This window comes from Manis javanica, chromosome 10 (assembly GCF_040802235.1).
Source record: "Manis javanica isolate MJ-LG chromosome 10, MJ_LKY, whole genome shotgun sequence".
NCBI classification, from domain to species: Eukaryota; Metazoa; Chordata; class Mammalia; order Pholidota; family Manidae; genus Manis; species Manis javanica.
In genome coordinates this window covers 28880816-29018932 of record NC_133165.1, presented here as the reverse complement: position 1 = coordinate 29018932, position 138117 = coordinate 28880816, and the positions used below count along the sequence as shown (strand labels likewise).

General features: G+C 53.6%; 3 protein-coding genes, 1 long non-coding RNA gene and 1 pseudogene across 7 annotated transcripts; 2 read left to right on the top strand and 3 right to left on the bottom strand.

Annotated features, from left to right (window-relative positions):
* Positions 1–8678: 8678 nt before the first annotated feature.
* FSCN1 (fascin actin-bundling protein 1) lies at positions 8679–17608 on the bottom strand. Its single transcript, XM_017664204.3, has 5 exons — positions 16626–17608; positions 10904–11060; positions 10704–10825; positions 10333–10500; positions 8679–10013 (listed from the first exon to the last, which is right to left on the bottom strand). Exons 1-5 carry the CDS (start codon positions 17455–17457, stop codon positions 9811–9813), a joined length of 1482 nt encoding a protein of 493 aa, XP_017519693.1. The 5' UTR covers positions 17458–17608; the 3' UTR covers positions 8679–9810.
* A 25286-nt stretch (positions 17609–42894) lies between these two features.
* On the bottom strand, positions 42895–45711 carry LOC108399415 (uncharacterized). Its single transcript, XR_001853646.3, has 3 exons — positions 45342–45711; positions 44774–44877; positions 42895–43635 (listed from the first exon to the last, which is right to left on the bottom strand). It is a non-coding gene; the product is annotated as an uncharacterized lncRNA (long non-coding RNA).
* Positions 45712–58717: 13006 nt separating this feature from the next.
* ACTB (actin beta) lies at positions 58718–61987 on the top strand. The gene is made up of 6 exons (XM_017664185.3): positions 58718–58865; positions 59513–59641; positions 59768–60007; positions 60427–60865; positions 60956–61137; positions 61268–61987. Exons 2-6 carry the CDS (start codon positions 59519–59521, stop codon positions 61409–61411), a joined length of 1128 nt encoding a protein of 375 aa, XP_017519674.1. The 5' UTR covers positions 58718–58865; positions 59513–59518; the 3' UTR covers positions 61412–61987.
* A 6701-nt stretch (positions 61988–68688) lies between these two features.
* On the top strand, positions 68689–131690 carry FBXL18 (F-box and leucine rich repeat protein 18). 4 transcript variants are annotated; one of them, XM_037007932.2, is made up of 6 exons: positions 68703–68835; positions 72823–72994; positions 74767–74982; positions 77312–78855; positions 87163–87381; positions 108845–113598. In XM_037007932.2, exons 3-6 carry the CDS (start codon positions 74809–74811, stop codon positions 108999–109001), a joined length of 2094 nt encoding a protein of 697 aa, XP_036863827.1. In that variant the 5' UTR covers positions 68703–68835; positions 72823–72994; positions 74767–74808; the 3' UTR covers positions 109002–113598. The 4 variants fall into 4 exon arrangements, with proteins under 4 accessions (XP_036863837.1, XP_017519690.1, XP_036863847.1 ...); XM_037007942.2 differs by lacking the exons at positions 72823–72994; positions 108845–113598 and adding an exon at positions 131360–131690 and having other exon boundaries at positions 68689–68835; XM_017664201.3 differs by lacking the exon at positions 72823–72994 and having other exon boundaries at positions 68689–68835.
* LOC108399413 (poly(rC)-binding protein 1-like) lies at positions 127429–131052 on the bottom strand (annotated as a pseudogene).
* Positions 131691–138117: the final 6427 nt, after the last annotated feature.

Genomic DNA, 138117 nt, shown 5'->3' with positions numbered 1-138117 from the left:
GGGCTCTGCAGGGGTGGCTTGGCTGGGAAGGCATCACAGAGGAGCTGCCCAGAGCCCAGACCGCGGGGAGAAGTCCCAGCCCAGGTCTTCTCATTGCCTGGAGCTGGTCAAATGCAGGTCCCAGGGACCGCAATTCTGGTGGCTTCTAGGAATCTGCATTTTCAGCCAGCTTCTCACTGGTGGAATCTTGGGCCTGGGCAGAGAGCCTGGAGCAGGAGGTTTGGGAGGAGGCTGCTGTCTGGCCTCTAGGTGGGAGCTGGACAGATGGGAGCACACCTGGGAGGGGGATCCCAGGGGCACCTGGAGCCCAGGGAGGGTGGCCGGTCCTAGTGGCTGAGGGAATGGAGGGAATGGGCACTGCAGGGCAGGTGGCAGGCTGCAGCCAGTCTTGCAGGCCCTGGAGTGGCAGAGCAGCCAGGATCTGGCAGCCAGATAGCAGGAGGAATCGAAAAGCACAGTGCCTTGGAGGACCTGCAGCTGCCACCTCCAGGGGTCAGGTCCAGTTGGCATCTCTGCTCCTGCCCAGGTTTCAGCTGAGCTGGGGCCCATCTGCCCCTGGCCTGAACATCTCTCCAGTGCAGCTGGCCTCCAAGGAGCCTGGAGAGGACCTAGTCTCCATCCAAGGCTGGTCCCTGTGTGGCAGTGCCCACCCCACCCCACCCCTGCTGCTACTGCAGCCACCTGGCCAGCGCAGTGAGGGGCTTGCCTCCTGATGGGCCTGAGGCCCTGGGCAGCAGCCCGGAGGGGGAACAAACTGGGCCCAGAGTGCAGCCCCCGGAGATAGTGGCTCCCAGCCTCTCTGCCCAAGCCTAATGCACTCTCTCACTCATGCACTCTCTATCAAGTCGGAAACTACACGGTATAAAAAAAACAAAAAACAAATCAGAGCAAAAGAAAAGCTATGGCAACAAAGGGAGCCCAGCCCAGGATTAGGGCTCTGAAGTGATCCTCCCACAGGTGTCCTGGCCAATCTTCAGAAACAGCTCCACCTTTCCAGCAGCTCACTTGGAGAAACACATGAGTTATAAGGGTTGGTGTGCCCATAAATGAACATGTGCCCACAGTTCAAAGGAAGGGTGCTCTGCAGGTGATTGCCTGTGACCTGTTGGGGTCCTGGGTGGCTGTAACCCATTCCAGGTACCCTGGGACCTGCCCCAAGGAACAGACCCATCCTGGCTGCAGTCACCATCTAGGGTGGCCTCAGACTCTAGATAGGCCTTTGGTGCTGCCCAGGGTGGCCCCCTAGTCCTGGCCATCCCAGCCTGCTCAGCCTCAGACCTCAGGTACTCTGACACCTCTCCCACAGACATCATGTTTCCCTCCTGTTTGGTGAGGAACAAGGCCAAGAGAGAAACCTAGGACACCATGGAGTCCCAAGCATGCATGACCAAAGGAAGCACAGGGCACAGTCCCTGCCCAGCTCTGCTATTTCCTGTCTCTGGACCGTATCCAGTCCCCTTTCCTCATGAGGTTCTGAGCATCTCAGGTTAATTCCCTGTCTGTAGAATGTTTCCACTGCCTCCCTGAAGGATCCAGCACACAATTCCGCTCAGCCCTCAATCTCCGGCACCAGTTAGGGTCTGGGGTGCTTAGGAAATGACCACTAGAAGGATCATCTGTGAAATGAGATAAACGTGCCCGCTGGGCAGGGAGTGTGCACATTAAATGAGACAGATGCTGTATACAGAGATGCAGTCTGAGCTAGGAAGCCACACAAATGGCAGCTTAATTGATTTTGCTTTTGAAATCAGTAAATGTGGGTGAGCATTTCTTCTACTGGTAAACACAATGGGCAAGCCACCTGCCAGCCAAAGCCTCAGTCTCCCCATTGGTGAAGTGGAGGTGTCGGCTGGGCAACTTGAGACCTACGATGGGCGCAGATTTCACAGGTGTCTTGATGGCAACAGGTATCAAGAGTTGGGGTTTTAAGGCTGCAGAGATGTTTCCCTTAGAATGTGTTTTGATACAATGAAAATTAAGCTTTATTCGTTATAGCTAGAAAGTGAAAACAGTGCAAATGGCCATTGTCAGATGAATGGATACAATGTACACAGCCCCATGCAATGGGATTGTGTTTGGCCATAAAAAGGAAAGATGAGCTGACACATGCTATGGCATAGATGAACCTTGAAAACAGGATGTTCAGTAAAAGAAGACAAACACCAAAGACCACAGATTGTATGATTTTAGTTATACACACGTCCAGAGTCGGCAAACTTGAAGAGACTAGAAGTGGATTAACAGTTGCTGAGGGCTGGATAAAATGTCCTAAAGTTGACCGTGGTGATGGTGGCAAATACCTGTGAATATACAAAAGCTGTTAAATTACACACATTATATGGGTGAATTACACAGTATGTGAATTACCTGTCATCAAAGTTATTTTTAAAAAGAAGAAAAAAACAAATACCATTTCTGGCCATCATTGAGTAACTGGGTTGGTTAGATTTGCCCTCCCCCTCAAACACTTGTCTTCAGGCACTGGAGCCAAGCCAGTGACCCCTGGGAGCAGGGAGCTCCACGATCTCCCTAACTTACTTTCTTGAGAGCTTCAATGCCGCAGCACAGAAACGCTGGCAGAGACCAGTGGACCCCTGAGTTAAGGATACAGAGATTAGAATTTGGGGAGGCTGAGGATCCACAGGGCAGAAGAGCAGGAAGGACAAGAAGGCTGCCCAGACAGCCTATTCCGGGGGTTGGCAGAGGGCTGCGCTATCGCAGCTGACTGCTGATGCCTCCGGGCCCGAGAGGAGCCAGCACCAGGCCAGGGAAAGAACCAGCAGACAGCAGGAGCAGGCAAGAGAACTCACACCAAATGTCTAACGATGAAAACATACAAGGTTTTATATTTTAAAAGTACACTGGGTGGGATTATGTTGACTCTGCAGAAGAAAAAAATTACTGAACTTGAAGGCAGCAAGAGAACGATCCAAAACACAACACAAAAGAGTCTGAAAAAAATAGAAGGGCAGCAGATACAGCACAGCCGGCACTTTCCCAGACAGCAGCCTTTAGGGGAGGATGCCCTTGGGCTAGTGGGAAAGGCGTGCAGCTGACCACCAGTACAGGCTACTGCAGAGCCCCCACAGGCCCATCTGGAGCTGCAGGGACCCAGGGCCACCTTGATTACCAGCTCTTTGATGAGACTATCAGGAGCCCTGGGAAATATGGGAGGCTTTTATTTACAGCTCCTAAGTCTGATGATGGTGCTCTGGGGACAGAGGAAACCTAGTGAGGCTGGAGGCCCCACCCTGCCTGAGCCCAGCACCCTCAGCCCAGACCACCTGTGCTCCCCATTGGCAAGGATTAGCCATGAGGTAATCACTGCACATGCCTACCAGCCATGGCCGCATTCTCACCTTGTAGCTTGGCAAGCTTCAAGAGAATTCCATCTAGGTTGGGGACGGTGTTGGGAAACACTCATCCACAGCTGGGCAGGGGTAAGGACAGTCTTGTTCAGAGGCGGTCTGTCCACATCTATCAAAATTTCAAGTGACCCAAGAATTGTCCTTCCAGGAATTTGCCCCAGAAACTTGTAAAAAGGCTCCAGCCCACAGCTCCATTCAGCAGTGTCTTCTCCATTCATGACAAATGAGAACAATGTGATGTCCGTGCATGCGGGGTGAGGTAGATAAAAGGGGACATCACAGGGCAGACAAGACAGAGGGAGGTCTGTCTGTGCAGGTAAGGACCCTCCCATTTGTTAAGTGACAACTGAAAGGACAGAGCAGTGGAAACAAATAAAATCCTCAAGCACTATACTACTGGTGGGAATGTGAAATGGTGCAGCCACTATGGAAAAAGTGTGGAGGTTCCTCAGAAAAATAAAATTAGAATCATCATATGACCACCAAGTCTATATGTGGGTATACACCAAAAAAATTGAAAGCAAGCTCTCAAAGAGGTGTCTGTACACCCATGTTCATAGCAGCATTATTCACAATAGCAAAAGGTGGAAGCCACCAAAATGTGCATTCAGTGATGGAGGTGTCAGATCCATATATGGAATATGACTCAGCCCTAAACAGGAAGGAGATTCTGACACCTCCAACATGGATGGACCTTGAGGACATTAGGCCAAGCTGTCAACCAGTCACAGGACAAATCCTGTAGGATTCCACTTTCACAAAGTGCCTGGAGTCGTCACATTCATAGAAAGTGGATGGTGGGTGCCAGGGGCTGGGGGAGGAGCGGGGGAGTCAGTGTTTAATGGGGACAGAGCGTCAGTTTGGGAAGGTGAAGTGCTCTGGAGATGATGAATACCAAGGATACACATAACAGTGAATTGGACACTTAAAAATGGTGATGGCGGTCAGTTGTAAGTTAACATATTTTACCCCAGTTAAAAAGTAATTAATTAGTAAGAATACAGTAAATACATTGGGGTTGTGATGATAGTAGCATAGCACACAACCTAGGGAGGCACCCTGTCCCACACAGAGCTGCCGCCGGGACCCCGCACCTGCCTTTCTCCCCCTCTGTGCCCCAGCTGCCCCCACTGCCGTCATGTCCCCACCTGCCCACACAGGGCGACCCAGAGGGCAGGAGGGTTAACGCTTTAGGACGCAGACAGCCAAAGGTTAAGTGTGGAGTGCCGAGTCCCTGCTCCTGGGGGGATGCCCCACGCTGGCTGCATAGCCTTATTCCTGAGTCACTCAGGGGGGTCCAGGGCCCATTTACATGGTGCTGACCGCTATCACCTTCCTCCTCCCTGTTTCCTGGAGCGACCTCCCAAATTCCCCACTTGGCCTTAAATGCTTGCATGTGTCTGTGTGGGAACCAACCCCATGAGTGTGAGTGCCTATGTGTGTGAACATAGACATTATGCTTTATATATAAATCCCCACTGAACAGGGCATGTGACCTTGAGCAAGTTACTTAACCTCTCTGTGCCTCAGTTTCTGCATAAATGGAAATAATACTACCCTCCATTCAGGGCTGCTCTAGGGCTGTATTAGTCTGCTCCCGACACCAGAACAAAGTACCACAGACCAAGCAGCTTAAACAATAGAAATTAATTTTCTCACAATTCTGGAGGCTCCATGTCCAAGGTCAATGTGTGCGCAGGATTGGTTCTCCTGCGGCCTCTCTCCTTAGCTTACAGCTGTCATTTTCTTCCTGAGTCCGCACATGCTCCTCTGAGTGTGTCTGTGTCCTCGTCTCCTCTTCGTTTAAGGACACCAGTCAGATTGGACTGGGCCCCCCCATATGCCCCCATTTAACCTTAATTGCCTTTTTAAAGACTCTGTTTCCACACACAATCCTATTCTGAGGTCCTGGGTGTTAGGACCGCAGAATATGGATTTGGGAGTTGGGGGACACAGTTTAGCCCATCCCAAGGACTGAATGAATTAATAAAGGGCTTAGCACCTGACACATATCAAGGGCTACATATCAATTCCTTAAAAAATAAAAATTTCTCGGCGAATGATAACAGTGTTACTTCTGGGGAGAGGGCTGGGGCACCCTTTGACTTCATACTCTATGTATTATCTTAATTCTCAAAATAACAATGATATAATAACCCTTAGAGTACCTGCCACACAACTTGGGGTTCCTGGAAGGTGTACCCCCCTCCCCTCCTGGGGGTTGGGCCTAGGTCCTAGGAGGCAGGGGCATGCAGGCTTTGTTTTATTTGCACCTCATAGAGGATCAGCCTTCTCCTGGTTCAGCCCAGGGGCCCCACCGAGGGGCTTGGGCTTCAGGCCAAATGCTCAGCCCTGCCCCCAGGCCTGGGGCCCCTTCTCCAGGCCTCTGGCCTGCTGAGAACCCATCTGCTCCCTTCTCCTCTGGCTGCCCCTGGGGTCTCTAAGCCCCGCCCTCATCTAGACATGCTTGCAGCCCAGGGAACCAACTGTCCATTGCAGTGGGGGAAACTGAGGCCAGAGTGTCCCCAGGGTGTCCAGACAGGCTGCAAGGATGGCTTTGCTGCCTCACCTACCTAAAGCTTCAGTTTGAGCTTTGAGCCTTCCCAATTCTGGCAGAGGCTGCTCTATCCCTGGAGGAAATGGGTCCCAGCCGAGGTCTCCGCAGAAATGAACAGGAGAGGAGCCTGAGCTGGGGAGGACAGGGTGTCCCATGGAGACTAGCTTGGGAAGCTCAGAGGCCTCACCCACCAGAGGGACCCACATGAGTCTTCCTGGGGCTGGGCACAGCTCCACAGCCCCACATAGGGCTCAGGGTCCCATCCTAACAAGGGATCCAGAGGGCCAGGCCCACGGAGACTCCAGCAGACAGGAAAGGGGGAGCCCAGGGCTGGAATCAGGCCACACTACTACTAGGGCTGCAGCCTGCCCCGGCTGCCTGGCCCATCTACCTGGCCGCTGCCTGCCCAACCCCCAGCACTCCTGTCCCAACAGGACCATGGGTAGGAAGGCTTGCCTCTTCATTTTTCTTCTTTACAGGTTTAATTGAATACTTTTCCTTCAGTCGTGATCTTTTGGGTTCACAATTAATTCTAATGAGTAACTTGGATCCCGGGCTGCACCTGCCCAGACTCACTGGGCAGCCTGTAGGCCGTTTTCCATCTGAGGAATGGGAAGCTGTACTCACCCTCCCTCCATGGCAGGCATGGAGGGGACCCACCCTGGGAACTGCGGGGTCCCTTCTGGCCCCTGACCCAGCTGGAGGTGAGGAGGAGCTCGCCAGGCAGGGTCAGGAGAACCCTGAGCTCAGCAGGGAGGTTGAAACCCTGCAGTAGGCGCAGGCTGGGAGCCATCAGCAATCTGCGAGCTGTTCCTGGCGGCTGGTCTCGGTGCTCTGTCGGAGTCAGTGCATGTGCGTTGCCGGGGTGTTTGTGCGTGCACAGGCCAATGTACGTATCTGCGTGTGTTCTGCGATCAAGCCGGGGCATGGCGCACGATCACGTGGTGGGCCACGCCCTACTGAGTGGAGAATCGCTGAGGAAGCTGCCTGCTTCCGGCAGGAGGACGACGGCATCCACTGCTCAGGAATCCGAGCAGGGTGGGCCCCAGAGCCAGTTCTGACAGAAGGGACCTGAGGGTCGGAAAAGACCAGGGAATGGGGAGCACGGTGCGCAGGAATATGCCTGGTGGCCCCGAGGTGCTGGACCTCCACGTGCGCTCACGGGAGGATCTACCTCTTTCCCGGATGCCCCCCGGCCTCTGGAGACAAGTGGCCTTACTCGCTCAAACCCACTCTTAAAACTGGGTACCAGCGGGCTTCCCCGCCAAACCTTTGTTCCCTGGACCCGGCTGCCCTTCCTGTCCCGGGTACTGGTTAGGTCCTCCTTGCATGGGGGCGATCGCCTCCAGCATCGGACTGTGAACTTCAGCGCGGGCGGGAACCCACAGGTCCCCGAGTGCGCGGCCACGTGGTGAGCGCCCATTTTTGCAAATGAACGCAGTTCAGAATCTGCGCCTGGCTAGGAGGATGCGGGGAGGGAACCGTGGGGTCATTCCAATCAGCTCATTCCTGCTGTGGGCGGGCCTGGGTATGCACACACTCCGCCCCGCAGGGCCTACCACTGCCCAACCGGGGATCCCCGACCCCGAGCCCCTTCCAGCGCGTCCCCACCCCGCGATCTGGAAGCGCCTGGCTGCGGAGGGCTTATCCGTTCCTTCCACATCATTTGACTTCTCTGGCTTACAGCCTGGCTTAGCCGGGTGAGGGGGGCCGGCAACCAGTACCCCGTGGGGCCCAGCATCCCTTTGTGGCCATCTGCCCTCGTCAATCGGAGACTCCCGCCCCCGGAGACCTCCAATGACAGCGCAGGCATCCCAGTTTCGTCATCGGTAGCCAATCAGCGCTTCCGCTGACCGCTCCAGGAATGGACGCTCGGCCCTGCTACCCACCACCTCTCTTCCAGGGCCTTCCTCGGCCACATGATTTATTGACCACCCAGGGGACACTTCGTTCCACCCGCAATGTGTGCTATGCTCTCTTAACTTCAGTCTCCTCTGTAGAATGGGAATGGCACTACCCCTAGAGATACTCCAGTGAAATGAGATGCTGCACAAAAGGGTCAGGCCCAGCGCGGGCCCCTCTGGAATCGCTGCAGGGCTGGCTGCATGGCTCGGGACCCCACCCCGACCGGATTGCCTGCCCCTTGGAAAAGTGCCCCCTCCACTCCCAGAGTGGCCTGGGATCTTGCATTGATGTAGGCACCCACCGTGGCCCCCAAGCTTGGCCTGTGCAGCTGACCCCTTCCAGGGCCTGTGCCCACTTGCACCTGGGCCTGCCCCCTGAGGATGCTGGGTCTGCACATCTCAGCCCAGGGAGCCCTGAGACTGCAGGCTATGCTTGGGGGGTGTGTGCATAAATGCACCCAAGTCTCCCTGTGATACAGCAAGGGAAGTCCAGGGCCCTGTACCTCCCAAGTTCTAGCCAAAGTGCCCCTGGTTGAGGGAGGAGAAAGTTCACCCCACCCATTCCATTAGCTTCATTTCCACCTGCTAAACATGAAGGCATGGATACATAGGCTCAGCCCAGGGGCACTCCTGTTCCAGGCTTCACAAATACTGGAGATTCAGTCCCCTCCCCACCATGAAGCTCCCACTGTGTGCCTGGACACGGGCGGCCTCAGGCAGGCCTCTGGGGTGAAACAGAGCCCATGCCCTTGCAGGGCTTTCTACTTCTGGGGGCATCCAGGCTGCTCAGAGCCTGGCCCACCCTCCCTGCGTGCCTTCACCCCAGACACACACAGGCCAGCCTTTGGCTGCACACTGCGTTATTTTATTTTGCTCTTTTTCCAGTCTGAAGCTACTATCATGGACATTTAGAGTTATACAAATGACACTTACAAAAAATAAAAGACCAAGATACCCACAGTGAGATGCATGGTGGAGATGAACCAGTGGTGGGGGGAGCTGGTGAGGGCAGGGCCAAGGAGCCAGGGGGCTCCCCACTGAAGGCTCCAGGCCAAGGGTAATGCCTGGCTTCATCCCACCCTGAGCCAAAGAGTCCAGTCAAACGAGGAGCACCAATCACACGGGGGGCTCTGGCTGTGGGGGTGAGAGGCCCACCCAGGTAGGGACACAGCCTGAGCTAGGATAGTGGGTGGGAGAGGCCAGCTAGAGCCCCTGAGGTGGTGGGTGGGGTCAGGTTCTAGATTTGAGGAGGCACCCACCTGCGCTGCCACTAGTGGGCAGAGGGGGCACCAGAGATGCCATCTTGAAACCCCCCTGCCCCCTACCCAAGACCCCTTGAAGAACACTCATGGCTATAACCAAGCTTGTCTGGGGAACCTCCAGCAATGATATTTCATTTAAAAAAAAAATACTGATTTGGTTGTTTTCTGCTTCCAGTCAGGCCAGGGTTAAGAAAAGACAGGAACAGGCCCTGGCCTACAGTGGGATGTGCCACGGACAGGCAGGCAGAGGCCAGCGCAGTGACTGGCACACTAGTTCAAGCCCCACCCTGTACACAGGGATAGGGCACCGGGGGAGGGGAGACCAGAGGCCACCGGCAGGCTTGGGGCAAATGCCGGGCTCCTGGGAAGTGGTGGGGAGAGGTTTTCGGGAGGGGGCAGAAGATTCCAGTTATGCACTCCACCACACCTAGGGGCCAGGAAGGCCTCCCAGGCCCCCACTTCTCCTTGGCCACTTCGGGGAAATAAGGCTCAGAGTCGTCTGAGGTCAGAATAAAGAGGTGCTAGCCTCGCGCATGGCAGAGAAAACAAGGCAGAGGGACCCGAAATCCCTCCAGGACCAGGCACGGGGCAACAGGTGGGGGCACCGTTTTCTCTGGGTTTCCAGTTTGAAAGGCAAGGGGCTCACCACCCGCCTTGGAGCCCACCTGGAGAAGAGTTAGCAGGAGGGATGTAGGAAGGGCAGGGATGGGGCTGCAAGCCTAGTACTCCCACAGCGTGGCAGGCTCGATGGTCTCCACACAGGCCTTCAGGACCCCCGCGTGGTCTCCCTTCAGGTAGCGCCCGCCCACCTTGATGGCCACCTTGTTGTAGTCAGAGAACTCGAAGAAGAAGTCCACAGGGGTGTCACTGCTGCTGGTGACTGAGGAGTCGCTGCCCACTGTCCAGTACTTGCCCGTGGAGTCTGCAGCAGGGGAACCCTGTCAGGTCCCACCCAGGGCCCCGCTCCTGCCCTGCAACCACAGGGGGCTTCCAGAATGGGAATGCGACCCCTTGTGTCCACCCAGCATCCTGCTCATGGACATGGTCCCCCACCCAGCCACCAGGGATTCAGCAATGTGACCCCTGCCCACCCTCTGAGGGATGACAGTGACAGGATGCTCAGGCCAGGCTGAAGCCCAGAGCCAGGACCAAGCAGGACAGGGGTTCGATCCCTGTGCCCCGACAATGACCGCAGAGGGCACAGAGGGCCCCACCCAGCAACCGCCCTTTGGAGAACCTGCCTTTGATGTTGTAGGCGCCATCATTGAACTCCAGCTGGAAGACATCATAGCTGGAGCGGTTGGCGTCCAGGGTGCCTGTGACCTTGCGGCAGCCGATGAAGCCATGCTCCCCACGGAACACAATGATGGGGCGGTTGATCAACTTCATGAGGAACAGCTCCGAGTCTCCTGTCCCAGGAAGGGAAGGGGTACGAGACTTGGGGAAGGACTGGGATGACAGGGCGTGGCTTGGAGGGGAGAGTGGAGCGTGGGGGGTCACAGAGTGCAACGGCCCAGGCCTGGGGGTGCCCAGCATGGCACAGGCCTCAGGTGGGGCAGGGTAGAAACTACAGCAAGGGAACGGGGATTGGTGTGTGCCGCCAGGCAGCTACCTGCAGTCTCCACTGAGGCAGCCAGCTGCCCATTCTTCTTGGCTGTCACAAACTTGCCATTGGACGCACGCAGTGTGATCCTCCGATCACGCCACTCGATGTCAAAGTAGCAGCTGGCATTCCTGGGGGTGGCAGGCCAGGGTCAGGTGGGGCCAGCCTGAGTCCCCGGTCCCATGGGAGAGGAGGTCGGGGGCACTCACTTGGTGGAGGCGGTGGACTGCACACCTCCGGTGGCTGTCATTGTCCAGTACTTGCCCGTGTGGGTGCGGAAGGCGCACTTTCTGGTGTCACGGTCAACCTCCAGCTGGAACGTCTCCTGGTCCGTCTCTTCATCCTGATTAGCTGACAGGTCCATGCCTGCACAGAGAGCCGCAGCTGGTACCAGACCACATGTTCCCCAGTTCTGCTGACCCACAGCCCTCCCCTCACACACTACACACACAGGGTGCAGTGGGGCGGCCTCCACATCAGAAGACAGAACCTGGGACCCCAAGCCAGGCAAGGCCCATGCTGGCTGTGTCCGTTTTTGTATCCTTTTCTCTGATTAGAGATGACGTCTTCCAACAAGCCAACTTCAAGAAGACATTCTAGAACCAACTGGGAGAATCTTAATGTGGCCCAGGGTTAAGCAGTAAGAATTAGTTACTGTTAATCATGTTGTGATTACCTAAGATGACCTTATTTTCTAGAGAGACAAATATTTCAAACAAATTCAGAAAACTCATAAAAGCCTAACAAGTTACGTGCATGCCCATGCCCACCACGCACGGGAGTGAGCCCACCCTCCCAGCCTCTCCTCCCACACACAAGCTGCATTTACGTGGAAGGGCACACGTGCTGTAGATCTCGGTGTGCAAACAACCTGTACAGCATCTTTACATGTTCCCATGTTCCTAAATCATCCGATGTGGCCAGAGGGAGCTGCCCGGGCTTTAGTCCCACACAAGGCACACCAGCTGCTGGTTTTGCAGCCGCATTGGTTTGCAAAGGCGAGTTCCTCCTCCTCCTCCAGCTGAAACCTGGAAGGAGGATCTTTGGTTCCCACACAACAAATTCACATTCCCCACATGCCCTGGGTTCTAAGAACCCCAATAACAAGGGTGTCTGTCACACTCTACACTGGCCACCAGGGCTCAGGGGCTTGGGAGCATGCCACCATTTGGGCCTTAATGCCTTTTATGAAGCTGGGACCACAGCAGTGGGTGGCAGGTGTCCCCTCCAGGCGAGGGGAGGAGGCTGGTGGATGACAGAGCCCAGGTCAGGGCTGGCCTTCCTACCACCTGGCTGAGGGCCTGAAGGGTGTCAGCCGGTCTCACCCAGCCACATCCCTACCTCAGCGCCATGGGTGGGCACCTTCACTCCACTGCACAAACGAGACTGAGGCCAAGAGGTGGTGTGTCCTTGCCCAAGGTCATCCAGAGAGAGAGGTGTCTTGGGGGCTCCCAGGAGGGAAGCTGGGCAAATTCAGGCCCCCGCCACACCCTTTACCCCAACCCTCCTGCCTCTCTGGATTGGTGGACCCAGGGCCCTGAGCCAGCCCTACCCTCTGGCTCAACCCTCCAGGCATGCTGGGCCCCAGAGCCGACGTCAGGGACCCAAGAGACTGCTGGGGACCCACGTGGGGACCCTAGTCCACCACCACACCCCAGTGAAGCAGCAGGAGAGGCCAGGGGCCAGCCCAGCCTGCTGGGTGCCAGAGCCACCAGGATGAGGAACACCAGAAGGCCACACCGGGAGCACAGCTCGGGGCTGGGGTCCCTCCTTGCTCAGACTGCCCAGCACACCAGGACCTGCTGCACCTGGCAGGCTGGCTGATGAGAAGGAAGGGAACAGACACGAGGACTAAACCCTCAGGGTATGCCCCAAAGGCAGCAAAGGCGGGGGTGCTCCCCAGAAAAACTGAGTCCTCCCAGCAATGCCACAGAATCACTACAAACATCCTCCTGCCAGAGGAACAGAGGAGGTTCTGCACTCATCATCACCTGCCCAGGGACACACAACTGCCAACATCTGCTCAGCTACTCAGGCCCTGTCAACCTGGCTATGCTCAGCCCTGAAAGGGTTTGGTAGTGAAAAAGCCAGTGAGGCACCCTCAGGTGAGTGCCTGCCCCTCACTCAGCCTCAGTTTCCCTCTCTGCCTGTCAGAAGAGCCCAGTCTCTCCATTCTCGGTGCCTGGTGTCAAGCGGACACCAGGTCTTCTGACCCCGGCAGGCAGGGGTTGTGGTCGGGGAGGGGTCGTTGTGCCTCACCAGTCCAGGGTGTGAGGCCCTGCCCAGGCAGGAAAGGCCCCACTTGGCCTTGGAGTCTCTAATTAGAGTTGGGTTACTATAGGAACAGGATTTTCTTTGGGATTTTTCTTTTCATCAGCATCACAGAAAACCTGAGTCATAGGCCTGCAGGAGCTCTGGGAAGGCAAGAAATGCGGGGGCTCAAAGAGCCCAGGGGCACGCTTCCCACCTCCCTCCAGGGAGCCCTAGTGAGACCCCAGGGGCCCCCGCCTGTGCCCCTGCATCATGGCTTTCCCATCTCCAGCCTCTGAACTGTTCTTTGTGGTAGTTTGGAGGGGCTCTTCTACCCTGCCAAACACCATGGGTAGCCCCCTTCAGTCTTAAGGGTTCCTGACCTGTTCATTCCTTACCTCCCCCATTCAGTTTTGGGCAAGGTGGCCTGGAAGGATCTGTGGCCTCCCCTTCCCTCCTCCTTCCAATCAGCTCTTGCCACTACCGTATGTTCCACTTTAAATACCACCCCGCCAACCTGGCACACGAGCTAGGGCCTGGATTGCCCCAAATGCCCTGCCTCCATCAGGAGAACTCTTACACATCTGACAAAGCTCAGATTCACCAGCCCTTCCCTCAACCACCCAACCTCGCCTTTGAATGACATGAAATGGACACTCCCTGACTGTGGAGCTCCAATCACAGATGGCCAGAAGTAGGGAAGCTATGAGACTGGTGGGGAAATGTGAGGCTCCTAAGGAACACAGCGGAGACACGAGGAAGTAGTGCTCACCTAGTCACCCTGCCCAAGCCTGGGATGGACAAGTGCCATCTGTCTCATCTCATCAGCTCCCAGGCACCAGGACCCACTGATGCCTTCCAGCCTGAGGCACAGGGAGCCTCTCACACAGCGTGGGTGGGGCAGGACTCCCACCTGTTCAGCACACACCGACTCCCTACCCTTGGAATCATCCAGACATGGCCTCCTCCTAGAAATAAAACGTGACTCAAACTAATTTGCCCACAGCAGCCCTGAACAGCCCTTTACAGATGGGGAAACTGAGGCTGGAAAGCAGGCCACTGCTTCAGCAGGGAGCACCCTGCGCCCCCAGGCCTGGCCAGTGCAGGCCTGTGGGCATGATTCACATTCCCAATCCCCCAGCTGGCTAAGCCCAGGATCCTCCTCCTTCCGGACTGGGGTTTCCCAGACTGTGTCTTAACAGACACCGCCCCCCTGCCACGCAAGCCTGTCCAAGATGGCCTCTACAGACACACCCCCACCCCATGCCAGCTCCAGGCCCTCTGGTCATCCTCCATCCCACCAGGAAGCCCCAGGAGACACAATACAAGGACCCCAAGATCTGAGGCCCCCAAAGGTCCCTCCCCGAAGTCCATATACCTTTAAGTTCACAAATGAGACAACACCTCTCCTGGCTCCATTTCCGGCTCCTCCTGCCCCATCAGCCTGAATCACACTATGATACCCACAGCAAGCTTCACTGGAGAGGAGGGGGCATCTGCCCAGGCTCGTTCTGTTCTTCCTGGCTCCAAGGGCTAGGGCCAGGTCCGCCTGATCATGCCACGTCTTCCCCAGAGGCGGCCCTGGGCACAGCCCAGCACGCAGGCAGCACGCCACCATTTACAAGCACCCACCACGGGTCCAGTGGCCCTGCTGGCTCCTTTAGTCCATCAACCAACTTCACAAACTCTGTTCCAACTATGCTGGGCTTTCTGATCCTTCCTGTCCCAGGGTCTTTGCACAAGCTCTGCCCTCTGCCTGCAACACCGTTTCACACACCTTATACATGCTACCTTGTATCCATCCTTCAGTTCAGCTTGTGTCCTCCTAGGAAAGCCCTCCCTTCTAATCTGGGGTCCTGATGTACTTCCCAGACCCCCCAGGCCTTTGCTTTGATGTTGATCACGTCCTGATGAGTACATGAGCCCCAACAAGGAACGGCCCACACAGATACACTCATTTATTCACCACTCAGGCCTCAGCATGTCTTGGTAAGGAGTGTGTATTGAACAGGTGAGAGTCCTGCCCCACCCACCCTGTGTGAGAGGCTCCCTGTGCCCCAGAGGCTGGAAGGGGCATTGGGGGTTCCAGAAAAGAACCCATTCTGGAGTCAAACATACGTAGTTCTGCATGCTGCTTACTTGCTGTGTGACCTTGGACAAATGGCTTCACCTTTCTGGGCCCAAACAGGCTCATCTGTAGAATGGAAGTGATACTGCTCAAGTCAATCGGGAAACTCGGGCACCAAAAAGCCTGAGTTACTCCACCCAGGCCTCCACCTCCACTGCCATGGGGCTGCCATCCACCCTCCACAGTCCCAGCTGCCAGGCGGGCTGTCAGCGGGAAGTAGGTGAGGAAGGCTATTGCCTGGGAGGAAGTCACTGGCTTGGTTCCCATCCAGCTACCTCCAAGGGCTGCGGTCCAACTTCCCACTAAAGGAAGCAAGACCCCCACAGGTCCCTCTAAGTGGGGCCTCTGGCTGCAAGGATCAACTGCCTTCTTTGCAAAGGAGGGGCAAGGTCAGAAAAAGGAGAGCCTAGAGGGAGAATCTAAGGGACAGAGGGGGGCTCCTGCTGGCATGCAGGCCTGTAGGAAATGGCCAGGCCAGCAGGAGGCCCGGAGACAGGACACAACTGTCCTGTTGCGGCCAAGTGTTCCAGGCGGGATCCTAGGGGCTGGGGTCTCCCGGCTCGCGCTGAGCCGCAAGCCCGCAGAGCGGAGCGCACCCGGTCGAGCCGTGCGACTAGCCCGCGGGCGGGCGCAGGGCGGGGAGCCTGGCGGGGCGCCATCCGCGCCACGCCGTCCTGGGGCCGGGGCGCGAGAAGAGAAGCAGCCTCCTAGAGAGGCTTTGGACCGGCGCGCCCGGCCCAGGGGCGACGCAGGAGTCCTGCGCAGGCGGGTGGGGGGCGCCGCAGAGGGCTGATCCCCTCCCCCCGCAGCATCTGGTTTTCCCATCTGCAGAAAGCGAGCAGGACAAAGGGGGCGAAGGAGGGCCCTGTCGAAGTGGAGCCCGCCCCGCTGCTCACAAAGGCCGCGGCCTCGAGCTCTGGGCAAACGCGGGAGGAGGGGCCGGAGGGCAGGACAGACACTCCGGGCACACCTCCCCAGCAGCAGCCGTCCCTGCCCGGAGGCAAGAAGCGGGGGAGAAAGGCCCCGAGCGCAGGAGGGTCTAGGGCGCCCCGCGGAGATCAAAGGCTCCCCATCCTGCCCGCGAAAGGCTGGGCCTGGGGGGTGGAGGAGCGCCCAGAGTGGGTTGCGACCCTCGTCTCAGCGCTTTAAAGACTCGCTGCCAGAAAACGGGCAAGGGGAGTCCCCCGCAAAAGGCTGGGCCCACCGACCCGAGGAATCGGCGCACATGGGAAGAACCCAGATTGGGCGGGGCGTTTCGAGGGGGGCGCATAAATCAGCGCCCACGCGGGGCCTAAGGAGCCCTAACCCCAAAGCCGATGGGGGTTTGCTCAGGGCCCAAGGATAGGCAAAGCCCCATCCCCCGCCCCCTCCTCCGGGTGCGAGCGCACGTCCCGCGGTGGGCGGGGTGGCCTGCGCGCCTAGCGGGGGCGCACCGGTCGTAGCTCGGATTGCAGCGACGCCGCGGGCGAGAAAGGGCGGGAGGCTGGAGGGCCGGGGGTGGGGTGCTCTTTGTGCGGGGACCCGGAGAAGCGGGAGGCGGTGTCCGCACTCACCCTGGCGCGTGGACACGTTCCTCTCGTTGGCCGCCTGCAGCACGACCTGGGCGCAGCTCTGCTCCAGGGCAAAGAGCTCGTCCTTGCCCACCTTGGTAGCCTTTCCCGCCTTGAGCGTGCCGCTGGGCCCCGACGGCGCCAGGTAGCGGCCTTCGCAGTCGCGGAAGGCCACCTTGCCGGAGCGGAATTCGAGCGTGTAACCGGTGGCGGGCTCGGGAAGGGCCACCAGGCGCCCGTCGTGGCGCAGGAAGCGGTGGTCGGCCGTCTGCACGCTGTAGCGCTGGTCCTGGAAGGCCAGCGTGATGAGCGAGTCGACGCCCCACGGCACGTCGCGGTCCACGGCGATCTCATCGGCCGGTCGCGCGCTCAGGTGCGCGTAGCGCTTGCGGGTCAGGCTGTATATGTTGACCTGCGGGTGCATGGCGATGTGCACGCTCCACTTCTCGGCCGGCGACACGGTCTGCGCGAAGCACGACAGACGGTCCTCGGTGCCGCCGAAGTAGCGCCGGTGGGCCTCGGACTGCAGCGACCAGCGGCCGTCGTCGTGCGCCACGATGAGGAAGCGGCAGTCGGCGCCGGGCACCTCGCGCTCGCAGGTCACGTTGCCGTCCTTGTCGGCCGCCAGGTAGCGGCCCAGGTGGCTGCGCAGGCACACAGCCGCGCTGCCCGCCTCGTCGGGCGGCTGCTCCAGCGTCCAGATCTGCTTCTTCTTCAGGCTGCTGGCCGAGGCGTTCACCTTGAACCCGAAAGCCTCGGCCGTCAGGTACTTGTTGCCGCAATTGATGAGGCCGAACTGGATCTGCACCGCCTCGGCCGTGCCGTTGGAGGTCATGGTGGCGGCGGGCGAGGCCGGCGCGGCCCGGGAGATCAGTGGGTGTCCCCGAGTAGGCGCCTTGCTCCTTTGTTCGGCGGCCGCAGCCCGACGAGCGCCCTCCGCAGCGTTCCACAAAGCCGGCCCGCGGCGCCCGCCCCTTTATAGGCGGGGTGACGTCAGCGCTCGAAGCCCCGCCCCGCCCCGCCCGGGTCTCGGAGGAAGGGGCGCGGGCCCGGGGAGCGCGCGGCGCCGAGGGGCTCAGTGAAGGGGGACGCGGTGAGGGGCTGGCTCACCGCAACTCTCCTCCTGCACCGCCGGCGCCTGCAACCCGAGAGTTCACCTCGATTACCGGGCCCCTCAGAGACCCCCGGCCCCAAGCCACGGATAAGCCAGGTTTGCGGTCGCGAGAGAGACCGCAAAGACCACGGAGACCGTGGGTACTGGGTGGAGAAGGTCCGAAGGCTGTTCGGAGGAGGTGGCGTGAGAGCAGCGCCTTGAGGGGGAGTGAGGGCAGGCCCGGGAGTTGGGGAGGGTCAGCAGACCCCAACCATCCAACGCTGGCCTTCCAGCCTAAAGTAGGGGCTGTGGTGCCCTGAGGCTTTCCACACAGGACACTGCCTGAAGGTCACCCAGACCCCTCCCTGTGGCCCAGGCACGCAGCCCTGCTAGCCCAAATAGGTCTCCGTGGTAGTGGCCGATAGTGGCTGAGACAAGTGACCCCCGTTGCTGACCTGGCTATGCAGAAGCCACAGGGTTCTGGTCTCCCAGGCTGTGGGGTGGGTAATTCAGGATCAGCGTGCCCGTTTCCTGAGCAGGTCAGAGAGATGCACAACTGCAGCAGCCAAGCCTGAAGGGCAGAGCCAGTCTACGGCTTCAGGGCCAAGAGTGCCTCCCACTTTATACCCCAGGCCCCATCGCCACAGGACGCTGAGTCAGGCACCCGGGGCAATGACGTTCAATTCTGCCCCCCTCCTTCGGGACCCCAATTCTCCACCCTCTTCCCTCAAAGGGGACATGCCCTGCAGACCCCCACCCCCCACCCCGTACCAGGAGCACTTCCCTTTTCTGAGACTCTCCGAAGGCCAGGACTTTTGCTGGGACATTCCCCTCATGCCAAGCAAGCTCCTGGAATGCCTGCATGACCACGGGCTGCCCACAAGGTCTTGAGGCCAAAGGCAGAGGGCACTGCCTAGCTCTGGGCTGGTCTGTCTGCGCCTTTGTCTCCCCCTTAGGCAACCCCTCCAGTGATTTTATCTTCTAGGAGAAGATGGTGTCACCTCACCATTGTGGCTCTGATGGGTTTACTGGCAGGGCCTTGAGCCCCAGCTGGGCGCTGCCCATAGCATCCCCTCCTACAAAGCCCACCCTTCGAGAGCTGGGAAATCAAAATATGCCTATTGTGAGGTCATCTAATAAGCTTAAAACCCAGGGTCTCACTGGCTGCGTGACTTGAGGCAAGTTATTCAACCTCTCTGAGCCTCAGTGTCCCCTTTCATAGAAGAGATACAAATCCCCCATCTCAGGGTGGTCTGAGAGTCCCTGAGGGCATGGAGCTCAGACACTACCTGGCTATCCTCGGGATTCATTCCAGTCTCCAGGAAGCTCTGACTAGTTACACAGGCTCAGAGGAGAGGGGCTGAATACCTAGGCATTTACCGAAGGCTGTGGGGTGCCAGGTGGGCACGGGCAGCCGGGCTGGAGTCTGCTAGACCAACCTGCCAGCTGGGATGGGGCTGGGTGCCACCTCCCCCCACTCCCCACCCCACCAGGGTCTGCAGCTCCCCACTCCACCCTGAGTCTCCCTCCTATAGCTTCCCAGCCTGCAGGCCAGGAAGGGGGCTGGGGTTGGGGGCTCCTACCTCTCAGGCCAGGGTGGCAGCGGGTCCAGGGCTCCCCAGGAGATGCTTCCTAGAGGTAGGAAGACTGATGAATCCTGGTGGGTATGATGGCAGTCTGGGTTCCTGCCTTGAGCTTCCTAGTTTCAAGTGCACATCTCTGCTCTGGTTTCCCACCTCTAAAAGGGGCATCCTGACCACAGCTGCCCCAGGAGAGAGGTTGGGAGGACTCAAGGAGCTCACACATCAGCTGGACTGAGGGGGCCCCCAGGACGTGGCACTTGGGTTTCAAACCAGGCAAGTCCTGGGCAAACAGAAAAGTTGGTGGCTCCACAAATCAAGCACCTAGAAAACTGTGTATGGCATGTGCTCAGTGCTCAGTAAACACCCGCTGCCTTATTATTCACCAACAGTGTTGACAGGAGGGTCCGGGGACACAGACGGGCCAGAGTCCTTCTAAGAATCTCCAGGACCCTAGTCCCGTAGGCAAAGCAATGGTGGAGTTTCTAGGAAGCTTTGGAATCAATCGGCCAGGAGCACTGAGCTTTGTGCCTATTTGTTGAGTAAGTTAAAATCAAATGGAGTGAACCTTGGATTTCCTCACAGGACAAGTGTACGTGCTCCAGGGCCAGTGACAAATAGAGCCTGACATGTTAGAAAGAATCAGGTGAGCCCTGGACAGGGGCTGAGGTCAGCTGGGGTCAGTATGTGAAGAACTGAGGTTAATTTCAAAAGATGTGGAACTAAGATTTATTTACTTATTTTTCCAAATAGACTACATTATCCAGAAAACGTAAAAAATCATAGTCCACTTGCCGTTTCCACCCCACCGCTCAATAGCCGCTGTCAGAGTTCCTTCTTGTACTCTTCGTGCTTTATATAAAGACAAGCCAACATGGATCTGTATTCTTATCCATCTCTACACTTTTAAACAGTATTTTCATCCCTGCTTTTATGATGACGTATCTTAGCAATTTCTGCTTCTTGATGCAAGTGGTTTCCTTGTTCTTGTTTATAGCTGCATAATTTTCCATTGCACAGATGCTGTGATTATGTGGTGTCCAGTGGATTGATGTTGGGTTTTTGGTGTTGATGCCCTGCTTTGTCCAGAACCTCTTCCCACAGTGAAACCCTCAACCACAAACCAACATGTTTTTGTGCCTCTCTTTCCCCAGCCGTGGCCCACAGAACACAAGAAAAATTAAAGCTGTCCAGTCTTAGCTTGAATGCCTCTGGTGACAGAGAGCTCACTCTGTCCTCTGTTCAAAGCCAGTGTGGGTGATACGTGTTTGCCCTGCTGCAGCTTGGGTGGAGCATGGCCCATAGCAGCTGCCAGGAAAGAAGGGTATCCTGTGGACAGGGCAAGCTCCCAGATGGCTAAGTTTCATGACCATAGGTCCTTGGATAGGAAAAGAGAGAAGAATTTTGTTTTTTAAAAAATTATTGTAATTCAGCATTGTTGGAAGTCCAATATCAGAGCAAAATCTTGGGCAAGTTTAGCAAAAGAGCATTTTCAAAAATCAATCCTTTGCTCTGAACCCATGCCACACATACCGCTCTTGCATTCCCCAAGTCTCGTTTACACTGGGCACCTCTGTGTCTGGCATGGTCACACCATCCTGTCTGCACAGCGGCTGTGGGTCCCTCTGGGGAAGGATGGGGACATGGATGCTCTGTCCCTGGGCCCCATGGGAACCCAGGCACCACCTGAGCTGCCCTGGAATGAGGGCATGGAAGGGAGAACAGAGGTACTTGGCTGGGGCCGGACCTGAGCCACTCCCAGGCTTGCCACCCAGTGCTCTGCGGCCTGATCTGGGGAGGGAAATGAGGCCACTGGGAAGGGCTGGCCCTGAACCCAGTTCCATGAGTGAAGATTCTGAGCAGCAGAGACTCAGTCCCTTCTCCCCAGCTGAGCAGCCTCGGGGAATTCCCTGTGCCCACCATGGATGAGCAGGGGCTTTCTGCAGTGAAATCCCAGGGTACACCCCCGAACAAAGGTCAAGGAGTAGATGCCGGAGTCATGTGGCCTTGGCCTGGGTGCCCTATTTGTCATGGGACCTTTGACAAACGACTTCACTCTTCTGCTACGGTTTCCTCAACTGGCAAATGGGAATAATAGCCCTGGCAGAGCTTCCTGTGAAAATGCAGATGTAGGTATAACAGTACAGTGTTCCATAAAAACAAAAGCGAAAATGAAATGTCTGCTTGTCATAAACACTCCCTGAAAGGTGTCCCTGTGAAATGATGCCTGAGATTTGCCTTAAAATATTCCAGACAGGGTGGCAGATACATGGTGTTTCTTTATGTAATTCTCTATACTTTAATAATAAATGTTTGGACATTTCCATAATAAAATTTTTAGAAAAACACACCAAGAATAAACATTTAAAATAGAGTACCCCAGCCGCCCCAGACAGTGGTGGCAGGGAACAGGTGGAATGTGATTTCAGCAGGTGACAGCACGCAGAGGCTCACTGTACTTCAAGGTGGACGTGTGTGCGTGGAAACTTTCCTAACAGTACTCGGCCAGCCTGGTGAACACCTACCTCTCTTCACCGGGGCTTAGTGCTGCAGCAAATGTGCTGCTCTGTCCTGATAGGACCTCATCCTGCCAGACCTTTCTTTCTACATTTATTCAGAAATGTATTATGTAGATATAGATGCAGGGATAACCGATACATGCGTAGGAGATACCGTACTGATAGAAATTTATAGAGAAATGCATGGTGACATTTCTGAGAGTTTTGTTGGTTTATTATTGGTCTGGCTTTGGTTTTGTTGTTTTGCTCTGCATCTTCCGTCCATCCCTAGGTGACTTATCCCAGTGAGGCCTCCATCACCACGGCTGCTTCCACTCTCTTCTTGCTGGCATGCGGAGGGTCATCGAGGTCCTACTGGGCTGTCATGCCGGGTGATCACTGCGTGAACCAGCTGGCCCTCACCGCTCCCCATGCCAGAGCGGGGCCCACCCCACCCAGAGTCCCTGACACTGGGGCTCCCCAAGGCCCCGCCCCAAGCCCTCTTTCCACCACCCCCCTGAGACCTGGGTCCCTGTTTCCACCTGTCCCTGGCCCCCTCCGACAGGGCTTTGCCCCCACGGAATGTAGAGTCTGTCCAGTGGGGCCAGGCAGGCATTAAACCACAATCACATGAACCCCAGGCACTGTGCTGAGGGCTTCATGTGCTTTAGTTTTCCAACAAGCCGTGTGGCATCCCCATTTCACAGGTGGGGAGACTGAGCCCAAGAGGTGAAGAAACATAACCAGATAGAAAGCAGATTGGTGGCCAGGCGATTGGGCGTGAGTGCTCAAAGTGTTCCTTCAGTGCTGATGAAAGGTTTTGGAATCAGGCAGAGGTGGTGGTGATATGCTGAAGGCTACAGAATTGCATACTTTAAAATAGCCATTTTATGTTACGTGAATTTTACCTCAATAAAAAAAATTGATCTTGGGAAAAAAAAAAACACAACCAAATCACACCCCTAGAAGACAGGGTCAGGACTTGAACCCAGGCCTTAGGCTGCTGACTGCACTCCAACCCCAATGAAACCTGCTAGTGCAAGGCAGCTGCTGGCTGCCTGCTGTCCCCAGGCGCTATTGATTTCCTGAGTCTCTCCGGCTGGTGTGGCCTCCCCACACCTGCTGCTCCTTCCCTGGGCCCCCCATTCGCACCTGGCTTTGCAACCTCACACCCTCCTCTTGCCTCTTGGGATCCCAGTGAGATGCTGGAAGCCTCCAATCACACCTGCCTGGGCTTTGCTGGTGTTTCTTGACTAGCGTCCGGAGCCCAGAGTCTGAGGCCCCGCTTGGCCCTGGGCAACCTCAGAGCTTCAGTTCCTTGTCTGCTAGAGGACAGTGGTGTGACATGGTCCTGGGAATGTCCCACCAGCACCACTTTGAGCTGTGTGACAGAGAGCCAATATCTTCCTTCTCTGAGCCTCAGTTTCCCCTCTCTCAAAAGGAGGTAAGTGTGGGCCAGGTGTGCATAAGGGGCCAGAAGTGCTCTCTGTGCTTCAGATGCACAGATGTCCACAGCTCAGCCCACCATAAATGACCAGCCTCATGACCCAGAGCCCGTGAATGGCGTCTTTGTTCTGCCACTGTGGGCCCCTCGAGGCAGCCTGGTACAGCCTGTACCCCTTGCAGGCGCCTCTTGAGTGGGAGGAACCAATTCCGTGGCCGGACTCCAAGACAGCTGTGCCATCCGAGGCCACAGGCCTCACCCCTACACCGTGGGGCCAGAGCCGAGGAGGGCAGGACGCGGGCCACCACCCCATCTCCACTAACATCCCTGACAACCTCTGGCTTCAGTGCCTTCAGGTTACAAATAGGAAAACTGAGGCCTGGGCAGAACAGAGGCTCTGGTCTGGCTTTCAGGAGGGACATGTAGTTTTCAGGGACCCAGGTTGGTGGTTGTCATCAGATTTGCCAAGAGGTTTGTGAACCCCTCACCCTAAACTGTAACGCATCAAAGGCAGAAGCCAAACCTGTGGGTGCCCCCATGTGGCCCATATGGGGAGCTGTGCTGGGCCCCCATGACATCCAGGAGGGCATCAGGAGGAGGTGATGCCCATGGTGGGTGACTAGGAGTTCAGCAGGGTGAAGCCAGGTATGGAGGCTGGCCTGCCTGGGATCTGTTACAGAAAATACATCCCTAGAAATCGTTTCTATTTCTGTCATCCTCCAGATGTTGTCCTGAGGGCACAGCCTGGCTTGACCTCAGTGGGCAGCTCAGAGGCTGCCCCGGGACATGCCACCCACCCACCCACTCACACAGTGGCAGATGCTAGTCCAGCTCCGATGCCCGAGCATATTTTGCCAAGTGAGGCTGTGCCTGGTGGCAGGTGCATGGCAAGTGGCTGGCTAATTAAGAGGGCATTAGCACCCTGGGCAGAGCCCCACTCCTGCCAACACATCCTTGCCAGGAGCAGGCCGAATTCCTTGGCCATGGAAAGGCAGCTGGCTAGTGCCAGGCCTCAGCCTCCCCCCACCTGGCCGCCACCCACTCCTGCTCTGAACAGCGTGCACCACCCTTTGGGGCTCCCCCAGCCCTTCACCACTCCCTGTGGAGCCTCCACAGGACAGGCCTGTCCCTAACCCCAGCCCATCTGTCAATGGTGTGGCCAGTGTTCCTTCTGACCCTGCATGGAGCCCTTTCTACTGTAAATGCCCAGAGTCCAGGGACATCACAAGGAATGAGGGGCCTGTTCCTCCCAATTCAGGGGGTTCTCAGCACTTTCTGGTGGACTTCCAATGTGGAGGAAAGAATGTTAGCATGCATCTCCCCTTGGTACAGCTGCTCCCACCTGCACCCTCATGGCCTTCAACCCTCCGGGGCAGCCGGGGTGGACCTGAAGGAAGCCTAAACCTCCAACTCCACAGGCCCAGAGCACAGCCCCTGGTGCTCCGGCCTCTTCATCCCTCCTGCCTCCCCTCCTTCTCCTGCCCCTCCACCCATCCAGGCAATGGAACTTCCTACAGTAATGGAAATGTTCTAGAATCTGCTCTGTCTGACAGTGAGCCCCCAGTCACACAAACTAACTGAGCCCTTGAAATGTGGCTAGTGTGTCTGAGCAGCTGAACTTTCCATTTTTCTGCCCTGTGATGAATTCAAGTGTAAAAAGCCACAACTGACTACAGCCTACCATATTAGGCCATGTGGGTCTGGGCATCCCTGGGGATCCCTCCACAGCCTGGGGACTGCAGGGGGCTCTGTGTGCCTCACTGAGAGCAGGTGCTGAACAAACCTGATGAGGGTGCCCCTGAGGCCCATGCAGGTGCCAGGCAGCCCCAGGCCAGAGAGAAGGGACTCAGAGAGTCAGGAAAGAAGGGGCAGTGGGGCCAGGAGGCCAGACCCTCCCTCACGTCCCTGCTACCCAGGCCTTTCTTGGCTCATCCTCTGAGACTTCCCAGACTGCAGACCCGACAGTTCCTTAAGTGGGCACATGGTCCCCAGACCAGCACTCTGGCTGCTTCCCCAGGAGAGCCTGGGGGTGGGGGTCTGCTCCTCAAGCATGGCATTTCAGTATGTGCCAGCCGTCTGGCGACAGCAGGCTGAGATATGTTAAATGTTCATATTGAGGACAGGGACTCTTTGACTTTCACTAACTGCTTGGCTCAGGGGTCCAGAACTGGCACAATCACCCCCTCTCTGAAGGAAGGTGTGTGTCCAGGACACTTTACAAGGGTAGGGGGCAGTGATGGGGGTCTCCTCAGATGGGGATGTGTGCAACTTTGGGGCATGAGCAAGAGGCATAGCTGCAGGGCCATCCCTGGTGAAGGAAGTGAGGTTCTTGGCCACAGGGGAACAGGAGCTGCAGACAGGGTGCAGGCCGTTCAAGTGCAGTCCACCTGTGCGTGAGGACTGACTCCTGCAGGCCCTGCCCTGGCCACGTGACCCTGTGAGAAGCCCACCTGCTCTCCTTGACTTGGGTGTCTTCTCCTAGGGCCTCCATTTACTGTTGCACATGTATCCTACACAAAGGCTGTGCTGGGGGGCCAGTGAAAACCAGCTCAAGTGCCCCTAGACAAGCCTTGTGCCCTCACATGGGAGCTGCATCAGCCTGGAAGAAAAGGGGCTTTTTATTTTTGCCAGAAATCATAGCCCCCAGCATGGGCACTTTCATCCACCTAGAAGAGAACCTCTTTCTGATTCACACAAAGGTGCTGGATAGGTCAGCAAGATTCTTCCCTCACCCAGCTTTCCCTAGGCCATTCCTGGATCCCTTTGGGAACACCCTCTTTCAGTCATGATACTGTCAATGCAAAAAACAAAACTGACTCAACTGGCTAAACAAAAAAGCCATTAATTATGGCAAGAGGTCCTGAAGAGGGGAGTTTCCAGGGTTGTTTAATTCTGATAGTAACTAAGAAAGGACTCTGGAACGTCCCCTGCTCCTCATTCTGCCATCCCTATTGAGTCAGCTTTGCCCTCAGGCTGAGCCCCTCAGAATCACATTATGGCTGCTATGGCTCCAGACATCACATCTTCCCAACATTATCTAAACCAGACTTTTGACAGCTTATGAACTACTTCTCAGTAACATGTTTTTAAGTGCATAAGACACATAGGATTACAAAGGAAATAGATTACACTGAATTCGTCAACATATTGCTAAAGTGTGATATGCTACTATATGTGCTTGTTATTAATTCATTACATAATAATATCTAGTGGTGAACTTAAGAACTACCATGATATGAGTCTAAATGATAGTCTGAAATTTCTATAAAATAAATGTAATACAGTCTGAGACCATTAATGTTACCATTGGTGATAAAGCCATATATATATATACATATATATATATATATATGTATATATATATAGGCTCTACAGAGGTGTGTTGGGTATAGTCATAAAGGAGGGAAATGCTAAATTCAGTTAGTGATGATTAGGACATGATTGTTTCCAAGTTCACAGACTCCAGACTCCCTGATTCCAGCAGCTCTTTGTGGAGGGCTATTTTTGTAAGTCAAAGAAACCTTTTCCCAAAACCCCCCCGCAGGGAGGCTTCTTTTAGCCAAGTTGCAAAACAAGCCCTTCTCTAAAACCTTCTGCCCTAGAATGACTATGTGGTCCAGCCATTCCACTCCTGGGTATGTACCAGGGACTTATGGAGATGTTTGTGCAGCCATATTCACAGCAGCATTACTCACAAGGCCAAAAGGTGGTCACCACCCAAGTGCCCATCAGCAGATCAGTGGATAAACACCATGTGGTGGACACAGAAGGGAGTACTACTCAAAATAAGGAAAATTACAAAATTACAAAAAATAAGGCAACTCTGATCTATGCTACAAAGTAGATAAACCTTGAGGACATTATGCTGAGTGGAATAATCCAGCCGCAGAAGGGCAAATGCTCAGATTCCGCGTGTGTGAATTCCCTGGAAGAGTCACATTCACGGACACAGAGAGCGAAGCAGTGGCTGCCAGGGCCTGGAGGAGGAGAGAACAGAGCAGCTTTGGAGAACAGAGGCTACCCGGCTTTGTGACCTATTAGGACCCCACCGTAATGAGGACAGGGAAGTTCTGGAAGCTGACACTCAGAACGGTGGGATGGAACAGAGACTTGCCAGAACTACTTACCAAGTCACCTGGTTGTCAACAAAGGTGCCAAAGAAGCAGAGGTCAGCACACAGCCAAGGAGCACTCTCCGAATGCGGGTGCCGCAGTGGGACGGCGTGCAGCTACCCGGGCTCAGGCCCATCCTCTGACTTCCTTTCTCTCTCTTGCCTCGGTTTTGTCATCTGTGAAATGGGTACAACACTGCTTACCCACAGGTAGGGCTGTGGGGTAATGTTCTGGAGAAGATGAGTGTCCCCGGGAGCCAGCAGGGGAGGAGATGCTCAGAAAACAGCTGGTGTGTGAGCTGGGGAGCAGGAGAGGGGCAGGCTAGACCCTGCAGGTCTGTGCTGAGGCCTAATCCTGAGAGTGCTGGGGAGCCACGGAAGGTTAGAGCAGAAGTGTGAACTGCTCCACTTGCCTCAGGATGAGGATGGATGGGAGGAGCAAGCCTGGGCTGAGGAAATGCAGGGAAAGACTCTGTGTGATGGGGGCAGGGCCTGAGGGCCCCAGATTCTGAGGGTCAGGAGGGCAGAGCAGGGCCCAGAGACTGTGCCCAGAGAGCTGTTTCTGTGTGAGGGGCTGAAATAGGGAGCGCATGCAAGGCCAGGGAGGCCCCTAGGGGCCACAGACCTTCTGAGATCAAGGCCATTGGTGGTGCTGAGGGCCTCCCCCCAGCCCCAGCCTTCCTGCACTGGGCTGGACTGTAAGCCCCTTGTGCCTCCCACTGTGTCCTGACTCCCGCCCCCCTCTAACCTGCACCCCATGAGGCCACAATGGAGCAGCATGCAGCTGATGGGAGATGGGGGTGCAGGGCTGGGGGATGCTGGAGGGGTCCACTTGCCTCCCACAGCTCCCGCCAGCCTCTGGGAGGGGTCACAGAGGGGCCGGGGCTGTGTGTCTGCAGCCTTGTCTCTGGCCTACTTTTCAGTGTTTTGGTAAAACCCACACAAGGCAGATCCCAATAGAAGTGCCTTCAAAGCCACAGGTGCCCAGAGCTGCAGGGTCTGACTGCGTGGTGGTGGTGGCCGTGGTGCAGACTCACAGTACCAGTGACGCTCAGGAGCTGAGCTCGTGGGCACCACTGCAGCTCAGAGCAATGGACACCCCTCCCTGCAGTGCGCATTGCCCTCAGCCCCTGGCAGGAGGGTTCTTTTCAAGGAGGAAGGCAGTGGGCCTCAGAGAGGCACAGCGACTTGCTCAAGGATGCCCAGCTAGGCAGGCTGGGGCCCCAAACCTGTGCTCTGTGAGGAAACCTCACTTACTCCCAGTGCTTCAGTGTCCCTCTGTCCCCAGGTGAGTCATGCTCCGGGGGCTCCCACAGGCTCCATGGATGAGCATCCTTTGGCAGCCATAACAAATCACAGATCTGCAGGCAGGACACAGCGTCACAGTCCACGTGCCTTCCAGAGCACTAGGGGAGGGTCTTTCCTGCCCCTCCAGCCTCCATGGGCCTCAGGCGTTCCTGGGCTGCCTACACCTCCATGTGGCCTCCGTCTTCACGGGATCTTCTTCTTCCTGTCCCTCTGTGTCCAAACCTCCCTTTCCTTTTTCTTATAAAGACACCAGCCATTGGACTTAGGGTCACCCACAATCCAGGATCCCATTTGAGATCCCCAACTGTAAAGACCCTATTTCCAAATAAGGCCACAGTCTGAGGTTCTGGGTGGACACAAATTGAGGGGAGTCACAGTTGAAGTAAGTACAGTACCATCCAGATGTGGCCTTGCACAGCTCAGGTGCCCCTCCCCGCCCTGGCATCACTACCCCCAAGGCAAGACCCAGCCACCATGGTGGCTGTCCCCGTGCCCCAGCTGGGGCCTTGCCTGTTAAGTTCCCAAGAAGGTGCCACATCCTGAATGCCACAGACAGCTCTCACAGAAAGAGCACCAGCTCTGTGACTCCATTTCCCTGAAGTTCAAATGTGTCTACATGATAGCAGCAAGTGACCTCTGGCACTGTAAGTGACCTCTGGGGAGGTGCTGGCCGGCCGGGTGGGGCCAGTGGGGTTCCTGGGGGCTGCAATGTTCTATACCAGGCACAGAGGTAATGTGAGACAGGCTAGCAGCTTCACTAAAAAATTATTTTATTTAACCAAAATACAATCACTTCAACATGTTAATCAATATAAAAATTTCTGAAAAATTTTAGGTTTTTCCCAACTCAGCCATCTTGCCCACCTCCAACCTCCCCTCAGCAGAGCCTGCCCTGGGGGACACGCAGAACTGTACTACAGGTCTCTGTGCTTTGGGGATGTGAAGCCTCAATTAAAAAAAACAAAAAACAAAAAGAAAACATTCCTCTTGAGTGACAGCCCTGGAGCCAGGGCAGGGCCTGAAGTGACCCAGGCACAGCAAGGCCCTCAGATCCTGCCTTTCACAAAGGAAGGAGCAGAGTGGTGGAGGCCACAGGCCCTGAAGGCTGTGGGAGGGCCTCTCCTGCAAGAGGGCCATCCTTGGGGAAGCAGCCCACCCCTAGGCAGCAGCCAGGGGCTGTGATTCCCTGACTGGCCCCCCTTCTTCCCTGGGCAGAGCAGCCCATCCGTGAGGACTGGGGCCAGAAGCGGAGGCTGCCTGCGCTGCCCAGCCCTCCCCCAGGGCAGCCCCATCCCCGCTGCCCTTTCCAGCCTTCCCCTGTAGTGGCCTAGGCCTGTCTCCCACCCACAGGCAGCCCCCACTCGGGGCAGCAGCTCTGCCTGAAGCTGTGCAGGGAAAACACTGCTCCGCGGGAAAGCCGAAGGAAGCCGGCTGGTTGTAGAGCTCCCTGGGTGTGGGCGTTCAGGATAAAGCAAGAACGGAGGAGGCCTCTTCCTTCCTCTTCCCTTTGTCCCTTCTCCCGTCCTTGCTCTTCTGGAACAACTGAGTCCTAAAGCCATTAGCTGGGCAGAGCAGGGTGGCCATCCCTGAACAGAGGCTCTGCGCAGGGCTCAGGGGCTGGAGCTCAGCAGGGGGAGCAGGCTCCCCGCGGCACGTGGTGGGGAGGAGAGGGCCCCGCTGGGATGCGGGGGGTGTCCCGGCCCTCATAGGGTGAGGAGGCATCCCCACAGAGGCAGCGTGCTGAGCGGGAGAGGAGAGCTTATGCATGGCGAGGGGATGACAGTGCACCCGGGGCCTCAGAAAATAAACAGGTAGATTGACAGCCGCCAGCTTCTCCTGGCACAGAAGGCATTATAAATACATCAGAGGACACGAGTGAGCGCTGTGACCTCTCCATGTCACCTCATGACTTCCAACAGATATAAGTAGATATGGAATATAGACTTGTGTCAACCTGTCCGTGTGTGTGTGTGAGCATGCACACATTCCCTAGCTCGTCCCCCGAGGGCCTGGGAGCAGCCACCCTTCATGCTCACATCCCTGTCCTCCACTAAAGAGATCAGGGCTCCTGGGGGAAATGACTGATTCCAGGTTTGGGCCACATTGTGTGCAGAGCCATGAGGACTTGTCAAAGGGATGGGACTCCCAGGATGTGCAAATGCTCCACAAGCACACAGAAAGATGGTCAACAGCGTCAGTCACCAGGGAAAGGGAAATCAGCCGCGATGAGAGAGCACGTCCCAGCTCCTGGGGTGGCAAGGAAATAAGACTAGTCGGGGATGATGTGGAAAAACTGTGACCCTCCTACGTTGCTGCTGAGAATGTCAAATGGTGCAGATGTGGGAGAAAAGTTTGGCGGGTCCACAGGTTAGACACTGAATGACCGTGTGACCCAGCAATTCCTCTCCTAAGTACATTCCCGGAGAATTGAAAATAGGTGTTCAAACTAAACTTGGACGTGAATGCTCATATCAGCACTAATACAACAGCCACGAAGTGGGAGCCATCCAAATGCCCATCATGGTGTGGGTGCATAAACAAAATGTGTTGTAGACACATAACAGAGTGTTATTCAGCCCTAAAAGTGGATGAGATAGTGAGCCAGGCTACAGTACAGATGGGCCTTGAAAACAGGATGCTCAGTGAAAAAGCGATACCCAAAAGGCCCCATACCATAGGATTCCACTTATATGAAACATCCAGAAGAGGCAACTCCAAAGAGACAGAAAGCTGATTGGTGGTTCCCGGGGACCGACGGTAAATGGGGAGTGAGGAGTGACTGATCATGGGTACAGAGCCTCCCTTTGGGGGCTTGAAAATGCTCTGGGTCTGCAGGTGGTGGCTGCACGACACAGTGGACTCATTAAATGCCACTGAATTGTGTCCTTTAAAATAATTAACTTTATGTGATGTGAATTTCCCTTAATTTAAAAAAAGGCTGCAGGAATGCCATCTGTAAATGAAAAGGAACACACAGTGCACACACCACCACGGGGGTGAGGGAATCTCAACAGAACTGGGCTGAGTGAAAGAAGCCAGACCAGAAAGGGTGTAAGGCTTCGTGTATATAAATCCTAGAAAATGTGAATGTGTTCCTGTGGTCTGTAGTGACGGAAAGCAGGTCAGGAGTTGCCTGAGGACACAGGTGGGGTGGGGAGGGATGGATTAGAGCATGCAGGAAAACGTGCAGAGTGAGATTTATTCATTGTGTGGATGGCTTCCTACGTATATACACGTCAAAACGTATTAGATCCTACATTTCAAATATGTACAGTTGATGTATGTCAATTAGATCTCGATAAAGCTGTAAAAAAAAATGATGTGACATGTCAAAAGGACCCAGGAGCCAGCCAGAAGGCGTTCCCAGAACATATCTGAAACAATGTTAGTACCAAAAAAATATAGTACTGGAGGATACCCACTGAATAAAATAGGAAAATATGTATATTCTATAGAGACATAAATACATGAACACATTGCAAGGTTGATAAGGAACGTGGCATTTTACAAAATAGCCCCTCCCCAAAGGATTTATTATTTACCAAAGGAAAAAGTAGAGCTTTCAATGGAGAAAACCTGGCAGACACCCCCGTAAATCTAGGGATGAGAGAACTCAGCGTCCTCTCTGGGATATTTCTGCCACGGAGGCAAATTCTGAAGGATAGCAAGAAAAAAGCCAGATAACCCCACACTGAGGAATATTCTACCCCCGGCCTGTGACGGGTCTGTAATCTCTGAAAGCGTCAAGGTCATGAAAGCCAAAGACTGAAGAAGAATTCCCGACACAAGCCCACTGACAAGATGGGACAGCTGAGCAAAACACCGGTTGGATCTTCGCTATGAAGGCCGTTCTGGGGACAACTTTCCGGTTGTCCCAAAGGCATTTTTGGTGAACTTGAATGGGGTCTGCGGACTAGACAGCGATACTTATTGTTACATAGTAATGTGTTACTGTCCTGATTTTGGAGTTGTATTCCGGCTACTTACATGGAAGAAGGAACCTGTTTGCGGGGAACACAAGGGGTAATGAACAGCAAGCTGGCAATTTACTCTCAAGTTTTTTCAAGAAAAACATATTTTGTATAGTACATGCAACTTTAAGTGTGTGATTTTTTTCAAAATTTAAAAAGAAATTGAAAAGATGTTTGGGGTTGCAGGGCTGCAGAGGCTCTTTGGGAAACAGTGTGGGAGGAGTCCTGCAGGCGTTACAGAGGTGGGGCAACATGGGGGTGCAGATGCTGGCCCTGGCTTAGGAGGCTGGGCATGAAGCCAGGTGGCAGAGGGTGGTGGCTGTAGCCAGGCATTGACCCTGGAAGTGGCAGGCAGGTTTGGAACCTTGTATTCAAGAGGGAGAATGGAAAGGAAAGGCCCCAGAGACCAGCTGGCAAAATGCAAACAGCAGGAAGAGGCTTCCTCTAGGACAGGGCTGCTGACTGCTTGGGGACAGGAAAGCGGACAGCCTAGCCCCTCAGGGCAGATGGGACTCACACCTGCAGATATGTCACATGCATCAAGCTTGAACCCAGGAGCCCTGGCCAAGGGTCCCAGGACCTGCCCACCCTCTCCCAGAGCTTCAGAAATGCCATCCACTTTGAAACAGTTTGGGGTGCTTCTGGGAATTCTGGGGCTCTCATGCCTGGCAAGCTCTGAAGGCCACTCCTCCTCCCACTTGCCCGGGCAGCCTGGACACCCACCCTGCCCTGCTCTCCTGGCTTGGGGCCATCCCACGACCCAAGACCCCCAGGCCCATCAGGTCCCCTCAGAAATCTTGAGCCTGGTGCACATGCCCCTTCAGGACCCTCACTAGGCAGGTGCCCGGGGCTGTTATGGGGACTTAGGCTTCACTGTAACCAAAGGTGCTGCATGCCCAGCCTGGCACTAGGCAGGGCTAAATCTCATCCTCACAGCGGTAATCCTGTTTTACAAATAAGGAAAGTAAAGTTCAAGGAGGGAAAACTTGCCTGGGAAGTGGAGCTGTGAACAAAGCCTATACCTGCTTTCTCAACACCACTGCCAGTTTTCTTACTGAAATCCCGTCCACCAGCCTTCAGGCAGGGTGCCTTCCTGGGGACTCTTCTCTCAGCTAACCCCTCCCTGGCTTAGCTGATGGGTCTCAGGTGTGTGTGGGGAGATGGGAGAGCATGGATGATTTTCCCCTCTCCTTCCACTACTTATCAGTCACCCTTTACTGCTGTGTGACATGGGGCATGTTAACTACCCTCTTGGAGCCTCCGTTTTCTCATATCAAGTAACATACTCGAATGAGTCCACCCACCCCCACCCCAGTACTATACTGGCAGGGAGGAGTGAGGGGGACCTGGGGTCACTGCCTGGGAGGGAATAGAGCTCCGAGGCGGTGCCTGGGTAAGGAGACTCCGGGCCGCCCTTTCCCAGGATGGCCACGGCCTGAATCAGTGCATCTACTGCTCACGACGAGCACGACCGCAGTTACTATTACACTCGCCACGTGGGGGGCGGCGGCTCAGCCCAGCGGCCCGGGTCGGGACACCGAGCTCCAGCCTGGTAGGCGACCCCCAGTCCCTAGCGGTAGCGGCGCACGCAGCCGGGATGGGATCCTCTCTTTGCGCCGGCGAGGGTGTGTGGCCTGGTGGAGATGGACCAATCCGAGGCGGCCCCAGCTCTGGGAAGCCAATGGCGGTGCATGGGCGGGGCTTGCAGAGGAGAGAGCCTCCTGCGGCCTGGGGCTGTTGGGGTCCGCTAGGGCCCCCTGCAGGCGTGCGGCCCGCGGGAAAGACGGGTCTAGGACCCAGCACTGGGGATCCGAGCCAGCGCGGGCCCGCGCGCGATGGGGAAGCCCCCAGCTGTGGGCGCGACCGGGGAGGGGGCGCCCCCGGCACCCCCTCCCTTGGCGACGAACCCTGCAGCGAGCTGCAGCCCCTCCTTGCTTCCTGCCGGCCGAGGCGGCAGGAGTGCTACAGGGGGATGGGGGATGGGGGATGGGAGGCTTCTGGCGGGAAGCCTGATCGGCTTCCTGCGGGGGTGGTTTCCGAAATCCCGAACCAGAGGTCCCGAGGTCCCCCGCCGCACTCTCCACACCTCTGCAGCTGCGCTCCCTGACCCCCCTGGCTGACCCACCCCCAAGGCCACGTCCCCTGCCGGCCTGAGGGCACCCCTTGTCAGTCTCCTTTCCCCATCCACTGAACCCCCGGGGGCGCCTTCCCAGCATCCTTCATTCCCCTTGTTTGGGACAGCCCAGGGTTTCATTCGGTTCTCCACTTTCAATTTATGCGCCCGGGGACAAGCCTATTCCTCCCCTCAGCCGGGTCACTGTCCTTGTGCTGGGATGGGCATGTGACCTAAAATGCCCAATCAGGAGCAACCTCTGGGCTGTCGCGCGGCCTGGGGGCCCAGAACACTGCTGTCTACCCCAAGTCAGCGTGGCCTACTTGGAGTGCCACCTGGACCTGTAAGCAGGCATTTGGCCCCCCTGTAGACAGCTGACCCATGAAGAAGACAATGCTGAGAGAGTCACAGAGAAATTGAGCCAGAGCCCTGAAGTCTCCTTACTCTAGACAGTACTGACAATTTGTTCCAGGCAAATTGCATTAGTTTTTCCACCTCTTGCCACATGAAGATGTTCACTGACGTGATGTACATCAATCGTGCAATGATATTACTTAACTTTCATTTTACAGCTAGGAGTCTAAAAGGAACTAATTCCTCAGTTTACTCAACAAAGCAGTGTCAAAATTGGGACCAGAATCTGTGCTTTCCCCACTCTCTCTTGGGTGCTGTGTTTACTAGCCAGGGTGGGCAAGTGCACAACACTCATCATATTCTCATTTTTACATCCGTGACAGACATTACCAATCAACTGCCAAACTATTTCCTACGGAATCCACAAAAGGTCTCCGACTCTCCCATTCTCTTAGAAGACCAGAGCTAGTTTCCAAACTGATAGCTTATCAGATCTCTCTGCCCCACTGGCTCAGTTCATTTAAATTGAATAGCATCCAGTGGAATCAAAGGGGAGAGGGGAGTTCCCGAATTCTCAAATCTGGGGACCTCTACTCAACAGCAGGCAGGGGCAGCCACAGCCCCCCCTCCACCCTGCCCTTTGTCCAACTGGAAACATGGAGGCCTGGAGAAGGGCCAAGATTTCCTGGAATCACACAGTGCCTCAGGGTAGAGCTGGACACTGTGGCTGCTCCAAGTCTCCTGAACACAGATGTTACTACTTCCTTAGGGTACTAAGGGACCAGAGTGGGGCAACAAGAGGGGCAGGGATGAAATGGAGTGGGGGTATTGGGTATACAATTGGTGATAAATTAGTCTTGAAGGGTGGAGAAGACTGTCGGAGCTGGAAGGTGTGGTCCAAGAGCTTTGTCTAAGGAGACAGAAACAAGGAGTGAGAAGTGTCCCATCAGTGTCGAGCATCCACAGCTCCTGTGTTAGAAAGCCAGACAAAACCTGGAATGGAGCCCAGTGAATGACTGCCTTAGAAATGAGTCCACCTAAGGATGACTTATTTCTCCAGGAAACTTGTTTGCATTGCAATTTAATTTTAATTTAGGTCTCAGACTTGGTAAAATTACAGGTTAACTTGTGGACTTGTGTCTGATGCAAAAGCTAACACCAAAGATTATTCTGGGGGAGCGCTGTGTATTTTCCTCGGTCCTTGTCCCTGCTGCAACAAAGAACTGAAGGGCAGAGACCCAGTAGTGAAGCAGAGTAAAAGCTTTATTTAAAGTTACTTAAAGAGAGAAGAAGTGCAGCAGGCAACCTCAGCAAGGAGAGGCGCCCCGAAAGGTTGGAGAGAAAAAGTTTAAGATTGAAAGGTTACATACTTGGAAAGTGCGGGCGACCTCAGAGAGAGGAGCGCGCCGAAAGGTTGGGGGGTTCCTCCTTTAAAGGATTCTTTAGGAATGTGACTAAGGGCTGGGGGTGCAGACTTGTTAAGTGGTCTTGAATACTCAGAAGTAACACAAGGAAGTTCCTGCTCTGATTTCTCCCTGGGATACCAGCGTCTTGATCTGGGAGCAGATCAAACATGCTGCCCACCCAGCCCCCAAGGTGGGCTGAGGTATGGTCTGTTTGCTAAAGAGTAAGTTAAGAATCTTACATTTTTAACTTCCTGGGTATTAAAATACAACCTTTAAGAGGGAATCCTTCCTGCCTTTCACTTTGTCGTTTACAGCTTGGGCCTGCATGCTACTTTAAGTAGGTTACAAACTACTTAATTAGGGCTGGAAGGAACAAAAAACAGCATATAGGTTAGGGTAAAGTAAGTAAGTTGGGCCTGGATGATTAACATAATAAAGCCATAGGCTCTGCTTAGGTACCTTCCTTTACCTGGGAAATATTCAAACATTCCAGGCCAAGTTGCTCTTGGCGTTTTGAGTGGACTTTCTGGCCTTTTTCTCTTTCCACCCCACTCATACCTATTTTCCTGCCTAACAATTACTCTTGATTTCCCCGAAGGACATTAGTCAGGCTTTTTTTCTTTTTTCTTGTAATTTAGGAAACTTATCCTAGCATCTCTTAATGGACTATATGAACTCCAGTTCCGCAAATATGCTTTACATTAATTTTGCCATCTTTCTGTTCTCTCATTAATTAATAAGCTGAATTAAATCTTTGACAAATGTTGATTGTCTAGTTGTATGAAAGTCATGATTTTAGCTTTTTGGAAATTATACTCCCACACCTGCTTCCCAGCACAGGGCCCTTCCACCTCCTCACCTTGATCAAGTCTGGACCAGGAGAAGGGTCAAGGCCTGAGTCTCCCTTGATACTCTCTACACACACTGCTTCCATGTCAGTCACTACCCAGCCCATGCCAGCAGCTGGGCCAAGACCTCCATATAGAGGCCTTTCTGACCCAAAGAACTTAGAAGTCTCTTCTCTTCTCTTCTAGAGCCCCACAGACACAGTTCCTTGACCTCCATCTGCCAAGGGGTAAACTCCTGCTATTGGTATACAGGTTCAGCCTGAGGTCCCAGTCTTGTCTCAAGGGCCCTTGGGAGTTACGGATGATATTAGGGAGAAGACAGGCAGGCCCACTCAGGCGGGGCACAGCTCACAATGGTACCGCAGTATTTGCAATGGCAGTCTGGCCAGGACACCACAGTGATGGATCACCTCCTTCAGTATCCCTGAGACCACTCTGAGGCGAACTATGGCCAGTCTGAAGCTGAGCAACGCTGAGGCATCTGACCCGCTCCACCTGTCAGACTCCACCCTCCCACCCACCCCACGAACACCTGCTCTGTACTTGGGGACACCACTTACACCTCCCAGCCTAGGATGCCCTCTCCCCTCCCGTCCAAATTCAGTCCACCTTTCAAGGTCCTACCTACGCCTCCCTGCTCTGAGGAGCAACCCACCCAGTTCTCTTTCTTCTAAAGCAGCCAAGGTAGGGACCTGAGACCCCTGCTCTAGACCTCCGACTCAGAGGGATGCTAGGGCTCCTCCAGGCCTCAGCCTAGGGCAGATGATGCAAGCTCACTTGTCATTTAACCACATATATAATGATTGGTGGCTATTAAACTTCCACTGACTCTTATTTTGCATGTTTTGAACCCAGTACTATTTTTTAGGAGGCAAGGGGTCCAAAAGGCGTCCAAATGGGTCTGGGAGAGGCTTCCCAGGGGCCCTCAGCGGGGAGGAGTCCAGCCCTGCCGGGCTTGGCAGGGCAGGCGCGTTTCTATCGCCACCTGACGGCCTCCAGGAGCCCTGCAGCCAATCGGGTGGCAGGAGTTGCGGCAAGATCCCCTGGGACGGCGGAATCCTGGGTGGGGTCCTCTCCCCGCTCCTAGGAGAGAATAGGCCATATCTTTTGTCTTGGGGGTCGTGGACGGCTTCCTTAAGGTGACAAGTTGGAGCTGAGCCATGCAGGACACTTTTTCTTTTTTTTAATCTCCTGAGAGGCTTGGGAGAGTGTGGAGTCACAACGCAGTAAATTGAGCAGCAAGAAGGCTTTATTTAAGGCAAAGTACACGTTCAAAGAAAGAAGAGTGTGGGCAGCCTCAGAGAGGAGGCGCCATGCAGGACGCTTACTACCTCGCCTTCTCAGCCCAGCCACCCGGGGTGCAGGGTGAAAGCGCCGACCTGCCCTCAGCAAAGCCTCATCCTTGGGGTCATTATATCCGTTTGTTCCTTGGGAAAACTGAGGCTCAGTTCTTTGGCGCCTCTAACCTCGTACACACACACACACACACACACACACACACACGCACGCACGCACGCACGCACGCACGCTGCAGTCCTGCTTATTATACAATTCCCTTTATTCAGAGGAAGGGAGTTAGTCTCAAAGAGGACCTGACCCAGCTGAGTCACTAAGGGAGTCCAGACGGCCAGTTCTGCTCACCCAGCCCCACTGCAAAAGGCCGGGCAAGGGGATAGAAAACAGAGCCAGCTCCAGCCCACCTTCGTCTGCTCCACCCTGACCCAAGGTCAGGTTCAAGGCTAGAGGGTCCCAGAGGATGGGGAGAAGACACTGCCCTCCCAGGTCAGGTTCCAGCTCTCTTCCCCCTTCCTCCGCAAATCCTCAGGCTCCGCTACCACAGCCAACCCCGCCCAGGGCTGGTGCGTGCAGATGCCAGGAGGAGGTTGGCTGGAGAACTCGAGGGTGGGTGTGCCCAGCGGTAAGCCGAGCTTGGGGGTGGGACCTCTGTGCAGGCAACGCCCCCTCCCCTGCCTACTTGGAGGATCTCCTACCCATCCCCAGCTCTCAGGAATTCCGCTGAGTCATGTCCGGAGGCTGCAGCTGCAACCTCAGTGAGAACAGTTCAGAGGCACTCTATTCACGGGCAGCTGCCCTGCACTCTCCTGGGAGACTCAGCCATTGTCCTGTCTGAATGCCTCTTGGTGGCCAAGAAGGCCACCCCCACCTCATCCCCTGTCATTCTCCCACAGCCACCCTAGTGGCCATACCAGCTCTGCCTCAGGGCCTTTGCACTAGCTGTACCCTCTGCCTGGCACATTCTTACCTCAGGGAACCTGTTGCCTGTGCATCCTCCCCACAGTCACTGTCAAGGCCTCTGCTCCGGTGAGGACATGTCTGGGAGGAGTGAGGGGCATCTGTGAGCCGGGCCTGCAGATCTTTGGGTGGGTACTTAAATTGGCAAAGATGTCCAGATGCAAACTGCAAACCGGGAATGCCGTGTACTGCACGATGCAAGTGGACAAGTATACACACGCGGTGCATGTGGCCAGGTGAGAGTGTGGCAGTGTGGGACATGGCCTGTGTGCAGCATGGGGACAGGCAGCCTGACTGTGCATCCCACCAAGTCCCAGCCAGCCCAGATGTCGGCCTTGGAACTATTGTCTCCCAGCTCCACACCCACCCTTCCTACAGAGGCTCCAGCTGGGAGCTGCAAACCTCACTTCCCAGAATCCTTGGTGACCCCCTGAATTCCTGCTAGGCAACCAATGGGAGGCGCTGGGAGTCTTAACCACTTGGGCACCATAGAGCTGGATGGACGTTTTAGTGTCTGAGGATACTTAGGGGGGTCCCCTTCCCAGAATCATGCTTAAGAAAAAATTTTAAAGTCTTTAAGTTGTGTTTTTATTGCATCCTGTGTTTTTAACATTGTGTTAAAACACATAATATAAAAGTGCCATCTTTACCAATTTTAACTGTACAGTGTTGTAATAAGTACATTCACACCGCTGTGAAACAGTGGGCCAGAATTTTTTCATGTTGTAAATCTAAAACTCTATACCCATTAAATTCCTTCTTTTCCCCTCCCCCTGGTAACCACCCTTCCACTTGTTTCTGAGTCTGACTGCTTTGGATACCTCTGATAAGTGCAATCAGACAGCGATAGTCCTTCAGTGGTGGGCTGAGCATAATGTCCTCAAGGGGCATCCATGCTGTAGCTACATTTTAAAAGTGGAACCATATCTCACTGCATGAATATACTACATTCAGTTTATCCATTGATGGATCCAGACACATGTTCAGAATCATGCTTTTAAATGCATAATATGATGGAATTACAAAGGAAACTTTGTAATTTGATCACAGCAGTCAACAAGTTGAAAGAACAAATGTGTGATATAGTGACCAATCTATGCATTTCCTGATTTATTAAAATCTATTAAATAACATATCTCAAACCTAGAGATTCTAGACTTGTGGGGACTCCGGTCAGATTTCTGTCCACCAGACCTCAAGTTTTCCAGTTAAATGGTTCAAGAGATGCTTTAGTACATGGCCCATCTACTTCATTCCTAAGAACGCCACAATCAATTAGCCTCCGTCAGAAATTCCTGAAGGTCAGAGCTTTGTGGAACAGGCTCCATCTCTGTGTAATTTGCCCATCCTGTCTCTAGTGCTTAAGGTTGCTGCTCAGCCTCTGCCATTCAGGGTGCCAGCAGCCCCCTGAGATCAAGAACCCACTCAGTGGAGCATCACGCCCTCATGCCAGCCCATAGACGGTAGCTACAGTGTCCAGGAACCATGGCACTACATCACCAATATATTTCTTAAAGGCCTCCAGGGTCACACATGGTAAATGACTCCTTTTGGATTCTTCCTTCCAGCTATGTCAGGGAAGTGGTGGCATGTCTGCCTCACTGATGGGTTGCAGCTTCAGACTACAGCCAGACTACAGACCAAGCAAACTGCTGAAGGCCCTTCCAGCTACAGCATCACAGCTGGACTCTCTGGGGGGGTCCACCCTCGTAAGCCCAAAACCCCTAGGGCCCATCTCTACTCAGAGCTCCTTGATTGTTACTGACAGAAATTAGCAACATTTGAAATGAGAAAGGAAAAATCACAACGGACCCCACAGAAATACAAAGAATTATGAGAGAATACTATGAGAACCTATATGCTAACAAGCTGGATAACCTAGAAGAAATGGACAACTTCCTAGAAAAATACAACCTTCCAAGACTGACCAAGGAAGAAACAGAAAATCTAAACAGACCAATTACCAGCAACGAAATGGAAGCGGTAATCAAAAAACTACCCAAGAACAAAACCCCCGGGCCAGATGGATTTAACTCAGAATTTTATCAGACATACAGAGAAGACATAATACCCATTCTCCTTAAAGTTTTCCAGAAAAATAGAAGAGGAGGGAATACTTCCAAGCTCATTCTATGAATCCAGCATCACTCTAATACCAAAACCAGGCAAAGACCCCACCAAAAGAGAAATTACAGACCAATATCCCTGATGAACATAGAAGCAAAAATACTCAACAAAATATTAGCAAACCAAATTCAAAATTACATCAGGAGGACCATACACCATGATCAAGTGGGATTCATCCCAGGGATGCAAGGATGGTACAACATTCGAAAATCCATCAACATCATCCACCACATCAACAAAAAGAAGGACAAAAACCACATGATCATTTCCATAGACGCTGAAAAAGCATTTGACAAAATTCAACATCCATTCAGATAAAAACTCTCAACAAAATGGGTATAGAGGGCAAGTACGTCAACATAATAAAGGCCATATATGATAAACCCACAACTAACATCATACTTAACAGCGAGAAGCTGAAAGCTTTTCCTCTAAGATCAGGAACGAGACACCACCAATAGAACAAAAAGGTATCCTACAGTATGGGAGAATATATTCATAAATGACATATCTGATAAGGGGTTGACATCCAAAATATATAAAGAGCTCATGCACCTCAACAAACAAAAAGCAAATAATCCAATCAAAAATGGTCAGAGGAACTGAACAGACACTTCTCCAAAGAAGAAATTCAGATGGCCAACAGACACATGAAAAGATGCTCCACATCGCTAGGCATCAGAGAAATGCAAATTAAAACCACAATGAGATATCACCTCACACCAGCAAGGATTGTCACCATCCAAAAGACAAACAACAACAAATGTTGGTGAGGTTGTGGAGAAAGAGGAACCCTCCTACACTGCTGGTGGGAATGTAAACTAGTTCAACCATTGTGGAAAGCAGTATGGAGGGAGGTTCCTCATAAAGCTCAAAATAGAAATACCATTTGACCCAGGAATTCCACTCCTAGGAATTTACCCTAAGAATGCAGCAGCCCAGTTTGAAAAAGACAGATGCACCCCTATGTTTATCACAGCACTATTTACAATAGCCAAGAAATGGAAGCAACCTAAGTGTCCATCAGTAGATAGATAAAGAAGATGTGGCACATATACACAATGGAATATTATTCAGCCATAAGAAGAAAACAGATCCTACCATTTGCAACAACATGGATGGAGCTAGAGGGTATTATGCTCAGTGAAATAAGCCAGGCGAAGAAAGACAAGTATCAAATGATTTCATTCATCTATGGAGTATAAGAACAAAGCAAAAACTGAAGGAGCAAAACAGCAGCAGACTCACAGAACCCAAGAATGGACTAACAGTTACCAAAGGGAAAGAGACTTGGGAGGATGGGTGGGAAAGGAGGGAAAAGGGGAATAAGGGGCATTACAATCAGCACACATGATGTAGGGGGTGGGGCACGGGGAAGGCAGTGTAACAAAGAAGACAAGTAGTGACGCTATAGCATCTTACTATGCTGATGGACAGTGACTGTAATGGGGTATTTGGTGGGGACTTGATAATGGGAGTCTAGTAACCATAATGTTGCTCATGTAATTGTAGATTAATGATACCAAAATTAAAAAAAAGAAAAAAAGAAATTAGCAACATTTGTCTGTTGGAGAATAAGCTGTTTCCTCTAGGGTCAACCTTGACCTGTGAGCCCCTGGGGCATGGGGAACCTGACCCTACATCAGGGGCTGAAGGCCACAAGGGTCGGTGGGGGTGGAGCCTGCAAGAAGGTCCCTTTGAATGAGGGTGTACAGGGTCTTCAGCTGGAAGGCTGGGCTCCTCGGACACTGGAGGGCTGCCTCTGCCAGCAGGGTGGCTGCAAGCCCCGGCTCTCAGCACTCTCTGCTTTCTCCTGATGTCCAGGCTCAGGGCGCCCAGTTCCACAGCTCAGTCGTGTGCTTAGGCAGTCGTGCGCGGGTGTGCCCTTGAGACCTCAGGTTCCTCATCTGGAAAAGAGGAGGGACATGTCCCCCCAGTAGGATCGCTGGGAGACTGCAACTGGACGTGGGTGGCTGTGCCTGATGCTTTCCCGTGGCCTTGTCCAGCAAGGCCTGGGGTGAGGCAGAGCCCATGGAGGAGAGGGAGGGTCCTCAAAGGACCGGGCAGGTCGGTGAGGCCCCACGTGGTGGGAGGAGGGTGTCCCACTAGAGGGCGCCATAGAGCATCTTCCAGCCTCCTTCCACCACAGCCCGCCCTTCCCTGGGCCCCAACCCCTCCTGCCTCGCTCCCTGGCTGTCCCTTCACTAGGGCAGCTTCCCGCCCCCTACCAAGGGCTGGGTGGGGGCAGGGGAGCCATGCGACCACACTCCTGTCTGCCTCTCTTGCTCTCACCTCCCCCAGACCCTGCCCTTCTCGGCTAGGTCACTTTGGCCTTGTTACTTAACCTTGATGCATTTGGGGGTCTTCACTCCCCATCAGGGTCACCAGAGAGCCGGGTGGGGTGCCCATAAACGGGTGCTCACAACAGCTGAAGGAAAGGCAGCCGACTCTCCTTCGCTTCCTCTTCCCTTTCTGCTCTCCCTTCTTGGAAGCCCTTTCTTAACCCCACGCCCTCCTCCCTTCCTTCCTGCTGGCTCTGGTCACCCACAGCCTTCTGGGGCTCTTTGGGCCTTGCTCCCCAACAGACTCCCAGGGCAGGGCTCCAGGCCTGACCAGCTGGCACCCACCATGCCAGTGTGTCCTCGCCACACACAGGCTGCCTGAGCATCCACCTGGAATCCGAGGCCAGGTGACCTACAGATCTGTGTACTGCCAGCTATGCTGGCCCTGAGCCTCACCTGGAGTGACCCTAAACCCGGGGACGGGACAGTCAGGACAGGATAGGCAGGGGATGGGGTTGGCTGGCCCCATTTGTCAGAAACACACACCTTCCCAGCCAGACCAGGCCATGTCAGTGGCCTAAGGGAGCTGTGGTCTGAAGACCTGCCCACCCTGCCCCCTCCCCAGCAAGTCCTCCCTTCTCTTAGTTGGGGTGGGGGCTGAAGGGGAGCCTACCCCAGACACCTTTGTTGAGCACCTACTGCATGTAGGGGTTCACACTCAGTACTTTGCATATATTGCCCCATATAATTCTCATATACTTACCCCAAAGGGATTAGATTGCCCCATTGTACAGAAGAAGAAACTGAGGGTCAGAGAGGTTGACCACCATGTCCGATGACCAGCCCTTGTGCTTTTTCCCCTCTTCTCTGTGAAAAGTCAAATATTTCAAACATACATATAAGTACAGAGAGGAACACAGAGCAACTCCAGACCTAGTGATTATTTCACCATATTTTCTTCAGCTTTATTTTCTCAAAGAAATACAGGATATCACCACCTGGACACCCATCCTCCAGTGCTCTTCCCTGTGCCCCCTCCCACCTCCATCCAGAAGCTTCCTCCTTGTGTGCCCCCCCATCTGGGTTTGGTTTGCCTTTGTACCTAAGTGTACATCCCTATATAGTACACGGGAGAGTCTGTGTGTGTGTTTACAGTCCTATATTGTGGGGTGATTTGCCTACAGTAGAGGTCATCGACCTCGAGTCTATAGCCCCATCCTGAATGTATAGCCATGTGGCAACCACCCTAATTAGAACATTCCATTCGCAGAAGGCTCCCCTGCCCCCACCCAACCACCTGGAAGCCACCCTCCTGACTGCTGTCCCCCTACCTTAGCTGTGCGAAGGGACCCCGACCCAGGCAGCGTGGGGTTGCGTGTCGTGTCCTGAACCCGTCCACTGCCCGGTGCCTGCAGGCTGGTCACTCCCCGCGGCCACTGTTCCATCCCGCATCCCTTTCTCCTGCCCGCTTCCTGCCCACGGGTGTTGGGGTGGTTTCACCCGAGTGTCCTGGCACGTTACGGACTGCAGGGCTGCACCGCGCTTTCCCCCCGCCGCCCTCGCCGATATTTGTCCGGCCGCGGCCTCGGCCTCCCCTCCCTCGCGGCGCCCTGAGGCGGCCACCGTCGGGGAGGCCGGGCTCGGCCGCCAGCTCTGGAGACCGCGCCGCGGGCCGCGGCCCAGGCCCCGAGGGCGCCGCCGGATGTTTCGAAATGCCCAGCCGCCCCTCGGACCCCTCCCCGGGCCCCTCGGAAAACGGGAAGTTCGGGGAGGAAGCCGCGCAGCGCGCCGGCGGCCCGCGGGCCGGATGACTAAGTTTGGCTGCGCGACCCGCCGCCGTTTGCCTTTTAAGGCAGACTCGTGGATAGCCTGCGGCCGGGGCGCCCCTCCTTCCCTCCCCCGCCCGAGTTCACACGGGGAAACTGAGGCCCGGGGAGCGGTGGGCCTGGCACCGCCAGGTGGAGCAGATGCCACCCAGAGGCCCTGCTTCCCAGCCCAGGGCCAGGACACAGATGAGTCACACTTCCAGGAGGCGGGAGGGAGGGGCAGAGCTGCATTTATGGAGCACCCACTGTTTATCCTTTGGCCTCCACTGTCCGTCTCCCTCAGGCAGCCCTGGGAGGGGGGATGAGATTGGGTCCGGCACACCTCATTCCAGATGCCAGCTCTTCTTGGGGGCTGTAGGGGTGGGAGGGTGTGGCAGAGGGCAGCTCCTCCCCCTCCGCATGCCTGCATTCACTTTCATTTGCATAAACAGGAGATAGAAACCAACCCCTGTAACAATGGGGAAACTGAGGCTGTGAGCCACAGTAAAATACGCCCAAGGTCACAGGCGAGCTAAGTAACAAGTTTGTTACGGGCGGGGCACACCCCGTCTCTAGAGGTATTAAAATGCACAGGCACCCACACGGAATATAATCCGTATACCTCTACACAGAGCTGAGTTGCAGTGTGACCCTTGCCCACATTTGCAGCTCCGAATGTTCTTCAAAGCCAGCCCCTCGACCCCCGGGCTGTAGGCCTCAAGTTATTCAAACTCAAAATGGGGACAGAGTGTGGGCGCACGAGGAATCCTCACCGGGGACTGCTGGGGGCCGGTTGGAGGAGGGGTGCGCTGTCGTGGTTTGGGAGGCTGAGGGGGCAGGGATTTAGAAAACTCATGCTGGGCAGCACCCCCTCCCCACCCAAGGTCCCGAAGGAGGCGATGGCTGTCGGGGGAGGGGACCTTGGGGGAGGCTCATGCAAACCTCCAGCCCTCCTGTGCCCAACGCCCCCTCCCTGGGCGCTCCCAAACCTAGCCTTTTATGGAGAGGAAGTGGGGCCAAGTGGGCCGGGCTGTCGCGGGCGGGGCAGGGGCCTGCGGGGCCTGCTGGAAAGCTCCAGCCGGAGGGCCGCGCACAGCATGCTCTGGGGCAGCAGCTTATCTCTGGTCTGGTACAGCCCTGGGACAAGAGAGACTCTGAGCGGCAGCCACGTGAGGCACTGTGGCCTGGGAAGGCCAGATAATAGCCACCACCCCATGCCCAGCGCCAGCAGCCTGCAAGCCCAACCTAGACCCCATGGCCCAGCCAGCCCTGGTCCTGGGCTCCACCTGACCAGCTGGAGGCCGTCTGGGGAGCTGACCTGGGGGCCCCAGGCAGTTACCTACCTGAGGTGTCTAGAGGGGCCCTCCCCCAGCTCACATTTGTTGGACCCAGGCCCTGGGACAGTTGCAGGCTCTGTCCTGTAGCCCAGGATCTGGGCCCAGACTCTAGCAGAAAAAGTCCTCTACCCTCAACTGCCATGACCTCTAGCCCTGGCCACCTGGCAGGAGGAGGGCCCTGATGGGCTGTGGGATGGTGAGGACTGAGAATTCCGACCCATCAGGTGGTCCAGGGTCCACCTGGGGTCCTGAGAGGCCAGCCTGAGGCCACTGGGCTCCAGTAAGCAGACAGGCTCCCTGAGGCCCAGAGAACTGGACATGGCCCAGTGTGGTACAAAACTCTGCTCTTCTGCTGAGGAGCCATGTGAACCCTGACTAGGGGGCTCTGGACACCTGGAATGCTGTCCCAGATACTCCCAGGGAGCATCCCAGTGAGTGGCCTGTGACAGGCTGTGATCCTCCAAGACCCCTAGAAATTCCCAGGCCTTGAAGCCAGTTGCCAAGGCCTAGGGCTGGGCAACAGACTTCAGGGCTGCGGGCAGGGCCTGAGGGTCTGGCCAGGTTTCTCTGCCAGAACCTCCCTGCTAGGAGCTTCAGTGAGACCTGGCCACTGCCCTGGCCTTCCTTAGGTAGGAGAGTTGCTAAAGGTCTCTAGGCCTAACTGCAAACAGATGCTGCCCCCTGCCTCCCCACCCTGCCACAGCCTGGGATGACACTCAATCAGATGGGGGCAAGTAGGGGATGCTCCAAGATGCTGAGCTAGAAGGCTGGCACCACACCCATGTGTCCCTGGGGAAAGGTGGCTTCATGATTAAGCCTAGGTAATGCCTACAAGTGGCCCCAGGACAACAGGGAGAGGCCAGACTCCGGCCCCTGCCCTTTGCCCTTTGCTCAGAAGTCCCTGGGAGTGGTCAAGGGCATGACTGGGAAGCTAAGCTTCTTGGCTGATCCATGGATACCCTTGTCTTCCCACCTCCCCCAAACGGACCATGGGTGAGGGCCTCAGAGAGGCACTGGCTGCCAATTCTTCCCTGGGAGCGAGAGTGACAATTCCCCAGCCCAGCAGTTCCCTGTGGCAGTTTTCTGACGCCCTGACACATTCTCTAGCTTCATCCTCTGGCAGCCTGGTTTACAGATGAGGAAACCAGGTAAAGTGCCTTGACCAGGTCACAGAGACAGCAGACATGCCTCATCTCACCGTCTCCCCTAGCTGTGTGCAGCCTTGGGAATGACCCTCACCTCCCTGACTCTCACCTGGATTTGGGGACCCATCAAGATTCCTGCCTCATGGTAAGTGATGGGGAGTGAGCAAGACAGGGCCTGCCTCTTGGAGGCTGTAGTCCTAGCTGAGGACTCATCACCTCACTTCAGCCAGGTGAACACATCATCAGGTGGTGCAGGAGCTGCACATACCTCAGGCAGGTCTCCAACCTCCGCTGTTAGTTTTGGTGCCTACAGCTATAAAACAGTATAGTGAAAGCTGCCCTGGCTGCCTCTGGGGGTTGCCATGGGACAAGATAAAATTAGAGAGCACTAGAAGAGGGAAAGCGCATCACTGACACAGAGGTTGTTTATTATTTTCATTATTATTACTATAATTATTCTTACAGCTCTAGTATTTCTGATACGAACTTCTCCGTGGCCTGAGGCAGAGAGAAATGTGAAACCTGAGGCTACAAGGTGTGTTTTGCGGCCCCCCTGGGCCTTTTCATACTGGGGAGCTATCTGCTGGAATGCTGGACTTGGCCCTGCCCCTCTCCTGCTCCTGCAACCTCTGAAACTCCCCATGGCTGTTGGAGGACAGAGTCCCAGCTGCAGAGTTTATGCCAGTCCTCTGAGAACACACCCACCCCAGGCATCCTGGGTGCCAGCTAATCTCCAGATTTAGGAAGCACTTTCCTGCCCCCTGGCTGAGCTTCAGAGCTGCATTCTTGCTGTGTGTAGCCCTGCAGCTTGCTTCTCTTCTCTGGGCCAGGGCTGAGGCTGATGACAAGAGGAAGGAGCACCTGATCAGCTTTGGGGGAAGGAAGCACTGCAGCTGCCACCTGGGAGGCCTGGGTCACAGTTCCAGTTCCTAGTTTCTGACAAGTTCTTTGGTGGGTCTCGTGGCATCCCCAGTACCGGGCCATAGAGGCAGGCCTAATAAACTTCTGTCTGCAGAATACCCAACACGATGAGGGCCTGTCTCTGGCCTCACAGGCTCCAGAAACCAAGCTAAACCTAGGTATGTGAGCCTAGGCTCTGTGCCCACCTCAATCTCCCCATCTGCAAAATGGGACCAAAATCCAAGGCCCAGTCCATTCCTCTCAAGGGGTGAGGACTCACAGCCCCCTCTGACCTTTCCCCCATGCTGCATGCTGGGAGGGAGCAGGGCATAAGGAGGCAGGCAGTGCTAAGAGAGCTCCCTCAGCCCCATGTCCACCCCAGCCCTGCTCACCCAATCAGGCTCTTCCTCGGCTGAGGCCTTCATGTTCTCTACTGGGTGTTGGTCAAAAAAGAACTGACATTGAGCCCAGATCTCCCCATGGAGTTTTCTACAGACTCAATTCCCAAAGTGCCCAGCCATCCCAGGTTTGCAGTTCTCCCAAAATACCCTTCGGTCAAGTCCTTCCCAAATTGTCTCCTTGGTGGACTCTTACTCAAACTTTAAAGCCCAGCCAAAAAAACCCTCCTCTGGAAAGCCTTCTGGAGGCCCCTCAGGCTGGATTGCCCCTCCTCCATGTCAGCCTCTCATACATCTGGGATATCAGACAGTTGTTCCCCCTGGGGGAACAACTGGAGTCTGGAGTCTGACCTGTGAGTATCATCAGAGACCCGGTGAGTCAGCCTCACCCAGAGACCTGATGACTTCCTGTGACATCCACCCTTCCCTACTACCCTCCTGCCAACACCCGCTGGAAGGTGTAAGCCCTGAGCCGGCCCAGCCCCTTCCTCATCAGCTTTGGCAGTCCCAGGACACTGTTCTTGCCAGGGTTCTGCCCACACCCTCCTGAGACAGGATGCTCACACCCTTGAGTGACAACACCTCCATTCCCGGGCCTCTGTTCCTTCTGTACAGGTCTGGGTCTACCTACCCACCCTCCTTCCTTCCCTCCCTCCCTCCCTCCTTCCCTCCTTCCTTCCCTCCCTCCCTCCTTCCTTCCCTCCCTCCCTCCTTCCTTCCCTCCTTCCCTCCTTCCTTCCTTCCTTCCTTCGTTCCTTTCATCTGCAGATGGAAGCTGAGAACTTCCCTATACACCATGAGCTGGGGATCCTGCAGTGATCAAACCATATAATGGCCCCTGCCTGTGGAGCACAGAGGGAGAACTAACATGTAATCACACAAATACATCTAATTATCAGTTGGGATGAGCATGACAAGGAACAGCAGGAGCCACAGGAGCCCTGCCCTTGTCTAGAGAACAGGGAGAGCTTCCTGGAGGAGGTGATGTTTACACTGAGCCCTGAAGGATAAGCAGAAGTTAAAGAAGCAAGAAGGGTGTGTAGGGGGAAAAGGGTCCATCATAGACAGTGAGAACAGCAAGCGCAAAGGTCCTGAGACAGGCAGGAGTTTGGTGCCCTAAGGACTAGAATCAGCATGTTTGAAGTGTGAGACGAGGTTAGCAGGGGTGGGAGCCACACTCCCAAACTAGCTGCCATCTCAGGAAAGTGCACACATCATTAGTGTGCAGCTATATGAATTGCCACAGAATTACACATGCCCAGCACTCTGATCAGGAGACATTTCCAGCTCCTGGACACCCCTTCAAGCCCTTCCAGTCACTCATCCCCAAAGGCATCCTGACTCCTGCAGCATGCTGAGCCCCATCCCTAAGCTCAATGGTACTGACTCACACACAAGCCGTTCTTTTGTGTCTGGCTTCTTTCCCTCAACATTATGTTCGGGAGACTCACACTGTTGGACATGTCAGTCACTTATCCCATTGGTATGGATGCACTGCACCTTATTCATCCACTACTGCCACTGTACATGTACACTTGTTTCGAGTTCGGGCTGTGATGAAGAAATATCACACGCGAATGGGCATGAGTGTCCCCGTGCTTGTCCCCTGCACACACTTGTTTTTCTTGGATAAGTACCTGGCGTTGAATTGCTGAGTCATATTTTAGGAATATTAGGAAGTTTCCCACAGTGGGTGGAAATCCCTCCTGACAGCAGGCGTGAAACTCATAGCCTCACTGGCACTTGGTGTTGCCAGCCTTTTCCATTTCACCCACCCTGGTGGGCACGAAGCGGGAAGCCAGTGTGATTATAGTTTGCATTTCCCAGATGTCGAGCTTCTCTGTGTCTTGATTGGTGATTTGGAGATTCAGGTGTTCTCGTGTTTCAAGTGCCTGTTCATGTCCTTTGCCTCATTCCCCTCTCTACTTGGTCTCTATTCTTTTGTGGCAAAACAATCTGGAGGAACATGAAGAAGGAGGCAGTGGTTGCTGGCTCCCTCCGCCTCATTCCCTGCTCCTCCAGGGCCCGGCTTGGGGCTTGGTATGACTGGAATGGGGACCAGTAAGACACACCGATCTGTCTTGTGGGTTCACACATGGAGCAGAAGGGTCTTTTCCCAGCTCTTCCCTCCTCTGCTTCTTGGGAGCTGGCAGAAGAGGGAGGAAACCAACCAAGAGGTGTGTACAGGACTGGGGAGCATTCTCTTGTCCCCTGTTGGAGCCCCCTCCAGAGCCCCCAGCAAGCCTGGGATGGAGTTGAGGTGGCATGGCCTCCATGCCACAGAGACGCAGTGCGCTTGGCCCCAGGTCACCAGCATGTACTCACTGAGGGCAGGCCCAGCTCAAGCGTTTCTGCTCATTTTCTTGTCCCCTCCCTAGAGCTCCAGGATGTAGGTGAACAACTTGCCCAAGGCCACCAACACTCAATGGCCCAGGGGTGTCCTCAACAAGGGAGATGACAACAAGGGAGAGCTAGACACTCATTACTTTCTAGATAGTTCTGCAATGCCACTACTGGAACTGGGGTGAACCAGCTCAGGCTCTGCCCTCCAGGGTCCCTCAGCCTGCAGAGAGGGAGTGGCGGGGCCTCAGGAGCAAGCAGCAGGGGAGAAGAAGAGGGCCCTGCCTCCTCCCGAGCCTGGCCCACTGAGGGTTTTGAAGTCCATCTGACTCTGGGAGGGGTGAGGGATGAGGCCATCCAAGCCGGCAGGGCTGGGTGTGACCAGGCCAGTAGCACCAGGCCAAAGCATGTGGCCTCCACCCTGGGGGAGCAGCCCCAGTAGCTAAGGCCTGCTTATGTTGGGTCTAGAGGATCCCTCTTGGCCAAGGGGGACAGGGTCCTGCACCTTCCTGGAGGGACCAGCTTGGCTCTGCCAGCGCCACACAAAATGCAGCCCTCCAGGCCTGGACTCTGGTCGGCCGCATGTGCTGTGTGACAGTGGGCAAGCTTGTGCCCATCTCTGGGCCTTGGTTTCCCCTTGGTGGGAGGTGGGTGGTGGCCCGCTCCCAGGTGTCTGTGACAAGCCCCTGAAAAGCCCAGAAGGCCCACCCAGACACTGCCATCCACACATGGTCTTGCTGACCCTGGCGGGCTGAGATGCTGAGTCACTTTCTAAAGACATCCAATGGGTGAGTGACAGAACTGAATCCTACTTAATACAAAGCCTGAAGGTGGCTCAAGAAGGAAAGGGGGGGGTCCTCAAAAGATATCCTGATAAACTGACCGTTCTGTGGCCAGAGGGGAGAGGGTGCTTCAGGCATCCTGGGGCACCCCACCTCTTCTGAGGCTCTCTTCACTCTGGCTTAGGTAAGAAGGCATAGCATGTGGCCCCCAGCCCTGTGTACAGTCCCGCTTGGGCCCGTACTAACACCCCAGCCTTATGACTACATGTTCAGAGTCACAGCTGCGGGCACTGTGTCCGCAGGCACATCAGCCCTCCCCCACCAACTGTCACCACCATGCTAGAGGTCTCAGCTGCCCAGGTGACAATTAGCCAAAATTACTCCCTGGTGACCTGGGAACCCTGGCTGCTGTCCCCAGCCCCTAACAGGGGCCACTATACCAGGGGAAAGCCCTTCCCCACCTGACTCATCTCCTCTGAGCAATCTCATAGAGTCAGGACTGGGTCCCCAGTGGACAGTGCAGCCCGGGGGACCCCCATGTCCCCAGCAGCTGACGCAGGGCTGGACATGGGGCAGCCTTCAGGAAACCCAGGTCCCACGGCTGGCTCAGGCTGCTGGCAAGTACAGTGGCAGCTGAGATTTCTGGCTGAGGAGGGCCTGGCTGTGCAGCTACGTGGCTGTGGCGATCAGGTTTCTGCTTGGATGGGCTGCAGGCCCCACGGTGGGAGGAGTGGTGCCAGCTGAGGGGTGCCCCAGGTGGAGCCCCATGTGCATCCCACAACCACGCAGGGGGGCCGAGTGGAGCTGGGGACTCCAACTCTGCCACTTCCCACTGGCCACTCTGAGCATTGGTTTGCCCATCTAGAACATGGGCCTGAGGACAGAGGCCATTTGAGGCTGAAGGACTCAGCAGGCCCCTTTAAGACCCCACCCCAGGCCCTGGACTCCTGGGTTCATTCCAGGAGTAGTGTGCTGTTAACTACAGGGCCGAGTCTTGTGCTCTCCCGGGCGTCAGTTAGCTTGTCTGAGAAATGGGGAGATTCCGGCTTAGCTGGCAGGGTTGTGGTGAGCTTTCTGTGTGGTGATGTGGGCATGGCCATGGTCCCAGCGAGGGCCTCTGCCTTCCATTGATTGTCCTCTCATGGATGCAGGGAGGCCAGGCTGAGCTCTGGGGTAGCTGAGCCAGAGCCGCTTTCTCTGTGAATCAGCTGCCCCGCCCCACACTTTCCCAACAACTCCTTCCCCCTTCCCCATTCCCCTTTCACTTCCCCGGGCCTCCAGGAGGGGTGTCCCCATCAGACCCCACTCCCCTGACTCCCGCCCAGGCAAGAAGGTAGCAGAGATCAGGTGACCCCTAACTCTGGTGCCCAGCCCTGGGCCTGGAGCTTGGGACCCCATGTTACTTACTGGCTGCTCCCAGCCCCCTGGGTCCAGATGTCTCTCAGCTCCTTCCCACAGCCCAGGGACAGAGGTGTGAGGCTCGGGGTCTGGATGGCACGCTACCTGATTTCTCAGCCACCTGTCTGTGTGATTCCTGGCTGGTGGGAGGGGGGGCTTGTTTGCCAGTACCCTAGGCTGTCAGTGTCAGGAGCCTCCAGAACTCCACCTGGCTTGAATTTGAAGTTGCTGTTGACCTCCCCCCACTTGATCCAACCTGTTGTCCAGCTTCTCAGGCCCCTGTCTGGAAAACCTCTGCAGAGGAGTCTGGCATCCAAGCGTTCCTTGGCCTCTGGGTGAGTTTAGGCAGGTCACCACCCACTCCAGGCGAGTTGCTGTGGGCCCAGTTGATGAGTGGGCTTCAAGGACTTCCTGGGGCCACAACTTCAGGACAGGCCTGAGGCAGGGACACCCCAGCTTTCCCATAAACCCAATCTGTCTAGGAGGGTCTTCAGGCCCTGCAAGGTCCTCTCCTTCTCAGCACTTGGGGTCTGTCTGGGTTGCCTCAGTTCCATCTCTCACCTGGAGAATGGGGACAGCTAGCCCTCCTGGCAGAAGGGCCTGGGGAGCAAGAAGAAAGGGCTCAGCTGGTGGGTGTAAGAGGAGGGGCATAAGGAAACTTATTTTCTATTTCTGAAAATTCACTCAAATAGGCAAGTCTGGAACTCCCCAGGAGGGCCAGGCCTTCAAGTGCCCTGCGGGACAGGAAGAGAGAGGGTAGTTTTTAAGGATTTTTAAAACTCTCCCAGGAAGTGTCAGAAGTTCTCTGTTTCTCCAGGGCAGGGATCCCCCTTGGGTGGGGTAGATGCCTCCACTAGGGATTTGGGGAAATCCTGGGGCAGCTGAGGCTGGGAGAGACCCTGGCTAGAGACTGGGCCTGGGTGGGGACCAAGGTCCTGGCTGATGCCCAGGAGAGCACAGAGGGCCGAGCCCGGCTCTCCTGCCTCAGGGGCCCCTCTCAGTTGGCCAGCTACCTCCTCAGAGGTGCCCTCCCTGACTGCCCTTTAAGAAGCTCCCTCTCCCTAATGAGACCTGCAGTTTTCCTTCCCAGGGATCAGGACTTGTCTTACTGTGCTCTTGTTTGCGGTCTACCTCAGAGATCACACCTGCTTTATTCGGGGTGTTGCTCAAAACAGTACTTGGTGTGTCCCACTCTGGAAGCAAGCATGAGTGTTTGGCACTGGTGCGACAGATGCAGGATCAGTGTGATCTAGGAGGTTTGGCTCCTGGCTGTGCCTTTGCTGTGTGATTTTAGCTAGGTGGCTCACCCTCTCTGTATAGGAAAGCTACTACTGTTACAGTAGAGGAGTGAGGAAGTCCTGGCAGGCTTCCTGGAGGGGGCAGCCCAAGAACTGAGGAAAAATTGGGCAGGAGACAGAGGAAACCCAAGCCCAATCCCTCCAGAATTCTGAGGTCCAGAATTTCCACCGTAGCCCATGCTGGGAGCAGGGGAAGAGGTCAGGGGAAAGAGGTGGCAGGAGAGAGCAGACCTGGGAACTCAGGACCATTGCTGTGTGACCAAGGGCTGGTGGCTTTCTTCTTTGGGCCTCAGGAGATAAGCACTGAGGAGGGAGGTGGGACCCAGGAATTCAGACTTCGGAACAACTGTTGGACTTAGTCCCTGGGGACACTCCAGGGGACACTCCATCCAGGGAGGAGCAGTGTGAGGCCCTGGGGACCCTGTGCCTGGAATCCTTTTCCCTGGACTCCAGTCTAGCCTCAGTTTCTTCATCTGTGGAAAGGGGGTGTGTGTGCTCACTCGTGTGGCCCCACAAAGAACACCTGCTGTGGCGCACTGCCTGGCCTCCTGTGGCCAAGGGTCTGGGTGGAAATGCCCCTCCCCTCCTCGGCTCCACATCAGTTCCCACCTCTGAAAATTGGAGCTTGGGGTCCCCGCCTGGCAGCTGTGGGGCCTGAATGCCCAGAGCAGGCGCGGTGGCAGGGCGGCTGCTTCCCTGCAGAGGGCAGGGGGCGGTCCTTTGGTGTTGACCATAAATGTCCGGAGCGGGAGGGTGAGAGGCTTTGCAGGGTGGGGAAGCGGCAAGATAGAAAAAAGCACCAGAAAGGCAGGTGAAGTCCCCACTGGCTGAGCCGGGCTGAGGGCTCCTGTGGGCTGTGTGCCTGCCCTGGTGACAGCTCTGAAAACTCCCTGCGAGGGCAAAGTTCCCAAGCGAAGAACCTGTTCACTTCCTCTCCCGCAAGGCTCCTCCCCCTTCCTCTGGCCTCTCCACTTCCTCTTTTCTTCCTGCTCGTTTTCTCTCTTCGAGTCGTCTTCCTCTCCCAACCAGGCTTGCAGCCCAGCCCCCTCCCAGGGGTCCTTCGTCCCCAGGGTCCTTTCTGAGGGCTGAGGACATCCAGGCACCTGTCGACTCACAGGGCAGGGCCCTGAAGGGTTCAGTGTGAGGAGGAGGATGTGACAAAGAGCCTAGAGGGGAGGCCACGTTATAAATACCGGCCCAGTGCAGTGGTCTTCAGTGGATGGAGGTGTCTGTTGCAGAAGCTAAAAGGCTTTCCCAAGGACGGGTCTTCTGGGATGGGCCTTGAAGCATGCATAGGAGAGCACCAGGAACTGGCTGCTGTAGACAGAGGGCCAGGAGCGCTCCAGCCTGAGGTCAGGTGGGGCTGGGTACTCCGGCCCCTCAGCCAGCCCCTGGTTTACAGCACAGGTCCTGTTTAGGGACCAGACCTGCTCTCTAGCCCTTGTAGCTGTCCAGAGCCATCCCAGAGTCTCTCATCTCCTGTCCTGAAGCCCTGGTCCCAGCCTACCCAGCACCTCACCAGGCTCAGCCAATGGCTAGAAGCAGCCCTCATCGACAGGCAACAAAAAGGGCCTCCCCACCCCCACACCAGCCCGAATTGCAGGGTTGGCAGGTCCCAAGGTGGCTGGCTAGGTGCCAGACTCTGAGACACAAGGCCAGGGACAGGGCAGTCTGGCCCTGGGAGGCAGGGAGTGGACAGGTTGGCAATATTTGCCTGGCCCAAGGTAGTGATGGGGGAGCTGTGGCCAGTCTCTGCCCAGTTTTCTGGGAATGTCAGCGTGTGGCTCTGAGCCTGTGTGCTCTGTTGTCCTCTGAGTGATGGTCACCCTTCCCGCATGGTTGTGGTGAGTGCCCTGCCACCAGCCTCCTATGGTGGGCAGGGCCGAGCCACCTCTTCTCAGGCCACAGATTCCTTATCCATATATGGACTAATTGTTTGCTGGTTTCAACACACACTTGGTGAGCACCCACTATGTGCTACAAAGCCCTGGGTGGGCCTAGGGTACCCAGGGACAGACCAGTGGTGATAGGCCAGTGCCCCCACCTAGACCACCCTTCCTGTTTCCCTTCGTATGAAAATTCAGGTTCTTGTCAACACCTTTGAGAAGGTGCATGCTCCTTTAGGCTGAGCCCTGTGCCTCTCTGAGATCCTGTGGCCCCCTGGTCTTCTGTCTGCCACACACAGATCACTGTGGGCCACCATCTGAGTGCAGGCTCTGGCAGTGCTTGGAGCAGAGAACCACCCAGAACACTCCTGGGCACCCAGGACTTGCCTAGTGCTTGGGTGGAGAGACACAGGGCAGGAAAGGGTGACAAGGAGAGGGTCATCTCTGAGGGCAGCTGGCCTTCAGCTACTCTCCTTGCTGCCCCGCCCCCTCACCCTAACTCATCTTCCACTCATTGAGTGTCCTTCCCTAGTTCTTGGTGGCCTCCAGATGGTCCAGGAGAGCAGTTCAGCTGTGACTACACATGACAGATGAGAGATGGTGGGCCCTAGGCCTCATTGCTGGGCTGGGCAGCCCTGCCCACCTGTGCCCAGCAGTGCCTGGATCACCAGCTAAAGGCCCAAGCCTGGCCTTGCCTGAATGGGACCAGCCAGTCCTGAGAGGTAGCCTAGTTCTATGGAACAGCTTCTCAGCTTCACAGAGCCCACCTCCCCCTCAGGCTTGCAGCAGTGGCGGCTTGAGCCCTCTTCACACGGAACTTGTAACCTGGCCCCTGAGGTGTGCCCTATCCTTGCAGACTGTGGTCCTGAGGACCCTGTTAAGTGATTACAAGTCCCTTGATTCCCCTGCAACACCATACGTCTTAACCCCAGGTCTCTTTGAGTAGTAACGCCCCCCACTTAGCAAGCTGAGGATCCTCAGGTTTTCTGGGCACTTGAGCTAATGTTGGCAACGGAGGTGGGTGGCTGTTGTGACTCCCTGACCTCTCCTTCCCGGCAACTGCTGCTTAAGCACGCACCCACCAGGGACCCTCTCATCCGTGCTGATTGTTGCCCACCGGGTTACTCATTGCTTATGTGACATCCACACTGAGGGTGTCCCGGGATTGGGGACCCGGAGAGACAGGCAGGTGGGGGGTGCGGGCCGGACCGGGCACTGCCCAGGGGGACGGAGGCCCATGGGCCTAGCACCCCAAGTTGGCCAACGCTAAATCCCTCTCCCTCCTCCTCTTCCTCAATCTCTCTCTCTCTTTTTTTTTGCAAAAGGAGGGGAGAGGGGGTAAAAAAAAAATGCTGCACTGTGCGGCGAGGCCGGTGAGTGAGCGGCGCAGGGCCAATCAGCGTGCGGCGTTCCGAAAGTTGCCTTTTATGGCTCGAGCGGCCGCGGCTGCGCCCTATAAAACCCGGCGGCGAGACGCGCAGCCACCGTCGAGACCGCGTTCAGTCCGCGAGCACAGGCCTCTCGCCTTCGCCGTTCCACCGCTACCGCCGGTTACACCACCACCCGGTAAGGCCCCGCTGGTCGGGCCCCGCGCCTGTCGGGCAGGCGGCACCCCAGGGTCTCGGCGCGTGCAGTGCCCGGACTCCTTGCTTGGGCCAGGCTGCGCTCCCCTCCACCGCGCGCTCCCAGCCACTGCTGTCGGGGCTGGAACGGCTAAGGGTTTGTCCGAGCGTGGTTGCTCGCTCGGTTGGCGGGAGGGCAGGCGGGCGGCTGGGCCGCTGAATGGGCGCGGCGGTGTCGCGGGTCAGGTGGGGGCTGGGGACTCGGTAATCGGGTGCGCGTGCGCGCCGGCCTTGGACCCGCGGCCCGGCCAGCCGGAAGGGGTGGGGTCGCCGCGTCGCGAGGGCTCCTGCGTGCACTTACCGCGCCACCTACTCCCGGGGTGTGGCCGCCGCGCGCCCGGCCGGCTGGCGCTTTTTGAACAGGTTAGGGGCGGGGCCGGCACCCAGTGGGGAGGGGGTGGGGGCCTGGCTTCCTGCCGCACCACGGGGCCGCCTCAAACCAGCGTTTGCCTTTTATGGTAATAACGTGGCCGGCCGGGCTTCCTTTGTCCCCAATCGGGGCGCGCGCCGGCGCCCCCTGGTGGCCCGCCGGAAGTGGGCTGGGCGGGGGCGGCCCCACCCGGTCCGGCTTACGGCCCGCGGTCCCCGCAGCTCGCCATGGATGACGATATCGCTGCCCTCGTGGTCGACAATGGCTCCGGCATGTGCAAGGCTGGTTTCGCGGGCGACGACGCTCCCCGGGCCGTCTTCCCTTCCATCGTGGGGCGCCCCCGGCACCAGGTAGGGGAGTCGGCTGCGTCTGGCCTGGCGGGTGGGCCCTCACCCTGGGGGGCGGACCCTTTGCATACTGGTTGGGGCTCGCTGGGGCCGTGCGGGTTCTGAGGACGCCTTGCTTTCCCTCCGTAGGGCGTAATGGTGGGCATGGGCCAGAAGGACTCTTATGTGGGCGATGAGGCCCAGAGCAAGAGGGGCATCCTGACTCTCAAGTACCCCATTGAGCATGGCATTGTCACCAACTGGGACGACATGGAGAAGATCTGGCACCACACTTTCTACAATGAGTTGCGTGTGGCCCCCGAGGAACACCCCGTGCTGCTGACCGAGGCCCCTCTGAACCCTAAGGCCAACCGTGAGAAGATGACCCAGGTCAGCAGCCCACTGGCCTTCCCCCGCAGCCATGCCTCCCTTTCATGCTCTTCTGTGCCACGCCCTCCTCACTTGTTCTTTCTTCTACCATTCTCCTAGGATTTTCTTCTCTGACCTGAGTCTCCTTTGGAACTCTGCAGGTTCTAAATGCTTTTTCCAGACGGAATCTTTCCTGTGTTTGCTTTTCTGACTAGGTGTTGAAAACGTAGTGTTGTGGGTGTTAGGTACTAACACTGGCTTGTGTGATGAAGCCAATGGGACTGGTGTAAATGGACTTGGAGTGTGTATTCAGTAGGTGCACAGTAGGTCTGAAGTGGATCCCCAGCACACTTAGCCATGTTCCTTGCACTCTGCATGTACCTGGTCTGGCTGACTGCTCTTCTGTTTTCCCAAGTGTGACAGCCCATATCTCCCCACAGATCATGTTCGAGACCTTCAACACCCCAGCCATGTACGTTGCCATCCAGGCTGTGCTGTCCTTGTACGCCTCTGGCCGCACCACTGGCATTGTGATGGACTCCGGGGACGGGGTCACCCACACTGTGCCCATCTACGAAGGTTATGCCCTGCCCCACGCCATCCTGCGTCTGGACCTGGCTGGCCGGGACCTGACTGACTACCTCATGAAGATCCTCACGGAGCGCGGCTATAGCTTCACCACCACAGCTGAGCGGGAGATTGTGAGGGACATCAAGGAGAAGCTGTGCTACGTTGCCCTGGACTTCGAGCAGGAGATGGCCACCGCTGCATCATCGTCCTCCCTGGAGAAGAGCTACGAGCTGCCCGATGGGCAGGTCATCACCATTGGCAATGAGCGGTTCCGCTGCCCGGAGGCACTCTTCCAGCCCTCCTTCCTGGGTGAGTAAGGGGGCCTGTCTGGCCCCACCCTACTTAAGGACCTTGTGAAGGCCATGCTGGAAGCTAAGCCTGGTTTTCCTTTGCCTCCAGGCATGGAGTCCTGTGGCATCCATGAAACTACCTTCAACTCCATTATGAAGTGTGACGTTGACATCCGTAAGGACCTCTACGCCAACACAGTGTTGTCCGGTGGGACCACCATGTACCCAGGCATTGCTGACAGGATGCAGAAGGAGATCACCGCCCTGGCTCCCAGTACGATGAAGATCAAGGTGAGTCCACCAAGCCTGGTGGCCTTGGTGTGGGGATGGGCCATGCGAGGCAGGTAACCTGGTGTGGTCTCGATGCTGTGGGCTCCTAAGGTCCAGGACCTTTGTGCTGATTGTCCCCTTCCCTCCCCAGATCATTGCTCCCCCTGAGCGCAAGTACTCTGTGTGGATCGGCGGCTCCATCCTGGCCTCGCTGTCCACCTTCCAGCAGATGTGGATCAGCAAGCAGGAGTATGACGAGTCCGGCCCCTCCATCGTCCACCGCAAATGCTTCTAGGCGGACTGTTGCGTTACACCCTTTTTTGAGAAACCTAATTTGCGCAGAAAACGAGATTGGCATGGCTTTATTTTTTTTTGGTTTTTTGGTTTTTCCTTTTTTTTTTTTTTTGGCGCTTGACTCAGGATTTAAAAACTGGAACGGTGAAGGTGACAACAGTCTGTTGGAGCGAGTATCCCCAAAGTTCTACATCGTGGCCGAGGACTTTGATTGTACATTGTTTTTTTTTAAGTCATTCCAAATATCGTGAGATGCATTGTTACAGGAAGCCCCCTTGCCTTCCCAAAAGCCGCCCCACTTCTGAAGAAGGGCCCAATCCTTGCCCGAGTTCACCCAGGGGGAGGGTTGGTAGCATTGCTTCTGTGTAAATTAATCCAAAATTTTTTAAATCTTCGCCTTAATACTTGTTTTATTTTGAATGGTCAGCCATCATGACCACCCCAATTTTTGGTCCCCCAGTTTAAGATGTATGAAGGCTTTTGGTCTCCCTTGGAGTGGGTGGAGGTGCAGAGGCAACCCAGGGCTTACCTGTACACTGACTTGAGACCAGTTTAATAAAGTGCACACCTTAAAGAAGCAATGTCTGCTGGTGTGGCCCTCTTGGATATCCGTTTGGGGTGGGGTGGGTGGGAGGAGGTGGGTGTTAAGCCGTTGTCTACTGCAAATGCAAGGGCTTTGTTGTGCCACTCATCCTGATGAAATGGGAGGGGAGGCTCCATGTAAAAGTGAAGGGTCCTGGTGTAGCTCTTTGATCTGTCCCCCAGGTTGCCACTAGATTGCACCATTTTTTGCCCTTTTACAAAAGGTCCAGATCTTTTGGGAAGTCTGGGCTGTGGGGGCACTGGGTGGCTCAGGTACTTAACTCCTCGTGGACCAGATGGGCACTTAAGCACCACCTGTGAGAGGTGCCTTTGGAACGTTACTTTATGAGCTTGGTGTCTTGGGATGCGGTCCTAGGCCACACTCCACATAAGATGGTCATCCATCCCTGAGGGCCATACCTTCTGGCCTGCAGTCCCTTGGACTGCAGGGCAGTATCCTGGCAGCATCCAGTGCCTGGGGGCAAGGGGTTGTCAGGCTGGCAGAGATGGAGATGGCTCTAGCTGGCCCTGGGGGAGACTTGGCTAAGATCTGGGTTTCCCTTGAGGTGGGAGGGTGTTCTCCTGTGCATTGGAGGTCCTGACGGGGAGGCAGCCAGTCTCCTGTTGAGCAGAGTGCCTGGCTTTGCAGATGACTGGATTTGCAGTTAACTCTTCAGTGGGAAAGCCAAGCCTGGTCTACCTTCCCTTTGCTGGAAGTCACAGTTGACACCAGAATGGAAAGGGAGGAGAGGAAGTGGGTGAGCATGGGACCCCCCCCACCCCATGTCCTTTCTCCCATATCCTGAGGGTGTGAGGCACAGAAACCACTTAAGGTCAGAGGTGTGAAGGGCTCCCTCCCACAAGCAACCTTGGCAGCTGCCTCCTGGCTTGCAGAGGAAGAGGAGCCCCAGCAAGGGTGTGATTTGCCTGGGTCCAGGTCTCCTTAGTGTGACTTGAGTACATGGGGGCTAAGGAGCCTGTTCAAAGGCCTGATGGCTTCTACAAGCACACAGGATCCTGCATTTCCCTGAGTGGGTTTTCCTGATTCAGTACCTGGTGCACTACAGCGGGGTGTGCAGCTATTCCCCAGGAGTGGCCCTGTTCCCGCACACAGGGCTGTCTGGACCAGGGGAAGTGGCAGGACAGAGTACCTGAGATGCTTCTATGACACTCCACCCCCTGCTTCATCCTATTTGGGAGGCCTGGGAGAGCTATCCCTAGGCCAGTTCCAGCTCTTTCAGTCCATCGGGTGGTGGTGAGCCCTGGGCTCTGGGAGCTGCAAGCACATTTCCTTCTTGGGCCACTTCTGCAAAAAGTGCCCCCTGTATGCTGGGCCTGAGGTTGCTGAGGACATGGGCCCTGCCCTGGAGAACCTGTTAGCCTTGAAACAAGGATCCACTTCTCTCCCCCTCCTTCCATCCAACTGCTATTTGTGCCAGGCATTGTGCCAGGTTGGGGTGCAGTAGAGAAGGAACCAGGTATGTTTCCTGCCCTGGTGAGGTGCCTGGCTTAATGGGAACATAATAAACATGTAGGCAAATGAATACACAGTGGCGGTGATAATGAGAAAGCCGAGGCTGAGTGTGTAGAATCCAGGGTACGGGTAGATGGAGATGGTTGTGATGTCAATTGTGGTAATGGTGTCATGGGTGTAGACATCACAGCTCACCAAACTGCACCTTGATAAAGCTGAAAAAAACCTGAGAAATACAGATTAAGAAACAAGGGGTCATTGTTTTGCCTCTTTTTAACAGAAAATGTAATGAGGGATCATAAACGGGTGTGAGGTGACTGAGAGGGGAGGAGCCAGCAGTCTCGTGTGGGTGGCTTCCCCAGAAGGTTGGTGGGATGATGCCCAAGTTGGCCCAGGTGGCCAAACACACCTGGGCAGGTGGAGGTGTGGGCATGTATGTCTCAGGAACATGGATTGACTGGGGACAGAGGCCTGAAGATGGAGAATGGAACAGAGTTGGGGCCACATGTCTTATCTCTGTGGCCTTGGGAAGTCACATCACTGTCTACATGCTCATCTGAGAAATGAGAGCCTCAGTAACAACCTGGGGGGGTGGCCAAGGCTGGGCCTCAACAGTTTCTTCCCCTAAAGGCTTCAGAAATGCAGCCAAGACACTTGAACTTGAGCATCTTCAGGCCCTGATCCTCCCCTCCCAGGACTGCAGCTGACCATCCCATACCTGGTTTGGAGCAGAGGCCGGGCACTGGGAGCCCCAACCCAGGCTAAACCAGAGCTTGCACAGCTTCCTGTCTTCTGGCAGCACCCATTAGGAAACTGAGCTGGCCCCGGGTCACTGACCTTATGAGCGAGAATGTGGGAAGGTGACCCTAAGGCCTCTGAAAGCTGAGAGTTTGGAGGGTGTACACATCCAGGCTGGCACTCACACACAGAAATTGAAAATCTCAACTCGAGCCTGCTGCCTACTGCACAGCTTGCCTGACCCGGGTGGAAGCTCCCACTTTCTCAGGTGGCTGGCTCCCCCGTGAGGCAGCTCTGACCACCTGACAGTCACCTTTTCAATGAGCTGAAACCGTTCTCACTGCAGTGTCCCTCCTCTGCAAAGCAGCCCTGTCTGGATAAGCTGCACCCTCAGCAGAGCTGGGGAGTCTTGGCAGTGCGGGGGGCAGGTCCTTCCCTTCATCCCAACACCTCCTCTTGCAGCCCTGTAGTGAAGAGTGGGGAGGCTGCTCAAGGTCACCTCTTGCTTGTGGGGAAACAGGCTCAGAGGGGAAGGATGGGATAGGAACACACACTCTGGTCTGCAGTTACCCCAGGGACTTGGCGGCTAGAATCACTGGGGGGCCCCTGCTGGGGGCTGGTGCTTTCACTCACTCTGCCATCATTCAGCTTATAGTCCCAGCAGCCACACATGCCTGGGGACGGGGGTACAGCAGTGATAAGGAGATGCTGTCCTTACCTTCTCAGCTTTTACACTCTGGCTGTACTGTCTCATAGGGAGGCCACATGTGGCTATTTAAATGAATTACCATTAAGAATTCAGCTTCCTAGTTGCACAAGCCTCGTTTCAAGGGCTCAACAGCCATGTGTGGCCCGTGCCTCTCACACTGGATACACAGGGGACATCCCATTGGTGAAAACACCATTGCGCAGCATTGGGCTGTGGCAGGATTCATGCTGATGGCCACTTCATCACCCAGCAATACTCTGAGGGCTGGTGACAAGATAACTGATGGGACTGTGACCTGATTGGCAGGGTGGAAGGGAAGGCTTTCTGCAGAAGGGCTATTGGGAGGAGAGGAAAAATGAGCCAGAGTTGGGGTGAGAGCCACCTGACGGGATAGTACATGCAAAGGCCTTGTGCACAGATGAGCAGGAGGACCCTTGGGAGTGAGGTCAGATATGCATTTTTGTTTGTTTGTTTGTTTTATTTTATTTTGGTATCATTAATGTACAATTACATGAGCAATATTATATTATGGTTATTAGACTCTCCCTATTATCAAGTCCCCACAACATACCCCATTACAGTCACTGTCCATCAGCATAGTTAAGATGCTGTAGAGTCACTAGTCTTCTCTGTGCTATACTGCCTTCCTCGTGCTCCACCCCCTACATCATGTGTGCTGATCATAATGCCCCTTATTCCCCTTCTCCCTCCCTTCCCACCCACCGTCCCCAGTTCCTTTCCCTTTGGCAACTGTTAGTCCATTCTTAGGTTTTGTGAGTCTGCTGCTGTTTTGTTCGTTCAGTTTTTGCTTTGTTCTTATGCTCCACAGATGACTGAAATCATTTGATACTTGTCTTTCTCCACCTGGCTTATTTCACTGAGCATAATAACCTCTAGCTCCATCCATGTTGTTGCAAATGGCAGGTTTGTTTTCTTCTTATGGCTGAATAATATTCCATTGTGTATATGTACCACATCTTCTTTATCCATTCATCTACTGATGGACACTTAGGTTGCTTCCATTTATTGGCTATTGTAAATAGTGCTGTGATAAACATAGGGGTGCATATGTCTTTTTGAAACTGGGTTCCTGCATTGTTAGGGTAAATTCCTAGGAGTGGAATTTCTGGGTCAAACGGTATTTCTATTTTTAGTTTTTTAAGGAACCTCCATAATGCTTTCCACAATGGTTGAACTAATTTACATTCCTACAAGCAGTGTAGGAGGGTTCCCCTTTCTCCACATCCTTGTCAAAATTTGTTGTTGCTTGTCTTTTGGATGCTGGCCATCCTTACTGGTGTGAGGTGATATCTCATTGTGGTTTTAATTTGCATTTCTCTGTGATTAGCGATGTGGAGCATTTTTTCATGTGCCTGTTGGCCATCTAAATTTACTCTTTGGAGAAGTGTCTGTTCAGCTCGTCTGCCCATTTTTTAATTGGCTTATTTGCTTTTTGTTTGTTGAGGTGTGTGATCTCTTTATATAATTTGGATGTTAACCCCTTATCAGATATGTCATTTATGAATATATTCTCCCATACTGTAGGATGTCTTGTTGTTATACTGATGGTGTCCTTTGTTGTACAGAAGCTTTTTAGTTTGATACAGTTCCACTTGTTCATTTTTGCTTTTGTTTCCCTTGCCTGGGAAGATATGTTCATGAAGAAGTCGCTCATGTTTATATCCAAAAGATTTTTGCCTATATTTTTTTCTAAGAGTTTTATGGTTTCATGACCTACATTCAGGTGGTCTTTGATCCAGTGAGTTTACTTTTGTGTATGGGGTTAGACAGTGATCCAGTTTCATTCTCCTACATGTAGCTGTCCAGTTTTGCCAACAGCAGCTGTTGAAGAGGCTGTCATTTCCCCATTGTATATTCGTGGCTCCTTAATCGTATATTAATTGACCATATATGCTTGGGTTTATATCTGGGCTCTCTAGTCTGTTCCATTGGTCTATAGGTCTGTTCTTGTGCCAGTACCAAATTGACTTGATTACCATGGCTTTGTAGTGGAGCTTGAAGTCAGGGAGTGTAATTCCCCCCCACTTTATTCTTCCCTCTCAGGCGGGGACAGAAGATAAACACATCTGCTACAATGAAAACCATACCTGATTATAGATTATAGGGTAAAAAAGGATTGGGTCAGGGAGTCAGGGGACTGGAGGAGAACCCTGACCTCTGTGAAACTCCCCAGATGCTTGCCTGGGTCAGAGCTGGGCTCCACTGTTGATGCCTCATTAGTAAACAAGGGGACCCCCACTAGCACTCATGTTCCTTATGCCGGAAATTGCACATAACTGTCAACTTAACTGTTGTCTTTGATGCACAAACTGCACCTGCCTCCTCAATGATCCATCCACAGTAGGAGCTTATCAGAGACCCAGGAGGGCATTATGCAAAACTTGATGTACTGGGTTGAATAGTGACCCCCAGAGATTCATCTTCACCCCGAACCTCAGAATGTGGCCTTATTTGGAAAAAGGTCTTAGCAGATGTCATTAGTTAAGATGAGATCATATTGGCTTAAAGAGGATCCTAAATCCAACATGACTGGTGTCTTTATTTATTTATTTGTTATTGTTTTCTGAAATCTCCAAATTTAATTGTGGATGTTTGTTTCTCCTAGAGGTTCTATCAACTTTTGCTTTACATACATGCAATTGTTATCAGATACATACACCTTTAGGATTAGGTCCTCTTTCTGAGTTGACCTGTTCCTCACTATGAAGTGAACTCTATCCCTGGTAATATATATACATACATACATATATATGTATATATATTAAGGTATAATTGTTATGCAATCTTATGAAGGTTTCACATGAGCAACATTGTGGTTACAACCTTGACCCATATTATCAAATCCTCCCCCCTGCTCTCCAGATTCTTTTTCTCTCTCTCTCTCTCACACACACACACACATGCACACAGAAGATGAAGACAGAAGCAGAATTTGGAGTGATGCTGCTGTAATCCACAGGACGGCAGTCATTGCTGGCACCCACAAAAAGCTAGACAGAAGCAGAGAGATCCTTCCCTAAGCCTTTGGAAGGTGCATGGCCTGTCAATATATCCATTTTGTCCTTCAAAATGAATAAATTTCTGCTACTTAAGCCACCCAGTTTATGGTACTTTGTTACAGCAGCATTAGACATACATACATGAGTAGGGTCACCCAGGACTTAGCACCAGTATTCAAACCCAATTCTTTGTGATCCAGAGCTTTCTCCAAGGAAACTTTTATTAGTAAATGACTTGATTTTTAGAAGCATAGGCTTACAGGTGGGGCACGTTATCCACACGTTCATTTACCTGGCAAATACTCAGTGCCTACTACATGCCAGAGAGCATTCCAGGTACTAGGAATTCTGTCCTGTGTACAGCTTACAGGGGGAGGACAAAAACTGAAAAAGGAAAAAATAAAAAAACACAGTAGGTCAGATGGTGCAAGAGCTATGGAGAAAAACAACAGAACGGGCAAGTTTAGTTGTGAAGGTCATGCCACTATCTGCAGGGTGATCAGGGACCGGCTCTCTGACAAGTCCGTTTTGCACACTGCCGCACGGGGAGGCAAATGCAAGATTTCGGACAGGTGAGTGCTGGGCAGGCAGGAGGCGGCCAGAGCCGCAGCGCGCCGCAAACAGAGTCGGAGACACGCTAGAAAGCAAGCCACCGCCGCGAGCGAACCGGACCCTGGAGTCGTCGCACCCAACATGGCGGCCGCGGACGGCCGCAGAAAGGCTAGCGGAAGTGCGTAAGGCAAGCGCCGGAAGTGAGCGCGGCCCCGCCCCCTGCCCGGGTCTCTGTAGAGCAGCGGACGCGCCGGCTTTGAGCATCCCTGGCGCAGCAGGCGGGAGGTTTCGGGCCTGCGGCCACGGCGGCCGCGGCTTTGCCTGTCCTCGACATGGCCAGCTCCGGAGAGGTATGGCGGTGCTTCTGCTCGCTGTTCTTCCTGCTCGACGGCCTCGGCCCCATTTGGCCCTTGCTGTACCGACCCCGGTCTTCCTTCGTCCTTTCCATCCCGCCCCGTATCCGCTCCTTCCTTCCCGACTTGGCCTGGCTCTGTGCTTTCCACCCTGATCCCGTTCCCTACCCCTACCCCGTCTGGCCCCTTCCTGTCCCGACCCTGGCCTCAGCTTCGGCCTTCCCATCCAGGCCCTAGCCTTGCCCTATCCTTGTCCCACCCCACCCTCCAGGCCTCACCCTGTTCCCGAAGGGACAAGCTTTCTCCCCTTTAAATTTTCCATCACTTTTCCCAACCCCTCATTTCTGATCGCCAGAGTTCCTCTTCGTCTCTCTCCCCCGTTTCTAGGCCCCTCTGGGCCTGTCAGGCCCTTTTCTCATGCCCCTGAGCTTTGGCTCAGCTCCTGGAGCTCAGGCCTTTCCCTCCTTGCCCGGTTCACACTCCATCCTCTATCTCTGATGACTCAATTCCAGTCCACTTTTCTCTGCGCCTGCTTGTTGTGTGACTTGGGGGATGATGGAGGAAAAGCCTTTTCACCTGGGGGTACTTAGGACTTACCCACCACTTCCTTCCTCAGTGCCCCCAGAGCTGGGTCTGAGACTCTGATGTGGTGCAAGGTATTTTATCTGCATACCAGGTTGTGGGGGTTTGGAATTGTGACTGTATTGTCTTCCCTTTTGTTGCCTCCTGCCTACCTCTGTGTGTACTTGTGTGCACCCGTGTGTATATTTACCATCTGGGACTCATACCCTTGAGTATGCGTCCTAAGTTTTGGGATTTACCGGTGCTCTGGAGAACAGGAATAGGAGGTTCAAGTGTTTTCTTCTCAGTGGAGGGGGTGTGGGTATGTGGAAGGTGGCTGGAATTTGCTGACAGGTCCTCTTCCTTTGAAGTGAGTTTGACTCAGAGTGGCCCTTGATTGAGGAGGGTGTGGGGCCCACATGGAGAGACTGGTGGTAGGATTGAAGGGCCAGAAAGCTGCAGCTCCTGGAGGAAGAGTTCTGGGCTAGCCTGGCTGTGCTAGCAGATTCCAGTTAGTCAAGTGTACTTGAGGGAGGAGACAGGGTCAGAGTATGACACCGTGGTCTTAAGGAATCCTGGTGCCAAGACCCCTTTGTTCCTTGAAGCACGTGTGGGTGACTTGGCCGTTGAGGCTTTTGTTGCATTGCAGGGGTCTCTTGGGTTGCGAGGAGAGAGGGGAGCCTGATTCTCCCATGGGTGTGGAGATCGAAGTCCCTTCTGAAACAATGTGAGTTATAGTTCACATACCATACAATTCAGTGTTAAAGTGTAGGATTCAGTGACTTTTAAAAATATGCTCACAGGGTTGTACAGCCACCCACTGTCTGATTCCAAGATGGGCTGGTCTGATTTAGAAAGTCATTTGCTGGCTTTCAGGTGCAGGTGCTGTGTTTCCGAGGAGCAGGGCTCTGCGTTTTTCTTTCTTTCTTTTTTTTTTAGTAGACTACCAAAAAAAGAAACACAAAAAACAAAACTCATATATATGTTATATGTATATTTGTTTTAAAGTTGTTTTCTTTTTTAATTAAGGTATCATTGTATACAATCTTATGAAAGTTTCACATGAACAACATTGCAGTTTCAACATTCACCCATATTATCAAGTCCCCCCCCCATTGCAGTCACTGTCCATCAGCATAGTGAGATGATATAGAGCCATTACTTGTCTTCTCCGTGCTGTACTGCCTTCCCCGTGACCTACCTATATTGTGAATGCTAATTATAGTAGGGCTCTGCATTTTCAGTGGCTCTTCAGATGATTCTGAAGCAGTAGTTGTTGACTCACCTTGATCAGTGCTGCTTTCTCTTGAGAATTAAAAAACTCCTTTTCAGGAGCCACTCCTGGGCTAAAGAGGAGGCAAGCAAGCAGACAAACCCTTGTCTCTCATCTGGTGAGGCTGGAGTCTGGTGGGGAGGAGGGTATCTGGGGAGGAGGAGCAGGAGGGTTAGTTAAGTGTGTCTGGGGCTTGCTGGGAGGGCTTCACTGCACTTGAGCTCATCTTCCAGTAGCAGTTTGCCCTGCACTGTGGCGTGTCTCAGGGAGGGAACAGCTTGTGCAAAGACTTGGAGGTATGAGTACTGTGTGTCAGGGGACACTCGAGAAGATGCCAGCTGGAGAAGCAAAGACCTAAAAAGAGTATAAACCTTAAAATTGTGCATCCCTTTGTTGTCAGGCAGCTGCATCAGGGGAGGTCTCTCCCTGTGTGCTTGGTGATACCTTAACCTGGACATGGGAAAATTCTTGACTCTGATCAAGAAAGAATTCTTGACCAGGGTGGACGAGTGTATAGATAAGGAAGCAAGGAAAAACAGGAAGAAAGGGAATTCATCGAACTCCTGCTCAGTGTAGGGCAGATCTCTTGCCGACTCCTGGAGCCAGGGTCACCTGGTATCCAGTGTCCGCTTGCATCTGCACAGCATGGGAATTAAGCCCCTATGACCCCAGGATTTGGGGGAGCTGTGGAGCACTGGGTGGAGTGAGTTTATGTTCCGAGAACTTACACTTCCCTCCTGGTCTGAAATAAACAGAGAGAGGAAAGGATTGTGTCAAGAATGGAAAGCTGAATGAAGTAGCAAAATGACAGACATTTACCACCAGAGGGGGAAGTTGAGAGTTGTGTCTTTATCACGAAAAGCGTTCAGAGATAAGTGCAATGGGCTCATGTAGGCTTATGCCACAAGAAAGTTTATTTGATGTAAGACAGTACACACTCAAGAGAGGAGTGCAGACAACCTCAGGAGTTTTTAAGGGTTTGGGGTTTCATAGGGCCTTTTGGGTAGGGGTCAGCATAACACATGATGTATACAGGTGATTCATAATTACTCTGAAGTTTTGTTTTAAGAATAGGATTATTTAGGTGACTGAGAATCCAGATCTCATCTACATATCCAATCTACATAGGTTTGATTTAGCCATTGGAGGGTTCTCTCTCATCCTGGTTACAAAGTTACTTAGTTGATTAAGGGGCTGGAAGAAGAGAAAGAGCAACATATAGATTAAGTTAAAGAAGAAGCTGGGTCTTTTTCACAGGCTAGATTTTACAACTGCATGACCCTTGTCTCATTTCCCTGCTCTGTTTCACCTTCAGAATGTCCCTGTGATTCAAAATGATTTTTATAATGTAAAATTCCACACATTTGCAGAAGAGTGGCGTGATGAACCTCTCTTGTGTACACATTGTCCAGTTCTACTAGTTGTTAACACATGACCAGTCTTGTTTCATCTCTGTCTCTACCAGCTGCTCCTCCTCCCCCCTGGGTTATTTAGAGTGTATTCCGGACATCTCATGATCAGTTCGTTTGTGAATCCTGTGATTTCTTTGGGACCCTGACTGGTAAACAGTCAGATGGTAAACATCAGAAGGGGATGTTTTTTGGGCAGGTACTGACTGTTTCAGTACTTTTAAAAGTTACGAAATGTTACGTGCTGAAAAGTATGTAAAATTCTTTTAACGCCTACTCTTCAAACCACTTTTAAGTTGTCATTATCTGGTTCTAGCCTGATGGTTCCCAGATGTGCCTGATAAAATCACCTGGCCTCTCCTCAACCTCTGAGTTGGAATTTCTAGAGTCTCCAGGAAGTGTCCCGCGGGACCTCCCCAGAAGCTCCAGAAGCCCCTTCGCCCATTTCTTTTGTGGTGGAGGGCAGGCCAGTTTCCCACTCGGCTAATCAGGCCCTTCCTTAGGTGTCCCTTGCCCAATGACCTCAGGCTACTTACCTAGTGTTTTTAAGATGGAGAATGACTCTGCTTCAGTTTCCCCAATGGCTGAGAACACAGTGTCCTGAGAAGCAGAGGGGACAAGTACAAGTGTATTTGGGTGCATGTGGAGGTGGGCATTCTCTGGGCCACATTTTATTTCACAAATGAAGAAACTTGGGCCATCCACCCTGCTGCTGCCTCTCCAGTTTGTACTTCTCCCTAGGAAAGGCGTGCAGACCTACAAACCACTGGACCCTTGACTCAGGAAGCTTCTGTTCCAGGGAAAGACTTCACCCCAGCAGCTACCTTCCTGGACTGGCTGTTGGGAGACCAGGGCGAACAAGTGCCTGTCCCAGCTGGTGGGGTGCTGGGCTCAGAACAGCAGTCGGAGCACAGTGAGTGGACATCCTGTGGGATGTGCCCAGACTGGATGAAGCTGTGGCTCAATTCCTGGTTTTAAGAGAGATTCATGTTAGTAGTGGAACTGTGGAAATTGTATGATGCTGGAGGTATTTTTAGTGTTTTGCTTTGTGTTCTCACCGCCTATGGAGACATTCCTGCTTTGATAAACTGCAGAGTGGGGATCAGGAGGGGTAAACCTAAGCCTGCTCAGCTGGATTCAAGCCCAGCCCTTCCCTCTTGTCCCCAGGCCCTCTGTGCCAGAGCCCTGTTGGCTACGCTTACCTGATAAGGACTGTCCCTGGAGATGAGTCCCTAAGCGTAGGGTGGGGTCTGGGAATCTGATTTTTTAACAGATGCCCGGGTGATCCTCATGATTACCTCTGGAAAAACTGACCTAAAGGAACGCCACAGAATGCAGTGGCCCTGGGGTATTGTGGACCTTGGGCCTGAGGGCACTTGAAATGGAAGGAGGGGGAAGGCAGTCAGGCTGCTGCTTCTTAAGAAGGGAAAGTGGGGAGGGCTGAGGCTGTGGAACAGGTGGTCAGTATTTGTGGAAACCCTTTCCTGGGCGTGGCAGGAGGCAAGGTAGTGGGGGTCGCAGTCAGAGTTCCTGGGAAACCCCTGGTGCCTGCGTGGGGTGTGCCCACAGGCTCAACCCTCCCCAGACTTCACTGTGGCCGTGGCAGCAGCATGGCTTTCCAAGCCTTACAGTTTCTGTGCACGCAGATATGTACTGAAGAGGAGACAGGCTGGGGGTCGAGGGGCTTCAGACAGATCCAAAGAGGCAGTAGACATAACTGGGCATGCTATCTTGGGACTGGGCAGAGATCCCCCCAGTGAGCACATCCTACAGCCAGGGAATCCCTCTGGGGATGAGGCAGGATTCCTCCCCCTCAGGGACTCCTCTTAGAGCCTCTGACTTCCTTTGTCCTTGACTTGGGGTTTCATGGCACACAGACATAAGTGAAGCCACCTTCTCTCCTGGCTGTCCACATCAAAAAGCCATTGACCAGTGGGATGGGAGGCACACGTGAGGGAAGCAAACCTTTTGCAGAAATCCACAAAAGCAGCATGGGATTTGTGGACATCTTACTGGAAATACCAACACACATTTCTAACCAGAAAATAAGATAAATGGAGATAAATTGTGCAATCCTTATCATTTATTACTAAAGATTTTAAAATGTTAGTCTGGTAGGTGCAGCTTCCTGTTTATTGGGGCGTTAAGTTTTGTCTCAGTGGCGGCTCCGCACGTCTTCCTGGCCCTTAATGACAGAGCGCTGTCAGCCATGGGGACGTAACACACAGGAGCTTGTTTACCTGTCCCTGTGCCCTGGGAGGCGGAGGCACTGCTCTTATCCCCAGTTCTTGCTGTTTCCTGATAGAAGTCTCCTACCCAGAGGTTTGAAGAACATACCTTGATACTGGGACAGTGGGGGGACAGTAGCTTTCACAAAGGGAGAACCTTGGCCAGTGGTTGTAAGTTGAATCTGAAACATGACAGACTTGACCAGACACCATAGATTTTGAGAAAATCTGTTACTTTTGGAGAGAGATGCTGGTGTGCAGATCTGAAAGGGGGTTTTGAAGAATGTCATGGGTTCTTGCTCTGTAGTTAATACTTGTTTTTGGTAAGAGCACCTTCTTTCCCATGGACCGTTCTGAGGGCTTTTTTCCCTGGCTGGGGAGGCCGGGATGAGGGTTGCCTTTGGAGGGGGGGCGGGTCCCAGGGGTCCCATGGGAATTCACGTCTCCCTTATTTCAGGACACGTTCAGTGATGGTGATGCACCCCCTGCATTGGCCACAATGGCGAGTGGTGCCCACTTGCTGGGCTTCTCAGACGAGATCCTCCTGCACATCCTGAGCCACGTGCCCAGCACAGACCTGGTTCTCAGTGTGCGGCGCACCTGCCGGAAGCTTGCAGCACTCTGCCTGGACAAGAGCCTCACCCACACAGTACTGCTGCAGAAGGACTATGAGGTGAGGCGACGTGGAGCACTGGCACTCGTGTGTGAGGGCATGTGGGTTTCAGGCGTCAGCTCTTCTGACAGGTGATTGCCTTGTGGTCTGGGCTCGTGTTTCCCAAGGAAGGGTGCTGTTGACGATCTGTCCATTGAGTGCATGGGCCACCTGTGTATCTCTGCAGAAGTGGCTGTGCAAGGCTTTGCCTGTTCATTTCTGATCTTACCGAGTTATGAGAATTCTTCATAGATTCTAGATACAAGTCTTTTGTCAGATACACGTATCATGGATATTTTCTCTTGTAGTCTGTGGCTTGCTGTTTTGCTTTTTTTTTTTTTGAGAGGGCCTCTCTCATATTTATTGATCATATGGTTGTTAACAACAATAAAATTCTGTATAGGGGACTCAATGCACAATCATTAATCAACCCCAAGCCTAATTCTCAACAGTCTCCAATCTTCTGAAGCATAATGAACAAGTTTTTACATGGTGAACAAGTTCCTACGTAGTGAATAAGTTCTTACATGGTGAACAGTGCAAGGGCAGTCATATCACAGAAACTTTCAGTTTTGATCACGCATCATGAACTATAAACAATCAGGTCAATTATGATTATTCGTTTGATTTTTATACTTGATTTATATGTGAATCCCACATTTCTCCCTTGTTTTGCTTTTTTAACAGTATCTTTTGAAGAGTGTAAGTTCTAATATATTGAATTTTTGAGTTCATTCTTTTTGTGTCCTATTGAAGAAACCTTTGTGAAACCTGAGGTCATGAAGATTTTCTGCTATGTTGTCCTATAGATGTTCTATGCTTTGGGCTCTTACGGTTAAGTCCATGATCCATGATCCCTGCTGTGCCCATCTTCATGTGTGGTGTGAGGTGAGGGTTCAGGCTCATTTTTTTACATATGGCTATTCAGTTGTTCCTGTACTGCTTATTGAAAAGGTTATCTTTTCCTCATTGAATTGCCTTGCATTCTTTGTTGAAAATCAGCTGGCAACATATCTTAAAGATAAAAGTGAACAGAGGCCTGACCTTAACCCAAATTTCAGGAGACTGTGGAAGGGACTCACAGCTGTTGTTACCGGTTGTGAAGCAGTGCTGTTGAAGCCTAGAACCAGGCCCCTCAGAGCTTTGGTGCTTTCCAGAAGGCCATGCTGTGCTTTTCCCCAAGCCACCAGGGTTCTTTTCCTGGAGGAAGGGGCATATGCCCTTGTGCAGAGCTGCAGCACAGGGTATTTGGAGCATTTAAAACATGTCTTTCAGCCCCTTGGACATTTACCTCAGAGAAGTGGGTGGGGCCACGGGCCTGAGGGATGCAGGCTCTCCAGGCCATGTTGCTTCTGAAGGCCTCACTGGCAACAGCGAGGACAGCTCTTGGTGCTGGGCTGCTGGGCTTGCTGTCGGCGTGATGTGGCTTGCCTGAGCAGTCCGGGCCAGGCTTTGGAGGGGTATTGAACGCTGTGAAAGTGCACATGATGTAAAAGAACACAAAGCAAGCTTCCAAGGCACGACTTCACTGTGTGACTTAAAAAACCCCACTAAACATAAAATTTACCACCTTCACCATATTTCAGCACACAGTTCTACCCCTGAAGCATTAAGTACATTCATAGTGTTGTGTAACCATTGCCACTATTTCCAGAAGGTTTTCATCTCCCTGAACAGAAACTCTGGACCCGTTAAGCAATAACTCCACATTCTCTTTACCCCCAACCTGTGGTAACCTGTGTTCCACTTTCTGATTGTGAATACGCCTGTTCTGGATGTTTCACAGACATGGACTCTTACAGTATGTGATCTCCTGTGATATGATGTCCTCAGGTCCGTCCATGTGGTAACTCCTTGTGTCAGAACTCCTTTCTGTGGCCAAATAGCATTCCACTGGACGTGCACACCATACCTTGTTTATCCATTCATCAGCCAGTGGGCATTTGGACTGTCCTGTCTTTTGGCAATTGGGAATAACGCTGCGATGAGCATGGGTGTGCAGGTGTTTGTGTGCGTCCCTGTTTTCCATTCCCCACACATACTAGGAGTGACATTGCTGGGTCACATGGTAATTCTGTTAGCTTTCCGAGGAGACACTGAACTTTTCCCCAGTGGCATGTGCACTATTGTGCATCCACCCTTTGCTGGGGACTCCTGACTGTTGGCGTAAGGTAAGTGTGTGGGGAGGGGATGGGGCTCTTCCCAGGAACACCCCTCCTCACCTGGAGTGGGGAGCCCCTGTAGGGCCCCTTGGCTCCCTGATTGTCATGAGGGGTGGCAACCTGAGAGGTGAAGGAGACCCTCGGGGCCATCACCCCTCTCCCTGTCTCCCCACCCTTCTGCCCTGCAGGTGAACGAGGACAAGGTAAAGCAGCTTGTGAAGGACATCGGCCGGGAGATCCAGCAGCTCAACCTGGCCGGCTGCTATTGGCTGCCGGGCTCCACCATCGAGCACGTGGCCCGCTGCCGCAGCCTGGTGAAGGTGAACCTCTCGGGCTGCCACCTGACCTCCCTGCGCCTCTCCAAGATGCTGTCAGCCCTGCAGCGCCTGCGCTCCCTGGCCATCGACGTGAGCCCAGGCTTCGATGCCGGCCAGCTGAGCGGTGAGTGCAAGGCCACGTTAAGCCGCGTGCGGGAGCTCAAGCAGACGCTGTACACGCCCTCCTATGGCGTGGTGCCCTGCTGCACGAGCCTTGAGAAGCTGTTGCTCTACTTTGAGATCCTGGACCGCACTCGTGAGGGTGCCATCCTCTCAGGCCAGCTCATGGTGGGCCAGAGCAATGTGCCTCACTACCAGAACCTGCGGGTCTTCTATGCCCGCCTGGCCCCTGGCTACATCAACCAGGAGGTGGTGCGGCTCTACCTGGCTGTGCTCAGTGACCGCACGCCCGAGAACCTGCATGCCTTCCTCATCTCTGTGCCTGGCAGCTTTGCTGAGAGCGGGGCCACCAAGAACCTTCTGGACTCCATGGCCCGCAATGTTAAGCTGGACGCCTTGCAGCTGCCCAAGGCCTGGCTCAATGGCTCATCCCTCCTCCAGCATATGAAGTTCAACAATCCCTTTTACTTCAGCTTCAGCCGCTGCACCCTGTCCGGCAGCCATCTGATCCAGCGGGTCATCAATGGCGGGAAGGACCTCCGGAGCCTGGCCAGCTTGAACCTTAGTGGCTGCATCCACTGCCTGTCCCCGGATGCCCTGCTCCGCAAGGCGGAGGACGATATTGACAGCAGCATCCTGGAGGCGCTGGTGGCATCCTGCTGTAACTTGCAGCACCTCAACCTCTCAGCCGCCCACCATCACAGCTCCGAGGGCCCGGGTAGGCACCTGTGCCAGCTGCTGGCCCGGCTGCGCCACCTACGCTCCCTGTCCCTGCCCGTCTGCTCTGTTGCCGACTCTGCGCCACGGGCTGACCGTGCTCCCGCACAGCCTGCCATGCACGCTGTACCCCGCGGCTTTGGCAAGAAGGTCCGTGTCGGCGTGCAGTTGTGTCCCAGCCCCTTCTCCGGGCATGCGGGCCCTCAGCCCTCCTCCGTGTTCTGGTCTCTGCTGAAGAATGTGCCCTTTCTGGAACGCCTTGAGCTGATTGGGTCCAGCTTCTCCTCTGCCATGCCGCGCAATGAACCTGCCATCCGCAACTCCCTTCCGCCCTGCAGCCGGGCACAGAGCGTTGGGGACTCAGAGGTGGCCGCTATCGGCCAGCTGGCATTCCTGAGACACCTGACATTGGCCCAGCTGCCCAGTATCCTCACGGGCTCCGGGCTGGTCAGCATCGGCCTGCAGTGCCAGCAGCTCCAGTCTCTTTCTCTGGCCAACCTGGGCATGATGGGGAAGGTGGTTTACATGTCTGCCCTCTCAGACATGTTGAAGCATTGCAAGCAGCTGAAGGACCTCAGGTAAGGGGTCCCTGGCTGCTCCTCATGGCCTCTGCTGGTCCTTCAGAGGCCTTAGGGGTGGCAGAGGGGAAGTGAGTAGCACCACCTTTCATTCAGCAAGCATCTAAGTACGTGCTATGTGCCTGCCAAGGCAAACTAGATGCAGGCTTTTCCTCCCGGAGCTGAGTCTTGTGGGGTGGGGGCTGACTGTGCAGTGGCAGGACCCAGGGAGGCACGGGACTTGGGCAGGCAGCGGTTGGCAGAACCCAGGGAGGGCGTGCAGGGGGCACCAATGCCTGAATCAGTGCGTGGTCCTTATCACTGTGGCTGGCAGGGTGATTGCGCTGGAGGATGCTGCTGTGTTCAGTCTTGTTCAATCCTGTGGCCACCTCATGAGGGGGCTGTTACTGTTTCCATGTAGCAGAGCTGCTAAGTTGGGAGCCAGGAGTTGAACTTGGGGCTTTTTGCCTAACTGGCAGAAGCCCCAGAAGCTTACAGGTATGCTGTGTGCTCCAAACTAAGTATTCTCAGGCACCTGTCCAGTGGCTTGGGGTGTCTCCGGGAGGTGGGCGGTGGCCCTGGGGTGAAGGTGCTGGGGACCTTAGCCAGCAGAGGGGGCTCTGATTTCCAGTTCCAGAAGGTCCCCCTGGCATCCCACCTGGACTAGAGGGGCAAGGGTGGAGGAGATGGGGAGATGGGCTCAGAAGGGGGACCACACTGTTGACAGGTGACAGTGACCTGCAGCAGAATGGCAAGGCTGATTCAACATAGTGAGAGGAGGTAGAACCCATGAGTCTCAGAGAACCCCACCCAGACTGTTGGTGGGCAACTGGTAGTTTCCAGAGCCCAGACATGAAATGGATTCCCACTGAATCATGCTGTGGAGTGAAGGGTGTTCTTGTGAGGGCCCAGCATTTAAAGACTTAAAGACTAAGTCTTTGTTAACAGGAAATGTATTGAAAATCTTGATGGATCTGATCTTGAAAAATTGCACTATTTTGGGGGGCACGGGGAAGGCATTATAACACAGAGAAGACAAATACTGATTCTGTAGCACCTTACTACACTGATGGACAGTGATTGAATGGGGTATGTGGTGGGGACTTGATAATGGGGGGAATCTAGTAACCACAATGTTGCTCATGTACTTATATATTAATAATACCAAAAAAAAAATTGCACTGTTTCCCAGCAATTGCCCAAAATGTAGTGCTGGCTCTGTGAGGAGGGGCGGAGGTAGCTGCAGTGCTTAGCTCAGCTGGTCTCTCTGTGAGGCTGTGGCTTGTGGGGGACATCGGGCACTGGGACAGCTATGTGTGTCATTGTCCCCATGACAGTAAGCGCTCACTTTGTGCCTTTGCTGAAGGCCAAGTGCCAGGCTATGGGCTCTCAGGACCTGTCTGGTTTAAGCCCCGTGACAGACCCTGAGGGGGCCTTCTTTGGTCCCATGGCACAGACAGGGCGGCAGAAGCCTGAGGGGGGAGTTGAGTTCACCCAGTTCAGTCTTACTCCAGAGCTTGACCCTGGCCCTCGAGGCACTCAAAATGGAGATAAGTGTGTCCTCTGCAGACCTCCACTCTCCCCCTCAGAAGCTGTCATGTGACAAAAGTGAACCAGATTTGAGTGTTTGCTGCTTACACCCTGGAGCCTGCCAGGCTGTGCATCCCCTCTGCACCATCTCCAAGCACAGTACACACCTGGGCTTCCTGAGCCCCTCAGATCTGGGGTGAGGGGCCCGGGATCCCACCGGCCTTCCAAATGGCAGAGCAGGTCACAGAGCCTCCGTGCTGCCTCCATGTGCCCTGGATCTGCAGCTTTGGTTCTAGCCTGAGCATCTGCAGAGCCCCCCATTTGGGGAGAGGGTTGTTTTATGCCGTGTCCTGTGCATCCCAGTCACACTTGTTGTGAGAACCATGGTGCCAGGTATTCTGAAGCCCCCAGTTGAGAAATCTGAGTCAGAGTTGACTTTAAACAAATTGTGAGCTTGGTTTGTTAAACCCTGTAGCCACAAGCGGATCATGCCTGCTAGGGCTATGGGTATGGCCTCCCCCATGGCTTTCAGAGCCTGCGAGGAGATGACACAAGATGTCACGAGGCATTAAGGATGCGTGGCCCATGGAGTGGCCACTGCCATTCCCATCCAGGGCCCCTTGGGGCCCTCTGTCCCACTCTAGGTGCACGGTGCCCAGATAGCTGGTCTACTCCCAGCCACTGGCTTCTTGGAGCCTAGCAGGGTAGAGGACCTCATGCTCACTCTTCACTTCCCGATTCCAGCCACAGTCCCTCTCCCCATACACCTCAGCCTCATGGCCCACGTTGAATCCTCCGTGTTAATTTATCAGGCTTGTGCCCTTCCCCTGCCGGGTTGGGTTGGGGGAGGACCAGGGTTCTGACAGCAGCAGTCGGCCCCCTTTACCTGGGCCTCCTGCTTTGCAGCCTTTCTGTCTCACATTGGGCGTGGGTACCTGCCTTCTCGTTTGCGTGTCTGCAGCCGCCAGGAGTCACCTTTATTGTCACCCACTGGTCTGTCTCTGTCCAGTGCCGCCTCCTGCTTTGTCTCTCCTGTGTCGTCACTATCAGATCACTGGCCTTGAAGCAGTTGTGGTGAGTGTGTGATCACGGGCCACGTGTAGCTTGAAGCTGCAGCTGGATTGCAAAGTACATTTGACAAATAAATGCCCTGGTCCACTGTTCTGTCACCCTTTTGGAGTCTTGTCATCATGAACTGAATATTCCTGAACTTGGGGAGCCTGAGAAATCAAATGCAAATTAGTTCTGGTTTAACTAAACTCAGAGCCAAGGTATTTCTGGATCTGTCATTTTTGCTGTCAGGTTTTTTCTTTCTTGATACCCCTTAAACCTTCCACTTTTCCAGCTGAACTCTGGTCGATCCATTTAGTCATCATCAGGGAGTGTTTGGCAAAAGCAGAAATCGATGAGAGTAAGATAAAGCCACATAGCCACGGGGTTAAAGAGTAGGGGCACTCAAAGGCAGATAAGGAAAACTGGCCATCTCTCCCGATGCTGGCCTCTCTTCCAGAGCATTCATTTCGTGTCTGCTGCCTGCAGTTGCATGGAGATGGCAGGTGCACCCAGCTTGTTTGGGCTGCTGGTCATGTCACAGCAGGCCTCCACTGTCCCTTCACTGTCCCAGTAGAAGTGGTCAGAAGGAGGAGGAAGAATCAGCAAAGGAGGCCAAGCAGGAGCCGTCAGGGAGGATGAGGCTGGTGGGGGATGGGAGACGTTCCAGAAACGAAGGAAGAGATGGCAGCTGCTGGTGTGGGTTAGGTTGACTCGCTGGTGACACTGCTAACAGGTACCAGCCCCTTGGACATTTTCAGCACATAGATAACTATTGTCCTATTTTGCAGGTAAGGAAAGTGAGGCCCAGGGGTTAATGAGCTTGTCGCAGTGACAGAGCTGTTCTCAGGCAGCTGGGACACTTCCTGCTTCGTGGGGCTGTTGGACATCGAACAGGGTGATGTAGTGTTTTGTGCCCCCGAGTGTCTTCCAGGGCCTGGAATGTGATCCTGTGACTGAGATCTTCCCCAGGACCAGAACCATACATACTGCCTATGCCCTGTGGCTGGGAGGCCTGCAGCACTGGAGATACGTGGGTTTTGCAGGCTGGCCTGAGAACCATTTGTAAAGCCTCTGTGCACACTGGCTGCTGAGAACCATGTCTGATTAGAGCTAGGTACTGCCTGTTCAGAACAAACACGAGTTTCTAGAACCCCGCCAAATAGCCCTGTTCTCTGGATTCCTGCCTTCTGTGGCAAGCTGAGCCTGGGGAGCTGGAGAGAAGGAAGCAGGTGGTGCCCGCCCACCTGCCATGGGTGTAAGCCACAGAAAGGAATTGTGTTCCATGCTTAGGAGAGGCTGGCACACTGCTCCTGGGGCTGTCTCCCTGGGTAGCTCCTGCACTTGCCAGTGGAATATTCCAGAGATGGCAGCCCTTGGAATCCCAGGCTGGCTGGCCTCACCAGCAAGGCCATGAATTTGAGCTCTGTGCCAGCTGGGGCTCCTGGCTGGATGCTGTGTCCATGCAGCCAGCGCCACTCCTGCAGGGTGGTAGTGCAGAACGTGATGTTCTGCTGGGGCCTCGTGGCTTTGGATCTGTGGCACACCTTGGCAGTGAGAGGATTACAGTTTGGACAGGGAAAGGCACCTTCTTTCCCAAGGCTGATGAAGGTCTGTCCTGTGGAGGAGGGAGGGGAGTTAACGTTCCCAAGTCAGTCAGCTAGCTGCCTGTGACCCCAGAACCAGGATATGTCTGGGTGGAAGTGAGTGGGCCCACTGGGAGTCAGGCCCGCCCTGGAGGCCTGGGCAGTGCTTGGGGCCTGACGGGTGGGCAGAGGAGAGAGGGTACCTCCCCCACCAGTGCCTTCCTGTGTCCACAGAGCTGGGAGGAGACCAAGCTGCCTCTCCAGGAGCAGGGTTTGTAGGCCAGAGGTTTACTGGCTGGGAGGTTGAGGCCTGGCTGGGAGGGAGAGGGACTTCAGACCCCCAAGGCAAAGCCCTGGCGGCAGGTCTCTTTTCTTCCCTCCCTGCCCTAACGGCAGCCACCTGTGCCGGGGTGTGGCCTGGGGGAGGTTTGGGTGCTCCAGCCGTCTGCTCAGGCAGCCGGTGATGGGAACAGGACAGTCCCTCCAGGCCTGCCCCCGTGAACACCTTTGTCAGGTGGCTTCCTTCAGAGTGGGAGAATCTGGGAGTGGCTGGCTAGTGTTTAAAAGTGTGTATGTGCAGAACACATGCTCACTCGGCCTACTCGTTCTGCAGCGAGGAGGTTCCTCGCAGAAAGCGCGGGCCCGCATCGCCACCTAGTGACCGAGGCTGCGTCTGCCGCTCGCCTGAATTTCCTGTCGCAGCTGCCTCACCGCTCAGCAGTCATGGTTCTGGACTTCTTGATCCTCTCATTTACCTGTAGGACTTTCTCTATATAATTTATTTTTAAAAGATAGAACCAAATAGTGTGTTCAAATATTTTCTTGAGAAAAATCAACTTTTCGAGAAGTTTACATCCATAATAAGGACGACACTTGCTCTCTGGCCCTGTGTGATGCAGGTCTCCCCCTGTCCTTGGCTGAGGCGAATTAGGGTCCCACTCAGGCACCTTTGGTCTCTGAGAGGTGCGCTCTGCTCATGGCTCTGATCTCATTCTTTAGGGTCGAAGTCCACTCGGTGGGGCTAGAGGGTCAGGCTCTGCAGTGGGGTATCCCCTCGCATCTCCTCTCTCAGAGCTGTGGCTGCCTCCTGCCCCACTGGGATAGTTGGTAGGGGGGTGAGTGTGAGGCTTTTTGGAATTATACCCCAGAAGGACTGCATTCTCCCCACAATCTCAGTGTCAGGAGCTTATTAGAATTTCTACTTATATTTAATTAGAGTGAAACTAAAACCCACTCTTCATTAGCTACCTTTCAGTGAGTGGGGGCCTTACAGAAAGGTCAGGATAGGCCATCCCAGTGCTGCAGGACATGCTGTTGGTCACCTGCTCTAGATAGCTGGCAGCTGCCTTTTTCTTAAAAGACCCCATTCTCTGTTCTGTGTTTTGTCCTCAGCGTCAGGATGGTAGAGACGAAACTCAGGACTCCTGTGGGTCTTACTTGGCCTTGAGGACTGGGGGCCGCCTGTGACTGCCCCTTCCTCATGTCCTGGGTGGGTCAGCCCCTGGGGGGTCTCTGCATTCAGAGTACTTGGTTCTCCCTCCACCTGAGGACTCGGGGCTTGGATGGGGACAGTGTGTCCCCAGTGCAGGCCCACTGCCTTGTGGGTGTATGTGTGTGAGCATTTCTTGTTCCTTCTGGAAACTTCTCTCCTTTTTTGATGAGAGCCCACAGCTACAGAACACCTCAGGTGTGGCCGCCTCTGTTTACAGTGAGAAACCAGCCTCAGGGCAGCCCTGAGGGTCTCACACAGAGGTGGAGGTCTTGCCAGCCTACCCACCCAGGGGGTTCTGTCTGCCCCGTGGGCAGGGCCTGGCGCCCTGCCCAGGCCTGGCGCCTGTTCCCGCAAGAGGGATTTTCATAGTGCTTATGCCTTGGGGAAGAGTTGCCTGGTGGATTTGCTTGGCTGGACTTGGGGGGACTTGGAACCCCACACACGGTGGGGTCTTTGTAGTGGAGCGCTGTCTTGGGCCTGCCTTCTGGGGAGGACTGAGTCCCCACCATTACTTGCATGAAGTCTGCCAGGGGCCTTGGTGGCTCCTTGACAACCTTGCCTGATGCCTGGCAGCCACCCTTGTGAAGTCCTCACTTTTAGTCCATTTCAGACATAGGTGACCAGGAGTGGGTGAAGCGCATTAGCAGAGGGGAAGGACCTTCCTCACAATTCGTCCCCCTCCATGTGCTTCTTGCCCTCCCAGCTTCCAGGGGTGGTGGGTTTGGTTGCCTGTGATTTGGGCCCAGCTTCCATGGGCAGCTGGGGCCCCCGCATCGGGTGGCCTGTGCCCCCGAGCTGCGATTTCCCTCAGCTGGGCCCCAGTCCCTGACAGCCACGGCCCCTCCTCCCCAGGGCTGCCATTGTGCTCTGGGCAGACGCCTCACAGGCCTGTCCCACCATGTGCCAGCCTGAAGCTGCTCTGGCCAGGTGACTGGTGACCCTCTCAGAAGTCAGAGCAAGCTTTTTGAAAGGGCAAGTGAGACGCATACATGTCTGAGAAGGACGGAAGTCCTGCCCAGGGCTGTGGAGCAAGGAGGTGTCTCCACGCCTTGCTCTGCTCTCCAGGGGTGATGATCCTGAACAGCTTCTCTTGTGTTTTCTGGGGAGAACTGCACAGACAGGTACACGTTGTGTAACTTAAGAGCGGAGAGGTGTCCATGCTGTTCGCTCTCGGCTCCTGTGTCTGTCCTGGAGCTGCTCTGATGAGTGGCCACAACTGCATGGCTTACGAAAAAAGAAATGTACTCTCTCAGCTTTGGAGGCCGGCAGGCCACATCAAGGGGTCGGTGGGCTGGGTCCCTCTGGAGCCTTGCCCCCACTGCTGGCGGTTGCTGGCATTCCTTGGCTGTGGACGCGGCACTCCAGCCTCGGCCTCCACTGTTTTGTGGTGATCTCCCTGTGTGTCCCTGCGCTGCTGTGCCTCTGCATGGCCTTCCTATGAGGAACTGGTCCTTGGGTCAGACCCCACCGTGATCCAGGGTAATCTCACAGCGACTCAGTTGTACCTTCAAAGACCCTGTTTCCCATTACGGCACATTCACAGGGGGGTTAGGACCACCACATTTCTTCTGAGGGACACAGTTCATTTCCCCTCCCCATCCTCCTGGGCTCTGCCCTCCTCCAGCCGTGGGTGCCCCTGGCAGCCCCTGGCATGCTGTTAGCTTGCCCCTGCCCCTCTGCTCTTCCCTGCTGCTCATTCCCAAGGGCTTTTGAGGCCTGTGGCCAAGTGTCCTGCCATGAATCCAGGCATCTTCTTGTTCCACAACCAAGTTTCCAGGAGGAAACTGAACTGTCCTTTCAGCTTCCCTTGGCATGCCCCATGTGTCGTCTACTTCACCGTGTCCTTGAAACTGCCCTGTCCTCTCTGCTGTCTATCTGGGAGTATAGATGCCCAAAGGAAGGGTTGGAATGTTGTCCTCTGCTTGGCTTTCTTGGGTCTCTTTGTCCCTGTGGCTGGAGCCTTGTGCAGTCTCAGGGCACCTCCTTCGTGCTGTGCCAAGACCCCTCCGTGGTGGCCTGGGTCCAGTTTTCTAAAATTGAACTGTTCTGGGGGGGAACCCTTGAGTCTTTGTTGTCTGCAGCTGAAGTCTTAGCTTCTTAGCTTGGCCCTTCACCCTCAGCTACCACTCTGGCCTTGAATCTACCCCCTTCCAGGTGTAGCTGAAGGGCCTCACCTGGCTCAGGCATCTCCTCCACCCCACCCCAGCCTCTCCCCCACCCCACCCCAGCCTCTCCCAACCTGTCCCGCAGTGGTTGTTCCTTTGTCTAGGTGAGCAGTACTGTGAGTGTCTGTCCCTTGGCAGACTGGCCCCCTGAGGGCAGGGGCCACGTGTAAGTGGTGTTTGCATCCCTCTGCCCAGCATTCCAGCTTCTGAAGGGAGAGGAGTGCCCAGCAGTTGGGCCCCTAGCAACGGCTGGACTGGCTGTACACAGTGGCTGGCTGGTAGCGTCAGCCTGCTGGCAGGTCTGCCCCCAAACCAAGATCTCTGAGGGAGACCCCCTTGGGTCCGAGTCCTCACCAGGTGCTCCAGGGGACTGTGGTGTAGACGGGTGTAGGTTGACTGGTGTTGGCCGTCTTCAGCTCTCAGATGTGCTTGGGGCTCTACCCGGGACACACAGCCTGCTCAGGCCGGCTCTGCCCGACAGTCTCACGCTGTCCTCTCCCCACAGGCTCGAGCAGCCCTACTTCAGCGCCAACACGCAGTTCTTCCAGGCGCTGAGCCAGTGCTCCGCGCTGCAGCGCCTGTGCCTGGTCTCCCGCAGCGGCACCCTGCAGCCGGAGGCTGTGCTGGCCTTTATGGCGCGCTGCGTGCACGTCGTTGTGTGCCACATGTTCACCGGGGAGTCGCTCGCCACGTGCAAGAGCCTGCAGCAGACCCTCCTGCGAAGGTGAGTGGGCACAGTGGGGCGGGCCTGGGGACAGGGGCTGGCCGCACCATCCCACGGCCTGCTCGTCCTTCCTCCCTCAGGCTTCTTTGGGAGTCCAGCAGTAACTCTTTGGATTCAGAAATGCTGGAGAGTGGAGCGAGAAAAGAGGCCAGGCCGCTCCCTCGCACAGCAGTGCCTCATGTCCCTGGCCACGCTCTCTGCCTCGCGGCTGGGGCCGCCTGCCCTAAGCATGACTCCTGCTGGCATCCTGCGGCTTCTGGAAGGGACTGCCTCTGCTCCTGCAGCTTGGTGATGGGTGCCAGGACTGAGTAGTACCCCGTGGCCAGGCAGCCGCCGGCCTCAGGCTTGGTCACTTTGCCCAGGGAGCCTTTTTCTGTTCTGGGGTCTGACTCGGAGCCTCCTCATGCTTGGTTGTCTTGGCTTCTTAACCCTTTTGTCTGTGACAGACCCTGGTCTTTCCTAGTCCCCTCGTGACTTTGACACTTCTGAGGAGCACTGGTCAGCTGTTTGGTAGAATGTCTATCAGTTTGGGTTTCTCTGATATATTTTTGCCAGAAAATCACAGAGGGGATGCCATGTCCTCAGTGTGACTCATCAGTGACTGGTGTTGTCACGTCTCTCACCCCTGGTGATGTTACATGGTGTCTGAGGTTCCTTCACTGTGAAGCCACTGTTACTCCCTTTCCAACTAATACACATGCTGTGGGGAGACACCTCAAGAGTCTGGGGATACCTTGTCTGTTGTTGGACCTTTGTGCGCTGACTTAGCACCCAGCTGTGGATCTTGTCAGCAGCAGTTGTTTGATGTTTGGCTAACGATGGTTTTCTGTTGTCTTCATTCCTCCTCCATTGTTAGTATGAACTCTACTGTGAGAAAGCTGTTCCTTCTCCCCATTTATTTATTCAATTATTTACTTACCTCAGCGTGGACTTGTGAATGTTGACTTTATGCAAGGGGTTCTAGTCCATGCATGCTGTGCATGTTCATGTTGTTACACAGTGTTCCAGGTTTGCCTGTGGGGTGTTCTTTCAGGTTGAGTCCTGTGCCCTTTTATCACGCCTCTTCCTACGCATTCCAGGCTCATCTTAATTTTCTCTGTCCCAGCCCTGGAATCAGCGCCATGCCTCCATGGAGTCTGGTCCCTTCCATTGGAGAGGGAGATTAGAGACCAGGCTTGGGTTATTAGGTGCACTCAGTGCTGCTGGGGTGTTATTGCCTCCAGGCCCTTCAGTGGATGGAGTGCGAAATTGATCTCTGTATGTCCTGCCCAGCATTACAGGGTTCCCTCCATCTGTGAAGGCCTAGCTCTCCTTAATCCACAGTGTGCTTGCTGACTTGTTCAGTCCTAGTGTGTGTGAGAGGCAGTTTCAGAATGGCTGGCCCTTCTCCCTGTGCGACACAAATCTGTGACCTGAAGGATAGTATTTGTGCACATTCTTGTCTCATCCTCACGGTCTCTAGTCTGAACACTGCTTTCCAATGTTACTTAGGATTGTACTTTGCTTCCCTGCATCCTTCACTGTGAGCAAGTTGCTCGTTTGTAATACAGTTAGGTTCATTTATTACTGCTTTTTTTTTTTTTGAGAGGGCATCTCTCATATTTATTGATCAAATGGTTGTTAACAACAATAAAATTCAGTATAGGGGGGTCAATGCTCAATGTACAATCATTAATCCATCTCAAGCCTAATTCTCGTCAGTCTCCAATCTTCTGAAGCATAACGAACAAGTTCTTACATGGTGAACGAATTCTTACATAGTGAATAAATTCTTACATGGTGAACAGTACAAGGGCATTCATCACAGAAACTTTCGGTTTTGATCACGCATTATGACCTATAAACAATCAGGTCAAATATGAATATTCGTTTGATTTTTGTACTTGATTTATATGTTGATCCCACATTTCTCCCTTTATTATTATTATTATTTTTATTTTTAATAAAATGCTGAAGTGGTAGGTAGATGCAAGATAAAGGTAGAAAACATAGTTTAGTGCTGTAAGAGGGCAAATGTAGATGATCAGATGATCAGGTGTGTGCCTATGGACTAAGTATTAATCCAGGCTAGACAAGGGCAGCAAGACATCCACGGATGCAGAAGATTTCTCTCAAAGCAGGGGGGTGAGGTTCTGAGCCTCACCTCTGTTGATCCCCAAATTCTCACCTGATGGCCCCCCTGCGACTGTGCCTGTCTTAGGTTGTTCCTCCCTTGAGGAATCTTACCCGTCTCTGGCTAACCAGTCATCTTCTGGGGCCATACAGGGAAATGTAAAGTTGGTAAGTGAGAGAGAAGCCATATTGTTTGAAAAGGTTAGCTTTTTACTTCTTTGCAGATTTATGCCCTGTGGCTTCTATGCCCAGCACTTGTCTCGAGGTATCTTTACCACCTGGAGGAATTATGATACTCGGTAAATTCGATATGAGGCACGAATATTACTGCTTTTATATTCCATGTTGCATTCACCGCACGTCCTGGTAGATTTTATTTATTTTTTTTGTGTGCAAAAAATGTGCTTGGATAAGAGCCACCCACAGCCCATGTCTCTTCTTCCCTGCCGCCACCCGCCCCTCTCCAGCCACGCAGTTCTCACCTAATCTTTCTGTATTTCTGTTGCATAGACAAGCAGGTATGGAATACTTTACTCAGATCCCCACCTTTTTCATATGCAGTTCGTTTTTTCACTGAATAATGTATGTCTTGGAAATCACATTGCAACAGCTCATATAACTCTTGCTCATTCCTTTTACAGCTTCACATTTCTTCACTGTGTAACATACAACAAAAAAATTTACCTGCTTTTAACTGTTCTTTCTAAACTGTTTTTAAGTGTCTAGTTCAGTAGCATTGAGTGCATTCATGTTGTTGGCAGCTGTTACCACTGTCCCTCCACGGAACTTCTCATCTTTCCAAAGTGGAGCTATGTTCCCACTAAACACTCATTCCCCATCTTCCTTCCCAGCCCCAACCCCTGACCCTGCCACCCACCATCTACTTTCTGTCTCTGAATTTGATGACTCCTGGGGCCTCATAGAAGTGGAACCATACAATATTTGTCCTTTTTGTATATGGCCTTTTCTGCATTCTTTTTGAAATTTAAGAAGCTTAAAAAATAGAAATGAAGGATTATCCTATAATGATTGAAATAAAGTCCCTTTAACTCCCTGAACCTACCAATATGAGTTTGCTTTCTGAATCTTTAAAATACATCCCCAAGTATCCATGAGAAGCAGTGTTTTGTTTTGGTGTGTTGTAACCTCCATAACCATGTATTGTCGCCCATGGGTGTGCAGACTGTTTTTTTCATCAGGCATTGTTTTGAGATCTGTCATTGCTGCTCACATGGCGCTCCTTCATTCCTGTTGGGCGCTGTGTGTAGTAATCCTTCAGATAGATTCATTGCATTTATCTTGCAAGCTATTGATGGATATTCTGGTTGTCTCCTCTGTCCCAGTGAATATACTTATTTGCCTTTGTTTGTGTCAGGCAGCATGTTCCCAGAAGTGGCACTACTCAGGCGTGTTCAAGAAAATGCCAAAATGCTCTCCAAAGCCTGTTTCCCATAGTGGGGCGGGAGAGTTCTTGCCCCACGGCCTTGCCCCATTCCATGGTACTGTCAGACTTCCCAGTTTCCTGGGTCCTTTATGCCTCCTGAGCTTGTGTCTCATCTGTCCCCAGTGAGGAGCATTTGGTGTGTTTATTTGCCAGGTTGCATCTTCTCGTCTGAGAGCATCTCTTCAGATCCCTGACTTTTCTGTTGGGCTTCTTTTTTTTTTTGAATTTTTTATTAAGGTACGATTGATATACACTCTTATGAAGGTTTCATATGAGAAAACAATGTGGTTACTACATTTACCCATATTATCAAGTCCCCACCCATACCCCAATGCAGTCACTGTCCATCAGTGCAGCAAGATGCTGCAGATTCACTATGTGCCTTCTCTGTGCTACACTGTTCTCCCTGTGAACCCCCACACCATGTGTACTAAACATGATACCCCCAGTCCCCTTCTCCCTCCCTCCCCACACACCCTCCCACACCCCTCCCCTTTGGTAACTACTAGTTCATTCTTGGAGTCTCTGAGTCTGCTGCCATTTTGTTCCTTCAGTTTTGCTTCATTGTTATATTCCACAAATGAGGGAAATCATTTGGCATTTGTCTTTCTCTGCCTGGCTTATTTCACTGAGCATAAGGTCCTCCAGCTCCATCCACGTTGTTGCAAATGGTAGGATTTGTTTCTTTCTTATGGCTGAATATGTGTATATGTATCACATCTTCTTTATCCATTCATCTGCTGATGAACACTTAGGTTGCTTCCATATCTTGGCTATTATAAAAAGTGCTGCGATAAACATAAGGGTGCATATGTCTTTTTGAATCTGAGAAGTTGTATTCTTTGGGGATATTCCAAGTCCAAGGAGTGGGATTCCCAGGTCAAATGGTATTTCTAGTTTTAGTTTTTTGAGGAACCTCCATATTGCTTTCCACAGTGGTTGAACTAGCTCACATTCCCACCAGCAGAGTAGGAGGGTTCCCCTTTCTCCACATTCTCGCCAGCATTTGAGTCTTTTCGATGCTGGCCATCCTTACTGGTGTGAGGTGATAATCTCCTTGTGGTTTTAATTTGCATTTCCCTGATGATTAGTGATGTGGAGCATCTTTTCATGTGTCTGTTGGCCATCTAAATTTCTTCTTTGGAGAACTGTCTCTTCATATCCTCTGCCCATTTGTTAATCGCGTTATTTGCTTTTTCAGTGTTAAGGCATCTAAGTTCTTTATATATTTTGGATGTTAACCCCTTGTCGGATATGTCATTTCCAAATATATTCTCCCATACTGTAGGATGCCTTTTTGTTCTGTCGATGGTGTCCTTTGTCGTACAGAAACTTTTTAGTTTGATGTAGTCCCATGAGTTCATTTTTGCTTTTGTTTCCCTTTCTCAAGGAGATATGTTCAGGAAGAAGTTGCTCGTGCTTATATTCAGGAGATGTTTGCCTATGTTTTCTTCTAAGAGTTTTATGGCTTCATCATTTACATTCAAGTCTTTAATCCATTTCGAGTTTACTTTTGTGTATGGGGTTAGACAATAATCCAGTTTCATTCTCTTGCAATTAGCTGGCCAGTTTTATCAACACCAGCTGTTGAAGAGGCTGTCATTTCCCCATTGTATGTCCATGGCTCCTTTATCATATATTAATTGACCATATATGGTTGGGTTTATATCAGGGCTCTCTAGTCTGTTCCATTGGTCTACGAATCTGTTCTTGTGCCAGTACCAAATTGTCTTGATTGCTGTGGCTTTGTAGTAGAGCTTGAAGTTGGGGAGTGTAATTCCCCCTGCTTTATTCTTCTCAGGATTGCTTTGGCTATTCAGGGTCTTTGTGGTTCCATATGAATTTTAGAATGATTTTCTCTAGTTTGTTGAAGAATGCTGTTGGTATTTTGATAGGAATTGCATTGAACCTATAGATTTGCTTTAGGCAGGATGGCCATTTTGACAATATTAATTCATCATATCCATGAGCATGGGATGTGTTTCTGTTTATTGGTATCTTCTTTAATTTCTCTCATGAGTGTCTTGTAGTTTTCAGAGTATAGGTCTTTCACTTCCTTGGGAAGGTTTATTCCTAGGTATTTTATTCTTTTTGATGCAATTGTGAATGGAATCGTTTTCCTGATTTCTCTCTATGCTAGTTCATTGTTAGTGTATAGGAATACCACAGATTTCTGTGTGTTAATTTTGTATCCTGCAACTTTGCTGAATTCACATATTAGATCTAGTAGTTTTGTTGTGGATTCTTTCAGGTTTTTTATGTACAATATCATGTCATCTGCAAACAGGGACAGTTTAACTTCTTCCTTGCCAATCTTGATGCTTTCTATTTCTTTGTGTTGTCTGATTGCCATGGCTAGAACCTCCAGTACTATGTTGAATAGACGTGGGGAAAGTGGGCATCCGTGTCTTGTTCCCAATCTTAAAGGAAAAGCTTTCAGCTTCTGGCTGTTAAATATAATGTTGGCTGTGGATTTGTCATATATGGCCTTTATTATGTTGAGGAACTTGCCCTCTATACCCATTTTGTTGAGAGTTTTTATCATGAATGGATGTTGAATTTTGTCAAATGCTTTTTCTGCATCTGTGGAGATGATCATGTGGTTTTTGTCCTTTTTATTGATGTGGTGAATGATGTTGATGGATTTTCAAATGTTGTACCATCCTTGCATCCCTGGAATAAATCCTACTTGATCATGATGGATGATCTTTTTGATGTATTTTTGAATTCGGTTTGCTAATATTTTGTTGAGTATTTTTGCATCTCTGTTCATCAGGGATATTGGTCTGTAGTTTTCTTTTTTTGTGGTGTCTTTGCCTGGTTTTGGTATTAGAGTGATGCTGGCCTCATAGAATGAGTTTGGAAGTATTCCCTCCTGTTCCAATTTTTGGAAAACTTTAAGAAGAATGGGTATTAGGTCTTCACTAAATGTTTGATAAAATTCAGCGGTGAAGCTCTCTGGTCCAGGAGTTTTGTTCGTAGGTAGTTTTTTGATTACCAGTTCAATCTGGTTCCTGATAATTGGTCTGTTCAGATTTTCTGTTTCTTCCTTGGTCAACCTTGGAAGGTTGTATTTTTCTAGAAAGTTGTCCATTTCTTCTAGGTTATCCCGTTTGTTAACATGTAATTTTTCATAGTATTCTCTAATATTTCTTTGTATTTCTGTGGTGTCTGTAGTGACAATTTTTCCTTTCTTATTTCTGATTCTGTTAATGTACATAGACTCTTTTTTTCTTGATAAGTTTTGCTAGGGATTTATCTATTTTATTTTCTCAAAGAACCAGCTCTTCCTTTCATTGATTCTTTCTATTGTTGTATTCTTCTCAATTTTATTTATTTCTGCTCTAATCTTTATTATGTCCCTCCTTTTACTGACTTTGGACCTCATTTGTTCTTTTTTTCCTAGTTTCATTAATTGTGAGTTTAGACTGCTTATATGGGATTGTTCTTCTTTCCTGAGGTAGGCCTGTATTGCAGTATACTTTCCTTTTAGCACAGTCTTGGCTGCGTCCCACAGATTTTTGCAGTGTTGAATTATTGCTGTCATTTGTCTCCATATATTGCTTGATCTCCGTTTTTATTTGATCATTGATCCATTGGTAATTTAGGAGTGTGTTGTGAAGCCTCCATGTGTTTGTGGGATTTTTCATTTTCTTTGCTTAGTTTATTTCTAGTTTCATACCTTTGTGGTCTGAGAAACTGGTTGGTACAATTCAAATCTTTTTGAATTTACTAAGGCTCTTTTTGTGGCCTAGTATATGATCTATTCTTGAAAATGTTCCATGTGCACTTGAGAAGAATGTGTATTCTGCTGCTTTTGGGTGTAGAGTTCTGTAGATGTCTGTTAGGTCCATCTGTTCTAATGTGTTGTTCAGTGCCTCTGTGTCCTTACTTATTATCTGTCTGGGTGATCTGTCCTTCAGAGTGAGTGGAGTGTTGAAGTCTCCTAGAGTGAATGCATTGCATTCTATTTCTCCTTTTAATTCAGTTGGTATTTGTTTCACATATGTAGGTGCTCCTGTGTTGGGAGCATAGGTATTTATAATGGTTATATCTTCTTGGTGGATTGACCCCTTTATCATTATGTAATATCCTTCTTTGTCTCTTGCGACTTTCTTTGTTTTGAAGTCTATTTTGTCTGATACAAGTACTGCAGCTCCTGCTTTTTTCTCTATATTAATTGCATGAAATATCTTTTTCCATCCCTTCACTTTTAGTCTGTGTATGTCTTTGGATTTAAAGTGAGTCTCTTGTAGGCAGCATATAGATGGGTCTTGTTTTTTTATCCATTCTATTACTCTGTGTCTTTTGATTGGTGCATTCAGTCCATTTACATTTGGGGTGATTATCAATAGGTATGTACTTATTGCCATTACAAACTTTAGATTCGTGGTTACCAAAGGTGGAAGGTTAACTTCCTTACTATCTAAGAGTCTAAGTTCACTCACTTAATATGCTATTGCAAACACAATCTGAAGGTTCTTTTCTTTTCCTCCTCCTTTTTCTTCCTCCTCCATTCTGTATAAGGTGTCATATTCTGTACTCTTTGTCTATCCCTTGATTGACTTTGGGGATAGTTAAAGTAATTTTGCATTTGCTTAGTAATTAGCTGTTCTGCTTTCTTTACTGTGGTTTTATTAAGTCTGGTGACAGCTATTAAACGTTAGGAACACTTCCGTCTATAGCCGTCCCTCCAAAATAGACTGTAGAGATGGTTTGTGGGAGGTAAATTCTCTCAGCTTTTGCTTATCTGGAAATTGTTTAATCCCTCCTTAAAATTTAAATGATAATCTTGCAGGATAAAGTAATCTTGGTTCGAGGCCCTTCTGCTTCATTGCAGTAAATACATCATGCCACTCCTTTCTGGCCTGTAAGATTTCTGCTGAGATGTCTGATGATAGCCTGATGGGTTTTCCTTTGTATGTGATCTTATTTCTCTCTCGGGCTGCTTTTAGTAGTCTGTCCTTATCCTTGATCTTTGCCATTTTAATTACTATATGTCTTGGTGTTGTCTTCCTTGGGTCCCTTGTGTTGGGAGGTCTGTGCACTTCCATGGCCTGAGACACTATCTCCTTCCCCAGACTGGGGAAGTTTTCAGCAATTGCCTCCTCAAAGACACTTTCTGTCCCTTTCTCTCTCTCTTCTTCTTCCGGTATCCCTCTAATGTGAATATTGTTCCATTTGTATTGGTCACACAGTTCTCTCAATATTCTTTCACTCTTAGAGATCCTTTTTTCTCTTTGTGCTTCAGCTTCTTTGTATTCCTCTTCTCTAGTTTCTATTTCATTTATCGTCTCCTCCACTGTGTCCAATGTGCTTTTAATTCCCTCCATTGTGCTCTTCAACAATTGGATCTCTGACTGGAATTCATTCCTGAGTTCTTGAATATCTTTCCGTACCTCCATGAGCATGTTAGTGATTTTTATTTTGAACTCCCTTTCAGGAAGAGTCATGAGGTCCATGTCATCTTTCTCAGGGGTTATTTACTATGAACCGGGTTCCTTTGGTGTTTCATATTTGTATATGGCGCCCTCTAGTGTCCTAGTGTCCAGAAGCTCTACTCTCTGGAGCTGCTCAGTTCCTGAAGCAATGTTGGGGGTTGCAGGGGAGTGATATTGGTGCCTAGGGGGAAGAAAGAGCTGTTTCCTGCTGCCTGGCCACTATGCCTGTCTCCACTGCCTGAACCAGTGGGCTGAGCACATAAGCCTCTATGCCTTGCATTTGCAGTTGCTGTAGACAGATCTTCCCTCTGGCTGTCCTAATGCCAGGGTAGGGTTTGCAGGTTTGTGAGCCAGGTGGGGCTGACTGGGAGAAAGGTGCAGTAGGCTGCCTATCATAGAGGGGGTCGCTGGAGCTGTGTAGCCAGCCAGGGAGCTGGAGCACCTGGAAATTGTGAAAGCTCCCAATCTGCTGGGCAGAGTGCACCCAGACAATTTTGTCTACCTGTCCTTTCTCCTGAGCAGTAAGCTCTGTGCAATCCTTGCCCCTTTAGCAGCCCTCCTGCTAAGGGCTTGCTTGTTAGGAAGTCTCTCAGACTGCCCACCCTTCCTCCCAGAGCAGCTGGATATGGATCCCTGGTTTCCACAAGTGGCCGGAATCTCAGTCTCTCCAGGAATTCTGCCTGTCTTAGCTTTCCAATCCCCCAATCATGAGAGTATCATGAAAGCACCATGAAATGTAGGTTTGTGCTCCCAGAGCAGATCTCCGGAGCTAGGTATTCAGCAGTCCTAGGCCTCCACCCCCTCACTGCTCTGTTTCTCTTCCTCCAGCCAGTGAGCTGGGGTGGGTGAAGGGCTTGGGTCCCGCCAGGCCACAGGTTTGGTATGTTTTTCCTGTTCTGTGAGGTCTCTTCTTTTCTCCAGGTGTATGCAGTCTGGTGCAGTCCTCCTTCCTGGCGCTCTTTTAGGATTAGTTGTATTAATTATATTTTCATACTATGTGCGGTTTTAGGAGGAAGCCTCTGTCTCACCTCTCACGCCGCCATCTTTAATCCTCTGCTCTCTGTTGGGCTTCTTAGGAGAGGGAAAGGGGAAAGCTCAAGGTCAGTGCTTCCCAGTGGCGTCCTCAGCTGCAAGAGGCTGGGCTGGGGCCCCTGACTTGGTCAGTGGGCCCACGGCGTCAGGTGGCCCGAGGCTTTTTTTCTCCTGGTTTTTCCTGCCGACAGTGTCACCATTGTTTCGGGCTGCTATCATAAGTAGTGGCATCTTTGCCACCACTGTACTGCCAAAGCTTCTCTTTCTATCTGCCACTTGCCCTGTACCCTGGTCTGAGATCTCAGGTATCAAAGCCTGTTGGTTCATGTGTAAAATGCAGCCAGGTGTGCTTTGAGTGGTGGCTATGAATCTCCCCAGGGACTGCCACACGTGACCTTGACTGCTGTGGGTTCCAAAGGCTCAGAGGCCTGTAAGTGCAGACCCCACTTATGTGTTAACTAAGCAAGTTGCTGCATACTTTGGTCAGGTGTGTATTTGCTGTCCCTCTAGCAGGAAATGGTGAGTTCGGTTTTGCCTAAAATTTGTGGGAGAACAGTTGACTTGAGGTGGTGTTCATAGGCTCCCCTTCAGTAGAATGCCCCAAATTGCATGGCCTCTCGCACCTGTCTGTTCCTCTGTAGCCCACTACTCTGCTCCAGGTGAGCTGTGTGAGGGCAGCGAATGTCAAGTGCAGATCCTCTCAGGGTTCCTGAGCTTCTAACGTATGCTGGGAGGGCAGGGGTCAGGATCTGAGTTTCCACTCACTGACTGCAGTTACCTGACATGGGGCCACTCACCTGCCTTAGGTTAGCCTAAAAGGTGGGGAATATTGTGGGGCTGAGGAGTTACCAACGGCCCTGTCTGCAGCCATCCTGGGAGAAGAGGTTTTAAGCCAGCAACCTTAACCCTTCACATCTATGCTGAAGGAGGTGCAAAGATTTTTTTTTTCTTCTTTTAATACGAGAGAAAAATATTTCTTAATTTTAAAGACTTTCATATATATACTTAAACTTTATCATTTTAAATATTTTTAAGTGTACAGGCACACCTCATTTTATTGCTCTTCACTTTATTGCACTTTCCAGGTACTTTTTTATACATTGAAGGTTTGTGGCAACCCTGCATCGAGCAAGTCTGCCAGCGCCATTTATCCAACAGCACTTGCTTACTTTGTGTCTCTATGTCACACTTTGGAATTCTTGCCATATTTCACACTTTTTCATCACTGCTGTGTTTGTGACAGTGTCCGTCATCAGTGATTACAGCTTGCTGGGAGCTCACATGATGGTGAGCATTTTCAGCAGTGAAATATTTTTTTAAGTTAAAGTATGTACACACCTTACTACACTTCAGTGTAGCATAAGCATAACTTTAATGTGCACTAGGAAACCAAAAATACTTGACTCACTTTATAGTGCTACTTCTCTATTGCTGTGGCACCAGGCCTGCCATCTCTGAGATGCATCTGTACAGTGGCAGCTGCATGGAGCACATTCACTGTGTCGTGCGTCCGTCACCTCCATCCCCCTCCCAGCCTGATACTGTACCCGTTGAACACAAAGTGCCCATCCCCTCCCCAGCTTCTGGGAAGTTTTGTGCTGCTTCCTGTTTCTATAAATTTATAGGAAGCTCTTTTAAGTCTGTTTAGTGACTTTGCACTTGGCTTAGATTTAGAAGCAGTGGTATGTGGGCTCTCCCTCCTCGGGGAGCATCTCCCCTCCTTGCCCACCGGGGTCTTTGTAAAGGTGTGGTCTTCCTGCCTGAAAATGAGGGCCCCGTCTCCCCTGATGAGCGGGGCACTCCTGGAGTTGGAGCTGGACTCAGACGCCCAGCATTTGCGTGCAGGTCAGGAGGAATGCGTCCAGGAGAGAACGTGGCCCTAGCGGCTGGGCTGGGGAGTGAAGCGGTAGCGACACTGCAGCAAGTGCTGCAGTACTCCTGAAACGGGGGTGAGTGTGGACACTCACAGCTTGCTCCTCCAGCATTCTGTGTCCTGAGGGTGGTGGGGGAGGTGACAGAGAGGAGACGCCCGTGCCCCCAGTCACAGAATCCCCAGAGGAGCCGTCAGCCAGGAGGTCTGCTCTGGCAGCATATCTGTTGTCTTTGTGGTCTCCTGTAGGATTTCTCAGGAAAAAGCTTAGCTAAGGATTTCCTCTCCCTGGTTGTAAAATAATATGTGTTTATAATACCTCTAAAAATTTAAACTATGTGTCAGGCTATTTTTAACTGAAAGCTCCCCATGGTTCCACCAGCCAGAGATCACTGTGGCCAGCTGACCCAGAGAGGGGTTATCATAGGGTTTTGTACTCTGATTTTTAAAATTTAATACTATATCATGAATGGTTTTTGGTGTCAGTAAGCTTACAGCTGTTTGGTACTCAGCGTGTAGATGGCATGGTGGTTTCTGGCCTGGCATAAAGCTGACTCTGTTGTGTGTCATTGACTTTCTTTATTTTGGACCTTGAGTTTTCTCAGTTTGGAACCTGGGTGATGCCCAGGTGTTGGGGTTGGGGGTGGTCACTGCTCACCATCTTGCTGTCCTCATCCTGTGAGGTGGAGCTGAGGCCCACTGGTGGCTTTGGCTTTCAGGGCTGGATGGGATACAGGCTGTACAGCATCAGGCGTGTGGGCTTTGCATTAGAGGGCAGCAGTTTGGGAGGGGGCAGCTGGCAAAGGAGGAGGCAAAGGCTGGTGTTCTCAGGTGCCAGCTCTGCCCTTTTAGCTGCCAGGAGGAGTATTGGCATGTCCTTGCCCTCGCCAGCTTGCAGCAGGACACTGCATTCCCAGGGACTCCTACTCTGGGGAGCTGACCCCTCTTTGGTGGACATATTCTACTGAAGGGCTTGAACTGGCCCGTCGGCCCCTCCTGGTGCCGAGGGCCATGGGCTCTGGTAGACCCGTGTGGTACACTGCCTGTCTCAGCTCTGAAGGGTGGGCTCCTGCAGAGGCAGGGACCAGCTTTGGTGCCGCTGCTTTTCCTGCTGTGTATGCACAGGGGCCTTCTCCAAAGCGGAAACCTCTGAGGGCACCCAGCACTCCTAAGAGCTGTGCTTATGAGAACACAGGGTCCCAACAGCCTCTTCCCCACCCAGGCATCAGTAGGAGGCTGCTTTGTCCTGATCCTCAAAATCCTTCCCAACACAGTGCTCCAGGCCAGTTGATTGGACTTGGCACTAAACACCAGGCCCTGCCCTAAGCTTCTCTTTCTCTCTCTCCATTCTGTTCACAAAGTTCCTCTTTGCCTTGTCTCTTCCTGCCTGCAGCCTGTCCTGTCCTCATGGCCTGTCCTTGTGACCTGTTGCTGGGCTGTGCTCTCCTTCCTCTGGCCCTGGGACCACATACCACATGCCCCTTAGGGCATCATAAGTATTATGTACCATAATACTTTCCCCCAAATACTATTACCATCTTTGCATACCCCTTTAGATCATGATTTTTTGAGGGCTACTGTGCGATCACTTTTCTTAGGCATCTCTGCATCCCCTAGCACAAGCCAGGTCTAGTGCTGGTGGCCCTGGTGGGCACTGGTCACGGCCAGTTTTGGAGAGCTGTTGATTGCTAATGCTTGGTGCATGCTCTTTGACCAGACTTGAGGTAGGCCTTCCTTGTTAAGTGGACTTCCTGGGTGGAAGTTGGGCAGTCTCTTTGTGCCATGTGTCCCAGCTCCTGGCCCAGGCCCGTGGCAGGGTCCTCTGCTAAGCGCCACCGATGGTGCTCTTGGCCTGCAGTGTAGAGAAACCTGTGTGGCCCCTTTTTGTGTGCGCCCCCAGCAAACATTCTTTAGCCTCTGCCCTGGGCCCCCTGTCCTGGATGCTGGGGGCCGTGCCAGCGCCCCTTTACTGAGCACTCCCTCTGTGGCAGCACTGTGTATTGCCTCTTGTTCATACCCTGTGAAATCCCTGTGAGGTACATGCCATTAGTCCTGGTGTGCAGATGAGAAACAGGCTCTAAGAGGTGGGGCAGTAGTACAGCCAGGACCCTAGCTCTGGAAGGACGGGAGTTTATGTGCAGAGGGGAGAGGGACACCCATACCCCTCAGAAGGCAATGCTGCATGCTGTGTGAGGCACTCCAGGGCTGTAAGGGCATCTTGCTCTCACCCTGATCCCCTCATGTCCTATTGAGGCTCACAGGGCTGTATTTAGACCAAGGGCTACTGAGAGCCATTCTTCTCCAGCTGTGCTGCGGGTAGCAGGGCCAGGATGCAGTTGCAGAGATAATTGGGGAGACACCTTGGTGTGCATCTGTGCGGGCATCTTCCTGGTGGCCTTCGCTGCCTGTGCTCACCAATTGCTTCTTCTGTCCACAGTTATCTGCAGTGTGTCCCCGACTGTGGGTCTGCCCAGCGTGGCATGCAGAAGCCTTTCCTGGCCTGAAAGCAGCACTGGGCAGCTCTGGGCTCTGCTGTGCACAGGCGACCTGCTGGCCTTCCTTCCAGTCTCTGCAGCTTTGTCAGGCCTTGGCTAGAGCGCAGTGGGATCCCAGCTGCCTTTCTGCAGGTCCCCGGCAGGTGGCGCCCTGGCTTGGTAACCAGCGCTCCCTGAGCTCTCCTGCTTTCTACCCTGTGCCTGCGTCTGCCAAGGACAGGCTGAGTTTGCTGCCACTTTTCCTGAGAACTTTCTTTTTCTCACCCTTCCCCTGCCTCAAGCTGAGAGAGTTACTGAGCGAGAGCAAGCAACTGGCCCCAGAATGTTCTGCTGCCCACCTGCCAGCTCACCTGGGTGGCGTCAAGGTCTTGCCTATTTCTCTGTGACTCAGCCGGCTGAGCTCGTGTCTTGTCACAGTCATGCCTCTGGGAAAGGGTCTCCTCTTTCGGGGTCAGTGTCCTCTGGGCGGTTTACACCTCTGTCCTGCCTGTGAATCCGTCCCAGCGGGTGGTTCCCGGTGGTCCTTCTTGCTGTCCTGTCCTTTTTGGTTTTGGCACTGAGACCTGCCGCTCTGGCCCCCTGGGACCTGGGTGTGGATTCACACCTGCCTCTCAGAAAGAAGCTGGCCTCAGGCAGGCTGCCTCCACCCCCATCCTGTCTGGCCCAGGAGGCAGTCGCCACAGCAGGAGGTGATGTATGTCCAGCTGCCCAGCATCCTGACCAACATTAATTCTCTCTTTTTCTTCTGTCTTGACTTCATTCTTTCAAGTTTGAAACTTAACCCTTTTGACCTTTCTGTGACCTCGTGTGGCAGGTAACCTCGCCTAGGTTTGGGTTTGGGGTTCTTTCTTCTGCATCTTCCCCCTTTTGGTGGCCCCAAGGCTGTGTCTGGACTTAGGCTTTGGGACTGTGCCATGCAGAGAAGCGACTCCTGTGGCCCCAGCAGGCCCTCCTGGCCTTCCCAGGGAACAAGGTGGCTGTCCTGCCTGCCTCGCTTGGTGCTCCTGCTGTGGGAACACCCCAAGTTTATTGGGTTGGGGTGTTCGCTCCCACCTCCCTCCTGGCCTCAGGGACTTCCTGACTTCTCTGTCTGTTGCACTTCGTGTCTCTCCTGCGTCATCTTGTCCCAGCCGACTTAGGAACGTATAGCCACCCTGCCAGGGCCTGCCCACCATGGGGGCCGCGTGGTCCGCTTAGCCTGTCAGGACTGACGGGCTGGGCCACATGGCTCTCCGCTTTCTTCTCCATGCCATGCAGGCCTCCCCTGCTGCCCACTTTCCCAGACACTGCATCGGTCAGGGACCCCTTCCAAGGGGACTTCAAAGCTTTTCTGATTTTTGCTCATGCCTTCATTCCCATTCCTGGGGTTCTGGGCGAAGCCTAGCAGCACTCAGAGGCTGGCCGAGGGCCGTGCCAGCACTCCGGCTCCCTGTGGTTTTCTGAGCAGAGCAACACCTGGCTTTGGTCCATGTGGCATGCTGCTGAGGTCAGACCCACCTTGCACCCTCAGGTCCCACAAGCCAGGCTCACCTCCTGGCCCTCAGTCACTGGCTTTGTGACTTTGAGTGAACTGCTTCCCTCTCTGAGCCAAGTTTCCCATCTGTGAGAGAGCAGCCACTGTCGTGCCTCCCACACTGCTTGACCTTCTGGTGATGGCATTGCTGCCGGCTCTGCTGCCCTGGTGGCTGTTACATGGGGGTCCCCCTGACGGTCCTGTCTTTGCAGATGGGGCCACCCAGCTCTGTGAGGTGTGGGGATTGCTGTAATCATCCTGTGAGTGAACGGCCCAGCAGGCACCTGGTACGGAAAGGCCGTTCTGCCTCCCGTAATCTTCCACGGTGATCCCACGGAGTGGCATGGCCACTGCAGAGAGGCGGGCAGGTGGGGCAGCCAAGTTGTGTGCCCTGACTTCCCCGTCTGAGATGAGGGCATGCTGGTTCTGAAGCTTGGCCAAGGGCTTCCAGAAGTGATGGCATTCCCCGTGCCAGCACCCTTGGGGGGCCTCATCTGCTCCTGGCCTTTCCAGGCCTTTCCATGTTTACCATCAGCCTGAGGGGCCTGGGATGGAGCACTGCAGCTTCCTTTCTTGGGAGTGCCAGGATTCCCATGCCTTGGGCAGGAGCTGGCATTGTCCTCCATCCCCCTGGGCTGGTGTGACTTGGGCCCAGCATCCTACTGGACTGGGTCATATCTCTGCCTCTGAGGCTCTTTCTTCCCCCAAGCAGTCCTGGAGTGTGTTGCCCGGCCTGGTCTTAGCCGGCGAGGAATGTGGGCTTGTGAGTTTGGCAGGCAGCAGCACCAGCCTGGGTGGAGAGGAGGTGGGTTCCTAGTCGCAGGAGCTGGAGGAAACCACTCCCCACCACAGCAGCCCTGAGGCTCCCCAGCTTGGGCTGGGCTCCCGGGCCTCCTGCTCAGATGTACCACTTAATGCCCAGAAAACCTGCAGGGCTTGTCTGTGTTTGTGTTCTGTGAACGTGTTTAGAAATGAGTAAAGTTTACAGATGGAGCGATTAGTTGTTTAAGTCTTAAGTCTGGGAACACTGGGAGCTTTAGAATTGAAAGTGGATTTTAAAATAGGGAATTAGCGCTGTTCTGTAGCCTAAATTGCTGCTGAAGGGGGCAGTTGAACTTCATTGCAAATCGCCTTGGCTCACAGCTGTCTCATGGCATGTGTCTGGAGTGGATTTGTCCTTCCCACCTGGAATGCCGGTCCGCAGGTGTCACGGGAGAGGACCAGGCCAGCAGGGCGGCTCTCCTGAGGGCTCAGCTTGGGGAGTCCTTGCCTTGACTCAAAGCTTGGTAGCCGGCAAGTTCTGGCTGTTTGTGGGGACAGCCATGGGGCTGGATCAGGGAGCTGGTAGGCCTCAGGCTGGGCGCCGTGGGCCCCATGAGCATCCAGCAGGTGGGACAGGGAGGAATGTTGGGGGCCTGCCTGTGACCCTCCCCACCCCTCCTGGTCAGTGTCAAAAATGCTCACTGATTAGACAAGGCACAGGTCAATTTCCAGGACCCTTGGTGGCTGTGGCTGCCCCTGCTGGCTGGCAGGTGACCTCTGCCCAGCACCAAGGACTCTTTCTTGGTGGTGGCCTTTCCGGCTGTGAGGGGCGTGTTGTCAGCTCTGGGTCCCCATAGGCTTAGTGGGGGACTTGGGAGGCGCTCCCCTCACCCCTCCACAGAGCAGCATCTGAGTTCCCTGACCCTTGGGTGGACACTCCCTCACCAGCTCCAGGCTGGCTCTGTTCTCGGCCACCATCCACCTTTGTGCTTCTTGAAGGTAGTCATTAAGGTGGTTTTTATAAGAAGTCTTACTCCTTTGGCTCTAAAAGACCTTTATTTTGAGAGGAAGAGGCTGTCAACCTTAATTTTATTTCTAGTTTCTCAGGCAAAGAAACACACCCAGCAGGTGTTTCTCAGATGATCCGGCCAGTTCCACCCCTCTCCAGCTCTGCAGTACCCTGGAGTCTTGGGGTGCCTGGTGTCCTACCTGTGCTCACGCGCAGGGGTGGGCTTGGAGCTGGTTCAGTGTGGCAGCTGCGCAGGGCACACCTTCCGGAGTCCCGTGTGCTTGTGCTGGCGACAAGCTTGGAGCCCAGTGTGCCTGACCCAGCCAGTTCTCTCTGCTTCTCTGAAAGGCCCACAGGCAGAGGAGACGCGCTTATAAAATCAAGGGGCCCTAGTAGGTCCGGGAGTCCTCCTGGTTAGTCACTCCAGAACAGCGTTCTCCTGGCCTATATGGGTGGGAGGTCAGCCGGCCCCTCACTGTGGCCCTAATTGGTGTCTGAGTCCATTGTAGGCTTCTTTTGAGGTCTAAAAATATTCGTATATTTTGACCCTAACCCTATTACTGGGATTTATTCTGAGGAAACAGTTAAAAACTCAGAAATAATGACTGTATTAAATGATGCTTATTGATATAGTAAAAAAGGAGTTCCTCAATTGTGTCTTTCCAGGGAAACAGCTAAATAGATATGAAGCCCTGCTGGCTAGACACCGCTGTAGGGACAGGTGGGCACAGGGGCCTGGGGCATGCTGGGCATTTTATTCTCGTTGGGCGAGTGGATGGAGGGTCCCGACTGCCTCACAGTCATGTAGGGATGTAAGGAAATACAACCAGCCTGCCTCAGATTGTATTTTGACACATCACCTCAGCCACCTCTGGAACAAGTATGTGAAATATAACAGGATAACACAAAAGAGGAAGACAAGGATGAGGAGGTGGGCAGGGCCCACCATGGCTGGTGCCTGGCAAGATGGGAGGGGTGCCAGGTTAGAGCGGCGCGCCCAGCACCACAACGGCCTGCACTCTACACGTTTCTGTAATACTCTCTCTAAACAAAGAAACAAAAAATATTGTCTGCTTCCTGGAGCACTCAAAGACTATATTTTGGGTAGCTGAGGCCCCATTTTAGATACCTTGTTTTTTAACAGCCTCAGGTAGAAATTTGTCCTCAATGCTGTACATTCCTTCAGCCATTATGAATAGCAAAGTGTAAGTATAGTTTAATTGTCCTTAAACTCTGTCTTTTTGGAGGCCTTGAGGGAATATCCTCAGACCCTCCGGGAGGGGCTGGCCTTTCTGGGTGACTGACTCTTGTGGGTCTTGCTCTCCACGGGGTTTCCCCCTTCACCCCCCACCCCACCCCATTGGCCATTGCTTCTTGCTGCCTCTTGTAGGAGCCAGGCAGCAGGTGTGCAGGTGCCGGGCTTCAGGGTGAGCAGGCAGGCCTGTGCATGGGCTCCAGAGAGCTAGACTCTTTTGCCCGCAGGGGAGATTCCTGGCTAAGAATTTGCACAATTCCAGGGGAACCAGGGCTCCCACCTTGTGCTGCCTCTGGTGCATGGCCTGTGCCAGCATTGCTGCCCAGGACGATATGGGGTATGGCTGAGGGCAGTGTGGGGCCTGGGGGGCACACCAGGATGTCCCTGTGGGGGCCTGCATGCCTGTGCCCAGAGGGGAACCTCTCAGGTCCAGATTTTGCCCTTGGTGACATCAGGCCAGAGGCTGCAGCCTTGGGTCTTCACAGTAGTGATGGGATTATCCTGGCCACAGAGTAGTCCTGAGAGGTGGCCTGTTCTGCTGTCAGTACCAGCCTGGCTCCTAAATTGAGTAGCTGGGAAGAGTTTTATGTCATTGCTTCTATTTACTTAAATCTCAAACTATATTGGTTCCACAAAAATGCAGTATATCACGTACGCCAGTTACACAGAACCCCTGGAGCACACGAGCCCCCTCACCAGCTCCCAAGAGCTCAAGGCCCCACGACCTCGCCTCCCCAGGTGGGGCCCTGCCCTCCAGAGGGAGCCCCAGCCCAGCACAAGGACGCCAACCATCTTTGCCTCTGCCTTTGCCGTCATCCCCACTTTGCTGCCACAGACTCTAGGCTTCACCACGGACAAGGCCTGCCCAGCTGCGTGAAGTCTCTGGCTGTCCGGCTAGCAGGACGGCAGGGCTCCAGCCGAGGGGGGCTGCGCAGGTTCCTCAGACCAGGATGGGCTTTCCCAGGAGGATGCCTGGGTGTGCTCTGTGGATCCAGGGTATCCAGGTGTAAGCCTGAAGAAGGCCGTGGGGTTGAATTCTGTGGTGACACCTCACCCATTGCTCAGGGACCTCTGTGCAGGCCCCCAAGGGCCGTCTGCCTGCTCACCTGGAAGGCTGCAGCCGCCCAGAGCCACCCCAGGCCGCAGTGCTGCATTCCTGGCTCTTGGTGAGAAATTAATCCGCCTTTAGCATCTTGACAACAGCTCGTAAAGAGCTTGAGGTGACTCCGCCAGGGAGGGGAGGAGGCAGGCAAGCAAGGAAACTTTGCACGCACATCCCACATCTGAGAATATTTTGTTTTCAAGTCAAGTAAATCCAATAGCAGGTTTGCAGGCAAGAACTTGCCTATGAGGTTCATGGTCACAGACAGGAACAGCGTGCAGAGCTGGGAGGCCTTTCCTGGGCATCCATATTGACAGAACATCAGTGTTACGAGCCCTTTTCTGAAGCCTACTTTACGCATGCCATGAATCCAGTGCTGTGCCCTCTGGGGCCACGGGGAGGGGCTGAGCCTGTGGCTTCTCCGTGAGCAGGCATGGGGAGGAGGGGACCCACCTTGGTTTTGCTGAAGGTCAAGTTCCCTGTCATGTGGGCGCCTTCCTGTCCCTTGCCCTCTGGAACCTTCAGGACAGAAGTTTCTCCCTGGACAGAAGCTGGGGTCTGGACGTCTTCCTTCTGCAACATGGGCCGCTGTGTCCCCGCTTCACCTTGGGCTCCTAGGTCCGGCATCAGGCTGCTGCACAGGGTGGGCCAGTGTGAAGGAATGGGGCCCCACTCTGCCACTGGCTGGTTGAGGGACCTCAGGTGGGAGGGAGGCTGGGCACTGTACTGCGCTGGCCGGCCATTTGGGGCCGTGGGGAGGGCGACGTGAGACAACGCCTGTGGGTGCTCAGCACAGTCCCTGGCTCCCGCAGACATTCCATGGACATTGCACACCTGCACTTCTCGTGGGGGCCTGTCCCTTGTGTGGTGGGAAGGCGGGAAAGTAGCCTGACAGCCATTTGTCATGTAGCTCATGGCTCCTAGTGGCAGCCTTGGTTTACATCCTGGCAGAGTTGCTGCCTCACCTGACTTGGGAGTTTGTGTCCCTCAAGGGTGGCCTGCGGGCACGAGGGTTTGGTGTCTGTGCCTTTGCTCCACTCCCTGAGGGTGTCACCCTGGCTGTGGAGCACCTGGTGACCAGAGGCCTCTATTTTGCAGCTGCCTGGGCATGCTTTACCTCTGCAGAGCCCCCAGGAGTGCAGTGGCCTGTCCAACACACTGTGCTCTGCACCTCCCTGAGTGACCATGCTAGCAGGCTGCCTTGCTCGGCCTCCATTCCTCTGTGCAGCTGAGCAGGCGCCTCTCCTGTGCCCAGACAGCAGCGTGGCAGCCCCTCTGTCTGCCCCTCACCGCCTGTCCTGGAACCCTGGCAGGAAGGCCCTGGTGGGACATTTCTGCATCAGGAGGCTCCCTGATGGTGTGAATGCCCACACCTTCCTTTTCCTCCATGTGTCCCTGGGCTCCACTAACTGCTTGCCTCTGGTTTAGTTTCCAGGCCGAGCGGCCCGCATTGAACGTCGTCATCTTCCCTCTGCTCCACGAGGGCCTGACTGATGTTATCCGGGACGTCCCCATGGTGCACCTGGATGAGATTACCTTATTTAAAAGCAGAGTGGCTGAGGAGCCACCAAACCTGTGGTGGTGACAGGGACAGCTAGCCCTGGCCTTCTGCCTGCCGCCCACTATCTCTGTCAGTCTCTGTGGCAAGGAGGCAGGGCTGTCCTGGACAGGCATGTGGCCTCGGGCCCCTGCTTCGGCCACCTCTACTCCTCGCTGCCCGTCTGAAGACCTCCGGAGCCTGCTGAGCACCAGGACCCCTTGGTGGGTCACGAGGAAGGAGGCCCCCTTCCTGGCCATCTGGCTCCTCCACCTGGCCTCCCTGGGGCCTTCTGAGGCTTCCTCTCCTGAGGACTCGTTGCTCGGTGGCGTTTGGGTTCAGATGGCAAGGAGCACGAGGTGAGAGAGCCCGCTGTCGGGTGTTCTGGGGCCTGGCCCCGGGTGTTTTTGAACTGCCAGGTTCCCAGAGTGCCGCAGGCCCAGTGCTGCTCCTCTTCTCAGGCCCTGGGAGTCCCTTTGCTCACCTGTTCCTGGTCGCCTGCCCCGAGCCCCGTGGAGGGGAGCCTGGGACCGGGGCTGGCTGTGTACACGGGAGATGTGCTGACCCTGAACAACATCCACACTGAGCATTATGGGAGGCCGGTGGCCGCGTGCCAAGAACCCCCTTCCTCAGGCAGCCGCGAGTGTGAGGAGCCCGCGTCACAGATTTGGGGCTTTCCTTGCCAGTGAGACACGTTTTAACCCGGTTACATCTCTGATATGTTTCCAGCCAGATGATGTCAGAGAAGTTGTGGACGACTGGCCAGGCAGGGTTGCCCCTGGGGCTGGGATTGCTAGTCGGGGCCCAGGAGTGGGGCCTGCTATGGTAGTTGATGGAATCCAGCTTTAGGAATTGTGATGATCTGTGTTTCTGGGGAAATATAGGTATCCCTGGCTTCATTACAAGAACTTGAAATGTTAAAACACAGAAAGAATGTTTTAAGGCCAGAGTAGTGGTCTAAGTACCATTTCAGATAGCTTTATTTAGCACTTTAAAAAAGTTAAACACAGCTTTTCCAAAAATGAGGACTGCCTCCCAGTGTCCAGGGCCTAGACCTTTGCTGATCCCACTGCCTCTGTCTGCTCAGCTGTGACCCCCAGAGCCACCATCCCCCCATCCCCTTGGCTGGTCGGCTTGGGGGGCCATGGGTGGGTTCCCTCCTCCTGGAGTCCTGACCCAGCTGCTCTCAGAAGTGCTCCGGGAGACTTCCCAGGAATGTTGGGCATTATCAGGGCCACCTTGGTCTCCAAAAAGGCCTGACCCCAGCATCCCCATGGGGCTGTGCCTCTCACCCTGGCCTCCCTCCCTCTCTGGGCTGAGGGTGTGGAGCCCACCAGGCCCTGCTCTCACTCCTGGTGCCTATCCTAGCTCTGTGGCCCCTTACCCACCTGTCTGCCTACTGTTCCCATGGTGATGGTCGCCTGATCTGTAGCATGTCCTGTCAATTTACCTATTAAAGCACCTGTGGCCCTGGGCATACATTTGCCTGCCCTTCCCTGGGTTCTCAAGGGGCAAACAGTTCAGCAGCCTCCTACCCCCAGGCCAAGGGGGTCCAGGAGGCCTCCTGCTGGCGGCTGTAGGAACCGAGCACTCCTGGGGTCAGGCCCTGAAGGAACCCAGTGTGGCAGATCCATGGTCCCAGAGGCTCTGGCTCTGCTGGTCTGCCCTGATTGAGTGGCCAGGGTGTCTGCAGGCTAGAGTGGGGAGTGCCCTTCCCCTCTCCCCAGTTTTCTGGCTGACGGTGCGGTTGGCTCTGTTCTGGAGCATAAGGGTCCCTCTCCCTGCCCTGGGCTGCACCTGGCGGCTCTTCGTGTCCTGGCCAGGCTGTCTGCAGGCTTCCTCCAGGTGAATGGAGGTCACCTTCGAGGTCCCAACTCAGTCTGAGAGCCACATCCTGGGTCCCATCTCTTCCTGGCCTTGCAGGCTGAGGGGTGGGCTGCCTTGGGCCCCGGGGAGCCTTCAGTTGGTTTCTGGAGACCACCAGGCAAGGGTGCTGGGAAAGGGGTGTGGGGACTGTCCTCAAAACAAAGGTGTGACCTGTTGCAGCCTGACTGGCAGGGGGATGTAGCCCAGGAGCCAGGCAGTTGGCCTGTCTGTCCCCAGGGTTCCCATGAGCCAGGCCATATCTATGCTGGGGGGCTAGGGTAGTTCTGGTTACCTGTCTCCATCCTTTCAGAGCAACCTGCTCTTTGGCCAGGGAATTATCTTCTGCTGGGAATTTACCCAGAGTCTGTGACTGTCCACACTCTCACTCAATGGCCTGTTCTCATGAGCAAGCAGTTTTCACCAGCAAAATTATTTATGCCAGCAAGTAGGGCTGGGCGGTGCCATTCACAAGAGGCTGGGGGTGTGAGCTGCCTTGGAAAGCAGCTTCCAAACAGTGGACCCTGCATTTTTAGGGTCCCCTGCAACCATCCTTCTACTTAGAGCAAGAATTTCTGCTGCTTCCACACCCAAGACAGGATTCACCAGATGTTAATAATGTGCTTATTCTTGCTAAGTGCTGTTTTGGCACTGGTGTTAATTGCAATTTATATTCTGCGTCGTTTTTTGCTGGGGAAAGAACCCACCCTAATGGTCCCCAATTGGCAGAACTGGGCTTTTAAGCGGTGAACCATATGCTGCTGCCGAGAGGGGCCTGGGCAGCACTGGGGCCTGCATGTGTGTGTGCATGGTGCCTGGTGCGTGTCTGGGTGTGTGCACACGAATGTCTGCTGTGTACATGTGCACAACTGGTGTGATTGTCTTGTGTATGTATATGCATGTGTGTGCATGTGCACGTGTAAGAGACACACCACCACACGGGTAAGAGGGATGGGAAGGAGGAGGGAGAGATCAGGGCATTTATCCCTGTGTTAAAGGAGAAGCCCCTGAGCCCCCAGCTGCCCTCCTGCCATGCTCCACCCGATCCTTTCGGTCCTGTGGCTCTACCTGCTCCTGGCCCCAGCTCTGCTACCACACTGCCGTGCAGCCTAGCCACAGGTCTGAAGTGCTCCCCAGGGGAGGAAGCTTGAGCCCAAGGAAAGCAGAGCCCTGTAGGCTCCCTGCTTTGCTACCTGGCTTTTCTCATTTTCATGAGCAAGTATTTTTTTTTCCAGGCCCAAGGAGGCTGAATTAGGGACACTGTCTTGTGATGAGGGTTTTATTCCTGTGTGTCCACTGCCCTTCAGGGGCCAGAGGGACACAGATCTTAGCCCATTTGCACTTGCTGGGAGGTTTCTTCCTGTCGTGATCCCTGGGACTGACCCTACCCCCATCCCCCAGCTCTGTAGGGCTGGTGGTTGAGGGCTGCACTCTCTTAACTGGCCCTGTGCCAGAGGCGCTGCAGGCCACTAGGTGCAGATGGACGCGTGGTGGAGGCCTGGCTGGGAAAGCTGGGCCAGGGAGCAGGGCTGCAGGAGCTGAGGGGTCTGGGCCTCTGTTGGCTGATGACAGTGTGAAACCAGTACAGGCAGCCTGTAACCCTTGGGCAGGCGGAGGTTCCCAAGACCCCTTCCTTCTGCCTGGCAAGATGGCACCCTGCCCTGTGGACATGCCCTGGCCTCTCAGCTGCCGTGGGGCTCAGGCAGCCCCTGCTTCTCTTGCCCTTGTTAATGCGCTCCTTTTCAATTTGAAAATTGCTGAGACCTTGTAAGAAAAATAGTGAGAAATAAATTAGTGGATGAGGACACACCATGGCTGTTGGCAGTGTGTTTCAGCCATAAACCTGAGGCGAGGGAGATGGAGACCTCCTGTGGGTATGATGGAGACATGACGGGGTGCAGGTACACTGTGGTCGTGGCCTCATCCCTGAGCGCCCCCATCCCCCCATCTGTCCTGTCCCTTTGCCAGAAAAGGGACCAGATTGTACAAGAGGGCACCCCTTGTGATGGTCATTGGCCTCATCTGTGTTCAGGGCACAGGCTTCTAATTAGAAGTTTCCAAGACTGGGCTTAATGAACAAATACCCACAGAAGTTAAAAAAATTGTCCCACACAGCCTGGCCAGTGTTGTCTAAATGTTCCTTTGTAAAGCCCTTTCAAAACCTACCAAAGTGTGGGTTTAGCACTAATGTCACAGGGTCAGGGCACCTGCTGCGTCCCCCTCCAGGCCAGCTGGTCCCGGGGAATGTGGATGATCCAGGGCGGCTTGTCGGCCGCATGTCATGTTGTCACGGAGTTGAGGCCGGGCCCTGGGAGACTGGTCAGAGCAGAAGCTGCTGCTCTGTTCCCCCTGGGGGCCTGGCTTCCTGCTGACCCCAGTGGTGTGAGCTGAGGCCTCCCTGCTGTGCCTCTGGCTAGCCAGTGGCCAGGGGTGGGTGGGTGAGAGGTAGTCTCAGCAGGTGTGCAGTGGGCACTGACACTCACTGGGCTGTCGACCCCAGCGCGGGCTGCCCCTCCAACCACTGGCTGTCCACATGCCGCTCTAGCTCCAAACAGCTGCACTCAGCATGTTATTAAGGGGTAGGGGTATATTCGCCTGGGGGGGTCTCATGGTATATGGTGACCAGGTGCTAAATGCTCTCCCTTTCCATGGCAGACCACCTCATCTGTCTGGTGATGCTCACTCCTGAATTTTGTGTTCAAATTACATTTTGAATGGGTATTTTCATGTAAATTTGTGGCATGTGAAAAATTTCAAATAAAGTGGATGATTTAGAAAACCAGGTGCTGAGTGGTCCTTCCAGTAGGGCCACTCCCTTCCCTTTGCCCTGTGTGCCCTCCCCAGCCCCAGGGGCCCTCAGCCTGGGGCCATCAGGAAGTAACTGACGGGGCCTTTGCAGGCTGGGTGGGCAGAGGCTGGCAGGCAGAGTGAGAGGCCAGGCGGGGCTGGCAGCCAGGGGCCGGAAGTGCGCTCTGCACCAGGGCTCCAGGTGGCCTGGCAGCATCCTGGACAGTCACAGTGTCCGGGGACTGTGGCCAGCAGGGCCCCAGTCAGCAGTGGTGTTATCCCTGGGCCGTGGGGACCAAGTCAGTTTTGTTTTTATTTTATACACACATACATTTAATTGTGGTAAAATAGACATAACAAAATTTACCATCTCAGCCACTTTTCAGCATCCTATTCAGTGGTATTCAGTACATTCACACTGTGCAGCTTGTCACTGCCATCCGTCTCCAGAACTTTCTCATCTTCCCAAACTGAGAGTGTGTCCCCACTGCACACCCCTACCCACCCTTCTCTGTCTCTCTAAATTGGGCTCTTTTGTGACTGGCTTATCAGCAGCATCAATTTTACACAGAACCTTCCTTCTCCAGACCTGGGCTCTAGGATGGGACACTGGCTGCAGCCTGGAGCAGGTGGAAGGTGGCAGCTGGGGTGGGAGACCAGGGCAGGTGTTGGGAGGGGTGGGGTCCTGGACTTGGAAGGGGCAGTAGGCAGGGAGAGCCCCAGGGACCTGCAGGGCAGAGGGGCGAGGGCAGGCCCTGTCTGGTGGCCAATGAGGTTTTGGCGATGCCTCCTGAACTCCTGGCTTGGTCCTTGAGGCAAGAATCATCTGAGCAGAAATCCTTCCCTGTTGGGGGTGAGCCTGTCACCCTGGCCGGCAGGCACTCACGATGGCTCGCTTCTGTCCTGGGGCCACTGAGAAAACCGGACAGTGCTCGTGGAGTCGGTAGTGACCTTCCCAGGACAGGCAGGACTGACCTTTGGCATTGGGGAGGCTGGACAGGAGGACAGGTGTGGCCTTCCCTTCCAACACCTGTGGGGTGCAGTAACCTCCCCAACCTCAGGGTGTAAAAGCCGTTGGGAGCTGCTCCTGGTGCCTGTGGACAGGTATCAGGGCAGCATGATGGGCCCAGAGCCTCTGGTGGGGGCTGGAGTCTTCCGGAAGCGTCTTCACTCAGGTATCTGGTGGTTGATGCTGGCTGCCAACTAAGGTCTCAGCTGGACCTGCAGCCAGAATGCCTATGTGTGGCTTCCATGTGGTCTCTCCAGGTGGCTAGTGGGGCTTCCAGCATGGACAGCTGGGTCCCAAGAAGACCCGGAGGATGTACCCTAGCCTTGGATGTCCCATAGCGTTACCTCCACGTGCTCTGCTGATTGAGACAATCTCAGAGGTCAGCCATGTCAAGGGGAGCGGACAAGACCCCCAATTTGGTTTCTGCGAGAGCATATGGAATGGGGTTGTGTTGCTGCATTTTTAGCAAGTGCATCATAGCAGGACATGTGGGGCTGCCATGCACCCCGAGACAAGGCCTCACCCTGCCTGGGCCTCTCGGGGTGCAGTGCATGGGCCGCCCACCGCTCTGGGAGGACTCCCATTCCCACGCCCTTCCTGAGCAGATGGCCTGGAGCGGTCGGTCAGCTCCGGCATGTGGACTTGACCAAGGGTGTGAAGCTGCTTGGCCTTTGTCGATTTGCTGAGCCTCAGAAGAAATCAAAATGACCTCCAGTAAAGCTGCTCTTTGTGGCAGAGATGAAAAGGTGAGGAGGCCATGGTTTGGAGGGCTTGCATTGGAAGCCTCTGGAGTCAGGTTGAAGGAGGGAGGGACAGCATGGAAAAAAGCTTTGATTGTCACCAGGAGCTTTGCACAGGACTGACTGTCCGGTGGAGGATGCGAGCAGTATAGTCCTCACACACCCCCAGCATCCGCCCCCTCACACGCCTACACCCGCATGTCGGGCTCTGCCCTGGGCCACCAGGACCCTGTTTGCAGATGAGGCATGGAGGCTTGGGGGGTCCGTGGGCGGTTACCTGCCCCGGGCCAGGCTGGGTCAGTGAGTGTGTCTCCATCACAGACCCAGGTCAGGCTCCATGCAGGCTCACAGAAGGCACTCCTCTGGCTTTTCCCCTCAGATCTGTGGCTGGAGCCGTGTGGAGAAGTTGCCACATGTGAGTTTTGCCCCTTCTTTGGTGGCTGCCCGCAGCAAAGCAAGTGGGAGTTGGCCAGAATGAGAAGGGAAGACCTCCCACCCACCAGGAAGGAGAGGCGGGTCCTGCAGGAGGCCCAGCAGCCTTGGAACCCCTTGATTTGCTGGGCCAGACCCAGGTTAGCACCCTGGCTCCTGGCAGGCAGGGGATTGGAGGGTATAACTGGGAGAAAGGGGAGTGGAGGCAGGGCTGGCCCATCCCAGGTGCCAGCTGCCCACCTAGCTGAGTTCTAGGCCACTTGAATGCTGCCCAGGAGGGGGCCAGGGCTGGAGGTTGGGGAAGGGGCCGCAGTCTGGGGTGGGGGTCAGGGAGCCCTATGCAGAAGGGTCCCAGGTCTTCCCTTTTTCTCTCAACAATGGCACAACGCCTCTTGCCTGGCATTCCTTGCCTTTGCGTGCCCCATGGAAGGCCAGCATCGTCTGAGCTTCTACACTGGTGATACTGAAGCAAGTGACTCTGGCTGGGCCCTGCCTGGCAATTTCTTCTCTGCAGCTCAGCATTGTGGCTGGTCACAGGGCTGCTGGCCCATTCCTGGCTGAGGAGGAGTCCAGGGTGGAGGGGCCAGGGTCGGGGCAGCTGCTCTGGATCTGGGCTGGGCACCGTTGGGGGGGCAGGATGGATGGGTGGGTGAGGACAGAGCTGCTGGTGGGGCATGGAGGCTCCTGCGGGTGACAGTGCACCCTGCTCTGGCCACCAGGTCACCCTCCGAGAAGCCAGGCAGATACTAGGAAGTAGGTGCACTGCTCTGGGGGCGCCCCAGCTCTGAGGCCCTCAGCTCTAGATGCCCACATGTCTCAAGGCTTTGTGGCCTCTCGGGACGGGTGCTGGGGGGCTGAGCCTGCAGGGCAGACCCTTTCCCTTTTTCCCACCTCCGGGGCTGGGCCAAAGGCACACTCATCAGCCATGCTCACAGGCCTTTGCATGCACACTTGTGCACACACACTCATGTTTACACACAGAGTTCATGCCTGCAGGCTCACACACACCTCAGCACCTGCCCCCTCACACACCTGCATACCTGTACCCATATGTATTTACACAAGCACTGAAACAGATTCACATGTTTGTATAATTCACACACCCACACCAACATTCACACATAGATGTCCTCACACATGCATTGCGTATACATGTACATGCTCATTCAGACATGCACACACATGCAAACAGTGGCACATACATGGATACCCTCAGCATGTACTCACACCCACATCTAGTTCCTATTCACACCTAGTCATACTTGTGGGGGCCCGGCCTACGGCCGAGGCTGAGCCCCACTCTAGCTGGCACCACCCTTTCCCCTCTTCCCAGACACAAATAGTATTCAGGGATACACTGTTCTTCATTGCTCCTGCCCTTACATCTATTCACGCGCGCGCACACACACACACACACACACACACACACATTCACATCTGCATGCTAATAAACATGCACACACATCCATACCCTTACACTAGGGGTCTGGGCTGATGTTACACACGAATTAGTGAATACGGCCCACTCAACTGAAGGTAAACCTTTCTATTATGTTCATCTCAGGAGATATGAAAAATTCGGAGAAGGAGAGTGAGAAGGAAAAGAAATCACCCACATTCTCACCAGCCAGAGAGCCTCCGGGGACCTGTCATTTCATGTCTTGGAGTCTTCACTCCGTGCTTTTAAACCTCTAGCTGTGGGCATCTGATTGGGGTCCTGCTTTATGCTCACCACCACAAAAGTGTTTTGCTCATGTTCTTCCAGACTCATTATGTTAATGATGTGCTAAATGCCCTGTCACATGCCCGCTGGTCCCCCGCTGCCGGACAATTAGGTTGCCTCTAATTAGTTACTTTTCCAAGGAAAGCTGCCCCAAATATCCTTGTGCTGGAGTGTTTTCCTATATTTAGAATTATTTCCTTAGGAGAGACTCTCGTTAGTGAAATTTCTGGGTCTAAGTATGAATTTTTTAAAGCTGAGAGGATCTTTGAGGAGGCCGTAGAACCAGAGCTCTATTTGGGTGTGGGCTTCACACCTTTCTGCAGAGATCTGGCCTCAAATGTGGAGCTCACCTCCCAACTGCTCAGTTCCCTAATTTCAAATGTACTAATTACGCAGGATGTAAAAGATGATGAAGGCAAATTCAGATACACCAAAATTAGCACATTTCAGATGATGTAAGTCCTATCATATGGTGATCCCCATGACCCCCAAGTCCACTTCAGTGTCCAGGGGTGCCGCAGTCTCCAGTTGGCTGTCCTGGATGTGAGGGGTGTGGAGTCAGAACCCCGGCCCCCCCACAGTCACCTGCACAGGCCTTGGGCCTGGGTCCTCGTGGTGCCACACTGGGCTATCTGTGGGGGTACAACAGCTGCCCCAAAGATATCCGTGTCCTGTTCTCCAGATCCTGTGACTGTGAGGTTGCGAGGTAAAGGGGAATTAAGTTTGCTAGTCAGTGGGCTTTGAGATGGGGAGATGGTCCTGTGGGCTCCGAGTGATCACAAAGGTCCCTGAAGGTAGAGGCGGGAGTGGGGAGGGGGCAAAGCAGAGATGGCAGCATAAGGGCCAGCCAGCGCTGCTGAAGATGGGCCATGAACCAAGGGATGCGGGTGCCTCCCGAGGCTGGGAGAGGCAAGGAACCGGATTCCCTGCCGGAGTCTCCAGGAGGAAGCAGCCCTGACAGCGCTTTGATTTTAGCCCAGTGGAAGCTGCATCAGAACCGTAAGGAAATGAACTTGTGTTGTTTCGAGCTGCTGAATCTGTAGTAACTAATACAATATTAGCAACAGGAAAGGAACACCCCATCAGAGCCGTCCCCAGCTGTCTCTGCCATTCCTCCTGCTCACAGAGCCGCCAGCAAAGTGGGGGGCGTGGGAGCCATCAAGTGACAGGGAAGAGATGTGACCACCAACTCCTCAATGGAAGGATATCTGGTGACTTTTTTTTTTAAATTCTCTTTTTTCTCCAGATCTTCTACAGTTGTCACGGATGACCTTAATTGTGACATGTAAACAAAACAACATGCATACATAACAACAAAGTAAATAAAAATAACTTCCTTGAAAGCATGCTGTGGTATGGAGCTCTCAACAAGAATAGGTTATGTCTGGATCTAATACAACAAAAAATTGCTCATGGTGTATTGATCCCAAAGGCAAGTTGCAGGACACTGTACAAGATATGATGACCTATTTTGGTTAGAAGAAAATCCTTAACCAGGATAAGTTTGTGCAGAGCAAAATCTGGACCAACACCAGTATACATGGGCCATTAGCAGAGGGTCTTGTGGGAGGGGTCCATCCAACGGGAGACTGGATCCAGGCCCCCGGGAGCCGGCGAGAGGCAGTCTGGGCAGTTGGGCCCTCTCTAATTAGATGGATGAGGAGAGCTCAGGGCCAGCTCTTGGGGTGGGTCCGGGCTCCCCCCTCTGGGTGTTGGGTGGTGAGCATTTCACAGAGCCTTGGTGGCCCCTGAGGAAATTCTTCCAAGGCACTGGCCAGGTTTTCAACAGAAGAGAAGCCATGAGCTTTTTGAGTGGTATCCTTGGTTCCCCAAAATCCGGAGGCTCAGCTTCCCTCCCCCAGTAGCCACGGCTAACTGCCAGCCACCTGCCACAGGCCCTGTGCCAGGAGACACTCAGTGCTGCCCAAGGCCCAGAGCCAGCGCCCCTGCCAAGCAGGGAGAGGGTGGAAGGCCTGTATGTCCTTTAACCTCTTCTTTAAAAAAAAAAAAAAAAACCAATATAGAAAGTCATACAAAACAGACACCTTGATGAATTATGAAGTATCGGAAGCAGGTTTGCCACCACGCAGGAGCCCAGCCATGCCTGCCTCCCTCCCTGGCCCCGAACGACCTGCTTTGTGCTTCCTCACCAACCATCACCTGGGACCCTGTGGCTCAGTCTGGCACCTTTTTAGTTTGCACCATCTTTTTGGTCTTGCACAGAGGTTCCCATCCTTCCCTTTCTTTTCTAAGCAAAGTGTTTTGGAGAGGCTGGGCCGGTTAACCTGGAGGGTTTCCCACGGCCTGGCTTTCACTGTGCATCCAGCAGTGTCCTTCCACGAATTCTGCATCGCCTGCAAACTTGCAGCTGGAGCCAGTGGTCTGCTCATTCAGTCCTTCATTTTTAAACGTGATTCCTTTTCACTGATTTCATTTTTAGATGTAACTATTGGAACAGGACTACATTGGTGTGATTCAGTGATGAGAAAGCATTAAGCAGTCGTAGTAAGAAGCCCTTTTCTTACTCCCACCTCACCCACCCAGCTGGCCACCCAGGGAACTGCTGCTGTGGTTCTTCATGCTTCTCTCTAGAGTTTCTTTATATACAAGCAAATATGCACATACACTACCCCCCTTTAAAACCACCTTAACTACTTCTAAGCATGAGGTTCAGGGGTATTAACACTCACTGTACAGCATCACCACCGTCCATCCACAGACCTCATTTCATCTTCCCAAATTTAAACTGTCCCCATTGAACACTGACTCCCTGTTCCCCTCCCCCAGCCCCTGGCGCCCATCATCTACCTGCTGTGTCTATCATTTGACTTCTTGGGGCCTCATACAAGTGGAGTCACACAGTGCTATCTATGGCCTGAATGTTTGTGTCCCCCCAGAATGCACATATTGTAATCCTACCTGCCACGGTGATGGTGTTAGGAGGTGGGGCCTCTGGGAGGTGGTTAGGTCATGAGGGTCTCAAGAATGACGTTAATGCTCTTATAACAAGGATCCCAGAAAGACCCCTTGCCCACCAAAGATTTAAGATCCGAGTATGTCAGAGCTTTTTAAAGCTCCTGTAACATCTCTCATTCCTCAGTTTTTCCTTCTGGGTTAGTCTGTTATTTGTTATCTGTTTATTACCTATTTATCTATTATTTTGGTTGGTCTATTATTTGCCCCAGCTGTTCTTCACTGCCTCGGAGCAGCTACAGTGCTAAAACCCTTGTTTGTAAATATTTTTCAACAAATGCTCCCCAGGGAGAGGCTTTTAGCACTGAGTGAACTCAGAGTTACATCAAATAAAGGCAATTTTTTTCCCCAAAGGGGACTTCTGGGGAACCACCGGACATGCCCAAGGATGCCAGTCCTGTGAGAAGGAGACTTTGGAGGCCCTTGGCTCCGTCCTGTTCCTTTTGGGACCAGGAACATGGGCTGTTGGTTTTCAAGGGTGGCACTGAGCTGGCAAGTGGGAGATGGCACAAGGCAAGTTAAAACTCCATGGAGATTTGCTATTCCTGCTGAGATTCAGTCGTTTTTCTTGAATAAACATTCCCCAGGCTGCTGCAAGCCTCTGGTTAACTTCCAGAGTCTGAAAAAAGTTGATTCTGATGATTTCTGCCATCACTGCTTCTACAGAGGGTGAATCTTCAAAGGGTCTGACTCGGCCAGTTTTGCTCCCATCACCTCCTCAGTCACTTTGACAGCTGTGTAATGTTCCACTGGTCAGATGCATTGTAACTTATTTAACCCATCCCCTGTGGTTGGACACGGAGGTGGTTTTCCATCTTTTGCAGGTGCATACGACGCTGAAGGTTAATAACTTGAATACCTATGATTTTACATATGTGCATGTGCCCATCAAACAGGTGCCTAGAAGTGGCATTTCTGGGTCATCTGCATTTGCGGTTTTGGTGGATGCTGTCCACATGGTCTTCCACGGAGTTCGGGTGAACCATTTACAATCCCACTAACCATGTCCAAGAGTATCTGCTTCCCACAGTATTGCCAATAGAGGGTGGTCTCTAACTTGGATTTTGCCGACTTAGTGGGTGAAAAATAGTATCTCAGTGTAATTTTACTGCATATTTCTGTTATGAGCAAAGATGAACATCTTTTTATATATTTTAAAGGCCCTTGAGATTTTTTTCTTCTGTTACTATGTTTGTGTTGGTTTATAGGCACTCTTGTCTATAGGGCCTTTATTTTTACACAAGTAAGTGTGTGCTGTCTAACACTGCTACCGCTTGCACTTGTTGCTCTCCGTGGACCTGGAGACGATTGAAAGCACAGAGGCTTTAAGTGTCCACACAAGCTGCTCCTGCTGTCTGGGGTGAGATCAGGGCCCTGGGCCCTGCTTGGGGCTCTGGCTTCCTGATGAGCTGGGCTCGGGGACACATGTGGGTACCAGTTGCTCGCTGTCTACTGCATAGGCTTTTCCCTCTGCCTTCTCCTCTTGAGATTTTGGAAGGCTTTGCACGGTGTCCCTCAGAATCCAGAGGACTCTGACATTAGCCTCCAGAGGAGCTCTTTCCTTGGTCCTGGCCCTTCAAACAGAACGAGCCACTTATTTTTTTTTATTATTAAGGTGTCATTGATACACACTCTTATTCATTGATACACACTCTTAGGAAAGTTTCACATGAAAAAATGTGGTTACTACATTCGCCCATATTATCAAGTCCCCTCCATACCCCATTACAGTCACTGCCCATCAGTGTAGTAAGAAGGCACAGAGTCCCTACTTGTCTTCTCTGTGCTACACTGTCTTCCCTGTGACCCCACACACACCATGTGTACTAATCATAATACCCTTCAATCCCCTTTTCCCTCCCTCCTCACCCGCCCTCCCCCACCCATCCCCTTTGGTAACCACTAGTCCCTTCTTGGAGTCTGTGAGTCTGCTGCTGTTTTGTTCCTTCAGTTTTGCTTCGTTGTTATACTCCACAAATGAGGGAAATCATTTGGTATTTGTCTTTCTCTGCCTTATTTCACCAAGCATAATACCCTCTAGCTCCATCCATGTTGTTGCGAATGGTAGGATTTGTGTCTTTCTTATGGCTGAATAGTATTCCATTGTGTATATGTACCACTCTCTTTATCCATTCATCTACTGATGGACACTTAGGTTGCTTCCATATTTTCAGCCACTTATTTTTTTGCACTATTTCTGTACCTTGTTCATATTTTTCCTGTTAATTGCCATTATCCTAATGAATTGCTTTTTCAACCAGTCTTTTGTTTCTGATAAAATAATGCTCATTTGAAACACATTGCTAATATAATTAAACAAAAGGAAAAATAATATAAACCCAGTACTGGTATTTCAGAGTGTATCTTTCTAGACTTTTTCTTTGGACTTTCCTGTGTATGTATATATTGAAAAAATTAGAATGAGAATGATTGTGCTCTACAAACAACTTTGCCCAATGCTCTTTTTGTGAATGCAGTGCTCGTGGTTCTGCCTCATGTCATCTCCCACACCATGATTTGTGACAGCTTTATTTATGTGAGTTATTTAACTGATCCCTGGTGATTGGACATTTAGGTTGTTTCTGGCTTTCTGCTTTAATAAACAGAGCCATAATGAGTGTTCTTACAAACTTAATATTTGTGCATAAGTTTTTCTCCAAAAAAGAAACCATTCTTAGAAATAAAATTGCAGGGTCCAAAGGGGTTTAGGCATTGAGCTGTCAGTACACACTGAGCTCACCTCCAAAAGACAGGCACCATCCCCTGGTAGTGACTAGGACAGTGGCTTTGTATCATGTGGCCCATTTGTTTCCTCACAGACGGTGAGCTTTCCCAAGGGAAGACGCTGGTCAGTCTCTTCCTTTCCAAGTCCCCAGTCTGGGCAAGGGGTGGGACTGGTCGTTGAATGTTTGGTGACATGGATTCAGTCACCGAGGGGGAGAAGGTAGAGTCTCTTCAACCCAGTTTGACTCAAGTCGGGCTCCATAAAGCAATGTCTGGAAGAAACATCTGGTACTAAGGATTTTTGTTACTAAAATGTGTTTAAAAGTCTAAATGTTAAAATGACCACCCTCAGTGTAAACCCTGATGCAGTAATGCACTTGTTCTTAGACCCCCTGCACCCGGGAGGGGGTCACTCTGGGCAGGAAGGCCTGGTCAGTGAGTGTGATAGGCCCACGGCATGCCTGAGAAGAGAAGCCAACACCTCCCACAAGGGCAGGGCTGGTGCCAGGCCAGATGTGGCTGCTGGGCCAGGCCCTCATGGGGCCCCTCTCCTCAGCTTCACCTTGGTCCCAAAGCAGTTGGGCCACCTTTTGTGGCTCCCTAGGCCACAGGTGGTTCCTGGGCTCTTAGTAACTGTGAGGGGCCGGGGCTGGCCAGCTGTGCTCTGGGCCACATTCGGAGTCCATGGTGCGTGGCCTCCTCAGAATGACTCCTGAGCCAAGTGCTGCCCCCATTAGAGATGAGGAAACCGAGGCCTGGACTGGGCCGATGGGGCCTGAGGCCAGCATGTGCAGCCCACAGGTTCTCGCGGAGGCCCTGCTGGGGTGAGCACCCCTTCCTCGAGACTCCCAGCCTCCCATCCTGGCCCAGCTTCCCCTCCTCCCTCTGCCTGGGCCACACTGGGGACCCGGGAGGACGCAGCGGAAGAGGAGTGGTTTATGGTGTAAACACAGCACTTGTGTGTGGAAGAAAAATATTTTCTTTAAACAAACAAGACTCTCAGCCCTGTTTCCCAGAAGCAGTATTATCTTAGAACAGCTCTGCTTCCAGAAAAGAAAGAAGAGGCATCTGAGGGGGAAGAAAAACCTTTGCAGAGGCTGAGCAAGTGCTCTGGGCTGGGGGGCTGCAGGGGTGGATGGAGGCGGGGCTGGGGGCTGCGGGCCAGGTGAGATGGGGCTGGGGGGGACCCCTGGGCTGGGGGGCTGCGGGGGCAGGTGGAGGCAGGGCTAGGGGGGCACCCGCAGGTCAGGGCCCAGCGCTTCCCTGTCAGATTAGGTAGGTCCTGCCTCAAGGACTTCAAACTTGTTACTTTTGCTGATGTGCCAGGGCCAGGGCACTAATCAGTCACCCTGGCACCTGTCACTTTGGCAAAATAGGCTACCCCTCCAAAAACAAAGCATTAAAAAAAATACACTCACCTTTGTGCACATAGCTGTTTGCCCACACACCTATGTGGCCTGCTTGAGCAGTGGCCCTGGGAAGGTCTCACCTGGAGTAAAAGCCACCTTGGCGTGTCCTGCTAGGTCCTGCCTCCTGGCATCTCCCTGACCTGGCTCGGGGGCTGCAGCAGGGGCCAGTGGAGTCTGCTGTGTCCGCAGGGCAGGGTATGGTGCTTGGCACATGAGGTCATCCACGAGCACACAGGGGCTCAGAGTTTGCCCTGCTCTCTGTTCCAGGTTCCCAGGAGTGGCCCCTGACAATGTTGCTGGGCTGGGGATGGCGGGTCAGGGTGAGGCCCTATCCTTGTGGGATCAGCTCTGGGTGGGGCCCCGTTGGGTCTGGGCCATCCTTCCAGGTGCCCATGCCATTCCTTGTATGAGTCCCTGCCATCCACAGGGACTAAGGGACGGCAGGGGGCAGGTACTGGCCCTGACCTCTGTCTGCTCAGAGAATGCTCCCCACCAGGTGTGCCCACCTGGCCACCGCAGGCTAGAGCCCCACCGGGCCCACTGTGCAAGCTCCCTCAGGGCCCGTCACTGGGGGCTCAGCCACTGCTCCTCAAAGGCTGACAAGGGAGGGTCCCCTTTCCAGCTCGGCTGAGGACATGGTCATGGATGGACTGGGGACACCTAACTGGGGCACAGCCACGCACACTTGCCTTGTGCTCTTGGCAGACCCACAGAACACCCTGGGGCCCCACTTTGCCCAGTGAGGTGGAGTGTCAGCAGGCACCAGGCAGGGCAGGGTTGACTTTGGGCCCTGCACCAGGGGTCATTAAACCCTTCCTCCTGGAATCCAAGTCATAGCAAAAACAATCACTCCCACCCCTGGCCTGTGGACAACCTAGGTGACAGTGGTGATGCTCTGGTGGAAGGGGGCAGTTGGCTCAAAGCCCCTCCCCAATTATCATGTCTGGGGTCCCCAACAGCAAGGAGGATCTCCCCAACCCTAGGGCTGCACAGGAGAGGCCTCGGGCTGAGGGGCCTCTGGCTTTGCTCCCTGTGGCCTGTTCCCCGAGAGGGTCTGCCCCGAGGTGAGACCACAGGCGGTCACTGCACACCCACCCCACTGCACCAGGGGCTCGCCTGCCCCATGGCACCTGGAGAGGCCTGGGGCCCTCTGGCTGTGACCTCCGTGCTCTCTGTGTGCCTTGGCCAAGTGCCAAGTGGCCCAGGTGGCCCAGGTTGTCCCTCCAGGCCTCACTCGGCACCATGGGGGTCATGTTGGGGGTTGCTGGGGGCACATCCTCTGCTCAGAATCTTGTGAAGGTACCTTAGTGTTTTTCACCCTTTTCACACCTGGCCCACAGTAAGACCTACATTTCACATCATAAATGTAGGACACGGTAAGTACTAGTACATAGGACGCAGACCGGGTAACCAAAACCAAAGTCACAAGGCAATATCTATCCTCAGTGTGAGGGACACGTGCCAACGTTCTATCATCTGTGCTCCTAGTCTAGTATTTTCTCTTCTCTTTAATTGAAAGACTGAAATGTGGTTGGATGGAACCCATTAAACTCATTTTATGCCTTTCTGGCAAATTTCCCAAATTAGCTTTTGGGAGAGGTATTTTACCATGTGGGGTATGGCTTATGACTGAAGGATGCTTAGCCTCCTCGGCTCCCATGCCCTGAATAGGGGTCCCCCATTAACTGTGGAAACCGAACCTTGCAGACATTGCTGCCTGCCCCCAGGGGTGGGGGGGACCGTGGCCACCCCTCTGGTTGGGAAGCTCTGTTCTGATTACTGAGCACGAATTGGTAGAGGGTTCTGAGGCTCCTCGGGAGGCACACTGGATAAACTGAGGTGTTGCTCCATATCCTCCCAGCACTGGGTGTGGTCGACCTTTCATTTTAGCCATTCTGTTGGGTGTTTGTCTTCTTGTAGTTTCAATTCCCATTTCCCTACTGACTAATGATGTGGAGCACCTTCTCCTGTGCTTATTCACCATCAATGTATCTAGTTTAGTGACTTGTCTTTTCTAATTTTTTGCCCATTTTTTCTAACTGGGTCATTTGTCTTACTATTGAATAATAAGAGGTTTTGTTTTTTGTTTTTTGTTTTTTAAAAAGCAGAACAAGTCATTTGTTAGATATATATTTTCTTCTGGGCTGTGACTTGTCCTTTCGGAAAATTTTTTTGATGAAGTTCAACAAACTGATTTTTTTCATTTTTTAATTTGTGCTTTTTGTGCTGTTTTTCAGAAATCTTTCCCAAACCCTCTGTCACTAAAATTTCTCTCGTATAGTTTCAGTGCTTATGATTAGGCCTGTGATCCATTCTTTGTATTAAGCACATTCACATTGCTGTGCAGCCATCCCCACCTTTCATCTCCAGGATGTTTTCATCTCCCCAAATCGAAACTCTGTCCCTATTAAACACGAACCCTCCATTCTCCTCCCTTAGCCCCTGGTGCTCATTCTATTTTCTGTTTTTCTGCATTGATGACTCTGGGTACCTCGTATATAGGAAGTTACAATGTCTGTCCTGTTAGATCTGGCTTATTTCACTTATTATAATGTCCTCAGTTCATGCATATTGGACGTGACATAAATGTTTCCTTTTTAAGGCTGAGTAATACTCCTTTACATGGATGGGCCACATACTGTCTCTCCACTCATCCACCTGCAGACTCTCAGGCTGCCTCCACCCTCGGACTATTGCTGTCCATGCTGCTGTGAATGTGAGTGTGCCAACCTCTCTCTGAGTCTCTGCTTTCAGTTCTTGGGATGTAGACCCAGAAAGTAGAACTGCTGTATCACATGGTGATTTTACATGTGACTTTTTTTTTTTTTAACCAATCCGTTTTTTAATTTTAAATTCTTGACATTACAGAGCTAAACTGAAATTTATTAACATTCCACTCTTAACATTTCTTATTGACAAACAGAAATAAAATTCATGAGCCAAAAAACCCAGGACAAAACTAAAAACAGGGAAAAGCTTATAAAACTAAATATGGATCCCAGCATTAACAGCTGAAGAGGGAATGTGATTTTTAAATTCTTAGCAGATGATAAAGTTGTGTAGAAACTGAACACTTACAAATTATTTAAAACCTGGAATCACTGACCAGAAATTACACAGTTGGATCATGGGAAAACAGCAGAAAGGGTTATGAGAGAACCTACACTGTTCTAACTGCACCCCACGTCCTTCTCAGGGGAAGCCTGGCATTGATTAGATGTCGAGCCAGACTAATACTGGCAGCAGAACCAGTGATAGTAACCTGCCTACCAGAAGAGCCCTCCACTGGGTTGGCAATTTTAATTTGGGCCCCGGACAACTGGCGGATCTCATTAATGTTGGTGCCTTGGCGCCTGATTATGCAGCCAATTAAGTTATTTGGAATTGTGAGTTCATGAATGGTTTGAGTAGATGCATCCAAACTTGCCCAACAGTCTTTCACCTCTGGAGAGCTGGAGTCAATGCCGGCGAATCTGGTCCCACCGTGCATCATGGCAAAGTGAGACTGTTGTCTTGCCACCTGGTTCAGCTTGGCCAGATCGAGTGGAGAAACGGTGTGTTGTCCTTGAATCGAGTAGGCATCTAGAGGTGGTCCCTCCAGGTCATGGGTGGCATGGGGGTAGCCCGCAGCATCGCTGCACCGATCTTGGCCGCCCACGCAGATGACCGGAGAGCTGGCCGGCATAGGCTGGTACAGAATGGTCATGACTCTACTCTCCCTTGCGGATACTGGGAGAGCATCTCCAGCATGACCAGGCAGATCTGCTTGACACACTCGGTGACAGACTGCGGCACGTCAGCAATGGTGATGGCCCGCTCGGTGGAGTTGGGCAGCATATCCTCCGCCACCTGGACCTGGGCTCCCGTACTCTCGCAGATCTCTTTGATCTTACAACGGCCTTTCCCAATCAGGTCGCCGCACTGGGTGGTCGGCACCATCAGCCTCGGGGTGACCGGGGGCCGGCTGGCCGCAGTGCTGTTGGTCATGGAGCTGTTGATATCTTCCTCCGGCTTGTCGATTATCATAGCAAAAGCCTTAAAGATGGCATTGGTGGTGCTGGTGAGAGTGATGATTCTCTCCAGGCAATTTCCCTCCGAGATGCTGATCCGCACGCCACTCTCCTCGCGGATCCTCCTAACCGACTCCCCTTTCTTCCCTATGATGCTTCCTACTTCCTTTCAGTGCACAAGCAGCTGCATGGTGAGAATCACACCTAGTCCACTCTCAGTCTCACCGGCATCCATGGCGAGCGGCGGGCAGCGTTCGGGGGAGTTGGGCTCCTTACGTGGTTAAGTCTTTAGTGGCTGGTGTTGGGGGAGGGGAGGTGGAGGCCCGAAACTGCGGGCGCGGGGCGAAGGAGGGTCGCCGGAGCAGCGAGGGGGCGCGGGAGGGAGGCTGCGGCGGTGGCGACTCCGGCGGTCTCTACCTGTGACTTTTGACGACTTGCCACCGTGTCTTCCACAGTGACAGAATTGTTTGGCATTGGCGCCAGCAGGGCCCGATGGCTCAGCCACCTCATAGCCTCACCGACACTTGTTTTCAGTCTTTTTTGGTAATAGCCACCCACATGGGCCTGAGGGGGTCTCTCACTGTGGCTTTGGTTTGTATCTCCCTGATTATCCATGACATTGAGCATCTTTTCACGTGGTGGTCAGCATTTCTATGTCTTCTTTGGAGAAATGTCTATTCAAGTTCTTTGCCGGTTTTTGAATCAGATTGTTTGGTTTGTTGTTGGGTTGATGAGTCTTTCCTAATCCCACCTCAACCTCCCCCCACCCCCCGGCTGCCTGTCCCCCAGGAAGTCGTCTCCCACACCTCTGCGGGAAGCCCACGCCTGGGTTTCTCCCTCACCGCTGGGCGACTGTCCTTCCCTCCCTCCTCCCGAGGCCGCTGGATCCCAGATCTCCAGTTCCTTCCCCTTTGCTCTTGCACAGGAGACACCCTCTCCTCTTTCATTGGTCTGTGCAGTGCCGGGCCGGAGACTTTACCTTATTCACCCCAGGAGGCCAGCTGGGGTTGCTGAACCAAATATAGTCAGCCAGTGAGTAGGTACCTCCACCTTCATTTTCTTTTCATGTAAAAAGTTTACTTAATGTTAACTAGGTGTAAGATGTTGAGTAGGGATGTTCAGCTGATCAAAAGATGCTATGTTAGCTGGCTTCCGAGATGCCCCCACCCTACTGCCTCCTGGGGCTTGTCATCCCCCGGGTCTCCCCTCCCATGGCGAAGAGGCCTGATCTGCGTGATGAAGAGGATACTGTGGAAATGACGGAAGTGAGGTCAGAAGAGATGGTACAGCTTTGGCTTCCCTCTCTGGGATCACTGGCTTTGGGAAACCAGAGACCATGTGGCGAGGATGCTCAAGCAGCCACCGAGCAAGGTCCACCCGGGGAAGAGCTAAGGCCCCCCGCAACTGCATGGGAACAACCCATCTGGGAAATGGAGCCTTTTGATGGCAGAAGCCCCAGCCGACAGCCTGACTGCTGCCTGGCCAGAGAGCCTGATGCAGAGCCACCCAGGTATGGGGCTCCACGTGCTGCCCCTAGCAGAACTGTGTGAGATAATAAATGCTTATTGTTTCAAGCTCTCAATTTTGGGGGTGATTTATAGTCCAACAGCAAATAGCTCATGCAGATATCTACACAGGTAACTTCCAAGGTCGCGAGTGACAGAGGCCACTGGAGGGAGACAAATCTTATAGGATTTGACTAGAAGGGGCATGTTTTCCACATGCAGGAATCAGGAAAAGCTTCATGAAAGAGGCAAAAATTACTAAGTTTACTACTATTGTTAAAAGCTATGAATTGAAGCCTCACTTACAGGAGGCAGGAGTGAGAAAGGGACAGAGGAGGAGCCACAGAGGTCATCCCATGCGTCTTCATCTGCCAACTGGCTTTTAGTTTTAGGAGTGTTCTTATGACATCTAAGTGGCTTATATTATAACACTAGCAGCTTATACTTAGGGTTGCTCACCATGTCTCAGGTGACATTTTAAGCTGTCTTGCCACTAACCCACTGAACACAACCTATGGAGTGGATGCTGCTGTCTGCCCTGTTTCTAACCAGCTGACCACCAGCTTTCACAGTGACACAGTCCACAGGGGTCACAGCTGTGGGTGGGCGGCTGTGTGCCCTGCGGGTTTGGTCGGGTGGAGGTGGTAGTGAGACCCAACACTTTTCCTGTCTCCTGGATCTTTGGATCAGCTGTGCATTTCATCAGGTGATTTCTGTGCCCTGTGCCATCGTGGACTGATCAATGGGCCAGAGCCGGGCCAAGGCAGAGCCCTGTGGCCCACCTCTGCAGACCTGTCTCCAGAATGTCCATCAGTGGCCCCTAATAAAATCCTGCCGCCAGTCTGGGTTCCCAAGCCGGAGTGCACTTGCCTGTGAAAGTGCTCAGAGTGCTCTGCTGCCCCCGGGAGCAGGCAGGCATTTCTCCTCCATTAAGATGTTGTTCCACCATTTCTGCACAGGCTGGCCCCTCCCTTCTGCTCCCTGTCCCTCATGGCCCCCAAGTGCTTAGGGGTGAAACCTCTATAGAATGGGAGAGGCTTGCTCCCCAGCTATCTTTCGGGGGGCCTAAGGGATACCCCAGAAACGCTGGGCACGGCTCCTCGCAGGCTTGCTGCTGTGTTGCCCAGCAACTGGCTGCTCCTTATCAGCACCCAGACAAGCTCTAGCCAAATCCTGAAACAGCCCCACCTGTTTTTCAGTTTGTGGTTTAGGTTTTTTTATTTTATTTTAGGAAGTGAAATGAACAACCCTCGTTCTGGAAGGGGAAGATAAGGCTTGGATCTGCTGGAGCAATGTCTGCTGGAAAGAAATCTCTTTTAACTTGTGGGCAATTTTCCAGTGCAGCTCGGGTGGTGCGGAAGCTGATGGCGCACTTGCCGAGAGAATTGGACGGCGGGCTGTGGGCATGGGCCAGCCGGGGGCAGTGGCAGGGGTGCTGTTCCCTCGGGAGCTGGCCTGGAGAGCTGGAGAGCAGGGAAGCCTGGTCCACATCTCCAGGCCGTCCACCTACCAGAACATTGCAGACGTTTGCCATCGAAAGGCTAAATTTCCCCAGGCCTTCTGTTGCTTTTCAAAATACAGCTTGATCCTCCCGAACACTGGAGAGGCACTTCTTGCTTTACTGCCATCTGGAAACTGTTCTGTCTGGCTTCTGAGGTGGCCTGATTGCTATGTGGAGTGTCTGGGAGAACACCACTGCCCTATCTAGAGGGACCTAGAAAAGCTGGCCCAGTATCCAGAACCAGCCTCTACCACCTCTATCAAGATATGTTTGGTAGCAAATAATGGAAAACCTAGTGCAAAAGGGCTTAACATTCAAGGGAACTTATTGCAATGAAGAAATGATAAGGGTAGGCTTCATGTCAGGATTGATCCAGCAGCTCAGTAGTATCTCTAAGGATTTGGTTTAGGATACAGATTGACTAACTGGGCTGTGGGATTCCTTGTTTATTCTTACTCCTGAACCAATTGCTGTGACCAAGGGAAGAGAACCCCTTGATTTGCCTAGACCAGTCAGGGCCCACCCAAACCAGGGGGCTACTGCAGACTGTGGCTGGGACAGAGTGCATCTCCAGGAGCACACAGAGTCTCCAGGTCCTTTTCAGATATACAAGTTCAATGACTGTGGTGGATCTGACCTGAGCTGCTCTGATCAGGGCTGGTCTCTGACCGTCAACCTGTGAGTCTATTCTGAGTAGGGATGACCCTGCTCTGAGTCTCAGCACCAGGGGCTGTCCCCTTGGCTTCTCATGCCCTCCCCTCTGTATGCTCTGCTCTCTGCCATACTGTCTCCTTTCAGGTCTTCCAACACTCTGTACTGGGCCCACCACAGGGCCTTTGTACAGGCTGTCCCCCCACCGGCTGGCAGAAAGATATCAGCTTACAGATGAACAGGGGCTGGAGAGAGGAGGAAGAAAGGCCAGGGGAGATAAAAGAGAAGTCTTGCTTGGGAGGCCAGGCTGGGCTCCTGACCAGTGCACAAAGCCTCTCCCAGCCTGACGTGTGGCCGCTGTTCACATGGCCGTGGCTGTGCCAGACTTGGCCGAGATCCCTTGCATTCAGCTGCCTCTCTGAGCCAGGAGGGCCAATAGGGCTTGAGGGCACTCAGCACTGCCATTTGGGGGATAATCAGTGCACTGCGGAGAGGAGACAAGACAGGGGAGTCCTTCCTTCCCTTGTGGGGCAGCTGAGGGTCAAGGCTCTGGGGGGACTCTCTGGGCACCAGTGTGGAGGCTGCCACCAGGCTGCCAGCTGCAAGACTGGGGGCAGGTACTGGACCAGACCCTCAAGGGGGCTCTGGCAGCACCAAGAGGCCCCCAGGGCATGGTGAGTGCCAGGGGAAGGGCTGTTTTCCCCTTGGCCACTAGGGTTTGGTCAGACATCACCAAGTTGGTCAGAATGGCTCAACCTACCACATACAGATGGGGACACTGAAGCCCTGGCTGCAGGCTCCAGCCCAAGACTCTAGGTTGCTTAGGGCAGGACCAGGGCTCCAGCTCCCGAGTGCTGGCCCCTCCTCTCACCCCTTGGCCCACTGCCCTATCTAGAGGGACCTAGAAAAGCTGGCCCAGAACCAATCCCTGCCACTCTGAGGAGCATCTCAGGGCCCTCCTCTCTGGAGGAGACCCTATGCCTCCTCCCTCTGCATTGAGGTCCAGTGCAAGGCCCCAAGGACAGTGGGCCCTGAGCCATACTGTGCCTGGCATGTGGCTCAGGCTTGTGCAAGGACGGCTTGGGACTTCCTGCCATCCCCCAGGGCACAGCCAGCAGAGTCAGGGAGACCCCTGGAGCAGGGCGGGTGAGGAAGGAGGAGTGGGGCTGGAGGGGGCAGTGCCTCTTCAGGGAAGGGCCAAGAGGGCACCAGGTTAGCCAGCGCCTCCCATGCTCCCATGGGCTCAGCCCAGGACACAGTGCAGACCCCATAATCATGGCAGAACCATGGGGGCACCCTGGCTGGGAGAGGGACATCTCCAACTAATGGCAGAGCCCAGGGAGGTCACAGCTGGTGGAATGTTCTGGAAGGCTTTGCTGAATCAAAACAGAAGAAGCTGCGAAAAGCATTCTGGGGAGGAGGAAAGCACCCTCAGAGCTCTCAGGTGGGAGAAGCAGGCCCATGCAGCCTGGCCTGAGGGAAAGTCTGGGCCTTTCTCTGTGGGCCACGTGCATGTGGGGCTGCAGGGCGCACAGAGGAACTGGGGGCAGGGGGCGGTGCTGGGGCTGGACTGTCAGTGCTCGGATGAGAGGTGACAGCTGCCAAGGTGAGGGTGTAGAGGAGGAGATGGAGGAGACCAAACGCGTGCCAGAGGAACACAGGAGGGAAGCCTGGAGAGGCTGGCTGGTCTGGAGGACCCTGGCCTTCTGGGGGTCCAATGGAGTGGCAGGGGTTGCTGTGCCTGAGATGGGAGCCAAAATTAAGGGTGAGGGCAGGGTTGATTCCTGTAGTGAGGACTGGGGGGCTGGGCTTGACCCCTGTTCTCAGGCTGGCAGGCAGGAAGGGAGGGGGCAGAGGCATGCAGGTGGGAGGGCGCAGGCAGGGCAGGAATAATGGGAAGCTGCTCTAGGGAGAGGTGTGCACTGCTGGTGGCCACCCTGCGTACCACCTCTCCACCCCCACTGCAGGCGACCCCTGCAGGGGACCCCTGCTACAGTCACTGCCCACTGGGGGTGGGGGTGGGGGCGTGGCCAGGGTTGCTATGGTGATGGGATAAGTGGCCAGCAGATGTCAGCAGAGCCTGTGAAATCAGGAGTAGGTGCAGAGGGGTGGGGGTGCCGGGCCCCTTTCCTGGAGCCTCCTGCATCCAGGACCCCCCAGCATCCCCCCGCCCTGGCCCAGTGGACCCTCAGCCTGGAGTCTGGGACCACTGCCCTGCCACCACCAAGGACTCATGGTGGGCAGTGGGGGGCCAGGAGAAGTTTCTCCCACAATAGGCTGGGGGACCCAGGCCCCACCCTGCGGGATCTTGGACAAGCCACCGCTCCCCTGAGCCTTGGTTTCTCCATCTGTAGACTTCTGCCAAGGAGGTAGTCAAAGGCTCGCCTGGAGCAGAGGCCCGGCAAGAAGAGGGGGGGCCCTTCCTACCCACTCTGGCCAGAAGCATCTCTAGGCTGGATGTCACCTTGCAACATCCTGGGAGGTGAGGGCACCCCCGCCCCCTACATGCACATGGATAGGCCACATGGGCACAGCCTGCATTTCTTTCAAGGTTCATGAACGTGCCATCCCACTGACACAGAATGGTCACTGAGTCCCAGGGGCAGGAGGCTCAGGGCCTGGCTTTTCTGCCCCTGCTCTGTCTTCACCCTCTAGTGGGTCCCTGGCCCAAGGGCTCCTGGAAGTGGCCTCTCACACCCCAGGAACCCCTTCATGCCTTCCCCCAGCTGGGTCACAACTGAAGCCACGTGACTGATACATGGGGAAACTGAGGTGGGCTAACCAAGGGGGTGGAGGGAGCAGTGCCAGATAGCAGCTCTGCAGGAATTAGATGAATCCACATGGCTCCCTTCTCCCCTTTCCCTCTCCTTCCCCTCCCCCCTCCCAGGAATGCTGCCCAGGCGGGAAATGCTGAGTTCTGCTCTTTTCCTACAGTCTCTGCCACCTCCATTAGCTTATGTTCTGCAGAAGCGAATTAAAGAGGCTGTGGAGGGAGCCTATTTGGGTAAGTGGGGGCTGCTTCCACCAGATCCCTGCCCCTGTCCAGTGGGGTGCATCTGGCCTGGTGGCCTCCCTGGCCCCTGAGACCCATTGGGACTCCAGCTCATGGTCATGTGGACTAAGCCTGAGCCACAAGGGAGAGCTGGGGGTCAGAGCTGTCCCCTGCCTGGACGCTCTCCCTCCCCCACCCCTGCCCTGCTTCCCCCATCAGCCCCTCCAGGTCCAGCTTGGCCATGGCAGGTGAGATCCGTGCCTGAGCCCTGCCCTGCCCTGTGCCCAGCACGCAACACTGGAATAACTGTGTGCCTGTCACTCTGCAGGCTGCCAGCCCCTGAGGGCACAGATCGTGTCTTTAAGACTATATTTTTTTGATTCTAAACACAGTCGCTTTCATTGTGGAAATGTTGGAAAACACGCAAATGACAAAGTTGACATCCCCAGCCCGCATCCCAGCCCTGCCTGGTTCTGCTTTCCTGCACGTGTTCTGTTCCAGCATGTTCTCCCCCAGCGACCCAGCCCACACCCCCTCGCCACTCCATCTCCCCATCTCACAACCCCCTGGGGGGCAGGAGCCCACCTCAGAGGCCACTGCCCCCATGTTCATTAGAGGAAAGTCAGAAAGGACAGATAGTGGCAAAAGAAAAGGAGAAAGCCCAGTAAACCACAGAACATCCTGTCTCCCCCTGTGCTTCCCATTCAGTCTGGCATTCTCTCCCAGGCTCTTTCCTTGGGTGAGAAAAATGAAATTCAGTTCAAAAGAGTGTTTATGGAAAACAGATCCTGTGCCCAGTGCTGGCTGAGCAGGGGAGCTTAACCCCAGGAGTCCTAAGGCTGTGGTAGGGCAGCACCGAAACCCCTTCCCCACGTGGTTCTCAGGGTCGGCCTGGGCAGGTGGCACAGAGGGGGCCTCCCCCAAGTGGGGCTTGAAGAGGGGGTAGAGCTTCTGGGACCCCCATAACAAATGACAGCTAACCCAGTGGCTGGAAGCAATGGAAGTGGATTCTCATACTATGAAGGCCGGAGGTCCAGATCCAGGTGAGGGCAGGGTCGGCTCCTTCCAGAGAATTCTCCACGCCCCCTCCAGCTTCTGGTGGCTGCAGGCAGTTCTTGGGGGTCCTCAGCCTGTACATGCACAGGCCCGTCATTCCTGTGTGAACCGGGGAGATGCTGGGGGACTTTGGGAGCCTTCCACTCAGGGCTAAAAATGTTCCCAATTAAAATGGAAGCTGGCGTCACCTCGGGCCAGGCGCTGGCCTCTTCCTTGGCAGGCTGGATGCTTTCAAACCCCCAGGAGGGATTAGGTCTCTAGGGACAGCCTAGTTCCAGGAAGGAGATTCCCAGCAGCTAGATTCCTCCAGGCCCTCCCCAGGCAGCTAGATTCCTGCAGGAGCCAGCCCGCATCTTCACCTGGGGCTGGGCACGGGGGCCACAGGCCCTGGACGGCTGGGTGTGGTTGGGCTGCATGGGTGCTGATCGTGCTCCAGGTGGGGCATTATGGGCTGTCGGGTGTGGGGTGGTGGGCTACCGTGAGGCCATTGGGCAGTGCTCCTCAATGGTGGTGCAACCCAGGGACCCTTAGAGAGACCCTCCCTGTTCTTTACATTTTAAACATTGTGGGAAAATATACGTAACATGAAATCAACCATTTTAGCCATTTTAGGGCGTGCACTTCAGGGGCATTCAGGGATGTTCACACTTGTCATGCAGCCGTCACCACCGTCCACCCACAGAACATGTCCATCTTCCCAGACTGAAGCCCTGTCCCATTAAATGTTGCTCCCCCCACACCCCGGCCCTGGTGATCGCCACCTACTTCCTGACTCTGAGCCCAACCTTTGACACCTGCACCTTCTCAGAGGCCTGCCCCTGGGTCACTATGGCCGCTTCACCCATGTGGCAGGGCCAGAGCTGGTCCCTGTAAAGGTTCCCCTTTTCAGGGCAGCCCCAGGCTGATGACCCACTGGGACAGGTGGGTCGGCCCTCTTGGAGGTGGGGACAAAGCCCTCACCTGCAGCCTCTCCCTGGCTTGGCTTCTCCCACACCCTCACCACTGTCCCTGGAGATGTTCCCTTAGTGGCCCATCCAAGGTCATGGAACAGAGGAGATGGAGCCACTCCCGCCCATGCCACCCTGGCTCCCACTGCCCAAACACCTGAGCACCCAGAGCTTGAGAGGCTAACTAGCCTCAGAGACCGTCCACTGTGCCCAAGGGTGCCTGGGAGTCCGTCCGCAAGGGGGGCACTATGGCTGCCCACCCATGTGGCCTTGAGCAGCCCTGCCTTGCAGAGCCCCATCTGGGGAAAGGACGTTTGGTCCAGACACCAGCCCTCCCATGGCCTTGCCCTGGCCCCCTTCTCACTCGAAGGCAGCCTCTTCCCAGGTGGTGCATGGATTGTGCTGAGCCCTGGAGGCACGGGACAAGAAGGGCGGCCAGGCCTTCCGAGACGCCCCTGCCTGGTGACTATGTCCTGTGGCCCAGCCGGTGGGGGGGGACATTGGGGGCTGCTCGCCGCTGGGTCCCCCACCCCATGCCTTACTGGGCCAGAATAGGCGCTTGACGTGTATTTGCTGAGTGTGGACAGCCTGCAGGATTTCCTTCACTCCTGGGTGGTCCCCCTTCTTATCAGCGCCTTACAGAGGGGGACACTGAGGCCTGGAGCTGTGGGGTGACCTGCTGCAGGTAAATCAGCGAGTCGGGACCTGTGTAGCCACGGCCTCGGCACCATGTGCCTCTTCACCCAACCAGAGCTTTAGGGCCCAGGGTGGGGCTGAGGGTGGAATTCCAGGCACTGCAGCAGCTGAAAGGCATTTTTAGGGGGAAGAGGGAGAAGAGGAGG

What these genes read in the sequence shown, in the direction of transcription:
- FSCN1 (XM_017664204.3), bottom strand. Translation starts at nt 17,457, where the DNA reads ATGACCTCCAACGGCACGGCCGAGGCGGTGCAGATCCAGTTCGGCCTC. An exon ending in CAGTCCACCGCCTCCACCAA is followed by an intron (nt 10,826 to 10,903) that starts GTGAGTGCCCCC and finishes TGCCACCCCCAG; the next exon opens with GAATGCCAGCTGCTACTTTG. An exon ending in TGGCGCCTACAACATCAAAG is followed by an intron (nt 10,014 to 10,332) that starts GCAGGTTCTCCA and finishes CCCCTGCTGCAG; the next exon opens with ACTCCACGGGCAAGTACTGG.
- ACTB (XM_017664185.3), top strand. Translation starts at nt 59,519, where the DNA reads ATGGATGACGATATCGCTGCCCTCGTGGTCGACAATGGCTCCGGCATG. An exon ending in ACCGTGAGAAGATGACCCAG is followed by an intron (nt 60,008 to 60,426) that starts GTCAGCAGCCCA and finishes ATCTCCCCACAG; the next exon opens with ATCATGTTCGAGACCTTCAA. An exon ending in CTTCCAGCCCTCCTTCCTGG is followed by an intron (nt 60,866 to 60,955) that starts GTGAGTAAGGGG and finishes CTTTGCCTCCAG; the next exon opens with GCATGGAGTCCTGTGGCATC.
- FBXL18 (XM_017664201.3), top strand. An exon ending in TGCTGCAGAAGGACTATGAG is followed by an intron (nt 74,983 to 77,311) that starts GTGAGGCGACGT and finishes TCTGCCCTGCAG; the next exon opens with GTGAACGAGGACAAGGTAAA. An exon ending in CAGCAGACCCTCCTGCGAAG is followed by an intron (nt 87,382 to 108,844) that starts GTGAGTGGGCAC and finishes CCTCTGGTTTAG; the next exon opens with TTTCCAGGCCGAGCGGCCCG.